The 144,179-nt window shown below is 38.0% G+C and overlaps 1 protein-coding gene across 5 annotated transcripts; it reads left to right on the forward strand.

The window, feature by feature from the left end:
• The first annotated feature begins 37,117 nt into the window (after window positions 1-37,117).
• Window positions 37,118-109,875, forward strand: KCNN2 (potassium calcium-activated channel subfamily N member 2). Of its 5 annotated transcripts, XM_039567206.1 has the most exons (11): window positions 37,118-37,181; window positions 37,424-38,631; window positions 38,812-38,907; window positions 58,592-59,010; window positions 73,076-73,114; window positions 83,112-83,253; window positions 96,606-96,716; window positions 99,182-99,309; window positions 101,771-101,779; window positions 103,806-103,875; window positions 105,716-109,875. In XM_039567206.1, exons 1-11 carry the CDS (start codon window positions 37,160-37,162, stop codon window positions 106,001-106,003), a joined length of 2,532 nt encoding a protein of 843 aa, XP_039423140.1. In that variant the 5' UTR covers window positions 37,118-37,159; the 3' UTR covers window positions 106,004-109,875. The 5 variants fall into 5 exon arrangements, with proteins under 5 accessions (XP_039423140.1, XP_039423141.1, XP_039423142.1 ...); XM_039567207.1 differs by lacking the exon at window positions 101,771-101,779; XM_039567208.1 differs by lacking the exon at window positions 73,076-73,114.
• The last annotated feature ends 34,304 nt before the right edge of the window (window positions 109,876-144,179 follow it).

The following is a 144,179-nucleotide window of genomic DNA, read 5'->3' on the forward strand; positions in this document are numbered from 1 at the left end:
TTTCAGCCTTCCCTGCATGAAGCTTCATTAGCAACTTATTCTATATAATCTTTGCTAGTTTTCATTTAGCACAGTTACTTAGCAATAAGATTCTTTGTCACTCTTCTGGTTGCTGTTAGACATGTCTTTGAGAAACTGAAGGTGAGGCTTTTTTATGCTAGCTCTGAACAATAAACAGTCAAAATAAAATGCCCCAAAAAGTGGGGAAAGAGAGACAGCTCACAAGCAGAGTTTGTGTGTTGGCTGCTGGCAGTTTGGGTAGCTTTTGCTGTGGTTTCTCTTGGTTGGATTTGCCATCTGGCATGTCCTTCCATCTTTCATCCTCTGAAGCACTGTGGGTGCTTGTGCACTTGTGTCAGGCGGCACCATCTAATCCTGGCTCTGACTGGGTGGGAGACCTGTGCTGACATGCTCTGGCTTACAACAGTGACTCTTTACTTTGCTCCTCACAGGGCAGCTGTTGCTGCTTGGGCTGCTTCTATCATTTCTCACCCACCAGACTGTTGTGCTGCCACTCCAAAACACAATGGACATTTCTCCTTGAGCTCATTCCTCATAAAGGAGCAAAAAACACACTGCCAGGTCAGATATGTGGATGTGACAATTTCCAGTTTGCAGTGCCAGGGAACTGAAGTATTTTATAGTCCATTCATGGAGTATTAATGCCACAGCAAATACCTCAGCAGACACAGGACAAGTCCACCTACAGATTCAGGTCATTTCACCCACCAATTTCCAAAAAGTTTACATTGTAAATAACAACTCTGAACTGTTCCTTTTCCTTATGTAGAATGTACAGATGGAACAGCTGATCCCTCTGACAGCAATTCATCATGATGGTGTCATGTAGTTGATACACAGACCATACAGCAGAAAACGAGGACCTACAGATTAAGGTGTCCAGTGGGAGACTATAGTGCAAATGCTGATCAAAGCTGGCGTGTTGGGAGGCTTTGTTTGTTTGTTTATAAGCAAATGAGTTTCATTAAGACTAATAAAAAGGAAGCAGCTGCTCTGTGTCTGTGTACCAATTCTTAAATGGTACTGGAAAGTAACAGGAAAAGAGAGCTGAATGATAAAACAGAGACATTTTAAAAAGTCATGATCTGGTTTCTCAAGAAAAATTTGCTTAGGAAAAACTGTTTAAACCAGAAATTATGTACTTGTTCCTACAATTTGGAAGATGAACTGTGGTTTTATTACTTAGTACTCTCCCCTTATTTTCTGTGAGTGGGCCAATTCAAATCACAAGTCTTTGCAGTCAAAGGCTTGAATTGCCCCTGGATAGGTAAGTGGGATGAGTTTCTCTGTTCATTTGAATCTGTTTTCACAGCAAGTCACAGCATTTTCACTAGAACAATAGAGATGCAGCTTAGAGGACTTCTATTATTTACTGGCTTAGAGAGAATCAAATACTGAAGCACGTGCATGTGGCCCCTCAGTACCACCTCTTACTGCCTGTACCACTGGAGGATGGTCAACAGTTTCCCTTGCTTTGCCCATGTCCTTTCACTTTTTTCTTTCCCTGGGGAAGGCTATGTGGACCATCTTTCAGTCTATTCCTGCTGCTCCTTAGGCATCTTCTCCTGAAATCCACCAAGTGAAATGCTCTCTTCTGTCTACTGGGTCTCTTAACTGGGAAAAAAAACCACAGTGGTTAAAAAACTTGAAGCTACACCTCACGTGACTGAAAACAGCACATGGCACCAAAAGACTGTGTCTAAGTGTCTAAGTTCTGCCTGCACTAGGGGTGCAGCCACCCAGTGTTCGGCACCATTCACACGTAACACAGAAATTTTCCCTGCCCTGGAAAATTGCTACAGAATAACCTCAGGAAACGAGCAGATGCAACAAGCAGGAGAAAGGATACAAATCAATAGTGAAATAAAATTGTCTGGTAAAATAAGCAATGGTAAAATCACACCATCTGCTCTTTTTGCAGAGCCTACAAATCACTAAACAATGGCTGGAATGAGTTTAAAAGCATTTGAGGAAAAAAAATTACTGTTGCTGTGGTTTCTGAGCATATGTGAAAGAATGGATTCCAATTGTATCTGCATCTTTTCCAATAACTCACAGCGTATTACAATCAAGACTGTCTTATTCAAAAGTATTTCTATTTTTGAACTAAATTTCTGGTGGCCAAAGCAGCTTACAATTGTTTACAATTCAGAGGCACAGCTCTGCTGTCAAAGCTTCAGGAAAAGCATCTGTATTGGAAAACTTTCTATGAGCCAAAGGAAATTTCTTGCTTTTCTGAAGGAGCATAACTCAAAACTGGTGTGACTTGTGATTTTGCTGTGCTTTCTCAAAACACATGGAAAAATTGCTGCCTTCAAAAAGGTGGTCATATGTTAAATCGAAATGTTTGCTGAGAGCCGTATCTTTGCAAATTTATCCCCACAGGAGTAATGTGCCTCTGCTTCTTCTGGCAGCTTCACTGAAAATAGACTTTGGTCTGCATAAAGAATCAGTACTGCCCTTCAATAAAGAAATATTATCTTTTTTTTCTATGGCAAGAGATTTGATAATGTAAGAGGTACTATTAAGCACTGTCTTCCATTGCAAATATACTAATGGCCCAGGACTTGAACGCAAAATACCACTCCTCTAGTTCCACATCACATACTTCAATGAAATTGTCACTCCCTTTATTGATACCTGCCACATTTATCAAGAGGATACTAAAATCTACTACATACCATCTCCATTTTGTGTAATCAGTTCTTTCTGAATTGTGAGCCTAGTGGCAGATAAAATTCCTCCCCCCAAACCCCACCTTCCCTTGGAGTTTTATACCCCGAACATTAGAAAATTATGGTCCTGCCAATTTGTTATTGTTACTAAGGGCAAAACAATAGTATTGGTCTTACATTTTTAAAATAGCACTGGTTTCGATTACTAGTAAGCTTCTTTTTTTCATCTCTTACACTAAGTTACAAGCAGTAGAAACTAGAACTCAAAGTAAAAGTATGATTTCCTGCTGTTTCCCTCCTGACACTTCAGGTATCTCTGAGATTAAGTGATTCTGTTCTTCATCTCCACCACTTGTCTCATACCTTCTTTTAGGTGCATTTCATCAGTTAAGTGGGAAAAAACCCACCTCATTTGCTTATTTTCTAGATTGTAAAATTGTAATTGTAAAAAAGATTGTAATAGTTAAAATTCTTGAAAGCTGTTGTATATCCTGTGGACAGAATTGTAACACAGGGAAACAGAAGTATGCAGAAATGCTAATGATTTAGGGCTTTCAGTCCTGAAGGCCAAGGTCTGTTACCTAAACTTTGTCAAGCCCTAAATCTTCAGGCCAGATTATACTGTGTATTGCAGCTGATAACCATCAAGGCACCAGTTCTGTCCCACCTGCTTTAGCAGTGTATGAACAAATATTTGGGCATTCAGTTATCTCTTGTGGGTTTTTTTGTTGTTGTTTGGTAGGTTTTACTGTTGGATTAGGTCTCAAGGGATCATCTGCTTATCAGTTTCCAAGTAGCTAGCAGGTGTGGTCTGTGGATGACCTGCTACTATGCCATGAAGAACCCTGTATTTTGTTGTTTCTGATGTGGTCTAATGAGACACAAGAGTCTTATTTTCTGTTACAACAGTTCATCGTTCATCAGAGAGCGTGCAGTTAAAACAAACACGTTTTCTTACACTTGCACCCCTCACAAGGGCCACATTCCCATGCTCTATTATCATGTTTTATTGCAGCTTACCTCAGATGATGATTTGATATTTGCAGGGGGAGTAAAATAAGGTCATTTATATGGAGGATCTTGCAGATATTATAACAATTTTGAGGCAATAAAAGGTGAATAAAATTTTCAATTATTGTTTTCTTCTACAGTTCCTAAAATCTAGTACATAAGTGAAGGGTAAACATAGTAGTGCTTCTTGGTTTTCTTCCAAGGAGTCTGAAACACTGATTTTATATATTTTTTTTATTATATTTATTTTATATATATTATATATATTTATTAGATATATCTCTATTTAGATTATATTATATATCTATTTAGATTATATTATATACATATTTTTAACATATATTTATTTTTGCTAATTTTATGAGAGAGGAGAAAATGTTTGTAAAGCGGAATGGCTTCTTTGCCACGTCTTTCTAAGTGAATTGGATAAACCAAGAAAACAAAAAGATGCCTGAGTCCTAGATTGTTTTTTTTTCCTTCTGGAAATATGTGGGATGATTTACCCTCTGAGCTCTTTGGACAAAAACTTTATTAATACATAGAAGTGCATTTGGACTGGGAAGAAATCAAAGCCTTTTCATCAGACTCCCCTGCTTCCACCACAGTGGTTTGGCATAGCTCAACAGAGTAGATAACGTGAGAGAAAGAAACTCATAACAACTAAATATAACCCTGATTCAAGTGCAGTCTTTAACAACTACCATTGAGTTCTGGAGAGTTCCCAACATTACAGACAAATGCAAGAACTTCAGATGAATGTATACGTGATATAAAATTAGTCCTGGATCTACAGAGTTTTCATTGTTGCCTGATGCAATCTGTGAAGGGATTTTAATTTAACTTTCTTTGGAAAGGAAACTGAGAGTTCTTGGTCAGTAAGATGAGAGAAACTTTGTTCTTTCTACAAGAAATAATTGCCATTTTAAATTTTCCACGTGTTGGCTCGTTAGGCACCAGTCTAAGCACTGTAACCTTGCAGGGGCCGTCACAATTTGCCAGTTTAATTGCTCTGTTACTGTTTAAGGCTGCTGGAAATAAAAGAGCATCCAACTTTCTTCTGAAAGTACTGAAGCCTGATTTAATGTGTCAATATCGAAAAAAGGAAAGGAAAGGAAAGGAAAGGAAAGGAAAGGAAAGGAAAGGAAAGGAAAGGAAAGGAAAGGAAAGGAAAGGAAAGGAAAGGAAAGGAAAGGAAAGGAAAGGAAAGGAAAGGAAAGGAAAGGAAAGGAAAGGAAAGGAAAGGAAAGGAAAGGAAAGGAAAGGAAAGGAAAGGAAAGGAAAGGAAAGGAAAGGAAAGGAAAGGAAAGGAAAGGAAAGGAAAGGAAAGGAAAGGAAAGGAAAGGAAAGGAAAGGATGAGCAATAGGAGGACTTCTTAGCTAGCAATGTGCACAGTGTGGGAGCATTTATCTTAACTGGGGTTTTTTTCCCTCTCTGTCAAGTCATAACTCCCTGTGATCTCTTAGAATGTCTTTCAGCTCCCACTGTTTGGCTGCAAGGGATTTACTTGTAAATTTTGTCTCTTTTCCTCTCATCTGTTTGGCTACTTAAACTTAGTGACTTCTAAAAGATAAACAAAAATCCAGACATTTGTCTTGCAATTTTCTTGGAAAAAGGCTTATTTCTACAGGGTGTCTTCAGATACCTTTGTGTTCATCTTTGGTTGCTGATGTGCTGTCTGGCAAACTGTGGCAGTCTTTGGGCTGCACCACAGCTTTACCATCCTGGAGATAAAATTCTAGGTAACAAAAACAACCCGTGCAAAATGAACAAACAGGAAACCTACCAGTTCTTTTGGCATAGACTAGACTTATATGTTATTTGTTGCCAGATGTCATATCAACTTGGATTCTTACTTGTTTACAGGAAAAAATCAAAGAAAATTCAGCAGACTTTTGCTAGCTACTGAATACATATATTACTGCTGGTTTTAGTTGTCTAGTGATTATTAGAAGTGTGTTTTTAAATTACTTGTCTTTCCCAGGTAAAGAAATTTATGTTTTAGGATCCTCTGGGAATGAAAACCATAAAAAAAGTTGAAATGCCAAAAATAAAGCATGTTCACCTACTACAAGAGAATGCATATATATTTAAAATTTCTCAAGAACCATGCAGTTTCCCTCTAACATTTGACAGTTTTCTCCTTCTTGGTGCTTTCAAAAGAAGGGGAAAGGTTCTTTCCTAAGGACAGCATAACCTGGAATTTTTAGTTTTGATTAGCTAGTTGATTTTGTTGTCAGTACTGCTGCAATAACTTCACACAGACATTCTTGAGATATTTTTTTGTATGTGCATTTATTTCTAGTGATCTGACTGTTAATAAAACACAAACTAAACTTGAGGATTTCCTTTTGCTTTTTCACTTGTGTGGCTAGTCCAGTTTTTACCTCTAGCTTTTAAAAGCATGACTTATTTCTCTCACCATTAAGAATCATCTGCATTTTTCCATGACCTTTATACAACAAAACACTAGCATTTCCCCATTTCCAAGGATGCAGTTATTAAATAAACTTGGTGTTCAGTGGCCACCATTTAACTTACATTAGCCATAGTTTAGAGCTGTGATGTGACAATGTGACAGCAGTCAAGTTCCTCCAGTTCCAGCAGGAGATTTAGCTGTAAGACATGCCCAAAAGTGTTTCAGTAGGTGGTCACAGCTCTAGAAGGACTTTGGGAAACACCTTATTTTCAGGGTCCATATACAGTCAGACACTAATGTGGTATGTGTACCTAGTAATGACTCCCTTTCCTCCATTTTTTGTCCTGTCCTGTTAGGATTTTTATTCATGACCAGTTCAATTAAGTCGCATACTTAGCAGTAATTATAAATAAATGTATCTTAGCATTGGTGTCAAATTAGGTTTTAAGATTTGGTTTCCTTGTATACTGTGTATTCTCCATAAACCTTTGGCACTCTACAGGGTGCTCCTTGGGGCACTATAGGAATTGGATGTTTGTACACTGTTCTGCTATATCACCTAAACACCATAAGTAAAGGGAATAAAATCTCCTTGTTCCTATTCTCTGTAACACTGCTGGAGAACAGCATCTGGGAGATGGGTTTGGCTCTCCGGTTCTTCTTTTTTGTAATGTAAAGTTCCATGGGGCTACTTGCACTAGGATAGAATGAAATAAGTAATGGGATATAAGCTGTGCATCTCATAGCCATGTGTCCCTAGAAAATTTGAAACATCCTCTTTCTCTTCAGGACCAGGAGTGCAACAACCACAGAAGGTGGCTGTGTGGTTTATTAGTTTCAGGCTGGCATGGACTGCTGCTACTTGTTCAATTAATCTTCAAGTCCAGACCACTGGCTATCTCAAACCCACTGCTTCATGTTCACCAAAGAAAGGAGTCTGTATGCTGCAAAGTTTGGTCCAGTAAATCTCATTTATTGTTAGTGCAACATCTTTCAGCATTTGTGCTAAGTTAGGCTCTGGATGGGTTACCAAAGATAAAAGGAACCCACAGCCCTGTGTGGGTCTGCATGGCTTTGCAGCAATCTGTGAAAAAAGAGGAAAAGCAAAAGGATTAGTCTGTAATACTTTACCAGTATGGTGTTAAAAGTTCCTATGGGTTGTTGTGTTTTCATGATTAAGGTGGTAGGATTAAAAGAGTTAAAAATTTTCCAAGCCTCACTTGGATGTTCACTTCAGAAATGTGGTCGATTAAAAAGCTATTTTCCTTGCATTGTTTGCTACAGTCTCTTTGCCAGAAATTAAAACAAAGGGATGGAAAGGATCTTTCCAGTGTTCATCATTACCCTCAGGACAATGAGAACCATATCAACATTACCAAGTTGTCGAGGTCACTCTGACAAGGAGTCAGATTCCCTGACTGATTCCCAGTGGCTCTGGATTAGGAACTGAACTCTCACTTTGGGCAATGAGATTTTAACCATTGCAGCAATTGACTGAGTAAGCATCTCTCTCTGCTTATCATCTCGTTTTGACAGAAACATGAGAAAAGGCTGAAAGATTTTTTCAACTTGTTATTCAGATATTCTTTTCCATAAATTGGTGAGTGGTTTTAAGGTCCACAAGTTTCATTTTCTCTCTGAATGCAATAAGAGCAACATACAAACAAAAAATTAGATTTATTTTGCTTGAATGTAGACTGTGCTAGCAATCTTTAAAAATTTGCATATTTCCAGTATTTCCCCACTGAAATTTTAGAGGGAACTTTCCTCTTTGAGGGAAATATCAAAATTTTGTGACCTGATTTGGAACAGATATTAATTTGAAAATGTCAGTAAGAAGGGGTGATTTCCTACTTCTGCTGATCACAGACTCATCATGAAATCAAAGAAAGGTTTGCATTGGAAAGGACCTTAAAGATCATCTAGTTCCAACCCACCTGCCAAGGGCAGGGACACCTTTCACTAGACCAGGTTGCTAAAAGCCCCATCCAGCCCAGTGTTGAACATGTTCAGGGACGGGGCATCCACAGCTTCTCTGAGCAACCTGTTCCAGTGCCTCACCACCTTCACAGTAAAGAAATTCTTTCTAATACTAAACTTTCCCCGATGTTTTGTTCTCCATTCTTTAAACTTGTTTGAATTAAATGCAGTTGCAGATGCAGGCCAGATTTGGAACAAAAATATGCATGATACATAGATAGATTCTTGCTCATAAGATTCAGATATTGCTATCTGGATTTGATGCAACAAGAAAATTTTCCTCTTTTAAAGACTGTCAAAGGGAAAAAACAAAATAGTGAGTCCCTAAATAAATCTTTTTTCTATAGCTCCTAGAAATAAACACCTGTCCCTTGACTTTATTTCTCCTTTCATTTCATTTTCTACATGCATCTTTTTTTATTGCTGTTACTGTCTTCAGTTTGCACTGGCCCTCTTTTGAGCACCTGCAGTACACCATGCTCAGATTACATGTGACCATGACATTATTTGAGGTTCATGTTTGATATTAAATTGCAAAGTGATGGGGAAGTATCATATGTCTGTTGCCAATACTGAAGAGATATTGCTTTATAGATAATTGGATGGAGGGTTAACCTGGTACAAACTCTGACTAGGATCTGCTCAGATAATCACCTTACTGTGAATTCTCATTGGAAGACCAAAAGATTTTTATAACCCAAAAATCCTGTTTCTCATTGAAAACTCCAGAAGTTTCATTCATTTGAAATAAAGAAAGCACCAACCAACAGATTAGGGCAGAACAGAAGTAATAAGGGTATGTGTAGGACTTGCAGTCCACCTCTGTCTTATCAGCCAAATGCTGTTGTTGCTGGCTCAGCTTCCCCCTGAGATGACACATGAAGTTGAGAAGATCCAGGTCGAAGAACAAAGCCCTCTCTTTTCCCACCTCCAGGGAGCTCTGTCTGCCTTAGTCTTCTTAAACGAATATATCTAAGATAATACATCTAACAAATAGATTTAAGGCAAGAGCACAACAGATATTCTCTGTGATGTGAAAAATGACCACACAGGTTTCTTGGTCATTGACTCTAATTTTTGGTGTCGAGAGGGCCTGTGGATGCAGGTGTTTTCTCCATAACAGTAGAAAAAGATCAAGCACTTAGCTCTCATACAGAAAAGCTACAAAAGCTATTTGTTTTTATATGGAATTGCTTTCATAAGATTGAAGATATATTGGCATTTTAAGTTCTAGTTTCACTGCAGACTAATGCAGGCAAATAACTAATCAAAATATTCTATTTATTGAAATGACAGAATCATAGAATGGTTTGGGTTGGAAGAGACCTCAAAGAACATCTAGTTCCAACCCTTGTGTTGTGGACAGGGAGACCTTTCACTAGACACTTCCTCAAAGCTCCAACCAACCTGGCCTTAAGCACTTCCAGACATGGGCCATCTGCAGCTTCTCTGGGCTACCTGTTCCAGTGCCTCACCACCCTCATACCTAGTATCTAACCTAAACTACTCTCAGTTTGAAACCATTCCGCTTCTCCTGTCACTACATGCTCTTGTAAAGAGTCTCTTCTCCATCTTACTTGTAGACTCCCTTCAGGTACTGGAAGGCGGCTTTGGTGCAAAATAAAAAAAAAAAAAAGAAGAGAGGAATTATGATCTAAAAGAAGCAGTGCCTCCTGCTCATTACAAAGAGGAATTATTTCCAAGGCAGCTAAAAAAGTCACTCAAAGGTGTAGAAGATTAATGAAGAAAAGTTTTGGCAGAAAGATTTCAATTCTTACTTTAAACTGCTCAAATGAGACATCAGTGTACAGAAGCCCCAACTGTGAACAAAATTCATGCTTTGCAGCTATGCAAATTTTTAACATGCATAGGAGGACAGTAATAAGATAGAATAGTTACTCTGCATTGTAATTCTGCCAGTGACTGTTGGATCAAAGACAATGAAAAAATTTGATGATGCGTATCACGTTGTGATAAGCATCTATTAATTAGCACACACTTTTGCATGCCAACGTATTCATAGATTATGCAGCCTGCAAGAGAGTAACAATGGGTCTGGAACAATGGTATATGTTCAGTATTTGGTTTTGAATTACTGAATAAATGGTGGCCCAGTGTGCTAATCTGCATTATAAACTTTCAAAACAATTCTCACCTTGGCAATACCCTAACAAATGGGATTTACAGGTCAAGTGTATCTGGTGGACTATAAGAAACTTCAATGTTTTCTTCCGTGCTTGTACAGAGCAACCTACCTGAGAGAGAGTGCATAGCACATGTCTGTTTCTTTTTCCCTTATGTAGTTAAGGTCAGGAGACCTTCTCTAGGGAAGATTCTGTAATGTAGCAAGAGTGACCAGACATCTTCTAGAAATGCAACCCATGAGGGCCTCAAAGAGAAGTACTTTTCTCTCTGCTTCTCACTTGCTTCACCTGTGGGCTTGGCCTCAGAAGAATGCAGTGGTCTTGTTACCAAAAATTGGTAAACTCTGTAACATCACTGTAACATTAAGAAGCAGGCTGAATTCTTTATTCAGCCAAATGCACAAGGGGATATTTGCTCTGAAGTTCTGTACATCCTGAGTACAGAAAAGGCTTCCATTTTATATAGTGTATTTCACATACATTTTCATTTGTTTTCCTGGAATGAACATACATATGATAATAATTTCCTCAAAATGATTAACATATAGTCACTCCCCTCTGCGCACATGCTCTTCTGTCCTGGGGGTCTCTTTGGTGGCTCCTGGTGGTTGGTGATGCCAAAACCATACCTGACAGCCTGATGAGCTGCTACTTTCAAAGTTAGGAGAAAAGTTGGCATAACGGGACTGGTTGCTCTCCCATTCTTCTTCTTGGTTAATGTTTAACCTGATCCTACAGAATAAGCATTGTGTGGTTGCATGGGCTGGTGATTTTTGAAGAATAAGCATTGTGTTAACCCACCAGGTGTGCAAACAATTCTTCATCTGCTAACAGTCTTAGAGGACTCCTGGAGATGGATGTTCCTTTGGAGCATGAAAACCTGCAGTTAAAACAAACTAAAGCCTCACAAGGACAAAATGAAACTGGTTTTGACATGCCACATGGTAACTAAACTATTTCTACATATTTATTCATTCATAGATTTGTATGCTTTTCACATACAAGCTTTACCACAGTTGTGGATGAAGATGATATGTATATGTAACAAGATTGCTGAAATCAGGTTATCCTCCTTGAGCAGTTGCAGTGTCTATTGATGTGGAGATATAAAGGGACAGTTGTCTTGATTTAGTGGTCTGTTAAGTTTCATTCACTTAATTAAGACAATTTGAGGTGCGTATAAGATCATGGTCCACTAAGTTTTTTTATGTAATCTATCCTCTGATAACTATTATTTCAGATTTGCCTGGCCTCTCCATGCTGAAGGCTGATTTCAGATATCTCAGGTTAGTTTCCTTTAGTTTTTTAATGCTTTTCTGAAGATGTAAGGTTTTAGATTCAGCAGTAATTGGAGAAACTTCCATTAGTGAGTATTGCTATGAAAGTCAGAGAGAATGACAAGCCTGAAATTTCAACGTTTACCACTAGTGAACAGTGTCATTTCCTCAGCCAAACTATGGATCTTTCCTGTAAACGTTATTGTTTCCAACAATGTTATGCTATTTCCAAGAGAGGAAGGGGAAAAAAATGTTAATGAAGATAATTTTGTGATAATAGCAGGGAGAGAGGAAAATTTTAGTAGGTTTTAATCAGAAATATTACCTATGCTTTATTTAAAGTATTTTTAACTTAAAGCTTTGCTGCAAGAATAAAGAAGAAAGGGTGAAAACACAGCTTTGTTTTCTGTGGGTATCAGTCCAAGCCTATTACCAGAACTAACTACAGTTGAAATAAATAAAAGCCATTTGTTACACTAAATTAGAAACATCAAAGAGAAAGAAATCTATTGTTCTGAGACATTGATGAATTTGGCTCAAGGGGTCATTGCCATCAGCAGACAAAAGCTGACACATGCTGCATTGTCCTGCACTGCACGTTGTGCTCCGATAGGCATGCAAACACAATGTTGTTCACTTTGCATCATATGCCATTGGTAAAACACCATAGTCCTGAAACATTGACTATGGAGAACTATCTGTCCTTGTGTGCCTATAAATGCAATTTAAAATTGTGTCACATGTGCCATTAAATGGAACTTTCAATTATGTCACCCCCACAGAGCAGGTGATAAAAAAGACCAGGGCAGGAGTGGTACAGGATTTTTTTTTCTTTAATAAATATTTATTAAAATTGAAACAACTGTGAGTCTGGAAAAGGAGTCTTCCCTCCAGTAATATGTTAGGGGAAAAACACAAAGTAGGTCAGGAAACATACGTTTTTCTACAAAGTCTAAGCTGTGCTGGAGAGGCAAGTGAGAGACAGCATTACTGACTGCTTACGGTAAGAATGATATGCATTGTGTAGATTAGGTCCATAGCAGAAAATTAGTGACCTAAACTGGTAAGCCACTATATACATTGGGCCAAGAATATATCATGAGATTTTCTAAAACTAGTTCAGCACAGGAGATGAATGCTCAGTTGTCCGAGACCCAACAGTAAAGAATAGCACTAGAAGGGACCTCTTAATATTAGCTAGTTCATTCCCAACCTCAGGAACTCCTCCAGAAATTTTCCTGGCAAAGGTTTTTTTCTAGAAGGTTCTATATTCTTTCTTGCTTAATACATTCTCTGTTAAATAGCCACACCATCATAAACATCTTATTCAGGATTATTGCTCTTGCCTTACATCCAGGAGACACAGGGAAATATTTATTAATTTTCTCATTGAAATGTAGTGCCTCAGCTAAATAAATACCCCCAACATTCCTGATTCCCCCAACACCCTGAAGTTTTTGTTACCAGTTATTGTTGCTCTCCTCTGAAAGCTTTCCCCTAATATAATAGTTTCTAAACTGTGGTGCTTAGAGCAGAGTATTCCCATTAGTAAAGCCTTTTCTCATGTGGGTCCTTAGTCAGTTTGACTGCTGATAGTCTTGCTAATAACTCAGACGATGCCATATTGGAAAAGTATGAGTTGTTAAAGCCTCTTTGATCTATGAGTCATTCTATCCCCAGCTCCTTTCCTGCAAAGCTCCTTCACAGATGTTCTTCTAGTTGAACTTGTGCATTTCATTATTCCCACAGAAACACAGCAGTGTGCAAAGATTATTTCCTTGACTTGTCAAGATAATTTTATGTGATTTCGTTCTGCCAAAGTGGGTGCAATCTTTTCCACTCCACACACACACAAACATTAAGTGCACAGTCTACTCAAGGGTTCGGAATCATTAATATAAAAACCCATTTGATAAATTCTTGCAGTTCAATGATGAAGCATTAAGGACTACTCTGACAATGATTTTTTAATCAATTCTATATTTGGTTGATGGTAACTCCCACCTGAACCATATTTCTGCAGCACATTTATGGAAAGGTCATGAGAGACAGACAAAACCCTCCCTAAAGTAAGAGATATTGTATCTACTCTCTTTTGCCTATCTACAAAGCTTTCAAAGACATTTTTTGCGCTTGAGGAGATTGTCTTAGAGGGCAATGTATTCTCCCTCTACTTGTAGCTTTTGCTTAGAGAAACTGGTGTCAGGAATGCCAGAAGGGAATTGCCTAAGAGAATTGAGTATATGATATCTTGAGGTCTATTTCATCCCAATTTTCTGTGATAGAAAGACATTGCTGGCTAGATTGTTCTTTGGCACACTGCTAGCTTTATATAAGCCTGATGAATACAGCCTCCAGAGACTTATCACATAAAACTCAATTATATGTGCTCCAAGAAAGAGCTGGAACAAAGAGATATACTGGGTTGTTAGGGAAAAATATATTTTGGGAAATGGAGAGACGTTATTCAGGTATACATCTCATCCTTAATTAAGGATTGAGCCCACAGTAAAATCTTAGTGGAGTCTCTGCTTACATATCTTCTTGGTATTTCTATATTTTATGCTTCACCAATGTAAATAACTTGTCAGTTTGCACTGGACTCCTCTCTGCTCTGCTGTCATTTCCTACTTGCAAGTTTCAAGCACTTTGACTCTGAAGTTTTGAAACCAATACTGTTTAGGGCAGAATCCATGGAGCTGCAGGAGCCTTTGGCACATCCTTGCCTCAGACCCAAGCTTGTGTCCACCTGTCTCTTTTCAGAGCAGTGTTGTGACATAACTCTGCACCACCATTTCAGAAGGGAAAGTTGTGAACTATACTTTAAAGAGAAATGCTTTGACATGCATTGAAAAGAGACATAGTAACTGATTTTCTTTGTGACCGTCAGGGTAAGGAGTATAGAGGGGATAAAAAGGGGTTTTTTTCCATTTTAACTGCATGTGATTACCTTTTGTTTACATCAGAATTGTTTCTAGCTCCAAAAATGGTTTTAAGCCACCTAGCCTTGTTGTCGTTACTATCCTGGCAGTGTAAGACCTTAAAACTATTTAATGCACACAGTTTAGAACCTGGACTTTTGCCTTTACTAAAATTCATTTTTTCATCAAGTAGTAGTTATATAACAATGCATTTTTTTTTTTGTTTTAATCCAGCTCTTGCATAGTATAGGTAGTGAAGTTTGACACCTTATTTCCATGTCTTCCACTGCACAAACACATTAAACAAGGGCATCTAGAAACTACATGATTATTATCTTAATACTGCCAGGAGGCTTAGACAGAAAGACTGGATTGCACAGAAGATTGGCAGAGGAAGAAACTGTAGTTCAGGGTATGCTACTTCCAAAAGCTGAGTATCTTCTAAACCTTGTACTTGTCAATTCTGGTTTCTTCCTTTGGTAAGAAACATAATTTGTCTCTTTCTTATGGGGGCAAAATGCCAATTCTTATGTTTTAGTAAATGTGAATTGTAGAATATGTTATTTCCTGCTGTAACTAACAAATGACGTAGTAAGCCATTTTGTTTTGACTTAGTGGGTATTCTGGCACTATCTGAAGAAGCTGGGTTTTTTCTGCTGTCTCCAACATTTCTTTATTGTCCAAATGGTCTCTTAAGTTTGTCTAACTACCTCAATGACTGGTCTTAAGATAAAGGCTCTCTGTAATACTAAAATAGGTGGAGATTTGATTTGTAAAACAATTTGTAAGCTCTAATCCCTTCTTCCATACATGCCAACACATGTACTGAAAATATTTGGGCTACAGATGTGAGCATTTGAATACTCATAATTATCAACACAAGTACTGGCAAATAGTGAACTTATTGTGGATAATCTTATACTGATTTTTTACAAAAAGTTGCAATTTTTGCACTTTTCTCCTTTTTTTTTCTTCTTTTTCTCACTCTTCCCAAATATAGAAATGTGTTAAATTCTTTTTGTAATTAAATGGAAACATTTCTTTTACGTTGTAAGGCATAACATGATCTTATTATTCATTTTTCAATAAATGTATTAGGCTTTTCACCACTCATGCAGACAGTAATTTACCCAGGAGCCACACAGGCTTGCTTGACTGCTGGGAAAATATAAGGCAATTTACCCCAAAAGTGAGTGATGCCTTTCTTGCTACTATTGGCAGACATAGGCTGCTGTGCTTCTAGTTTGACCTGTGACCACAAGGAACGTAACTTGCAAGAGCAGCATAACACCTTGTACCAATAAAAATATTCAGGGTTATACCCAAGACTGAATCTATTCCCACATATGGTCTTAATCAAATCATAATATAATATGAAATGCTTACATCCAGCCAACTGAAACTCTTGTTCGCTGAAATATTTCCACTGTGTTCCAGACTTGAGCTAGAGACACAGACTTTTTTCCAGACTTTTGCTCAGTTTAATTAATATACTGCATCCTTAAGAAGGGTGTTAGAGAATGCCACACACCTGTTGTTCATTGAGCACAAGTCATTGTGCAAGAATGACTGCAAGAATTTATCATAGGATCCACTGTGAGTTATCACCTCTGGAAAGACTGTACTATCTGCATAAAACTACACCTGTAATTATAGACAAAATGTTCCAGGGCTTCACTTGGTTTCTAAAATATTTGTCAGCTACTGCAAAATTCTTAAAACTGAATAACCATCTTCAGGAATCTTGTGTGAAATGAGAACGTCTTTCTGTCATTTAGCTTGTATTAAATTAGGTAACTTCATAGCAGATGCATAAATATTTGAGACTAAATACATCATAGTAGACTCTTTAGCTTACTGTTTTGTGAATTCAAAATCAATCCAGGACTACATCAGATCCATTCTAGAAAATAATGCAAGTCTAAGGATATCAGAAAGACCTTCAGGTGTTAATCCCTCTCAAGCCTAGTGCTAACTGGAATTATCTTGTTAAAAAGGAGTGGGAGAGTAAGAGGCGGGGGGGGAGTAGGTATGGGTGTGGGTGTGTGTTTGTAGACATAAATATTCAGTCTGGATCAATATTAAATGCAAACTCCAATCCACTTCTGTAGTCATATGGTGGGAGATGTGACCATTCCTCCAGAATCTTACAGTGACAAGCATGTAGTAGGTTGTCCTGTCTGGATGAGGGTTTCCAGTATGGTGCACTACAACAAGCTTGACTTTGATGTATAATAGCTGTGTTTTGGGGGCCTTCTTTGGTTTTGGGGTTTTTATTATTTCTTTTTTATAAGAAAAAGAAACAGATGCATTACCTACTACACTTTTTAAAGTGCACCTACTTGAAAAATTTGTCAAAATATAATTAAAGGGCAGTGCATGTATAATGATTTGAATCCTCCTTCTAGAATGGCTACCATGCAGTCAGATTATAAGGCTGTTATGTTTATAGTTCCATTCCAGAGTAAATACTTATCTCATTTATTTATCCACAGATAATAAGAAGACTTTCTTAGCTTTCTTCAGGTGTAATTGCATGAAATGTTTTATATGCCTGAATAGAAGGCTAATGACTGTACTGTAATAAATAATGAAATCTGAGACCCATATAATATAAATGCAGAAGCAACAGATATCTGAGAAAACAGAATGCTGTGGCTAAAAATATTAAATCTTCAGTTGTAAAAAATGCACCCAGCAACTCAGGGATGTTATGAAAGCTGAGTTTATCTGCTTGCAGAATGGAGCTTGCTATGTAAGGAAGTTCTGACTTTTTGCTTCTGATCAGAAGTCAGTCTGATTTTATTGGAATGGAGGTGGTTGGAATAAGCCCTGTGTTTATCTGTTTATAGAAATATTTATTCTTTTCACTATGTTATCAAATTAAATTTTAAACTGTTTTAGTTTACTTTTAACTTCTGAAGAATTAATTGAGGGGCAAAAATGTTTCATTTTTATCACATCCCAAAAGTTTAGGGGAATGGTAGAACACAATTACAATTCACACCTTTAAATATTTATCTATCTTGGGCTCTACAGCTTGGCTGATACTTAGTTTAATCTCTTTACATTTGATTTTATTTTCAGGAGCAAATATCTAGGGTCAAATCCAGCTTTATTCATGAAAGGTACTGAACTCTATCATTTAAATCAATGAATAATACAAACACTGATTTTAACAAGATGTAATGAATCATACTTTCAAGTGTTCAGCCCATGTCAAGGTTTAGCTCATAATGAGATTAATCACATAGGCATGACAGGCAGGATTTGTACCATAACATCCATGCTAACACAAAAAAATACACACTAATGGTGATTAAAAAAAACCCAGGATCTTTTCAGCTTGAAAAGAGTCTTCCTGACCTCCAACAAGTCTGTTGTTCTAGTGATCTTAGTAGATGAAGAGGAGGGAGTGGGCTGTTCACATACTGGTCTGCTTTCTCCTGTGCGAAGGCTGTATGTTGCACTAGGGACAAGCCACCCCGGTCTTGAGACATGAAAAATGTAACTGCACTGCTTTTGCAGCTCACCGACTGTAAACAATGTTACAGGAAGGTAGGATAGGACTGGCTCACAGACAGAAAAATGTCTGGCTGTGCTAATGCAGCTAAAGGAAAAATGGAAATTACAACATCCTTGCAGATGATGTAAAAACACTTCCATTTTTGTGAATGCAGAGGCAACATGGCTGAGAAGAAAGTGGTACTTCTGTGTGAAATACGGGGAGAGGGTCCATGGTCAAGGCACACCCAGCACACATCTTGTGTTCTGGCTGTGTGCTGGGGCAAGAGTTTCTCTGAGAGACTTTCACAGAGAGGAGTGCTGAGATACCACGGGATAAAGAAGCATAATTCCACCTCATCCGTTTCTGTCCCAAAGTCTACCAAATTCCTCTAGCTGAATCACTTCAATGATGTGCAAGTCTCTGCTGCAACAACCATTTCCATGCATTGTAAGTATCCACATTTCTAGCCTTTGTTATGCAGCTCTATTACCTGTACTGCAACTCGTTTCTTCCAAAGCACCACACAAATAAAATATTCAGATGATGCTCCAACTTTTTACATACTTCTCTCTGTTCATAAAGTTTCATTAAGCAAAGGTTTTCTTTGGCTTTCACATATAGTTATTCATATCTGCCTGTAGTTGGGGCACACCTGTGACTAAACAACAGAAGACACCAAACCTCTACAGAAAAGAAAACAGGAAACATACTTTACCAATTTGGGGTTGATAATAAGGTTCAATTATTTTACCGAAATGAAAAAAGTAATTTCTGGAGCTGATAATATAGTGTATATGTAGTCAATTTCAGTAATTGCTAATATATGTATTCAAGCTGGCATTATTTATTTACTGAAATTTTTAAATGCATTTGCTGTAATTGTCTATTAAGAGAAAAAAAAAAACAATACCAACCCTCCCCTCCACAAATTCTCAACTTATTGTGAGTCCAGTGAATTTTGTTTTCTTTAAAAATCGTGGCCTAATTATCATGACTGGAAGACAGTGCTTGACTGAGACAGAAGCCTTGGAGAGCGATGAGACTCCGGGCATTTTAGCACTAATGGGGTCAGACATCCTTGGGCTTGTTTTTTTCTGCCACTCATCTTGAGACCATAAGTACAAGAAACAAGACTATGGGACATTCCCGAACTGACTGGACAAAAAATTGTTCTTCCTAAGTCAAAGTAATGTGCTCTCAACAATTTCACTAATTCAATTTGTATCTATCATATTAACAGATACACAACCCTAGTGATTAAAAAAAAAAAAAAAAAAAAGGCTGAATATAGTCAAATACATATCAATAATTAAAATTCACACCCGGGAAATATTGCATGAAAAAAGACAATCATTTTTGCTGTTGGCCATCTCACCTGAGTCCAATAAACACATTTTACAAAACCATAAAGCTTTTGTTAATGAATTCCAGATAAGAGACCTCAAATGAACCATGGATATTTTGTATTTTCTTTCTTATTAGAGACCTATCACAAGGGAAATGTAGGCAGACTCTGAATCACTAGAACAACGTGGGCACACCAAAGGATGGTAACACAAGAGAGCTCAAGATTGCAGCTGTGCTCTGCTGCTGTGTTGATACACAGGATACACAGGCACACAAAACATTCACTTTCACCTGGGAGGCCTTCTGGAGACTGTTCAATTCTAATCTATGGGACCTAATCCACAATTATTTCAGCTTCCTCTAAAGGTTTCCTGCACCAGAAAACCTTTCTTGTCATTTCTTCACTGTACAGTTAACACATAGTCTCACTTCGACACAGAAACCAGATGTTACCACATCAGCCTCTCTGAGGCAGTGGTCTGGTAGGCTTTCCTACAGCACACATTGTGCAAAATCTAGAGGACTGCAGTTTTCATGAAATGTGATACCCACAGGCACTGCTGTCTTCCAAGCACAGCTGGAAGAGGAAACGGAAGTGATGCTCTGGACTGCTATAGGACAAATACCAGTCTTGGCCAGCAGGAACTCCTGTCCCACTGAACACTGAATAGGCTGTATGTCATGCTCCTTACCTTTTTTTTTCTCAAAGACTTCATTCAATGCTTTGGCAGGAGAGAGACACAGACAGTAAAATATTATTCTGGGAGAGTTTCCAAAAGATAGGAGACTAATTTCTAATTCCAAGACTATGATGCAGGAGGGAAGACGCTGTTTCTGTTGCTGGCTGGCTTCTATACTGATGTGTTCAGGAGAGGTCTCAGGTTCTGAACTGGAGAGAGATGTTTGCCTCTGCTTAGTAACCTGGGAAACAGGACACATATATTGTATATTTTTTACACTTGTGTTTACCTATTAGCTAACTCTAGTGGTTCTGCTAATAGTATTTGCACAGCAATCCTAAGTGCTTAAGGCTAATTCCTCAACCTCAAAGCAATGCTTTTGCAATGCTCAGAACTGTGGCACCAGAGTAGTTTCATGATGTCGCATGCTAAATGTGACACAGAGAGTAGAGCAGCTGATACCACTCTACACAGAGGTTTGATTCAGCATCTGTTGAAATTAATATACTTTTACTCAGTCTTATAGTAATTTGATCCTACTGAATATTTGATTTTCAGGCGAGGAATTCATCTTACATACTTCAGAAAACAGAGAACTAAAAGGTAGGCTCAAACACAATTCTGATAGGGATTTTATACAGGGATTGGTATTTCTCCTTGCACCAGCAGCAGTTACATAGAACAGGTAAAATTCCAAGGCTTTCAAAGGCCTGCAATGACTTTAGAACCACTGTTTTGGTGATTTCATGTATTTTCAAGGTGTGATGCTTGAGACTGGATTTTCAGCAACTTCTAAAGACCTAGACTCTGTTTAAAGTGGCATGTGTATCTGTCAAGAATTAATAGGGCCAACTTTTAAACTCATTTCTGGAAAAAAAAAAAAAACCTGATTCATCCCTTCAGGAGATATAGAAAAATAAGGTTCTTTAGCAAAGCTTTTATGAGAAAGCATGCTGATGAATTAAGCAAATGAACATAAGGTATGCACACACATATGATGGGATAACCCTCCCCCACCACACTGTGTTATCCAGATCCCAATTTCATTTATGAAGAAGACAGCTAGAAGAATTATTCAGTTCTTTGGTGCCTCAGTATTTTTCAACCACTTTCCCCTAAGTTAAAATCAAATCCTTTGTAACTCACCTGCAAGGTACAAATATTGTGGGAAGAAATTTTGAAGTAGAAAGACACCTTTTTCACAATACTGCATGCTGCTAAAGCTGTAAATAAATCTAAAATAGATTTTTTTTTTCTCTTTGGCTTAGCCATGTGAGGAAGTTCAATAAAACAAAGTGAGTTCAAAACAATGTCCTATATATTTATAGACTGGCTATATATAGTCTAGCTGCAAATGTTGAAGTTCAGTTTCTGCAGTTCCCCTTTACTTTTCCTACATTTTTAAGGCTATGAGATAAGTACAATTTTTATTATTTAGATTGTTAATGCTACTCCTGTTAAACAAAAGACAGAGAATTCAAAGGAGAAATTAATATACAAAGAGGATTTAACTTCTTTCATTAACTGAATATCTTCTCTACAGAGGTGCTTCTCTTTTTGCATGTTCAGCATTTCTCAACACTGTTCTTCCTTTTTTAATAATCCTTCTTACATCTTTCCCCTTCATATAACTGAAATCAATATTGTCAGCTAAAACTGCTTCCTAAATTCAGTTCAATGAAGAAGAGTGATAGAGTGCAACGGAATAGTAATTAAATCCTAAAATTTGAAATGTTATTCCTCTCCATGATGAACAAATGTTAGGCATAAGATTCCTTTTGGAAAGGTGAAGAAAAATTATGCATGAAAATTATTGACCAGCTGTCAGTTAAAAAGTGATTCAAGGACTCTCTTCCCTCCTATTCTCCATCACCTTGTTTTTTCTAAATTGTATCAGGCTGCAATTGCATATAGTTAGGTATAAAACTCAAGCTACTATTATTGGCACACAAGATTGCAAGAAAAGGAAGTAAAAATACACTGTACTAAAGAGAGGGAGAAACCTTTATGTGTATCATCCTTCATGAAACTATCACTTTTGAGAAAAAGCCATATATGTTTCACTTTAAAATCAAATTGCTCCATTATCCAGCTAATTCAGTCATGTGAAAAATCTTCCTCTAAAATCCAAGAAGAAAAAAGATTTTTCAGTATTCAGTTACCTGGATGGTTTGCTGGAGGAGTCTCTCTCTTTGCCCACTGTCTAGTGAACTAGCCACCTTACAAGGGATATTCCTGACATGACTCACACCCTCAAAAATGGCAAAATTAAAATATGCTGTATTTACTGCAAATATTTTCCATATTCAGCTGCTATTTTCCTTTGGTTTTTTAATTTACAGTAGGGCCTTGATGGAACAGCAGTAAGATTGTCAGCAGTGCTATGCATCCTCTTAGTACTTACAGATAAAATCTGAAAGTGTATATACAGAGAAAAAAACCCCAACTGTTGAAATCAATGGGTTTGAAATGCTTTGATGAAATGACTTGCTATTTTGCTTCACTAAATGATTTAGTAAATTTTAGTGTTGTGCTCTTGCCACATGAAAATCTATTTTAATACTTAAGAAAAATTTTATGATTGGGGGAAAATGGTAATGATTATTTACTGAAAAGAAAACTTTATTGCAGGGTCTTCTACAGACTTTGAAAATCCAGGTGTATTAAATGGTTCTCCCTTATTAACACCATTGTGTTGACTTCATCAAGGAAATCCATTGAATTTTTAGATAGGACATCTGGTGAAGGGGAAGAAAAAAAGTTTTGATTTTTTCCCAAACTCATATCAATCCAAGTATGTATTACTACTATCTTTTAACATAGTTCTTAGTCATTTTTGAAGTCCTAACATCAGGTTTTCTGGTCTGTGGTGTCACTTACCGTCCCAGGAACCTTCACACTGTATTGGCCATTTGCCAGCTGTCTGGTGCTGACATAGTCTTTAGCAAAAGGTTATATATCCTGTACTTAGCAATTCAGCTACTTCATCTTGAAATGCATTTATAAATACTGGCTGATATTTCCTCCTTTATTTGTTTTTACCATATCGTCTTTTACTGCAAAAACAATATAGGATAGGTATTCAAACTGTCCATCCTTTCCTTCTTTATGGGTACTTGGTGAAAGATGTAAGATCAGGACTCAAGGCTTTGTAGTCTTCATCACATCTGCTACTTGATTACATAGATGCTTTTCCTTCTATGAGCCAAATTCTCAAGTCATTTGTCTTTGGGAATGCCCAGGACTAAATCTTACATGCAATGATCAGCTAAGCACCCAGCACATATCTGTATCTGCCTAGAAGGATTTTTTCTACTTCTGTCTCACCATCATGGCCCACTCCACTGGACATGTTTGCAACTTGCTATATGATTTCTCCTCTTCCCTTACTGCACTTTACAAAACAGAGGTGTTGCTACCTGTTTCCACAAATTCATTTATTTAATAATCTTCAGAGCTTTAAGTGTCCCCTAGCATGTGAGAGACCATGCTATAGATCTCTTCTGTGTGATAAAATTTTAAATTGCCAGAATATAGGGTAACGTTTTTTCAATTACTCTTACTGTTGAAAAGAATAATTAAATAGCCACTGCAAAGCTCTTCAGACTAAAGGCTGAGGAAGTCATTTGGGACTTGGAAACCTGGATTCCAATCCGTGTACTAATGAGTGTTTAAAGTTCATTCTATTAAGAGTTTTATTTCAGAAAAGCCTTTAGGTTAGTGGGTAAAGCATAGAGCTAGGAGATGCACTTTAAAATTCATCAAGCAGAAGAGGATACTGACCCTATTAGTTCTGCAACTTGGGCATGTGCTGAGCAGGTGAAACATTGCACAGGCACTCCTGCCTCCTGTTTGTCCTTTTTTCATCTCCTCTCTGTTTTTGCAGGGAGCAGTGATGAATTCTGTGCCCCAGGAAACAGTTTGAATGTGGGATCTATCTTGGGCACTGTATGGTAGTTTCTTACTTCCCCGAAGTGTCATCATCCCTCACATGGTTGTTGTCTGCTGCTAGATCAGGTTCAGGTGTTGCTTCTCTATTTTACAGTTAGAAGATTAACTCTTCCAGGATATTAGGTAAAGTTTCAAGTTGTAATCAGCTGGTAAAGGGTCTCTATTATATTACTAGCTAGATACCCAAGAACAGTTACAGTGCTGAGAAATACTGCATTTACAACCACTGCTGACGTGGTGCACAGCTTTTGAACCTCTAATTCAGATCACAGAGGTCAAGTGTGGACCTCTGTGGAGGAAGGTGGTTATTCAGTAGTGAAGAGTTTCACTGGTTAACAATTTTAAATACATGCCATTTATGTCCTAGTATAATAGACTTGATAATTTTATGAAATTATTGTAAAGATATACTCAGGTGAGAGACAATGTAAACCATGATTAAGAAATCCATCTACTGGGAAATATTCTGGAAGCAGAAATTTACAGTGTGCAAGCTACTGAGCAGCTATTCAAAAGAGGCAAAGGTTGAAATGAGAAAGGTGTTCTAGGATACATAATACTTGCCTACCTTAAGTGAGCACCTTTTCAAATTAAATACAGTCACAAAGATAAGATTGCAAACTAATCCTAATTTGTATTCTCTTCTTTTGCCAGTGGTTATGTGTGCTTCACTGATCCTTCATTATTTCTCAAGTGTGTAGATTATTATTATATCTTAATCCCAGTTTGGTCATACATTAGTGCTTCATTGGCTCATTGGAAAAAACTAACTGGAGACGGGCAATTTAGTGGCCAAAAATCACCCCTTAAAAACTTCACTCTTGAGACATTCCAGGTATGAAGGGATTCAGAGAAAAGTAAGTCAAAGCAAGAGGATTTTTTACCAAGTTAAAAAATTGCTGATATTCTCCTTGCCAAACAAGAATAATTTTACTTATATTATTGTAAAATGTGGATCTTTACATCCATGATTGACTGGAAATGGTATTGCAATAAATATTATTCCTACGTGCAGGAGTTGTGGGGAAAAAATGCAAGCAGTTAATTCATGTTTATGCATTATTAGTAACTGCTTATTTAGAGTTAAATGCCTATTGATTTTAATCTTAAAATTCATCAGTGATCTCATTCCTTCATATTCTTTCAGTTAGTCAAAATGAGCAGGATTCTCTTTAGTGAAATAGATTCAACGGGATGACTTTAGCATAAGAAATTTGTAGGATGACACAAAATTGTTATCAGGTAATTCTAATCCTGGAGATTCCTAGAAAGCTATATTGTGTCAGGCAACTATACAAACCTAAACTAAGGATTTTCTTTCTGTAAGAATTAGACAGTCTTATGCTTTGAATCTCCTTGCCTGTTTCATTCATGAACATGTTCACACAATAAATATGTTTATGCAATCTCTTTACACAGAAATAAAACAGTAGTATAGCAGCTGGATAAACTCAGTAATTTTGTGCACAGTTCTCCAAATTTCTCCTTCAAAGTTCTTCTCATCTAGCATGTCTTACTTGTGCCCACTGTAATATTGTTACTCTCCAGTTTTCTAGGGCATCTGATTTCATTATTTATTAATGCTAGTTTTCATATATTTTCTTTCTTCCCAAATTAGCATAATTCCAGTAATCTACTTTTAATGTAAGTTATTGACATTATTTTAGAAAAAGTCTTTAAAGCCAGGGGAACCACGTGAACTTGCATTGGCACTGTGACACTATTTTCTTGAGGCCTGGAATACTTTTCTTCTGCCTTGTATTGAAAAGTCTTTTACTATCAATAAGAAAGAGTACCAAATCTGTTAGCACAATAGTAATTGGCTTAGTTTTCAGAATTTCTAAGCACCTGATATAATTGTCAGTTTGGCAAAATATATCAGTCAAGAAGTTCCAAAAGATCTGTCACACCACCTCCAAGAGTTTGACACAACTTGCAGAGTACCTGAGTCATATTCTTCACAGGTATAAGAGAATCAAATCTCTCTCCTTGAATGTAGTGGTCTGTGACAAGTTCTTTTAGAAAAACTTGAACATTCATAAGCCTCCTGAAAAGTAAACTGGGTTAATCTTTGCTCATGCCTTAACAGGATATAGGATGTTAAGAGTGTGCTCATCATTACTAATTCTGTGTTCTTTGCTTGGACTTTGGAGATAAGCTTGGTTTCATTAAGTTACATAAAACAAGGAACCTTAGGAAACTATTGCTTTAATGTAGCAATAAATGAAGAATTTTCAATGCTCTTTTACAAAGTCTTAGGTAGGAATATTATATATCACTGTGGGTAACTCAGTGAACAGCTTCAGTATGCTGTCACAGATAAAGATGCATATAAAAGTAATAGGATGAAGAATAACAAGAATAGCTTAATACCTTTGAAGACACTGCAGTAGTCTTCTGCTCTGAAATGCTGTAATGGACATTCCTTTTCAAGAAGGGTGTTTCAGTTCTAAAGGTTGCTATGAAATAGATAATTTCCATTGGCCAGGCATAGAAAACACCTGTGAAAGAAAAAACTACATGGACTTCTCACTTAACTTTTTTGAGAGGCCTTCTCTTGTAAAACACAATGTCATAAAAATAGATTTTCTAAAATAAAAGGGCCTAAAAATAAAACATAATAAGAGCAAAAGGAATAAGACCTGTGCCTTCTTTCTCTTACCAGAAAAGTTAGCAGCAAGTAAATGAAATATTAGAGGATTATCCAAAATTCATAATGGGATTCTTTTTTTTTAAAAAAAAAAACGTGAACCTTTACTATCTTGGTAAGTCTGATCTCTAAACTCAGGGAGATTAGAAGGTAGATGAGGTATTGATTTAGATTTATAACTAGTGCTTCAAATAAGAGACCTTGGAAGAGGGATCCAACCTATTATCTCATAGCAATCACTGCCAAAACTACTACAGGGCACAGCTGAGACGAGACAGGTCTGTGCCTGTGCCCTGTCAGCCTGCTGCATACTGGAGATGCACAGAAAGGGGCTCCTACCAGCAGCAGAGCTGCCTCCTTGCTCCACATGGACTGATCCAGCCACACCAGTCACCAGGCTTCTGTCACCCACAGCATTTAAAGTCAGGGTAAACACATACCTTAGCAAGGGGAATGGATTGTCCCCTTATCTACTGCCAAGTCCTGAGCACTATCAGTATACCAAATCTTTGATAAGTTCCCATCAGGGATAGGATACTCTCCTAAACTTGGGGTCTGGGCACTGCCTTCTCCTCATGAATTACAAAGGGGGGCAGTTCTGGTGCTCACACACCTTATCTGCTTTCTGTAGCTGAGAGGAAGGACATGTCAGCCATCTCCAGCATCTGCCGAGGGCCTAGATCAAGCTTGCAAAAATGACAAGATCTTTTCACTAGTAGGACTATTCTTAAAAGAGCAAATACTTTACACCAGCAAGCCAGTTTTCACTGCTCAGGAGTAGGCTAAAATGGTATTTGTGTTCTACATAGATAAAATCTTTTTCCTGAATTTATCACTGACATTTAATTACTGACATTCTTGTGTTTTAACAAATTCAGTGATGGTGAGACTCATATCGAGAAAATTTTCTTTGTCTACATACTGTATTTCTGGCCAAAACATCACCTCTCCTTCTTTTAACTACACTTTTCAATCCCTCTGTCTCAGATATTTTTTTTTAACATCTTCTGTCACATCTATTTTGGAAGAGCAGATTTTTTATCCCTCATTACCATTCTTTCCACCTCACATAGTTCATCTCTGTAGTTCCAGTATTCCTTCACAGTGACTGCTGTCTTGTTTTCATTTCTAGCTCTGCTGCCATGAGTCACTTTCATACTACAGATCAGAGACCACTAAGCAATACTGGTCCACTGGAATGGCTTTTACCTGATTACAAAGAAATTGTTTATGAGCATACTAGCATACATTCTCATGCAAATTCACACTTTGCATCATAATAAACAGAAATTACACTCTTCCCTCCAGGTGTGGGACTGCAATAACTTCCAGTGCTGCAGCACCCAACTTCCCAGCCTGCTTGCAGTCCTGTTATTACATAAGTACACATGTAGATACAAACATATTGGGAGAGTTTGTGCCTACCATAAAGCAGCTATCCTTCTGCAAATGTAAATCACTACATTTCATTAGAAAATGACACCTATAATTGTATGTCTTTTTATTAAAGTCTCCTGTATTTCACTTGCTGTAGATTCATCATCCTCACTTAGAATCTGCAAATACTTCTGCCACTGTCTTCTAGGACAGTTTTCAAAAGTAAACCTTTGGACTATGTCTAGAAAATACATGTTTACATGTGCAAAGAGATGCTTTTGTAGAAAGACATGAGCAAACATTATCTGGCATATACATTTGATCTGTGCAAATACTTGCTTGTAGAAATGAAAGCATTACACTCAAAACAGTTGAACAAGACTAGAAGGAGTAAAACTGAATAGCTTATTTTCCACAGAGTAATTAGGTAATTTAGGTTCACATCAAAATAGGTTTAGGAATTCTTTTTTATCCCTGATGAAACCAGAAAGTGAAAGAGGTTTTGTGGCAGCAAACAAAAGGAAAATAGATAAACATATAAATTCATAGTAGGTGTCATTATTTTCTTCCTTATTCAGTAATCCTGCTAGACTAAGCCACCCAGTACCTTGCCAATTTTCAATCTTCTTCTCCATTTGTTTGGGACATCCAGCCCAACAGGATAGCACAAAGTGGTTTGGGCAGAGACATTCTTGTGCCACCCTTTTGGTATTTTTCTGCATTGCATAGCTAGCTATTCATCAGTGCAGAAGCAGAAAGGACAGTGTTCACCTGCAAATCTTAGCTGCCAGACTAATGAATGCTTTCTCTGTTTTTTCTTGTTTAACATTAAATTTAACAGCCTCATAAGGAGATATGCAAAACCTTCTGTTCTAATCCCCTCATGCACAGAAGGGAACATGAAAAGGGCATGAAATGGAAGCACTGATTAACAGCTGATTGAGAAAGCAGAGATGGGGTTTATTGATTTTTGTGAATAAACATAGCCAAACTTTTTATAATGTGGGTTTTTTTTCATTAATGCCACATTTCACATTGTAAATAAAACAGTGGATATTTGAGTCAAATACAAAGTATTTTTTCCTTTTTCTGTTATGCAAAACATGTTCATAAAGCACAATTCATAAAACGCCCGGTGAAGTTGAACGAGAAATTGCCAAAGCTGAACTGGCTCTTCAGACTAAGTAAAGGTTACATACAGAGATTAAAATAATTTTAAACTACCAGTCATATAGCAGCTTCACCTCTTGGAATGACTGTCTTATCAGTTATGTAGCATGTGCATGGGAAGGGTAGCAGGGCAAAAGCATCCAAACTGACATATGCGTATCAGCTGAATGGCAAATGAATATGGTGGCATTAGCTTGTAGTGAAATCCTCCTTTTCCTACATACCTAACAAGAGAGATGAAATGCTGAATTTAACATGCAAGTCTAACCATGACTACAGGTTGGCATGTTTTAAAGTACCAGCAATCCTTGAATCCCAGATAAAACTCTCAGAGATTGTCAGAAATTTCTAGCAAATACTATACAAGCCTCAAAATTTCAGGCAATTCTGAAAGTAACTTTAGGATCCGGGGTTGAAAGTGTTGTGTGCTTCCCTGGGTATTCACACGCTGTTACTGCACTGAAGCAGACATAGAAGCCTGATCATGAGAAAGTCTGAAAATGGCCAACTGGCTCCTGTGGCTCCTCCAAAGGGGACAGCACTAGAAGTTGCTGGGGTTTGGTGAGTATATGCACACTGCTCTTGGATAGGTGCCTATTAAAGGGCCTCTGTGCACCTCCAAGGGGAGGTATTCCTGTTCCTATTCTGATGAGAGTGATTGATTTTTGTCTAGATGCATGTGTCTTGTGTACTTTCCTGCTGAGTGACCCAATGAATCATCTCAAATTTCATGAGTAGACAATTGTAAGGGGAGGAGATTTGTTGTTTCTTCCCTGAGCTACAATACAGCTTGATTTTTAGCACCTGCTCTCTGAGATGGAGTTCATCCAGCCTGGCAGAAAATAAAATCACTTTTTCTTCCCTACTGAGTTTAAGCAAAGAACACCCAGATACATACAGCTTACATTTAAGAGGTGAACACAATGGCACCTACCCCATCTGGAGAGAGTTATGAACAGAGAACCATTGGGTTTGTGATCGTGTCTCTGTCCTCTGCTCATAGCCAAAGCTCTGCACACTGAGTCTCTAAACCCCGTAATCCACATCCCCTAACAAGCAGGGATCAAGTGCCTAGGAACAAGGTACATGGAGGTGCAGGTAGATGTTGCCTCTTCACCCTTCAGAGAACACGGCTTGCTGAATACTGAATACTGGAATTCCCTCCTTGAAAAGAATTTTCATTGCCAAGAAGTGCGTAACACTTTGATGACTTGTTGCTCTCAACACTGTCACTTGCACTGCTATTTCCTGAGACGGTACAGGAAGATCTCTATGTGCCTTGATCATTCTGCAGCATTGATCACAAAGGGGAAAATAGATTCCTACTATGAGGGGCTTTCCTCTCCAGAGGACAGGCTTCTGTGAGACAGAAAAAACTAGTTTTATTCAGACCAGCTTGAACACTGTTAAATTTTTAATATTAGTAAAAATTTTCTGAGAAAGAACTTTCAGGTCATACTTTGTAACAGTAACAGCAGAGATTTTATAATTAAAACAAGACGATCTTTTCCATTTTTAACTTTGTTTTGATCTTCTGAAAAGATAAAGAATCTAAAATACTGGTCAGGGTGAAGAAACTACACTGTCAATATACTTCGCATGTTTGCATCATCAGACTAGTCTAATGTAGAATATATTCTGAATGTGTGAAGATGTATAGAATAATAGTTTCTAAAAAGTAGTTTTTCTGTTGAGAAATGGTCTGGTTATCCAAACTTTTTAAAGCAGTCTACAGTGTTATACATATTTTTAAATGTCACTTTGCTAATACAAGAGATACTAATCTCATATATTGGGCTGCAGAAATATCTTTTACCTCTCTGGAAAAAATTAAGTTTAATTCTATAGAAAGGTCTTCTGAATAGGGTAGGGTTTCATGTGAAACGTTGTGGTTTAACCTGAGCCAGCCAACAAGCCCCAGGCAGCTGTTCACTCATTCCCCCAGCAGAGAGATTGGGGAGAGAATGGGAAGGGTAAATGCCAGAAAACTCATGGGTTGAGATATAGACAGTTTAATAGGGAAAACAAAAGCAGTGCACTCAAGCAAACCAAAACAAGGAATTATTTCACTGCTTCCCATGGCAGGCAGGTGTTCAGCCATTTCCAGGAGAGCAGGGCCCCATCATGCGTAACGCTTGCTTGGGAAGACAAACGGCATCACTCCAAATGTTCCCCCTCCCTCTTTCTTCCCTGCAGTTTTGTATGTATTGAGCACAATGCCATATGGTCTGGATGGTCTGGAATATCCTTTTGGTCAGTTGGTGTCACCTGTCCCAGCTGTGTCTCCTCCCAGCCTCCCATGCAGCCCCAACTTCCTCACCAGTGTGGAACTACAAACAGCAGAAAAGGCCTTGACTCTGTGTAAGCCCTGCTCAGCAAAACAAAAACATCTCTGTGTTATCAACCCTGTATTCAGCACAAATCCAAAATACAGCTGCTGTGAAGAATATTAACTCCATCCCAGTTGAAACCAGTCTGAAAGTCTTAAGCCCTTTCACTCTAAAATTAGTTTGGTAATTAAAACTGTCTAGTCTTTTCCTCAAGAACACAGCAAAGTTTTGGTTGAGGAAATAAGGTGTAGAGAAGTGAGAAGAATTATACTTCAGGGAATGAAAATCTTATAAAACTTCCCATCAAGTTCTGAAATACAATTTCAAATATTTGTTTAGTTGTACAGCTTATCCAGCTAGAGTCAGCTTGAAGCAGAGGTAACTGCTTACTGAGAGTTGAGTAACTCCCTACTTTGATAAATGCTTCCCTGTCTTCTACACCTGACCCAGAGATGATCTCAAGTAACCTAAGTGTCTGTTTCCTGTGCAGCAGGGAAGGGTGAGAAGGAGGGGTAATGTGAAAGGTAGAGGAGGGGAGAAAAGAAGGTGCTGCAGACACAGCTAGCTAGGAAGGAAGGAGATGCTCTTCTCTCAGCAACTGCCCGGCTCCTCTTCCCAAACTCATTTCTCAAACCACCCATCTCATAAATTAGGAACATAAGTACACAAATACAATTAAGTGTATATTGAGTAGGAAGTGCAACATAAAATTGAACGTTTACTTTCATCTTTTCCCTGCTTCCATTTGTTCTGCTAGTGCGTAAACTTTCCAGACTTGTTAAAGAGATGATTTCTGTGAGCAGGACCCCAACATTCATTGACCTTTGTGTTTAACATGAGCTCATCCAAAAAACTTTAGGTGTGATGATGACAGCAGTAAATGAAAAAACTTCTGTGACAAGAGATTTGAATGTGCTGTGGAAATTGCAGTCCTTCGGGGTATCATGACTGCAGAAATAAATAAAAAATCTCCCAGTAAACACAACCAAAGAAGCAACCTTACATTTTATATGTGTTTTGAATTGGGAGGGTTACCGACTGGAAGAACCTACCGTTAGAGATTTGAAAGCACTCTCACACACCTGATAAAAGCATTTTTCACATTTGACAGCCTAATAAGGAAACCTGTTATTAAGTAACCTTGAAGGAATTTTCCAAATACAACAAAGACAGTGCAAATCTATAGCAACTCTGTTCTCACAGTAAAATGGAAGCACTGATGATAAAGTACCTATGAAGAATAAACCCTTATTTTCAAAACATGGGCAAACTTAATTATTTAGAATCAATTGCTACATGAATCACAAATGACACATTTTATTGAGAGAAAAAGCACTGCTAGCATCCACCTTTGCAAGGTATAATCTTAGATTAAGTGCTGTCTCACTGCATTTGACTGGTCAAAATGCTTCAAAAACTACATTCTGCACAGTTAAAAATAAATTCTCACACTTGATAATCCCATACACACTAAAAGTCACTCTGTGCTCTTGCATAGGCTGAAATAGAAAAAAACTGCATGAAGTTATCATTTCAGTAATTGCACTGAGTTATCTGTTACAAAACTGCACCAATTTGTGAGAATAAAAGGCAGTCTGATTAAACATACTGTAACAGTCACCTGCTGAGCACCTATATCAGCTGGCTGAAACAGTATTAATGTTGATGTAATTAGCTAGCTAAGAAATTCTTTGAAGGTGGCAATATCCCTTGACAATGACAAAAAAGTAGAGGCAAGAAAGGAAGTCATTAGATTTATGTGACCTTCAAGTACCATAAAAATATCCAGGAAAGATGGGAAAGTTAATTAAGTAAAGAAATACTTCACCAGGTATTTTTTTGGGCCACATTCAATATTTCCACTATGTATAATAAAAATAAAAAATGTTTTTAGTAAAAAAAAAAAAAAAAAACCAACCATCCCTTAATACCCCTTGACTGGACAAAGGGCATGCAGCAACTCTAGATATTTCTTAAGCTACATTCCTATGAATGAAGACATCCCCAGTTTTGAAAACTTTCGTTACTATTTTAGAGCTGTTGTCAATCCAGTGTCCTTATGCGTCACATCCTACATATTCCAGATTACAAATGAACGTGCATTTTCATTGGTGATGTTGCTGGAGAAGCCAAAGAAAGTGCAGATTAGTAAAATTGTACAAAATCAAAAGTAGAAACAGCAAAGCATGCATCCTCCTAATACATAATTGCATTATCTGTATGGAGTCACAGTATTTTCCTTGCCCAATTACTGTGGAACATTATCAAAAGGTCTTTGAAATAAGCATAGGTCCAGCAGAGGTGGGATTCCAGTTAGAGTATATAATTACATGACACCAGAAGCTGCTGGGGTGAATATTAGAAGAGTCTGGTGGGTAAAAGCCCTGACAGATGGTATGGAAAAGGCAATTTACACACGTGGTTCATATGGTTAGTTTCCACGCCCATCATCTCAGCAGCTATACTGCAGTCATTTGGTGCGGTCTCACAAAGCATTTTTATAACTGTATAGATACCCTTACATGATCTTACATTACCCTATTGCTGCTGGTGTCACCTCTATTTTTATTAATGTGGTTCTGCCATTTTTCAGTGTAATACTGAGCTCGGCAACACTTGCTTTTTTTTACAAATTGGACAAGGCTTTTTCCTTTACTGCTTTCTAAAATACCCTAGGTGTTGGGCAGAATATGCTTTAAGAACGGAACTTCCAAGGCTTTTTTTTTTTTCTGTATTTAGTTTCCTTTTTATTACTTTCTATATTTTTGACCTTTTTATGAGCACAGAATTCTCAGTTATTTTAACAGGAGTTTGGCATTAGCAGGGGCAATAGGGTAACAGCCAAAGTAGCTTTCTAACATCTTTTATTGTAGTCTGTAAGTGTAGTATCTCCGTTGCATGTTGCTATGTGAGCTTTTCAAATGACCAGCCAATACATGTCACTTCAAATATTTCATCATGGTTTTTCTCCTCTCAAAAATCTAATTTTTCTTGTGTCTGTTGTGTTTCCTGTCCTGATGTTAATACAGTTTTGCTCAATACTGCTCAGCAGTATTTATCTTGTTCTTGCAATTAGAGAGGTTAGAAAAAAACCCGTTTTTCAAATATCTTCATTAATCATAATTATCAAGTGAGATCTGCAGTAACTCAGTAACTGTTTCTCTCTTACTTTATATTAAAGTGTGCATGCACATGTGTGTAGACACACTCCTGTACAATCAACCTTTTTGGCACAGCAGAAACAGGACCTGTAACAATCAGTAAGAGCAGTTCTGTCCAGTAAAAAATGAAAAGGTAGGAAAAAACCAAAGCTTTATCCCAAACAGATGATGTTTCTTTCATAGGGGTTCACTGTTACCATGTTAGCACGATTTAGCAGTTCTGAGCTGCCACACGAATTAATGTGTGGTACAAAAGAATGTAACAATTCAGTTCGCATAAAGAATAGATTTTATTTCTGAAAACAAATACACTCATTTTTGAAAATGAACTTCAAAATTATTTAGGAATGGAAGACAGAATAAATAGCATCTTTCTGTTCTTTGTCATTAATCATGCCACAGAGAAAGTTTACCTGTTTAGCTCTGAAAATGCAAACTCTCCACAATTCTTGGAATTGTGGTGAGACATCCCAGACTGCACAATGAAACTAAAGTGAAACCCTAGCTGACCAGTTTTCTAACAAGCTGTGTGATGAGTATGACCTCTTGTGTTAGACATGGGAATATTCATTTTTTTATTCACACAATGAAACAACCAAGCAACTAGACAAAATATCTAAAAGCTAGTAACAGCACTGTCCTTGCATTTCAACAAATAAACAAGATAGCAGGAGTAGAGGTATAAAATTTGGGACTTGTGACTTCTATACATGAATTAGAAAAATAAATGCAATGATTTCCCCACAGAGAAAAAAGATACCAAATATTTTGGTGTAACAAGACTTTAAAAATATTTTTTTCTTCTTCACAATTCTAATATAAGCTTCCATGATGAAAGCAGATGAAGTTACAGGACAGAGTCTTGGTGACTTCTAAATAAAACATGGAGATTTACGAATTTCTTAAAAGGCTTTTCAAGGTAAACTAGGTCATGAGGAATTTATCTTCTGTTAAAATGAAAGCTTAGGAGGAAGTACCTTTAAGCAAAATTAAGGACACAGCATGAATAGAAAAGGAATGATGAAACCTCACCTATCTAATCTTTATAGTTCACAAAACATGTATTTTGAAAGCATGCTTCAGCATGACTTTTATTTACAGAACAGTAGAAGCCCAGGTACCCAGGGATTTTAATTTTCAAAGATTCCCAAGATTCATGTGTGTTTCAAAACACAGGCGAGATGGGACCAGTGAGACAGAATTACAGCACCATGTTTTTTCAAAGAAAATGGAATATCTGAAGCTGTGTTAAACAGCCTGCTTGTTCTTAAAAATAAAAGCACCTTCTCTCTTGGTCATTGGTGTTCAGGGAAACTAGTGTGATATTGAGCATCCAGATACACTTTAGTGTAACTTAAAAACTGAAGTATTTTATCATTCATGCAATGAAGCGTGTATTTTTATTCAAAACTTGGTGTAAGATGAATTTTTATTTATCACAAAGGATTATGATGCTGTGTATCATATATATGCCTACTTATGAGTGCATTTACAAAATAACATGCTATGTAAACATACTCAAATTTTAGTCTGTCTCTAAATAATTTATCTAAGTTGCAAACCATGATATTTACTACATTAGTGAGGGTTGTTTCATTGTGTGGGTGACGTGTGCTTGCTTTAAAAGGTACATCTTGATTAGGAATTAACTATTTTAAATTTTATAACAGAGCATATTTTAAAATTTTTTTAATGACAGTGCCTCACTCATCTTTCTAAACTACAACTCATCTAAGGGTTTCAAAGGAAATTGAATGTCACGGGAGACACAGAAATTACAAGAACGCAGGCTTTTATCTTAGAAAGGCTTGGTGGGTTTTGTCCTTAACATTGTTGAGACATTAAAGATGTAAGGAAACCTTCCAGGCTATCAAATATTGACTGGGGGAAAAAAAAATAATAAAGGAAGGAACCCCTCTTATAGTCTTGCCTAGTTGACAGGAATGACACAGCTGTAACAAGGTAAATCACTTTTCATCTTCATCATTCTTTCCTTAAGGAATCTTCCCTTAAATAAATGCAGAAAGGAGAATTTACCTGGTGCAGACATTGCTCTGCCTAATGGAGCTGCCAGAGTTGATTACTCAGTGGGGGCTTGGGAGGCAAAGAAAAGGGAAAAGGCAAAATGGTAGCAGACAACCGGCTTCAGGACTGTGCCGGCAGTGCATGACAGGGAACCGGAGCCGGAGTGGAACTACTCAGTGACACCGGTCCCGTCTCACGGCACAGCTCCTGCCGACCCGGCGGAGCGGCTCTCCAACCCCGAACCACCCCCGGCTGCCCGCCGGCCTCACACCCCGGCTGCGCCTCTCCCTCCTCCGTCTGAGGGAAGAAGAAGCAGCCGGCAGAAGCCGTGCGTGCCCCCACCCGTCCTCCGTGACAGGCCCGGCATGTGCCGGGGAGGGCTCCCCGCTCCCCGCCGCCGCCGCGGCCCCTTCCAGCTCCCTGCGGCCCGGGACGGCGGGACGGGAGCGAGCCCGACGCTGTGTTTTGCAGGGCGGAGGCGGCGGCGCTGCTGGACAGCTCCGGAGCGGCGCCCATGTTCCGGAGACGGCGCAGATGTGAGTGGGGAGCCGGGGAGAGCCGCCGGGGAGAGCCGCGGCGGAGCCCCTTCGCCGACAGGCGGGGGCGATCCCGGGAGCGAGCGCGCTCCCCGCCCCCGGGAAGCCCCGGGTTTCCGCGGCGCGGGCGGGGCGGGCGGGGGGCGAGGGCAGCCCTCACCTGCGGGGGGCGGGGGGCGGGATCCCCGCGGGCGGCGGCCCCGCGCCCCCCCGCTGACGGCGCGGCCGGTCCGCCCCGGCAGGTGACGTGATGCCCGTTGTTTTGGTGCGCCCGACCAATCGCACGCGGCGGCTGGATTCTACGGGAGCCGGGATGGGCCCGTCGTGGCGGCAGCAGGACGCTCCCCTGCCGACCGTCACGCATTGCGCAGGGTGCACCACCGCCCGGTCCTCCTGCGGCTTTAACGGCCCCGGCATGGACCCGCCGCGCCACTTCCCGGCGGGCTTCGGCCCCGAGCAGCAGCAGCAGCAGCAGCAGCAGCAGCAACAGCAACAACAGCAGCAGCAGCAGCAGCAGCAGCAGCAGCAGCAGCAGCAGCAGCAGCGCCCGCCGGCGCCGCCGCACTGCCAGCAGCACGGCCAGGACAAGCAGAGCCTCCTCCAGCAGCAGCAGCAGCAGAGCCCGTGCCTCCAGTGCAACAACTGCGCCTACTACGGGGCTGCTGCGGCAGCCGCGGGGGATAACCTGCCTCTGCTGCTCCGCGCCTCCTCGCCGCTTTCGGGCGCCTTTCGGACGCACTCCTCGCCGCTGTCTTCCGCCGCCTCCTCCCGGCACGGCAGCCAGCTGAACGTCAGCGAGTTCACCCCGTCCAGCCATGCTGGCGCGTCCAGGCAGCCTCACCAATATTCCCAGTACCACCAGTGCCATAGCCTGCAGCAGCAGCAGGCAGCCAGCCCCAGCAGCAGTGTCAGCAGCAGCAGCACTCACCATCATCATCACCATCATCATCACCACCACCATCACCAGCAGCAGCAGCGCCGGGAGAGCAACCCCTTCACCGAAATAGCCATGAGCAGCTGCAGGTACAACGGCGGCGTCATGCGGCCGCTCAGCAACCTGAGCTCGTCCCGCAGGAACCTGCACGACCTAGACTCCGAGTCGCAGCCGCTCCAGGCTCCGCTCGCCAGCCCCGCCGTCGCTGCCGGCTCTGCCCCCGCCGCCGGCAGCCCCACCGCCCCGGAGATCGTGGTCTCCAAGCCCGAACACAACAACTCCAACAACCTGGCGCTCTACAGCTCCTCCGGACCCGGCCCCGCCACGGGCAGCAGCAACAACGGCGGGGGCAAGTCCAGCAAGAAGAAGAACCAGAACATCGGCTACAAGTTGGGACACCGCCGGGCTCTCTTCGAGAAGCGCAAGCGCCTCAGCGACTACGCGCTCATCTTCGGCATGTTCGGCATCGTCGTCATGGTCATCGAGACGGAACTCTCCTGGGGCGCCTACACCAAGGTACCAGCTCGGGCGGCAGCCGGTCCCGCCGCCCGCAGCCCCCCGCCCCGTCCCCGTCCCGCGGTGTCCCCGCTCGCCGGTGGCGCGGTGCCGCCGGCCGCCTGCTCGAGCCGGGGTGGCGGTGGGGAGGAGCAGCCCCCGCGTGGGTCTCTGAGGAACGGTGCTGTCTTTTTCTTGCAGGAGTCTCTGTATTCCCTCGCTCTGAAATGCCTTATTAGCCTCTCCACGATTATCCTGCTCGGGCTCATCATCGTGTACCATGCAAGAGAAATCCAGGTAACGTTTCCTTCAGTGGGACAGGGAGAATTGCTGGCTTAGGTAGGGGTGCGAGGCGGTTTGTCCAGGGGAGCAATGGTGGTAAGTACTGGGCGCGTCCTGCTGCTTCAGAAAGCAAACGTGGTCTCTGCAAGCCTGCCGAAGTTGGTGAATGGACCTCAGCCCTGGAGACGGGCACCATACAACGGGCAGAGAGGAGCCAGGAACCTCTGCCTGCTGGGGAATTCTGCCTGCTAGGGACTGTCGCCTGCAGTTATGCTATAGGATTGCTTAGCCCCGAGGTTATAACGTGCTTTCTAGGTGATGTGCCTGTTATCTCCTGTAGCAGCTGTACAGCAATAGTCTTTTATTTCCCAATGACTAAATTTCATGCTATGCGTTTTCTCTTGACGGCAAGGTTAATGGTCTTCACTGTTCAAGGTATGTAATCTTCACCCTGCTGTCTCAGATAGGAGTATACTCTAGGAGAGTGCTTAGGAGGAGGGGGAAGATTCATGCTTGACTTTTTTATTTAATGCTGCACAGCATCTAGGAATGTGACCTGAGAAAAGTGTCAGGAAGGATAGGGCTAAAGGTACGAGGAACATAATGGTCAAAACTATAGAATAAATCTCACAGATACTGTCACAGGTTCTGTCCAAGTGACTTAGGTCCTAATTTCAGTTGTAATTTTTTTGAATAAGAAATTAAAATGTGGCATTTCAGCTCAGCTGAAGTTTTGAAGGGAAAAATACCTTACTCATAGATACAGTGCTTTTGCTTTTTCAGATTAGAGACTGCTTGAGCTGAAGACTGAAATGTCAGATTTCAAGTGCAATGAAGAATTTTCCACTGGTACCAGTCAGTTAAATAAATAATTAAAAAAAAAAGAAGAAGAATTGTATAGTATACTGCTTCTGTGCAAATGAAAGCTGTAGTTTCAACATGAAATGGTACATAGTCTCCTACTTAGGGTAGTGTTAGAGAAGTACTGTGCTGCTGAAGACTTTATGGCAAATTGAATCCTGTTGTACAGTCTTTGCACATGCAAAACTTCTTTTCCTGGCTCAGAACCCGGTTTCTCTGCATGAATGTCAAGGATATTGAAAGCCGTTTAATGGTATTGTATTGAGTAAACAAGTGTTCTGGAGAGAGAGCAAATTTATAAGCTGTGGGAGTACTGATGAACAGGTTTCTTTATCAGTATAAAAATAAATAAGTAGCACTCCTGCAGCGTGGGAGACTTCTCTGGTGTATCTTCCCACAAATGTTTTTTTCAGGCATGAAAAGCAAAGCTGAAAACAAGCCCTCTCTAAATGTTTAAAATATTCTATGCATTTTCCAGAAACTTTAAATGGAAAGTTTTATGAAAGTTAAATAATTGTAGGTCTGTGCAGGTCCCCAGCTTATACTAAATAGTTACTCCAAGATTCGATTGTTTGTTGGGTTTTTTCAGGTAAAGAGTTAGAAATTTTCATTGTCCTGGGAATCAGATGGACGAGGAAAAAAAAAATTTAAAAATTGTCATTCCATTTTGGTTGTTTTTTTAACCGATTGTTTTAAAGAACATCCTCATATTTGCAACTACTTTTAAGGAGTTATGCAATCTTATGACTTAGTCACGGTTAATGTAGTTTTCAGTGCTGCCTTACAGTGCAGAACACAAGTATACCTGCCTGTAAAACAGCAGTACCCCATGTTTTGGAATGAGAGACACCAGAAACTGCAGTAGTCATGACAGTGCCTGGAGGAGATGCAGCTTCAAGGGGTTCTGTCATTTACATCAAAAATGAAAAGTTCTGCGTTTCAAGGAGTTTGTTAGAAGGAAAGGGCGAAGTACCCTCCGTAGCTATTAGATATCAGCTTACTTTTGAATTTAAGCATAGTATGTTTTTCTCCACACACTTGACTTTTAAAAACTAGGATGATGACAATGCAGGGAAAAGGCTATGTCAGTTCTACGATCATAAAATTTATGTTGCACTAGACACCTGAAAAAAAAAAGTACCTTTAAAATCCTTTGGCTTAGTGGTGTACATAGTGTTCTCCAGGCAAAAGAAAATAATAATGTAATGTTTTTTAAATAACCTTTAAAGCTGCCTGTTTTCTGAAGGCAGACATGTCTTTAATTCAAGCAAATGTTCTGCTCTGTGCAGAAGACTGAATAAGGTCTGTAGAACAGAGGCCACAGATGCTTGGTTGTGTCCTGGAAGGCTTTTTGCACCAGCTGTATGTCAGTCCTCCTGATCCCATTGGAACATTCCTTTCTGATTATTATCTGAAACATACTTAAATATTTGTTATAGTGTAAATAAGCAGGAAGTCATTGAGAGAGGGGAATTTGTTCCATAGAGCAGAAGAAGGTGGCTGTATTCAGCTTGTGGCTGTCGTGTCTTTCATAGTCTGGTGGGAGAAAACCAGCCAAAGCATAAGTAGATTTTTCTACAAAGCATGAGGCAAAAAAATGCTGGGAAATAAGGAACTGACAGTCTAGTAGTTATTACTGATTGTAGGATGAATACAGAGAAACTCCCGGTGACCTAAAATGCTGGCAAGTGGCAGTTAGCTTTTTTGTTCTTTTCATTAGTCTTTGACCTTGATTTATTGGTAGGAAGATCAAACAACCATGCTGCAAGGATGTCCATGGGTCAGTGCCTAGCAGCATAGCAGGTGGCTTTAGTCTTCCTATTGAAATGACATTGCTTGTATGTTTTGTTTTGAAAACAGTCAGTTAAACCAGTCTCTAGAGTTTGCCTGCCCCAGACTTGCTGCTTTTTTTAAGGCAGTTGGAAGGGAAGTTTATAAAGGTTTGCCAAGATTCTTCCCAAGCCGAGAAGTGATACGTAAGAAGCAACGTAAGACGACTGAGTTCTCTTTTCGTCTTTCCCCTGGGTCTGACCGTGGTGGATGTGCGGTGGGGAGCTGGAGCACCTCGGGTGCGGCTGGGGCGGTGTAGCGGCCGCCTGTTCAGCACCGCAGACAGCTCCGCGCGGAGCGCCTGGCCCGGGCGGCGCATCCCGCAGGGCGCATCCCGCCGGGCGCATCCCGCCGGGCGCATCCCGCCGGGCGCATCCCACCAGGCACATCCCGCCGGGCGCATCCCGCGGGGCACATCCCGCCGGGCACATCCCGCCGGGCGCATCCCGCCGGGCGCATCCCGCCGGGCGCGGTGTCAGCCTCGCCGTGGAAACCTGCTACCTGCACGGCTTTGTCTGGGGCTTCCCAGGAACTTGCACAGAGCTCTGCATCTGGCAGACCAAAGTCTCCAGACGGGTGGGAACTGCAGTAACTAGACAAGGCTAACTGTAGGGATGCTGAGTAGTCTTGTGAGATACTGATAATGTTTAAATATTTTCAACAAATAAGTTTTCAGTGATGGCACTGTGTTATTCTGTATAACTCTAGGAATGAAAATGTGAGCTGTTATGAATTTTAATAAATGTGAGTTAGTGTTAAGAATACATTGAAAGTCAGTTGAAAACAGTTGGGTTCAAATGTTAATTCATAGATTACATTATCATTTCTAGAAAAGAGGATAAAAATTGGGAGCAAGTTTGCTTCACATCCTTTCCCTTTCTAGAAAAAAATCCTGCTGGACAACAGTAACAGAGTTGGAGTTGAGAATAGTGATAAACCCAAAATGTGTGTTCACTTTCTGTTCCACTTTTGTCATGCCTATAATTCTCTTAAAAACATTACGCTTGGGAGATAATGAAATATGCATCGCTCTCTCTCCAGGCCTGTGTTTTTGTTGATTCAGTTCTTCAGAACAAGTGCTTTGTGTTTGAAAGATCAATGGGAAAAACGTAATTCATCATTATCCCAGACTAGAACAGGTATTTTCTCTGACTGTTACTCCAGTTGAGAGTTTGAAGAGGTGAAGGAGGGAAGAGCTAAAAAGACAACATTATCCAATTACCATAATAATTTTTGATATATTAATTATCCACTTCATGCATAAACAGTTTGTTACTTAATACTATTTTACATAATTAAAGCAGAGGCAGCATGTAACATAATTAAAATTGTATTCCTTAGAACTTACTGTTCCATTCCACATTTCTCTAGTGGAATTTGATCCATAAATAAAACAGAATTTAAGAAAGTTTAGGGTGGCAATTTATATTGCAAACCCGCAGTTTTTCTACTTCTATTTAAAAATTGACCTCTCTGCCTATCTCTAGTACTGTTGGAGATAGAAATGCTTTCTAACTATGCACACCTGAACTTCTACTAGCACTTGCTTGTATTACTAAGAGCAAAAGGTTTGAAATCAAAATTCTGTGAGACTGCCGGTCGGAGATCTTTAATAGCTATAGCCCAGTATTTCCAGAGAGATGGTGGTCAGTGGAAGAATATATCCACTGGAACACTTCTTTAATGCTGGACTGCTTAGTGTATCCCTTCTGTAAATAAACATAATTCCTGTCCTGAATAATAGTAACCTGAGTATTGCTAACCTGTGCTGTCCTGGACAGCATCTGAGCCTCCCTGAGACAGATGCTGTCACTCATGCAGAAACATGAAAGGTATTGGTATTTGTTAAAGCAAATAGAAATCTTTCGTGTGTATATGTGTGTGCATCAGCTGAGGTTTCTAACCACTTTTAAAATGTATTGCTAGGTCATACTTTGATAGAACACCCATGGAAAGGCTTGCAAACTCCGAGGTTAAGGTTAAGCCATTGCTTTCACAGCAGAGCCTCCCAGGGCTACGGGGAAAATCCACTGTCAGTCCGTAGATGGTTCTGAAGTGATGGGAAAATAACATGCTACTGATAGATTTAGAGTGAAATATTTTCAGTCTTCATTAGCTTTCTATGAAGTTACCACAGCTGAGAGCCCAAATGTCTTGCTGAAGAATCAAGAATCTTCTTTTCCCTGTGCCTGAAAACTTGAAAAAATGGAACAAGCAGTATCAGGTAACAGAAAAGAATGGTAGTAAATACGTAATACCTGTTTATTGTGCAAATACATCCCATAATGCATGATGGTAATAAACACAGTTTATGGGAGTTTCATTATCTTACTGGCATCAGTGGAAAGTTTTGCGGTAAAAAATTTGCACTTGTGAACAGTTAAGCCCCCTTACGGTTTCTTGTCATAAGAAGTAATGCTTATTCTACAGTCTAACTTACTTATTTTTTATTTGTTATTTATTTGTTTCTATCCATGTTATCATTTTGCCTTCACTGGAGTGGTACATGTGCATTCCCTTGTCTTGCTGGCAACCTTTTGACTTTGTGTGGAGTCTGGCTTGTCTTTGCTTAGGTGTATTGATGCATCAGGGATTGCTCACACAGCCTGTAAGTCTTCTGCTGAAGAAATGAATGAGTTAGACGAAGAGCACAGAGAGCAAGTCTGATGAAAAACTGGTGCAAATCAAGAAGTAAACTTAGAGTGCTACTTAGCCTGATCTGAAGTCTCTTGAGAACCAGTCTTTTTTTTTCTACTTATTCTAATAGATTTTGAGTCAGGCAACAAAAAAAAATCATTGTGTGGCAGTTGACCAAAGATACAGTAATTTCATGTGCAGATTCAAAAATTCCCCTCCACCAATTAAGTTTAATACACATCTGTAATGAGCAGCAGAAAATCACATAGGAATCCAAGGACACTGTATTTGACAAATTAACACCATATCTGTCAAGTTAACACTTTAGAGTATTTTCATGAAAATACTTGGTTTCAGTTCTGTTCAGTACATTTTTGGTAGTTTACATGTGCAGATCCTGTTGATGTAGGAAACACTGTGGGTGCCCACTGTCTCTGAAATGCAGCACTGCAATGCATATGGCATGGAAGGCAGGCTCGAAAATCCTTTAATGGTGGTCAGCCCTGGAAGGGGCAATAAAGTTAATCATACATTATGCCTGTATTTCCAACAGGCTTCATTAGATCCTAGGAGGAGGTGGTACCTGGTGGTGAGTACACTGAGTGATTGGTCCGGCCATACCTAGAATTATCTATTTATATCTGGCGTTGTTCTGAGCGTTTTTTAATGAGGCTGTTAGAAGTTTATCAAAATACAGCAGTGCATTATGAGGTGTGAGAAGGTACGTCATTGCCCCTGTTGGAGGAGAGAGAGCATAGAGAACATTTGTAACAAGAGATCAGATTCTGGATTTGTATAAATTGTGTATCTTAGCTGAAATGAACAGATATTGTTGTCTGCAGTATTGGAGGCATTCTGCATGCCCATCCTAATGTGAAACTATTGGACATGTCAGATCATTCAGCTGTGGGACCTTCAGGTTAGGAAATTCTATCAGGTACTTGACTGTAGCTCTTTTTTGCCTGACTAAGTGAAAGTGTGCCAACAGTGACAAGTGTACATTAGTGCTTTTTTGGTTTTGGTTCTGGTTTGTATGTGATCTACTAAATGTAGTATCTTGGGCTTTGAGTTTGATTTGAATGTATTGGACATCTGTTTTGAGAGAAGATCAGAACAAGAATGGCTGCTGTTTAGGACTTTGGAGAATTAAAATGTTCTCTTTCAATCAGCTGTTTTCACCCTTGATGATGAAAGTTGTCACCTTGCCTTACTGAAGGATAAAGTACTGCTTTGAGCCTGTGAAGCTCCTTTTAAGATTACCACTAAGAGAAGAGGCTGTAATTGGTCTTGTAATTAGCCTTCAGGTAAGCTGGGAATATCGGTCACTGTAAAAGTTTTCTTTTATGAGCTGAGAATAAGCTATAAAGTATTCAGGAATTTTGTGAGAAAGTTTTCACAGCTCTGTTCTACTGAAATGAGAAAAGTTGCTTATCATGATGACACACAAACACAAATAGAATTTAATTTTTTTCATGCTTTTTTAAATTTAATAACATAAAATACATTACATTGAAAAATGTGAATGGAAAAACTTCTGTTCAATAAATGTGATATGAGAAATACACAGTGAAATATTTGAGGATCAGATTCTTAACACATAATGAGTGCTCTAAATTGAAGTGCTCTAAAGATTCCATTACTTTAGGTACTCACAAATATAGATCCCTTAGTGTGATTATTCTTCGTAGAGAAATACCATGATGTATTCTAGATTCAGGTGTGTAAATTGACCTTGTACCATTACTTTAATGAAAGACACATTAAGAAATTTCTTCATGTGTCTATCAAAAGATCAGAAGAGACTGTCATGAGAACATGCTTTACAGCTAAGAAATAATTCTTTTGTAAAGGCAGCAGTCAAACATGAACATTTATACTTTAAGCTGGCGTGTCTGAACCCAAGCTTTTGCAAACAAAAGCGTTCAGTTAATATCGTGCATAAATATTTTCATAATTGCAGAGTATCACACATTTGTTAGTTACTGATTCATTTACTTCTTCCTTCTTGAACAGTCCCTGCAATTGTTCCCTTCATCTGTGTGAAAACCGTCCTTAATAAGCATAGGTTTTACTGACATTTTTTAAATGGGTGTGAATATTATATATTTCATGAAGGAGTGAGCGGAATGAGTTCTGACAAGCAATGTTTGCATCTTCTAAGGTGATTCCTATTCACTTTCATTTTGTTGGAGACAGACCGATCTTTTGGAATTAAATTCCTTTTAAGGAAATTCTAAACCTTTTTGTGACAGATGGAAATGCTCCTGTGTGTTCCATATAAAGTAAAGCAAAAGGGTAAGCCTCAAATAACTTTATATTTTAAAGTCCTGCTCTTAGTCTTTTCAAGAGTAATGTGCTCTGGGTTTGTTTTTTTTCCTCTGCAGAAACAAATTAAAACAAAATCTTGTGATGAAGTAGCAGCTTCTAAACTTCCATGCATACTAATACTATACAGTTATCTTGATGTATAGGGGAGAGCTGGTTCTGTGTTATTTGACTGACCAGCAGAACTGTTTATGGAATTCTAATTGAATACAATCTCACAAAGTTACTGAAAGCTGCAGGAGCCATAAGGGTCAAAAAATAGAGAGTTAAGAGGCTGTATAGGTGTAGCTCTTAAGTATAATTCATCTTGCAAAACCCCTGTTTGTAAAAGGGTATATTTGAAATTAAAAATAATGGAGAAGTAAATATATGTGGGCTGATATCCACAGATTTTATTTTCACCTGTGGATAAAGAGCTTCCTGAGCTTTCTTATCTGTATTCTGCAAAAAATAATGTTCCTTGTAGTATTTCAGAGTGTAACTGTGTGTCTTCCATAAGCAGTTATGCATCAGTTCTGTGGTTCAATGAGTAGGTGTAAGATAGCCTGAAAAGAAGGAAAAGCTTTTATAACAAGTATTTGTATTGTATAAAAGTATTGTATTATAAAAGGGAATTACCTGGACAAGTCCTCACATTTTTTCTGTCACTTAAAGGATGTTTTTACAAAAGGAAACATTGAGACTAAGAGTTCAAGTGCTGTGGACGTAATCTGGGGATGGCTTCCTAGCAAGATGTGAAGCTCAGGCTTGCCTATCTTGTGGTCTTATGCTCAGATCAGTCATTTGTCATGTAAATAAAGACACTGTAATTGCCATCCATCTATGCCTATAATTTTCAAGAATTATATGCCTACTTTAGCAGATGTCCCAAAAACTGCAATGTAAAATGAATGCAGTGGTCCACAGTATGTTCTAATGAGATACTATTCTTTATGAAGCATTTTATTGCTATTAAAATAGTTTATTCCATCTTTCATAGCTCTGCAAGTTCTGTAGCATTACTTACAGGTATACCCAGTCATTCGCACCTGCCCTATAACTGACCTCTTATGGTAGTGTCTTTCTCTAGAGTAATCCATTAGGAAGCAATGCTTCGTCTTCAGTCACTTAACAAAATAAAGATTCATTCTAGTCGGTGATAGGTATTTCTTGTTTTGTGACGGTTTGTTACACTTTTAAGAATATGATCTGTTGCAGCCAGAGAGCAAGGCATGTCTTTAATTAAAAATAAAAATGACACAGTAACTTTGATTCAGTCTGCACCATAGCATCCATAAAATCCACATACATAAGAAATCTGAATTACGTCTGGTACCTGCAGGAAGGCTGAATGTCCAGGTGTGGCTTGACATACAAAATAAATTACCTCCTACCTAAACAAATAGCAAAAATTACTAGAAATAATGATCCTGAGCATTCACTGATAACATTTAAGTTTAAAGATGTTTTCATCAAAATTTTTCTCACTGCATTTCTGATACAGTATTAGTTAGCATTTTTACACCAGTCATGTGCAATTGAGCAGTGTTTTGACTTCAGAAGAGGATCTGTATTTGTGAGTATCTAAATTAGTGGGATCTTTAGAGCAATTCAGTTTAGAGCATCCTTATTATGTGTTAGCGATTTGATCCTCAACACCTTTGTTATCATTAAAATATTTTCTCAGGAAGACTTGGAAGCTCTTGAACAGAAACTGATTTATGAATAAGCTAAGGTTCTCTTAACCCACTTCCCTTTGGCTATTTCTCTGCAGTAGCAATAAAATTCAGTTTTGACCATGCAGCTACTATAGCCAGATTATAGCGGGTTCCTTTTTTGTAAATTCCTCTGTAGTATACTACCCATGAGTTTTTCTTGGGCTCTACATAAGGAGTTGGCTGATATAGCAGAAATTCTCATCCGTCCAAATTCGAATATAACTGAAAAGGTACCCTATGGCAGCTGCTACAGAACATGATCCTTATCTGAATTGTGTCATGGGTAAAGTGGCTTCACACTAAGACCACGTCATTCTTTTGCCCTTATTCAGGATTAGACTTCATGGTAAAAGCGAATAATTTGCATTCTGTTGCAATTTTTGCAGTATGATAGTTTAGAATAATTAAAACTCAATGTGTTAAGATAGACAAGTGCTACACCTGATGTATTGCCAGTTCAGTTTCAGTATAGTTTTAAGACAGTTTAATAGCACAGTGTTTAAAGTAGGTATTGAGATAAGACTACCCATGGCCAGTCTGATTTTCAGATTTGGTTGTCAGATAGGAAGGTGTTTGGTCCTCTTTATGTGCAGCCGTATATGAACAGATGTTTGTCTACCTCCCAGCAACAGAATGGGCTGCAGTGGAGTCAGATGAGAAACTTAACAGTGTGGCTGTCAGCGGACAGGCCATTCTTCTCTCCCACCATTTGGCACTTGGAAGGAAAAGAGGGGACAGAGGGTTTTTTTATATGCAGCCTGCAATCAGAGACGTCAGCTCATCCAAAATTATTAATTCTTGCATTTCACCTGTGCCTTTTGTATGTATGTTGTGGCTGATAACATCCTATATTAACTGCTGGACATCAGAATTTTTGCTGCTGTGGTATGTCCCATTGAGCATAATGGTTGTGGAAAGAAAGCTTTCTGAAACACTTCTAATGGCAATTTTATGTTTAAATTGTGGACAATAAGGGGGTTGACTGCAGTCAATGCGAACGTGTTTCATGTATTTGGTTTCCAGAGATGTTAAAAAAACACCAGTTGCTTTGAGGACAGAGCATCTTCTACCTGAGATCTGCTGTAGAGCAGACAGATTTGATGAAGCTGTAACATTCAAAAAATTATTGGGCAGCACAAAGAACTTCATGTACTAAGACATATGCTGAGATGATTTTTTTTCCTGAGGAAGCAGGTGCACTCATGATTAGTATTGATCAAGTAAAACGGTATTTTACCTATTAAGAAATACAGGTACCTGTAAAAAAACTCATGCCTATGTTTGTTTAACCGGATGTTAATAACTGCGCTACTTAAAGATATTTTAAGTTGATCTTTGAAGCAGTTTGAAGACTTTATCAGCTATATGGTTTAGCAGCCCACTTTAGACCTTCTTGAGTAAAAGGTACTAAGGACATACCTTCTTTATTGCTGCCCCCTCAAAATTTTACTTGCCAGGATGAGTTACAGAGACATTTGAATAGAACCAAATGCCTCTAAACACTTGGAATTAGTGCATGACTATGTTTATTAGGATTTTTAAATATACAAGTACTTCTAACTCCATTCTGCTTTTCCTTCTGCACAATATATTTCCACTTATTTTAGTAGTCATGCTTTAGGACAATACTTGGATTTTATATTTCTATATTTGGAGTTGATTTTAACATACACTTGAATGAAATTCTGGGTTAAACAGAAATTCTGGGTTAAGACAGTAAAAAAACTTACAGGGACTTCATGATTCCTTTGGTGCTGATGTGTACTCACCCATTTTCATTTAAATAAAAATTTAATCCATTTAAAAAAAACACAAACATTCAAACTTTCTCACATACTTGAAGTATTTATGTAATAAGTAAATGCTAGAGGAGGAACTGAGAAGACAGATTCTTGTGTATATGACGTGTTGTTACCCATCATTTCCTAAAAACAAGTTCCTAAGTTTAGAGTCACTGTTGTACTCCTTTGGCAGAATGAATAAGATAGCTCATCTTATTTAGCCTCAGATTCAGTGTTTCTTCCTTTAACTTCTGTCTCCACTGAAAATATATTGCCAATTTCTTCAGAAAATATATCCTTTTTTTTAATTGGTTCCAGTTTTCCTAGTAGTAATGAAGCTGATCATCCCTGAAGAGAGTGAGGCTTCTCTCACAGTGGCAGATGGCAGTCGTTTTGGGAGATGGTGTTTTCTTCATGCAGTGATCCATAGAGAAAATTATTTTTAGTACTGAATGAATAAAAACAATTCCTAAATTAATAATTGTAAAATAATTATTTAAAATTAATAACATAAATATATTGAAATGTAGATTTCTTCCCAGCGACTTTTGCATCTGCAGGAAAAACGTAGAATGTAGAATAGAATTACTTTATTTCTGAGGTACTTGAAATGAGAAAAACATAGCACAGACTGCTATGTTTCTTGATAAATACATTTTAAAAGTTAGTTCTGCAATATTGCACAGTTACTTTGTAGGAAGATGTGCTGTGTTCTTCATATATGAAGTTTTGCAACTGCCGCTCCAGTGCAAAGCTAAAATCATCCCTTATTTTGATACCAATGTTTCAATCCTTGTACTACCAAGTTCAGTGTAGTAGTTGAAGCAGACCTAAAAGACCAGAAGAAATGTTTTAAGAGATTTTGTTTGATTTTTGAAGAGATTTTTGTTGCTAGAGATTGTTTTATTAGCATGGTTGTTTATTCAGTGTGGTCATTTTTTTATATTTGTGAAAGTAGACCTAAGCAATCCATTTACTTTGCAACCTTCCCTTTTAGATGTAATAAAGCTGGCACAGTTGATGTTCTGGTGCACTCTTTTAGCAGGGAGAGTGCGCCAGGGCAGGCCAGCTAAAGCACAGGGCATGCAAGTTGGCAGCAGGTGGAAGCTGAACTCAGAACAAGATGTGTTGTGGCTAGGTTACGTGCTGGTAGGTTTCTTAAGGGCTGGCTACATCCAAATAACCTTCCTCAGTCCTTAGAGATGCTCCTGACTCCTCATCATTTTGTGGCCTCCTCTGGACCTTCTCCAGTAGCTGCTTGTCTCTCTTGTACTGAGGAACTGAACTGAACAGAGCACTCCAGATGTGGCCTCCCTAGGGCCGAGTAGAGGGGCAGGATCACATCCCTGACGACCTGCTGGCCACACTCTTCCCAATGCAGCCCAGGATCCCACTGGCCCTCTTGGCCACAAGGGCACTGCCAGCTCACGGTCCACTTGTCATCCACCAAGACTCCCAGGCCCACCTCCACACAGCTGCTCTCCAGTAGGTCATCCCCCAACCTGTGCTGGTACTTGGGGTTATTTTTCTTGCACTTGAGTGATGTTCAGAGCTTTGTTAAATTAGGCTGCTTCTGTATCTGTCTGGAGGACATTATTGATTCTCAAAGCCAGGCACAAGAGCTTTTGGAAACTTCTGACACGGGGTGGAAGCCTTCTACATGAGCTTAACGAGCTTTTTCTTACTGCTTTAAGCAGCCAAGGGGGTAGGATCTGAAGCTTTGGTATAGTGAAATAGCTGTTAAATTAAGAATATTGTTAAAATGAAGAAATACCCTTCATAGACATTAACTAGTAGAAATTCCTGTTTTGGTCAATTCAGTTGAGTCACATAGTAGTTATTCTGCTGAATATCTCAAATGAATATAGTCACCCTGAGTGGTGGACTTTTATTTATGGAGCTCTGATTTGTTCAAAGGTTCGTAAAAATTTGTGTAACTCCATATCTCTGTTGATTACAGATCTCAGGAAGCTCAGCTGTGATTTTTCAAGCAAGACTCCAAATTCAATTATACTAGGAAGTTTTCTTGTGAAATACTTTTTTTAATAATAAAAGTGAAAAAAAATTGGCTTTATATTAATTTTGCTTACAATCTATTAGTAATAGCAAGCTCATTATCTAATTACTTCGATTTTTTTATATATTTATGAGCTTTTGATGACTTCTTAGTTCAATCCATAATTGTGCTTTTCTCAGGGGTTTCTTCTTCTCTGTAGCATTAGGAAAGAAATCCTGATATCTTGGAATGTCTTTTCTATTTTTTTTTTTTCTTCGTAGTGCTTGGATTTTGATTCTTAATACTATTACCTGCACAGAAATTCAGGAGGGCCTCACCTTCTTTGGGTGCCTGGAGCTCATACATGGATATGGAGAGACCTATATGAAAAGAAATTATGTACATCCCAGCAATTGCTAGTGCTATAATGATCTTTTGGCATTGTAGGTTGTTGGGGGGGGAGGAGGGGGTGTTAAGCTGTTTCATAGTTTGGGATGAAGAGTACAACTGAAAATCTGTCCAGTACCATTTAAGAATATTGAGGAATGTTTCTGAATATCTTTAGAGAGAGAAAGCTAAAAAGAATAGCGTCAGCTTGTGGATTAAACCAGAAGGGAAATATGGGTAGGTGGAATTTAACTTTGTGGGCTCATGCAGGATTTAACCCTATGTCATTAATTTGATTTTAAATTCCTTTCTTTCTAAAAAATCTCTGTATTTTTTTATAATGATCTGAGGGATAGATACTAAAAAAAGACACAGACGAACCTGGCAAGAGCATTGTTTAACACGCATCTGTATTTTGAAATGGCTGTGGTTACATGTGACCTGTCAGAGTAACCAAGATGTACTGTTCAGATTATTTTAATGTGAAGGTTTTGGTACTGCACTTCTGAAGATATAGTTCACAAAGACTATAAATGCTCTGAGCCTCTTTTATGCATCCCTTCCTGAGATGGTAACATTTAAATGCAGTATTTGAGAGAAGTATTTTGGGCCTGTTTAGCTACCAGGACACATTAACATGAAGTTTGCTTTACATACATGATTTATTTATAGCAAAATATTAATCATTATAAAAAACTAATTTTGCACAGAGATGTCAAATTGAAATGTACTATGCAAGTAATAATTTTTATGCTGAAACTAAGTACCAGACTTTTAAAATCTTCTGTTTAAATTGGGATGTTTATAGTTGGGAGGGGAATATGTATGCATGTGTACGTGTCTAAGTAATAGAGCAGTCTGGCTTCCTCATTTGAATGAACTAAGCATGTCTCAGTTGGTAGATAGCTATGCCCGCAAGACCTTGTGGATCAATTTCTAGTGACCTACTAGAAAGTTTGCTTTTAATTCTGGATGTGGGAAATATTCTGGCAAAGATAGGATAGCCAATCCCGCATGTCATTTTGTGAAAAAAACATAATCTTTACCTTCTGTGCTTCGTATGTGCAGAAGGAGTTTGATGCCTCATGACTTCATGTGTATTAAACCCACTAATGTCTCTGATCTGGGGCATTGTGCGTAGGGTGAGGAGTACAGCAGCTTCCAGGAACTCCTGTAGGCTCTCCAAGGTCAACATGCCTTTGGGTAACTTACAGACTATTTGATTACATGCCTTCCAATGATGTAAGAAAGTAATTACCATCTCCTAGTTAGAGGCACCTGTGCTAAAGGCATAAGATAGCAATCTCCCATCATGACTTGAAAATGGCTTTAAATCATTTTTACTTAATGAGGTGCTGTGGGATAGTAACTTGGCTTTTTGGAGTAGTGAGGCAAAACCAGTATCTTCTTCATTTACCATAATGTTTTTCTTTTTTTTGGTTGTGTAATTGATATTTTGCATACTACACACCATAGAAAAACATAAGGTCAAACATTCTGGTAAGTCATCAATCCCAGAGGCTGAATTTTGCTACTTTAAATCATAGTCCTATCAGTTCTTTTATAAGATTTAAGTGACTCCAGTATTCAACCGTTTTTAATTTGGATTCTTAAATTAAACAATTGCAACAATTTGCTTGTAAGTAAAGTTGATTTATTTTTTCCAAGGAATGCTTCTAGCACTACAGCTGATGCCACTTTATCACTGTTTATTGCTTCATTTTTACTCCTGTATTAATGTATCCCCACAGTGTTACATCAGGGTAGTGATACAGTTCACAGATTTGTTCTTTTGCCTGTAAAGGCCTTTTTTAAACATGACTAATTTCCTTGTTCTTTGCACTCACCAACATTTAGCAAATTAACTTCTCTCCTTTTGTTTCTCTCCTTCAGGGAGTCTCTGATCCAATTTGTTGCTGCAATCTATTTAGAATGCCTTTCTGTTTTTTCCTCTGGTGTTACATGAATGTAACACTGTGTAACACATAAGTGTTATGTAGGCGTACACATACCTATCTATATAAATATCTGTCATATTTATTTTTACGTTTTTAATGTTTGGCATTACAGATATCAAGTTTATTTGAAGTTGAAGATTGATTCTGTGTCTTACATTCACACACAACAAGCTAGAAGTATATTACATAATTCCAGGTGAAAATAACTTCACACAAAGTGGAGATGTAGTGAAGTTATATGAGAGTTCTCTATTTGAAGAACCTTGCAGTACACTGATGAAGTACTTGCATTAGATTCTAACATGGAATAATTACAAAAAATTAGAAAAAAACGATGAATAGGCATAACATCTGTGACCTTGACTGAAGTTTGTCCTTCTCTGTGAAGTGCAGGACTCAAATCTACAGGAAGGTTCGATCACTCTCTTATTACATTCTCTTTTATTGCTAGCATCGTTCCCATTCAGTTGAGGAGTAGTATCTTGAAATTAATGCATGCTTATTGTAGCCAGATTGACTGAAATCAGCTAAGAGTGTGCATACATGCCCTTTGAATTGTGCTGTTCAGTTGTCCTTTCTCTTCTCCATTCGTGTTTCTCACTTGCTGAAGTGGAAATGTGCACAGCCAAGCACACAGGCATGCACAAACACCTCTGTATCTTCCAAATTAGAAATGAAGCTTGCATTCAGTAGATTGCATAATTGCAAGTATATAAAACGTATGTGAAATCCTGTACTAATTTCTGTGTCATTTTTTATGTCCAAACTTAATTGTTATTCACAGCGTGTGGTTAGGCCTGTTCATGTTCTGGAGTGTTTGATGTCCATCATGGTTTGAACGTAGATGAAGAATTGTAATGAAGTCATCCTCATAAATGTGATTTTGAAATGTTAATATTGTTATGAAATAGAAATGTTTGTACTGGATCTGTGGTCCTTTGTGACTTCTGATGTTTTCTGCCTTTCATGTTTTTACCTCCTAAATCTCATTATATGACAGCTTAAGATACTATCACTTTAAAATACTAGTTTTCTTAGAAGAAATTGTCACAGTTGAGGTCAGGGGAGGTTGATAAGGATCGTCCGTGTCTGTAAGCATAACCCATTCCACTGAGAGAAATTTCTCTCTATGCAGCATTTTAGGATTTCTTCAGCTGACAGGTGACTGTGTTATCAAGTATGTGTTCCGTAATGACGTCTCAATGTTTTTAAAAAAGTCAGTCATAAAATAACATTATCTGCTATGAAAATGGTAAGATCAAATTTTAGTGCCTGTATTTAACTCAACATTCTTATATTCTCATCTTTTAAATTGAATCAGTTCTGAAGGTATAATTTTCCTTGAATTTCCTTTCTGCATATAGAATTCTTTTTGAAATCTATGAAGAGTCTATGTAAAAAGGGAGGAGAAAAGACCTTTGCTTTTTTCAGCCGATTTTGAAACTTTGTAGCACTGCCACTTTGACACGTATTTGATATGTATCTTACAATTGAAGTATTTAAATCTGTTGTAAATTTAGTTCATTTCTTTGTAAACCCACACAGCATTTGAGAGATCTGATATTATCTGTATTTTTTTCAGTCATTCTGGTTACTATTAATCTGCATTCTGGGTGTTCTATATACCTAGATTTCTTAATAACTGATGTAACACTTCTGTGGTCTGACTGACAGCATTTGCAGGCTAATCACAAGAATCAAATGCATCAGAGCTTTCCAGTACTTTAAAAGTTTGGCCCTTCAAACCAAATAGTGCATTTGCTAAGTGCAAACCTGCACTGTTTTGGTAAGACAGACAGACATAAATTGGCCTTCTCGTATCAATTCACATATCTAGTATCTGTAGTTTGCAGATTGACCACAGGTAAAAGAAACTGTATGTGCTCATGGTGCATACATTGAACCACTGAGCGTTTCATTAGATTAATTCAACAGTGTGTGACTTTGTCTTCAATAATATTGCAGTGGAGATAAGAACTACGTAAATGTGGTGGTTTGACCTTGGCCAGCTCTCAGACCCCCACCCAGCCATGCTTTTGCTCTCCCTCTTCAGCAGCAGGAGAGAAAATAACATGAAAAGGCTTGTGAGTTGAAATAAAGATGGGGAGATCTCTTACCAGTTACTGGGAAAACAGGCACAATTTGGGGAAAATTAATTTAATTTATTGACATTTAAAAGTAGAATAGGATGGCAAGAAATATTCTGCCCCACCCCCCTGTCCTGAGGATCAACAACTTCATTCCCCTAACTTCATTCCTCTATCTTCTCCTCTCTGTGCAGGGAGCATGGGAATGGCAGTCTGTCCACAATAGTTCCGCCCTGCCACTCCTTTCTCCTCACACTGTTTCTGTGCTGCTGTGTGGGTCCTCTCCGTGGTCTGCAGCCCTTCAGGAGAAATCTGCTCCAGCATGGAACTTCCATGGGCATTAGCTATTCTAAGGAGAATCTGCTGTGGTGTGAGCTTTCTGCAGCTGAGAGTTTTTTTAGGAAATACCCAGCTTGCTCTGGAGTGGTCGCCTCCTGGGCTTCAGGGAATTGCTTCCTTTATCATAGTCCGTCCTCTCCATGGGTTTGTCTCTGTTCCAGTGGCTGGAGCACCTCCTTCCTCTTCCTCTTCTCTGACCTTAGAATTTCCATTGTTATTTCTCACATTTTTTTCTTCCACTCCTCACTGCCTGGGCCATGCTTTGCCCTTTCTTAACTATGCTTTCACAGAAGCACCACCTGCTTCACTGGTGCACTCAGCTGTGTCCTGCAGTGGGTACTTTGCAGGGCAACCCTGACTGCTTCTTGCTGACACCATCCCTGCAGCCACCCCAGAGCCAAAACCTTGTCCCCTACACCCAGTGTAATAAGATGGAGAAAAAGAACAAAAGGGATAAAAATCAGATCCGCAAAGACAGAAATTTATTTTGGTTTGTTGTGCTCCTTACTATGGTTAACTTCTTTATTTCTTTTAGTATCAGTTCAACTACAATGAAGTTAATTTGAGGTTATCACTTTTCTAATTTGATAGGGCCATTTTCTGAAAGACAAACTGAAGGTATTTTGAGGAGGATGTAGAGTGGTTTTTTGCTCACTAAAAAACACATACAGGGAAATCAAGCTTGTATATTTAAACTCTTGAAAGAAGGAAGGGGGAGAAAAGCAGTGCAGATGAGTGGGTTTTTGGTGTGTATAGAGTGTTTAGTATGCTGAAAATACCTTTCTTACATTAAGGAACACATTGTGTACTTTGCCTTCTCACCCATTATTTTTGAATAATCTAATTTTAAAAATTCTGCAAAAGTTTTTTTTTTCCTCTTACCTGTTTACTGAACAGCCTTTTTTAGATTCAAACTGTAGTTGAAGTGATGGGAAGGCCTTCTGTCACTGAAATTGTATCTTCTTTGTACATATGGATTATGTTCCTCTCTAAAAAAAGTCTATTTGCAAGGTCTTGCGTATCTCCACTCTCAACTAGTGACAAGTACTGCTTGATTAGCTATTTATTTATTAAATCATCAGGCACGTAATTTGCTAAACAGTGTGAAATGTTTCAGTACCTTTCCTCCTGGGTGGCAAGTTGAAGGCCTTGATTGTGCAGCAGCCAACATCTGCATTTAATTTTCAACTACTAGTGGAGATCACCTGGCTGCCTGGGCTATTCTGATACTTGCTGGCTATCACTTCTATGTTTTTACCATGAGATATCTTCTTGAGTCTTTGTGCAGTTTCTCCTGTAGTTTTGCATCTTACATTGATTGGTATTGGTGCCTTGAAGAAAGCTTGATAGTTCTACAGAGTATCACCTTGGCTGAAGCTTAACAGGAATCTTAGGAAATATTTTTAATTTGTAATTTAGGTATCTATTCCAAAAACACTTAAATACTTCTCAGCTTTATGAACTTAGGGTAAACAATTGATTTTGAACAGACAAGACTTAATGGGTCCAGAATTTTTTTTAATCAAAGATTACAATTAAAAAAAAAAAATGAGAGGCATTCTTAGTAAATAATGGATGAAAATTCTGTTTCATGCGCAGTTTTAAAAATAGTGTATTAAAAAATTCTTTTTGTCTTAACGAGTTATGTTTCCTTTCATAGTGATGTAAGGTCATTTTCATGGCATATTTTTTCTTTTTTTAGTGGTCTTTGGCAGCATAGAAAACTATGGTAATTTGAAATGGAATTATAACAATTTTGTTAACGATGTACTAAAGTTAACCTTATATTTTATTATTTCAGTTGTTCATGGTGGACAATGGAGCAGATGACTGGAGAATAGCCATGACTTATGAGCGTATTTTCTTTATCTGCTTGGAAATACTGGTGTGTGCTATACATCCCATACCTGGGAATTACACATTCACATGGACAGCCCGGCTCGCCTTTTCTTACGCTCCATCCACAACAACAGCTGATGTGGATATTATTTTATCTATACCAATGTTCTTAAGACTGTATCTTATTGCCAGAGTTATGCTTTTGCATAGCAAACTTTTCACTGATGCCTCATCTAGAAGCATTGGAGCATTAAATAAGATAAACTTCAATACCCGTTTTGTTATGAAGACTCTAATGACAATATGTCCAGGAACTGTACTGTTGGTTTTTAGTATCTCATTATGGATAATTGCTGCATGGACTGTCCGAGCTTGTGAAAGGTAAGGTTGGTTTTTTTGTTCAGTTCTTTCTTTTTGTCTTTCTATTTTTCACTCCTGCTTTGTCTCTTAAATTTTGAGTTCAGGGGATCCAAAAATTTATTAGAATGGAGTCCCTAGTCCTTGATAATTTGAGGGTTGGTTGGGTTGTATTCTGTGACAGAGATTGTCGGAATGATCTTCCTTTAAATGTGAAGGACTTCTGCAAAGAGATCTGTGCCCCACTGTTTACTGTAGCACTACAATTTGATTTCAGTGTGTTGATATAATTAACACAGTGGACAGATACCACAAAATGCCTTTAAGAATAGTAGTTAATTTTCTACGTTGATACCATTTTTCATTTGTTTTCTTTGTCATACAAATGTAGTGAGGATAAGGTAGAAAAAAGAGCCAGTGAAAATGTTTGGGGGGGATGTGTAATTTGAGTTTTATTGTGCTGGAAAAAAATATAGTGCAAAATGCTGTTGAAGAGTTGGTAAGATCAGTGAAGGGGAACAGACAGAACACTTAAAGTAATATAACCAACCTTCCTTCCTTCCTTCCTTCCTTCCTTCCTTCCTTCCTTCCGAATTCCTTCCTTCCTTCCTTCCTTCCTTCTGAATTCCTTCCTTCCTTCCGAATTCCTTCCTTCCTTCCGAATTCCTTCCTTCCGAATTCCTTCCGAATTCCTTCCTTCCTTCCTTCCTTCTGAATTCCTTCCTTCCTTCCGAATTCCTTCCTTCCTTCCGAATTCCTTCCTTCCGAATTCCTTCCATATTCCTTCCGAATTCCTTCTGTATTCCTTCTGAATTCCTTCCTTCCTTATTCCTTCCTTCCTTCCTAACGAATTCCTTCCTTCCTTCCGAATTCCTTCCTTCCGAATTCCTTCCTTCCCTGAAAAGCAGAAGGGCATTTGAGAGTACGACTTTCAATTTCAGCTAGTTTTCCAGCCTCCCTTTACCACACACTTCAGTGTAGGTGCACAATAAATGGCTATCAGCGCTGACACCTTGAAACTGAATTTCTCAAACATAGCTTTAACAAAAAAAGAAATGAGCTTCTGATTGGATAGGATTGCTTAGGAATATGAGATAGATTAACTCTAAGAAGACAGAATGATTCACTAGAAAAGATTTAATGCCTTGGACAGCTCTTAAATCCTGGAATTTATTTCTCCTTTCTTAAGCTGGAAAATTATCAACATATTTAAGGCATTTCTGCTGCTGTGTGTTGACCATTTTGTTTTTCCTATTCCTTTCCATGTCCATCCATTTTAGAATCAGTTTAGGGGAGTTATTTGTGGCAGATAGATGATTCAAGTCAGCAGTTAAATCAAACACTGTTACACTTTTTTTAAGTTACTCCTTGCCTTACTTTTCAACTTGTTACAAGGAAAAATATCTGATCTTATAAAATGACTGTAGAAATCATGTTCTTGTAGTTTTATTGTTAAAATTGCTCTGTATCAATATTGTTTCCTCATATTGCAGGTAGACTAATAGTTTAAGAATATTCTGAAAATGCCATGTTAAGAATGACGTATTACATTTTCAGAGTATTCCCCATAGTGTCAGCGGAGGAGTACCCTAGATTTTGACTCAGTCTGTAGTAGCTGTATTTTCATAAGCGTGTTCTTATTTCAGATGTAACTGATTTCTGCAAAGTCTCTCCTCTTTATCTCATATTCTTCACTTCTGTTCCCACCGGTTTTCTTTCAGTAGAATTGCCGTTCAGGAATTTTGAGTGTCGACTCAGGCATTTCCCAGACTGTCACTTGTGAATAACTTCAGCATCCATTGCTATCATGTAACTACATATAACTGGTTGATGATGATCATGATGAAATAATAATTTTGTTTTTAACTTTTTTATACAAATGCATTTAAAATAATCTTATACAACTCAGTGAAAATTAGTGAAAAATACTTGCTACTGTCTGATACACATGTTTGTAAAACATATTTATTTGTTAGTAAAAAGATTGCAGGACAAAAATGTATAGTAACATAAAAGAAACAAAGACCACCTCACCCATTTGCCAGTCAGGGAGAGTGAAGACAACACTCTCATAAAGTTTTGATTTTCTGAGTTTGCTTATTTATATTTAAAAATGACACATTTCTCTATCACTGTTATCCTGCAAAGAAAATTTTTTTTTCAGTCAGGAACACTGAAATCAGGGTTGGAAAAAACTGAATTTTCTTCAACTGTCTCTTAAATTAGAAATGGATTTCCCATGTTTTAATTGCTGTCCTTAAATTGAAGTTGCTGTCCTTGAATTGACAGTAATAGTTTGGACAGTAGGCTGTACAGCCACAGACTCATAAAACTGAAACAAACCACAACACAACTAAAAGCAAATTAAATATAGAAGTGAGTACTAGGTTAATATATCTCCAGCATAATAACCTTCTGTCACTGGAGCCCAGTCCAAGATTCATATTAAAAAAAAAAAGTAAATTTTATGGTTCAGAAACACTAAAAGGGATATATTTTGGGGTTTTTTATGTGTTTTACCTCCAGTTTTCCCTTGAGGGAATGTGTAAGTGTTTTACCAAACAAATTATACTGACTCTGGATTCCGGTTACTAGCTAGCCTATCAAAACCATTTACATCCATAGCCTGTATAGAAGTACATGGTAAGGAAGAGTTCTCAGAAGAAAACCTCAAAACCCCCCACACAGGAATGCTCTCAACATTCTGCCATCTGAAGTTAAACATCCCCTTTTTTGCATAGCTGCAGACAGATACAATAGCCATTTATCATGAGAAAGGACAAATATGGCCACTGAATCATTTCTGTTCTGTGTAGAAGTCATAGTCCTCAGAAGATGTCTCCCAAGGTCTTTATGGCTTTGGAATTGCTTAGTAGTTAAAAGTTTAGTTTACACAAATAAAGTACATTTTTTCCCAACTGCTCTTGGTTTTTTTCTTAGTTTTAACTCAAAGAAATCTTTTTTTTTTTTTAAGTAGACTGTTATATGTACACAAAATGATCCTGAAAATAAATCCTATGGTTAGGAGTTCTTGCTATCCCACTTGACACTGTATATGAAAACATAATGAATGTTGATACATTGGATAGAAACTGGGAATTAGGCAGCAGCCTGGTAGCTTTTTTTTGATAAGGGATGATTTATATTAGTAAAATTTAATGGTGTTAACTATTTCTTTGCATCACTCTGGCACTGCGCTCTAATTTCTGTTACATAGTAGCACTACATAAGGGTTTGCATTAGCAGAATTTCTATGGTGTATTATATCATTTAACTGATCATCCAAATTGGAACAAGATGATGGTGATAAGATATAGTAGATTAAAATACTGAGATTTTTAAACTGGGGGGAAAGATTCTCATTCTGTTCTATGTTCTCAGTGAAGAGGGAGGTGACAGTAGGCAGTGTCCTTCATTGTGGAGTTGTGTGTGCTCAGCAAAAGCTGTTGCTGCTGAATGACAGCCTGATACTCAGATTGTTCTTCTATTCAAAGTTAGGTTTTTACTATTGCAGGCAGCCCTGGGAATAGGAAGAGATATTTGGAAGCCCCACATTTCATAGTGAGGAAGGTTACATGAAAGAGCCTTATTATCCATTTCCCTAAAGATAACCTGTAGAGACAGGTCATAGGTTGAGCCAGCCAAGTTGACTGTCTGAATAAAGACTTCACTGCTTTAATGGTCATCTGACTGATCGCTTGATATACACTGAACTAAGACAGGACGTGTCTTTCTCAGTGCCTTAATGGCTGTATAGTTAGCTCCCAGAATGCTAATTATAGCAAGTGACACTTTGGGTTGGTGAGCAAGGTATTTTCCAGGATTGCAGTTTAAGGTCATGTATGAGGGCAGAACGTGGTACAGATAATGGTGGTGGACAGCCAGCTGGGTATAAATGGGTAGCTAGGGCTGCAGAGTAATCTAGAGGAGGGAATTTGGAAGGTAAAGGTGGGAAAAGCATGAAGTGTTGCTGTGTGCATAATGGCTGTTTAGAGGGGAAGATTGCATTGCGTAGGTTTCAACATCTGCCTTCTCATTGCCAGTGGCAGTATATTGCAGTTTGTCATATGTAGGCTTCATAATGAAAATCTAAATTTTTTATTGGGTCTAACTCAAAAGATGTTTGTGTTTATAACTCTGAGGCACGTGATCTAGAACACTTATGAATATGTTACTTTCATATTTGAATTATGAGCCCTACAAGCAGATTAATTTTTGCAGTTTCCCATTCATATATTGTTACTGAAAATAGATTTGTGCATGGTTGTCAGTTGTTTATATCAGTTAAAATAAAAAAAGTTTGGCTTCTCACAAAAAAGGAAGTTAGTATGTTTTGCATTAAGTCATTGAAGAATCTGACAAGTTTGCTTCACTCTTCTGTAGAATGAATGTCTCTTCTGTGAGAAGTGGGCTGCTTTCCTAGGTTGTGTGGAAGGTAGCCACTGTTATTATCTGGTTTTGTTTTTTTTTTATACAAAGGGAGAAATAATATTTTCTTCTGAATACAAACATGGGTATAAAGTGCCCATGTACCAAGCAATATGAACCACAAATGCCCACATTGCACTGTTGTATGTCCAGAACGGATCGTATCATGTGCCTGGCATTTCTTGCAGAGGAGAACTGAGAACAGAACTGAATTTTCTTCTTCTGCAGAGAGCACATTTTTGGCACAATTTCTGGTTCTATTTGTTCCTCTCTTTAACTTCTGGCAATGAAGTAAGTTCTGTTTGAGCAGTTTGTTTTAGTAAGCATTTCTTCCTCTTGTCAGTTTCTACTCTGTATTCTCTCCTTGTTCTAACAAAAACAAACTCAAACAAAAAAGCACACACACACACACACAAAATCCCATCTGTGTGTGATGGTGAAATCCTTTTCTGCTTTCTGCTCATTTTTGTTTTCTACAAATAAATGTCTGTCTTATTTCTTGGAAGTATGATACCATTACAAAGTTTCCAGTAAGCAGCTCACACATGACAACTGGGAGGAAAATGTTAAGGGTTCATTTGATACAAGCAAGTGGATACACTGACACTTTCAGTTGTCATTCATGAAGGAAAAAATGTTTCTTAGCTATCTAATTTCCTCTTGGTATCTATTCCAGTTCTTGCTTGTCTTGAGGACCTTATCTGACACAACGTTGCATGCATATTCGCAAGGCCACCTTCCAATGGAAATTGCTTTTAGCATTCTCTGCAGTGCCAGTGGGAAGATTCTTGTTCTTAGTTTAAAAAAAAGCAACCAGAAAACCCCACATAAACCCCAACAAACAAGCAAACAAAACCCAACAACAACAAACCATGCCTGCATATTTAATTTTAAGCCTATTTTTACGCTCAGAAGGTCAGAAACAATGACATATCATTTTTACTTTTTTCAGTCTCGTGACTGTCAATTGATCAAATAGTGTTTGTGTATGGACAGTGCTGGCTGTTTATCGTGGTTCTTTACCTTCCCTTGGCTCACGGCTCACTGAAAGTAGAATGTGCTACTGGCAGTCAGGTTTCTCCAGTGGTGGCAAATGTTAAAAGTTAAATATTCAAAACAACAATAAGCAATGATGACCTGTCATCATCCTGACGTGCACCTGTGCTGTGAATGAATGGTTCTCTGCCTACCAGTCTTAATTCCTGTTTTTGCACACTGAGTGTAGATTAACTGTAAATGATGGGTTGCTGTTTTATAATACTTACATCTCAAAGCAATTCATAACTAAAACTACATGTAACTGCTTCCATTTTTGTTGAAAAAGTTACAAATAGACCATCACATCCATTATTTTATCATACACTGAAGGCAACAAGGGAATTTATTCACAGAAGTACATTGGGGAGTGTCTTATATGCATAACCCAGATCCAAAAAAGAGCAATTGATCTAAATAAAATATTCCTTTTCTAGGTGTATCCAGAAGGATTAATAGCTAAATCATATGTTCTTTTGCTGCTTGAAAACAAAACAGTTACGTACATTTAAGGGAGGAAGCAGATGCACCTATTCTAATGCATATAGAGTTTGCTGTTCTTTTAAATTCATATCTTCCTTCCCTTTGAAAGTGCTGTTTGTGTATTCTCAGCACAAGAACTTTGAGAATATAAGTAAGAATATACTCTTCAGTTTGTTTAGGTTATTAGAATTATCCTTATAAATATGGAAAGTAGCAATAACTGGTGAGGTGTCAGTGGATATAGTCATTCCTTCACAAAAATATATCAAGCCAAAGTAGATCAGGATTTCTCTAGTCCAAAAATAGCAAACCCATCTTTGAGAAAGGGAGTGCAAAAGACAAAAATTTTAAAAACAAGCAAAAAAAAATCTACTTGCTTAATGAAAGAGAAAAAAAAAATCTGTCCTTCAGATTAATCTAACTAGAGGAAGAAAACTTGTTTTTAGGTTAAATTCCCTTTTATTTACAAAGGACTTGTATGTATAACAGTTGTAGAAGAGAATGAAGTGGAAAAGTTCGTGTATAGTTCAAGAATGGTGAGCAAAGTGAAAACTATTTCTCTAAACAGAAAGGTCTAAAGAGAATTAAAATACTTACAGATGAGTACTTACCTGCTTTCAAGGACAAAAAGATTTTTCTTTTTCATTAATCTTGAATCTATAAAACATAATTAAGAGAACAGTCTTTGTTCTGGTCAGTAAGAATGGTTGTACGTACTCCAAATTCTTTCAGATAAGAAAGCAATTTATGGAATTTTTTTTATCATTATTTCATTACTGGATCGAAAGTTACATCATCTGGTCCTCATATTTTTAAATGTGATAATTTTTTTTTTCCTCCCCATTTTGACCAACATTTTGAACTACTCAGAATATTTTGCTTCAAAATGAGTAAAAACTATTTGCCACAGTACACCAAAAGCAATCCCTATAAAATAGGGTCATACTGAAGCAAAAATCAATGTCTTCTCACTCCAAAATAGAATTTGTTGCTCCAATAGTTTAATGTCTTTGAAAAATGCACTCTGAAGTGTGAATTTAAGCTTTTCTGCTGGTTTTCTTTTGCTTCTTGGGCAAAGTGAGGAGTATAGACCATGGCTGTTACTTCATTGCTAATAAACAGCCAGTATGCTGACTGAATTCTAGCCTTAGATATTGAAGGATGGCTTCTATTAGGAATTTACAATTCAGTCCTAAAAATTCAGATTTATAAGGTCAGTAAGAGGATATAGATAGTGTTGTGAAATTGCACAGTTAAGGGAATTAGTGGTTTTATGGAGGGAAACATGAGAAGGTTCTTTTCAGTATTTTATGTGTTCTTTATTTTCCTTTTCTGTGTTTTCCCCCTTTTAAGTTGTTGTCTCCATAAAAAGGCTTTTCTTGCTGGGGTAGGTTTTTTCTTGAAAAGTTCAAAATCAGGTATAGTTTTTAGTACAGCTGTTCTTGAGATAGTAAGTGATTTGCAACATCTCTTAGAAGTAGTAAATGTTGGTGTGTGTGTCATCATTTACACTTGTGTTTCCCAAAACAGTGATACTGTACTAGTTCAGAGTTTAAGCTGATCAGTCTAGAACATTTCTGATTGAGAAAATAGAACATGAGTCTACTTGCAGTTGTTTTTTCTCTAAACCAGATTGATATCTAATATTTCTTTTTGAGCCTTGTTCTGTGATAAATGAAATCCACTGGCAAAATTCCTGTGGCTTTCCACAAGAGTGGTTCACTGAATTGAAGTATGTTAATTGAGAATTGAAGGCATCAGTGCAATGTGAATTGGACAAGTATCTTGGATTATTTAGGTTTGCAAGCTTCTGGGTCAGGGGTTGTCTTTGAACTGTGTTTGCACACTGCTTAGCACAGTGCTGTCCAAGAATAACACTTACATATGTGATACTGCAGTACTAATAAATGTAGTAACTTCTAGTGAGGAGAAAAGGGAGCTAAACAGTTCTGAAGGCTAGTGGTGTTCAGATGAAGGTGATGCCTTCGTGTGTTGATACAGCAGTTTAAGCCTGTTCAGTTTTGATGGATGCTGGCTGTGCTGACAGCTTGTGCTAAGAACACTGCCCAGGCAGGAATTACACTCTGCTAGCTGACTTGTTTTCCCTGTGTACTCTCTGCCTCAAGTGGAGAAGCCTGAGGCAAGAGCCTCTGTGGTCTCACTTGCAAAGGGTAATATATATGTTCATATCAGTTTGGTGGTGGGACCTCCAAGTCCCCTATCTGGTAGGGTCAGTGAATTTGTGCTCCTGCCGGGTGTGTGCAGGCACCGTGCTCAGCACTGTGCTGCAGTCTCACCTCAGGCTGGGTTGGAACAGCCTGGCACTGAACATTGAGTCTCTGTACTGTACTTTGTGTACGGTGCTTGTGACACAGGGCTTAAGTGTATCTTCTGTTGCCAAGCTTGACAGAAAAAGAGACCAGTCCCTAATTACTGATAAGGTGCAGTGAAGGTAAAAAGTACTCCAAATGTTGCAGAGTAGCAGGTACCTGAATAGGATAAGAACTCACAGAAACAGAGGATGTCAGTGCCATGGGGCTACAACCTGGTTTGAAACCTGGTGCAGAATCTGTGGGAGCCGGTGGGCTTGCATTAGCTTAAAATGAGCCTTGGGTATGAACTGAAGTTTCAGTATCAGGAATTGCATACAGGCCTAAAAATAGGTTTTGCAATGCTTTTTTTTTTTTTTTTGGGGGGGGGGGTGACGGGGGTGCTTTTAAAAGTTTTATTTATGCCATGAATTAACTAAATATTTACTAATAACTACTGAACAGGTGAAAATAGCAGTAAAAAACAGTGTATGCTGTCTTTAAAACAATAAAAACATTGTAATACGTGAACAAGAATTATCAAATCTGTAACTGCTGAACAGAAGATTTTTATTAATATTAATGTTAATGTATTCTTCTATAACAAACATGATCAGCTGGATGTGTAAACAAAGTATTCAGTTAATCTAAAGTGAATGGGATTTATATTGTGGGTATGACAGACTTCAAGATTGTGTGTTCCAGGCATAGGAGTGCAATGATACATTGTTCACCGGTGCTTATTTTGTTTGATGACATTATAAAGTAGGCCATTGATCACGTTAAAAATATCTTGATACTTACAAACTTGAGCAGATACAAATGTAGTTTCATAGCATTTGTTTTGCCTGCTTTGACTGGCTGCATTAGAAATATCTTGAGCTGTAGGCAGCTTTGGAGTACGAGGCAGAAAGATTTTAAAAACCTGGGATTTGAAAGTTGTGTGTAAGACTGAATAAATGAACTTTTTTTTTTCAAAGATCAGGATGTTCTATAAGGCTGGAATACTAAAGCCTGGCTTTTCCACAAGCAGCTCTGCAATCCAAGGGCTTTCACTTATTACACCTGTGCTTCAATTTCCTTGCATGTAGTGCTGTGATCCCTCACAGCAGGTTATTCGTGCATCTTCAGCAGGGGCAAAGACACTCTACAAGCAAGGTATATGCAGCTTGAGAGTGCAAAGCAATTTTTACTTACTAGTAGGTAATACACCCAAAAGTTAAGCTGGAATTTAGTGGACTACTAGACTAAAGATTCGGACACTAGCCCAGTAAAAGACCAAAAGAGACTTCGCTGGCCATGCAAGAGTGAGCTAGGCAGTGAAGGTCTGTTATCCACAGCTCCGTATGTGCTGCTGCATTCCCACCTCTTGCCATGCTTCTGTGGTATTTTCTCTGGATATGTTTTCTGCAGATATGGATGGATGATCCTCCCAGCCTGTAGTGAGAACAACCAGCTTGACTGGCCCTCCGTTTTTTGTTTTTTTGTCCTTTAGGACTTTAGCTTTCCACACTGGGAATGACCTCAAATCCTTGAGTTATGGACCATACCTCTCAAGAAGAGGGGATATAGTTCCTTTTATTTAAAGCAAAAATTATTGATTATTACCCAAGGCATTGCTAACTCATGCATATCCATTTTGGAATAGGATGAAACACTTGCATCTTGCTGCTTGAGCACAGTAGCTGAACTTCGATTTTGTTTCATTCTGGTGTCTTTGGTTGGTGTGTATCTTTCATAGGAAACACCCAACAGCAGACTAGGAAAGATATGCAGGGCACAGTTTCAAAGTAATGAGCTTCTGATCATTGCACAGTAGAGCAAACAGTTAAACACAAATGTGACTAAAAGTCTTTAACAGTTTGGGACTCAGCTATCAAAAGCTAAATGGTTCAACCTGTAACCTGCTGATCTCATAAGTTGTTAGCTTCTGCCATAAAAATCTAAGTTTAGGAAGGGGTGCTGGTTGAATAACTCTTACTAAATTATTTAGGAGTTAACAGTTCTGTGATATGAAAGTGTCTTTTTTTTATAAGACTTTAACCAGTGCCTAATTATTATCTGTAAAATCTATTATCTTTTTAATAAACACAGGAGACACTTAGCAGGAGTACTTTGTCTTAGTTTACAGAAAGAACCATGAGCCAGTCTGTGTCTCAGCTGTCCCATATGGTCTGGATATTTTTTTAATGGAACAAAGCATCAAAGAGTCAAAATACATTGTTTCCTTAGCTGCTGTAAAAAAGCTAAAAGGAAGAATTTTATGTAGAAAGAAGAAACAATATTTTAGTCCCATTGCAACCTAATGCTGATTGAGGGGAGAAGAGGATTTTGGCTGAGCATGTTTTCCTTTTTTGGCTGTCACCTCTCTAGTACATATAGGGTGGATGTAAGACATGAGTTCTAAAAGGGAGAAGCTGCTCCCTTGGTCAGCTCTGGCAAAAAGTACGGCCAAGCTTGGAAAGTATTTTGTCTATAATTGGTTGTGTCAGCAGGGTCAGTTGCTTTGTTTTCAATTCAGTAGTTGTCTGCAGTACACCTGAGGGAGAAATTGGCTGTGGGTTTGTAGCACATGGCACACCAACTGCTGGGTGTGCAGTGGGGTGGGAGAATGTGGAGTTTACTTTGGTGCAGGTGCTGTTTGAAGTGCAACCATCAAGCTTCAGGCTTGCTTTCAGTAGCTAATTTCAGGATGACATTAATCTATATTTCATGTCTTTCAGTCACTGCATTCTCTGTTGTTATTGAATAACCTGAATTTACCAGTTTGTAGACATTCTAGTTTAATTGGCTTGACCTGAGAATTGTCCGGAAGATATATATATGACCTTAGTGTCAGTTCAGGAGCTGGACTACACATTTTTGGGCAGGCAGTAGTACATGTGGAAAACAACTCTGCAAAGTATTCACATTAAGTAATAGCCTTCTAATAAAAACAATGTATCTTCACTGAATTTGAGAAAGAAGAGACTTGGTGTTCTAATTCCTTGAGTTAAAGGTGACCTCTTATTATTTTATACTAAAAAGAGTGCAGTAGATGTAATTGGCAAAGCTGCTCACAGTCTGAAATCAGAGATACAACATTCCCTGAAACTGAACAGAGATTTCAGATCAAGTATTCATGCCCAAATGTCTTTTCTTTTTAACTCTGTTTTTAATCATTCATCGTTTCAGAAAATCATGATACACCTTCAGACTAATGAGCTTCTAAAATTGTAACCCTGACTGTTAAAACTTTGATGTTAAATTGCAGTCTTTTGCAGTAGATTCTTTCCAAGGTGTTCAAAGGCAAATTATATGTTACATTTAGTTAATTGAACACCAAAGATGCTTGTCAGCTCTCAGTAATACCTTCTGCATCAAAGTTCTTCCTTTCCCAAGCCTACAAGGATTTAACAAAAAATGTGCATGATAATTCTTGGTAATACTGCTTTTAGGGTGGTATTTGTTCCTTGCAAGCAGATCACATCAGTTGCCTTGCTCGTTCCTTGTGTGCTGGGAGGCAGAAGACCTGCTGACGCAGTCCGTGTACCTCAGCAGGACACTGGTGTCCTTCAGTGATTGTATTTCTGATGTTGTGGAGTATGATTTCTCTTGATTTTTAGAAAATGAGATCTAGCACAGATAATAGACCAAGAAGCAGATGCCGTGTCCTGTGATCTAGTGTCTGCAGGAGACACAACAATCTGTACCAGGAGCTACACATTCTATCAGTTTATTTTCACTTCTTTTCAAAGGAAATTTAGACTAGAATAATGTTAGCATGGTTTTAGTAGGATCAACCCTAGCACTCTTCTGTTATTGAGGTAGTGGCAGTAGCATTTTTAATAGTACAGAACACTGGAGTGAAGGTTTTATTATACCAACAAAAGTATGCTAAATATATACAAACAATTTGTGAAGTCACAAAAGCAATAAACAGTGCAATTTTGTTTTAGAGGCAGATTGCATTATTTAATTACATAGAAGTATTCTGCGTGTTGAAAATAGCATGAGCTAGAGAATCCAACTTGCAATTCTGTTGTGACCTTGACCAAAGTCATTTAAGCTATTTGTGTCTATGTCATGCAGAGAATTATGTTTACTGCTATTGTTTGGTGTGATGTCCTTATTCTGAATAACAAAATTTATTTGAACTTAATGAGCAAAGGATTCTACTATAGTGTGATGGCAGTAATGATGTTTTATATTGTTTCAAATTATTGCACAGGTAGAGACGCAATCTAGAAATACTCATTCTGAGAAATGAGGTGAGAGATATGAAAATAGAGGAAATGTTGTTAATTCTGCATGCTTGCATTTTTCTTTCTCATTCTTTTGGGAAAGGTATTCAGAATACATAAGCCTGCTGAAGTCTTTGTGGCTGTACCACAGCTCCACACATAAGTCTCCAGTCAGGACTTCAGAATCTGGAGGACAAGTTGACTGAAGCTGTACATTCTGGAAAAGAAAGACTATAGATCTCTTGCATTTTCCAAGGATCTTTAATCCATATAGTTGGAATTCTTTCTCCTCTACCCCTTTAGGGGAGGCATGACTGACTTTCTGGAACTCAGAGGATGCAATCTAGAGAAAATCAAGGGGTTTTTCTTTTAAATATGAAATATTGTTTTTCCTTTAGTTGCATCATTTTCTGAGTTCTCCAAAAGGTTACACTCAAATGTAGTTGAACTCTTAAAGGAATATTTTGCTGTGTATACATCTATCTGTCTGTCTATCTATCTATCTATGTATCTGTCTATCTATCTATCTATCTATCTTATCTATCTATCATCTATCTATCTACAACATTTGCTTGTTTATAAATTTTTATAATTAAAGTTTTGTAGCTCAGAGATAATGCTTCGGTATAAAGGGCCCATACTCTACATAAATGAGACAAACATTTACAGTTCAGTGTCTAGTTTTAGTCTTTCTTTTCGAAACCAAACATGCTGAAACCAAGCTGTTGTTCCCATTGTGTACATCCTTAGTTAAGCATGACCCCTGATTATGTGCTTGCCTGTCTAAATCTTGACCAAAGAACTGAGTTGAAGCATGAAAGTCACATAGATAACTCACATATCTGATCTATGATTCACATAGAATTTGCCAGTAGTCTAAACAATAGGCATTAGATAACTTCAGGTTTATTAAAGGACTTTTCCAGCTTGTTCTACATATAGACTGTAAGACACATGCTTCAACTGTAGATAGTGCAAAAGGTAAGTTCTGTTGGCACACCATCCAGAGTACTCCCCTCCATTAAAAACAGAGTGAAAATATGTAACAGGGTTTTTTTTTCTGAAAATGTTGTCTGCTCAAGTTCCTTCAGAGCACAGAATTTCATTATTTCTTCAGTGTTTCATTGAAATCAGTCAAAATGCAGTCAGAAAATCTTGAATGAGGGCCAAGATATCAGGCAACAAAATGGTTTTGGTAAAAAAAAAAACTTATCAGTAGAAAGGATTCTGTCATGTTCATGGTCTTTAGAGAAAATAGTACAAGATCCTTTGTTTTTGGTAAATGTTTGCCATTAATATGAGATGATCCCTACAAAAGTTAGCTGTCCTGAAAGCAAATGGCAAACAAACTGAAAACGCCAAATTATCACAAGCGAAAAACTGATTTTACTCTTTTTAATGAGAAAAGGGGGGAGAAAAGTACAAGGTTCAGACTTCATATAATCTCACATTCACAGTATTACAGAATTTGGTGACAATATATCAAGGCATTTTGGACAATGTCATTTTGACAATGTCTAAAATAGAGCAAAGAAAACCATAATTGCATCTAGCATATTTAATATATTTTGGTGAAGGTCTCCTAAGCCTTTTCTTTTTGGTTACATTTAGGTGGGCAACACATCTGTCTTCAAATGTGACACTGCAGAGGTCTGTATAAGCAAATGAGGATGATGTTCCTTTATTCCCATCGCCAGAGTAAAGTACTACATGTAGCTCTATTACATTTTTTCTAGCCTGTATGAATTTATGGTATTCTCTCCACTTGGATTTGCCTTGAGAACCTTGTGGCAGAAGTCCATCCTGTAGCTGGTCCATGTAAACTCACTCCTCTGGAAGACATACGGTAACAGAGTCACAAGAATGTCTTCTGTGTAGATAACCTTTCTCAATCCCTGTAAATTAACATCTCTACATCAATCACAAAAATTTACTCCAAAGTATTCTTCTAGCCTTCTGATTGGTTTGATGAAGAGAACAATAATTAAAAAGGGATAACCCTGGGTTTTTTTCTTAAATATTGACAGTCTCATGCTGAAGTTTCATACATAAAAAGTAAGTGGAAAATATTTATGTTACAAGTTCTTTCTTTGTTTCATTTCCTGTATAGCAATATATAGTTACATTTTTAGACTTCATGTTTCATAACATTAAATGTAGTCCCCAGTACTTCACTAAGTAACTGTTAGTGGGATCTGGTACAACTTTCAGCTGACTCTCAAAAGTACACAGACTTTGGGTTTGGAATTGGCTTTAGAAATACTCAGTAAAATCTGTTTCAAGCAGTGTAACTTACAGAAGCTAAACTGTAAATACAGTCTTTCCTTTTTATAAAAGAAATGAAAATATAATCAACAATAAGTTCAATTTATCTGATTTAAGTTAAGCATATAGCTCCAGCAGTGTTCCCAATACAGAATGTTAAACTGGTCCCCAATTCTGAGGAACTCAATAAAACTTGCACTGACCGCAGCTTTCTGCTCTGATCCAAACTTAGTAAATTCTGTCTAGATTTTAAAAAAATGTTTACTTGTAAGGTGCTGTCCTATCTAAACCAGTTTTATTCTCCAATTTATCCAGAACATACATTTTGATGAATCCGGTATTTTGTTTTTCAGTTCTAAAGGAAAGAGAATTGTCATAGGCATTTTACTTTTATTTTATTTTGTTTTGTTTTGTTTTATTTTATTTTATTTTAGTCATCTGTTCCCAATGTCCATTACATTAGAGAACTTGCATATGTTGGTAAAATTGCTGGTATCCTAATGAAATTTGGACAAAAAATGCCAAACCAGCAGGCTTTATGACCATGAGCATGTACTTCATTCCTTTTTATAGAAAGCAATACATCAGCTACAGAACTAGTAAGTTTTGTGATGATAAATGAAATTAGTTCCGTAAGAGAAAAATACCTGCAGAGTTCTCCGTTTGTCAGAAAGTCTTCTTGAAGAATTCAGCATAATCTTTGCTCTATAATTTCACCTCCTCCTGTCTTCTCCCTGCATAAAAGGCTAAGTTTTACCTAGTTCTGCCGTTTTATATCAGAAAAATAAAGGTAGGTTTCATTTAAAGTCTATCATGATAAATTCTATTTCTACTTTCTAAAACCTCTATTTCTAAAGTTTTTCTTCAGAAAACTGCTTCTGAATCTTTAGATACCAGTTGATTCAGATAATCTCAAAAATATTTCCTCCTTCTGAGAGGGGCTTAGGTATAAAATAGTAACGGGATATCTCCAGAGGAAATGCAAAGTGCAAGATAAGGGAAAATTTTAGAAGGGTTAGAGTTAGTTGCCAGTGAATATAATGAATGATTCACAGTAGAGCTCATTAAGAAACTCTTTGAATTTGAATGATTCATGTTTCTATCATAACACAGCTTTAGCCAGTGCTGTTGCAGACCTCAAAAACTTAAAGCAAGTTTTAAAAATAAAATTCCTTCTTATTGTATTGACAAATTTTAGAAATTAGACTGTGTAAAAAATAATGGCTGCAGAAAGGAAATATGCATGCGTTTCTTATTTTAAAAGATAAAAAACTACAGAGAAACAGGAGTTTTCCTTCAAGCTTACTGATGTCACTTCAGTTTCCTTCTTTTGTTTTCATATATTTAATATCACATTAACAGCATATTTATAGTAGCTTCTTTTACAGAACAATTTCTGATAAAGATAATACACAGAACTACAGAAGGAGCAGCTCTTGGATATTTCAGATTTTATTTCTAATAGTCAGTGTGTTTGCAGTCACTGTCCTTTCTGGATTATTAGTTGAATTTTGCTTTCAAAGCAGAGTTAATGTTTGTTCAAAGTGTGGTTTGTAAAGGATTTTAACAAACATACTCCTTTTTTCAGCTCCTGTCCTAAGCCTTTCAGACAACATGTCTCTCCACTGGATTAAAGAGTCATTTTTAATTTAATTTTTAATTCAAGTAGCTTCAAAAACATATTCTGAGGTACTTTGACAGCCCGTATCCTAACAGGTAGAACAGGGACATGAAGATACTGGTGTGAATCAGCTTTGTGCTTGAGAAGAGCCTGACAACAAATTCACTCCCCATGGTCAGTGCTCTCCTCACTAAGCTGCTAAACTAACAAAGGAGTATCAACTGCTCATTTGTCCTGTGCTTTTTGGAAAGCCTGATGTATTGCTTGTTCACTAAGAATTTTTTCTGTGTTGCTTCATTGTATGGATACTGATGCGTTTAAGAGGCTGTTTTGCTTCTTCGGGACATGCCTCTTCTGGTAAAATGAAAAATTTTGGTACTACGCAATTTTTGGATGTCTAATTTAAGAGAATTATTTTTAAACATGAGTCATTATAGAGGAGTTTGAGTTCATTGGGTTTTAGCCAGAGCTTTGGGCATACAGGCTAATCAAACTGTCAAGTTGGGAGCTGAGAGCTCAGAAGGTGAAGACCACCAAAATAATAATCAGCTGTATCAAAAAACTTAACTTCATTGAAAGAGTCTGTCAGAGAGCTGTGAAAAATTAAAACATGATATTTCATTTCCAAAAACATGAGGCTAAAAATGGTATGCCAATAAGGTGTTTTATGCTGTGAGCAGTTGTGGTTTGCATTGGAAAAGGTACTAGTATGTTTTTTGTGAAGACAAAATGTGACATAATGATCATGGAATTGTGGAGCACGTTGTAATACACGTGCCAAAGTCTGTGAATAAGCATCCTTATTCGTAACATACTGTTTTGGTGCTGATTGCTGCTCCTGATCCAACAACTAATACCAACCATTAGAGCCTGATTTTGCCTCTTAGCGCTTGAGCTATATGAAGCGTGCTTAGTTTTTCTGCAGAGTCTGGGTGTGTGTGTATAGGAACCAGGAAAGGCTAGGGAGTTGAGTTTTTAAAATATAAAGGCATTCCTTTGAAATGTGCAAACTTTTTTTATTGGTGACAGAATATTATCAAATGTAAAGAAACAGAGCTGAGAAAAGCTGAATTCCTGAGCATGCTCTAAAATGTGACGAAGATAGATCTTTCTGAAAAAGATGGTCTGAACACAGTAAAATGTGTTTGTCCAAATACTTAAGATAAAGCAAAATTTTGCACAAAGAATAATTAATGTAAGTTTTTTCAAATTAGAAGAATCAGTCATGGAACCTTTGTAACAGCTGCTACTGTTAGTCCCAGCTTTCACCTCTGAGAGACACAAAGGTGCTTCTACTTGCCATACTTTCTGTTCTGTTGGGTACATTTTATTAAAATGAGCCATGTTTAGGCATGGTGAACCTGATTGTATTTCAAAACTGTCAGATTATATGTTTAAAAAACATGTCTGTAGGCAAAGCTCATTCAGGTCTCTAGGAGTTAAGGGTTTGTTTTAGGACTTTTTGTGCAGCCTTCCAAGAGCTTTAGGAATATTCATTATTCTGCTGAGTCACAACAAGTCACAACTTCAGTTATGCCTCTGCAGGAACAAAATAGCTTGAAAGTGCTGAAAAGAACACAGTGGGAGTAAGAATACTTACTGTACTGCGGGATAAGTACCAAAACTGGGGCTTGAAGAGAGGTGGGTGTGTTTCTTAATAGAGGCGAGAAAAATTTCTCCTTAAACTCTCTGAAAACTTTGATAAGACACATTATTGTTTTCATATAGTCTAAGATCTTCTGAAGCAGTAGCTACCACTTTATTCTCAGGATTACTTTTTGGTACGTTGATACTGAACTCTCCTGTCTTTCCTTCTGATCTTTTTAGTGGATTGTTGTCTGTCACAAATTTAAAGCTTTCCCAATTTCCCAATGCTTACAGAATTTATTCAACAGATTCTCCTTAACACTCTTACACTATTATTGAAAGCACATTTAAAAAAAAAAAAAAGTCAGGTACTTCTAAGAAGCTTCAGCAACCTTTTTGCTTGTAGGTCAATGGCTTCTCTTGGAAAGATGGAAAATCCTCCCATCTACTCCAGCTGCAGAGAAGTATACTGATTTAGCACAGCATCAATCCTCTACAGCACCAGGCCTCCATCAGTGAGGGACAAATAAAAGCTTGACACCCTTATTATAAAAGACAACTAGTCCTTATTTCTGTACTGGTAGGGTATCTGTTGCTCAAGCATTGATGGGTGGGTATATGATAGCAGCTAGGGGTTTTAGTAATTTTCTGTCTTCACTCTTACTCTTAAACCGTAATTTGTATTCAAAAACAGTGATAAAATTTCTTAAAACATACTATCTCACCCTTCTCATTTTGTGTTGATTTCTCTCTCCTCTGTCCTGTTGTTTTCTTTTAGTTTATATTTTGCATCCATTTTAGCTAACATAATAACTTAGGCTAATTACATAGAATAATTCACTTTTCTTGGTTTTATTAGCTTTCTGTAAATAGCCTGAAAATGCACTTAGCAGAAAAATCATTAACATTTTTGGCCATGGTAGAAGCAATCCAGTCAGCTGACTCTAACCCATTATTTTTGATAGGGTTCACAACTGCTACTGTTGTGAGGCAGTCTGTTTGAAATGCAGGCATTTGGTGTGGTATTTGTACTTTCATTAAGCAGTTATTGTGACAAGAACATTTTTGCTGCTCTTCATAAATATTTGGGGGACATCAACAGATGTGTTAGAAAAAAGATAAGGATTGGCATACATTTTTCCAAGCTGCCTTCCTGATCCTAAGCCCATTAGGGCATGCAAAATTTCTTCCATTGACTTCATTATATTTGGAGTCAGCCCCACTGTTCCATGTGCCATTATGGATTTCTTTTTTCCTTTCTTTTAAACAGGAGGAAGGGAGAAGGAATACAAAGACATGTCTGTTATCATCAGAGATAAAAAGCTGGCAGTACTAACCATCTAACTAAGACTAAAACGGCATTTAGTAACAGAATGGTCTGATACTGTGGGGGAGCTCTAGTAGCTGGTTAGATCAATCAGAGTCTCAACAGTCTTGACAAGTTTCTGATTTAATAGGATGAGCCTCTTTCCAGCTGTTAATAGTCTAAAAGATTTTAAGGTTTGACAGGAAAAAACTCAGCCTGAATTGCCATTGCCAGGAGTTTCTTCATGATTATGGTAAAAGCAGGCCATTTTCTTCCCTACAGAACGGGTCATGTTTTCAATCATTTTTAGTTCTTTCCTTGACTTGTTCAAGAAGGCAAAACCAAAGATAGCAAAGTTATCAGAGGCTGTTCATGGAGGCAAGAGAAACTGAATTGAAGCTGCTAACTGTGAATTAATGCACCAGTGGTCAAGCTTAATGTTATACTTGATTACTTCTTATTAATCTCTTTTTAAGATGAATGTCTTAGATGTCCAGATGTGAATGTGTGATAATTATGTGCAGCTAAAAAGCAGATGTTCTACCAATGACATGAAACTTCATCACATACAAACAGGAAAGGGAAGCAGTACTGAAAATCTTCATACCAATAGTGAAAGCAGAAGAAAGGGACTGCTGTTTGATAAAGAATCTGAAATATTTCTTTGACAAACAAAGCCACTGAAGTATTGTCGCCTGAGGAATGTATTTATATTTTTCTGAGATGAGTTGTAAAACTCCCACTCAGTTTAGCTTGAGAAGGAATTGAGCCATGCTATTTTTTCACAAATATAATCATTCAGCTGTTTTTGGTTTAAATTAGAGTGGTTTCAAGAATTATATATGCTGAATGGTGAGAACTGGATGGTGGTGTTTCACAGGATGATGATTGCCTGGTGAATAGTGTGTTCCAGCTGCCTGCCTGCTGACATATTCCTTATTAGAAAAGGAGCGTGATAAATAATTCTTACGCCTGTGTGACTTCAGCCAATGATTTTTGTACACTGCAGGAATACATAGCTTTTCTAAATGACCCTTTATCCTGCTGCCTTGTGAGGCTGGGAGTAATCAAGAAAGTCAAACTGTATACAGATGCAGTTTTAATACAGTTAAATACTAGTTCTTATCTTCAAATGACTCATTATCTTTCTAATGCAAGTTTTTACTGACTAAGAATAGTGGGCTTTAAATATTTACATGACTGTATTTTTAGTGACTCTAATTTTAAAAATAAAAATATTTATAAAAATTAAAACCTTTATCAAAATAAAAATTAATGGCGACAAATCTTCTGTTTTGGAATTTGGTTGGTAATGACAAAATTCTGTTTTGTGTGAAACTTGTCACTGAAAGGAAATCTTTGTTTCCTTTTCTTTATTTTCTGAGCTTTCAGGTTTCCTAGTGGTTCATGGTAAAGTGTTTTCCTGTCAGATTTCAGAAGTCTCAGCTATAGAGTGAATGGATAGTTTAGGAAAACTACAGTTGAATATTGGAATGTGTTACATCCGAGCTGTCTTTCACAGTCCAGCTGGGATGAGGAGATGTTTGCAGTGGCTTATGATGACTGACAGTGAGTGAGACAGCTCTGCTCCAGTGCTGGTGTGGTTGGCTTTTCTCCTCCTTATAATGTCCATTGCAATTGGCTCTACTGGGGATAATCCCAATTGTGAAGTGAAAGATACAGTGCTAGGAATGGCTTTTATCAGGGCTTCTAGTGCCACACATTAGAGCTGCACTTACAGAAAAACATGGGAAAGTTTAACTTCTGCTGTGTCCATTTTGCCATCCCTGCATAAATGGAAAGTTCAGTCTTTAATGCTGGGATAAGTCTGAATGCAGGCCAAAAGGCAGTAGATTGATTCCTTCCACCCCCCCCCCCCCCCCCAAAAAAAACCCCAAAGCAATTTAAGTGCCTCTAGTGTTAATTTTAAGCCATTAACATGACTGTATAAATAAGATGCTGCAATACTACTCTCTTAAGATACTGCTTTTCCTCCTTTGATGCAGATGTAATAATTTTCTACCTGATTGTGAACACAGGGTAGCAGAAGACTCCCCTGGCTTTGCTGGCTCAGGCTTGAATCCCAGTTGATAGTGGTGCCTATCTTAGTATAGTACTTGGAAATCTATGCTGACACAACTGTAATCTTATGAAAATCCACAGAGTATAGACATGTACTAAAACTGCTAACCACAGAGATTCAAAAATCTTAAGTGAGGTTGTAAAAATATGAGACAAGATTACACCACCTTCCTAAAAATCTGGCAAAGAAATGGTAGGATTATCATGAGTGTGATACCCTTTTATATTGTCTCAATTTTACTTATAGATTTTTAACTTGAGAAGTCAGCCCTTCAACTTTCCATGTACAGTTGCAAGAGAAAAAGTTTTTAGGTTTTTTGAAAGATTAAATTAGGTAAATTAAGCATGCTTTACTGTGCTTGAGCAGTTGCAGCAATAGGGAGGACATGAAATAGCCTTTGTTTTTTAGCCACGGTAAGTTCATTCATAAGTACTGGTGATGATTTTTAAATTAAGCATGCGACATTTGATTGCTGAACTATAATTTTAAAATCATAACTGGGTGAAATATTCAGAGTAGGAAATCCAGCAAGCCTGAGCTAACAAGATGGAAACATTTAAACAGGTCCTTGATTTGTGCTGACACATATTGATGCAGATGGCTTTAATGAAAAGTTCATCTAAGGAACCTTAATTGTCTCCATGTCTCCAATGAAGCTTGAAAAACTTCTGATGAGCTTTTTAAAATTTAACTTTATGTCACCTTCTTTAAAGAATCTTTTTGTAGGTTGGCTTGTATGTTTTCTGACATAGGTGAAGGAGGATAAGTGGATAAAGACTCCCATTATCTCTTCCCCACATTGTTCAAGGCTTAAGAAAGAAGTTTTGGCATTCCCGATGGGTTAGTTATTTCTGCAACTTAGTGATTTGTATGAAGCATGGAAATGGCCAGGTTCAAAATCCAAAGAGAGGCATTAAAGAAATGTATTATAAATATTTATGTGAGCATTTATTAGTATTTAGCTGAGTTGCTAACATAAGAATGTATTGTGGCTTAGTGCCCCTCTGTGAAGCTCATCCAGACCCTATGGATCATATCTCTTACTTGATACTCTGTAGGGATTAGCATGATAGGTACGCAGGCTTTCTTCTTGCTTCCTGGATGGAACGACTGTGTTTGTCTCTCTGTGTCCCTATATTTCACAGCTGTTACTTGCTATGTTTGTTAAGTGGAGACTAAAATCCATAATACGTAGTGCAGTCTAGAAAAAAAACAATGTCAGACTGTGTTTTGCTATGCAAAGCTCTGTGGTCATGAGTTAAATCAAGTCTGCTGTTTGGTTTTTTTTACTCTTTTTGCTGTTGTGGTTATCATTTTTTGTGCCCTTAGGACCTCCAAATATGGGCTTTTACTAAATTGTTCCAGGCTTTGTTCTAGGCAGAACAAAAAAACTTCAAAGGCATACATAAAGTATGTGAGAGACAACACTGACACCAGGAGAGAGGAAAATACAGGTGAAGTGTGGAACAGACTTGATTAGAGTGATTGCTGTAGTTTCTGGCAGTCAAAGAGCTTTTATGTTGTTGTAATCATTGGAGCATAGGTGGTACTTTGAAGATAGCATTTTACAGACATTTATAGTGAATATCTTACAAGTGAGAGAATAGGGAATTTCCTGAGAGTGCCTGCGTGCTTGCTCTGCATTCTTGCTCCGTCACGGAGACTGAGGTCCGGAAAGGAGGGAAACAGAAGCAGTTATTTCAGTTGTGGGAAGCTGGTTGTTTACGGATTTGTGAACAAATTCATATATGGCCCTCTGTGACCCCCTGTGAGAAACGGATTTAAGGACTGGCTAAAATAATACCCTTGGGCAATCTTACAGCATATAGGTAGCTTGAGGCTTCACAGAAGCTGCAGGGGTGATGGCAACCTTGAGTCTGCAGTGGCTGCTGCAATTAGTCTCTGTGGCAGAGCTGCTCTGTCCAGGGAGCAAAATTCCACCTACTTTAGGCTGTTAGGCATTTCTTTTCCCACCACAGAGTAAATAGTGACAACAGGTTTTTAGACCTAAAATATATCTTCACATTCTATTAGGTATATATGTCATGTGAGGACAATATTATTAATCTGAACTTGGGGGGTTTTTGAAGGGAAAAAATGAACATATTCCTCTAAAATACTGAAACTAAGTCAACAAATGGCACATCATGAAATTTCACATAATAGCTGACTTAACACTAAAGGGTGTTTTTGCTAGATTTACGGTAAATATCTTTTGATGGTGAGAAATACAATGGCATTCTTTTTTATTCACCTTGAACTTGAAGAAGGAGAGGGAAGACCATAGGTTGTCTAAGTCAGCATTTACATGTTAGCTCAGGACTGGATTTCTGGTCATAGACTTGTGTTTAGGACAAGGAGATAAAGATGTACTCTGCTGTCTGGTTCTGCACACAACCTTTCTGACTCTCATATTTGCCTCAGACCGCAGCAGACACCAGTAGACTGGTGTTGTATGCTACTGCAGAGTATTACCAGGATCTGTAGCCCCGGTGAAGAGATTCTACTAAAAACAAAGAGATTTCTGCTATTTTACTGATAATAACAAAATACTGAATTATAAACCATCACGAGTGTCTCTACTGGTGGGGCTATTTTTATACCTACTGATTCTTTACTGCTGATGTAATTGTATTTGAGTTATGTTTAATTCCTTACAGCTGCTTTTAAAATGAGATTGTATGCAAAAATGGTTGTATGACCAGTTAATGCAATTTTTTTCTGAGAGCACAATAGTTTAATAAATGTTTTCATGATAAAGAAATTGTTTTCTTCTTATTTTCAGATACCATGACCAACAGGATGTTACTAGCAACTTCCTTGGAGCAATGTGGTTGATTTCAATAACTTTTCTATCCATTGGATATGGGGATATGGTACCAAATACATACTGTGGAAAAGGAGTCTGTTTACTTACTGGAATCATGGTGAGTGAATTTATTAATTGGATTATGAGATTACGTTTGCTGTTATTCGTTTGCAATTAATCTCAAAACTTTTGGTAGTCATAAAGAAATATTTATCTGCTGGCTTGCAGAGTGTATGCTTAATCAGACCATCCCCATAGTCCTTCACTCATGGTAATGAAATGGAGTTTTTGGGTTTTTTAGGCAAAAATTTAGTAGCAGTGTAAGCAAATACAGAGAAACAAATTCCACCCGACATAATTCATAGCTTCAGAAATCTCAGTAAAGTCTTTCATTAAATGTTAAGGTATCATACCATCTTAATCATCTTTGAGCATGTGTAATTGGACCAGTACTAATAATGGATCTTCAGTTCTTACTTTTGTTTCTTAAAATTAAGTTATTCACAAAGAGACATGATGGTGGCTAAACTCTTGAAAGTATTTTGTTTGAGCATAGTTTTCTACTCTATTTCTTACAAGTCTAATAACCTATTATTTATAGCATTCCATTACTTTAATTGGAGTTATGTTGTGCAATTTGCGCAGTAAGAGCTTTTGCTCTTTTTTTTGCAGGAATTGTTAGGTCATGCATACTCAGTATATATTTATTAAGTGTATTTCATGTCCGGTTTTAATTTTTTTGTACTGCACCATTTGATCAAAGTTGGGTAGGGAGTAAGGCAATGAATTGTAATGCTGGGGAAATTTACAAAGATCTACAGCAAATTAGATGTAGACAAGTTCTGGATTCTGCCACTCTTATTTCTATCAACTTCTGTGTAAATGCCCCTGTGAATGAGAAAGGCTGAATGATTGTCTTATATGTACTGTATGTAACAACAAGATACATACTTGCTTCTGAATTTTTGCCATTGATTATAAGTCATGCAGTTCCAATATGTACCTGTGTTAAAACAGCTATATTGGGATTATGGCTGAAAGCAAATGCTATCAAATCATTGCCCTTTTTGAGTAGATATGTTGGTAAAATCTTAATTTATAATCAGTGTATATTTTATGTCCAGAGAGTAAAATGGACTTTTTTTTGTAATGTTTAAGGATTTTTTTACAAATGCTTAAAAAAAAAAAAAATTAAAAACACCTGATAGATTTCAGGTCTTTGACCTTTATTGATAAAGGCTTCCAATAAATTTTGCAAAAGGTGGCAAATGCATATCTCCTTAAATACAAAGTTTGGAGTGGAGTTGGAAGGTACAGGCTAAAAGCAGAGGAATGACTCAGTAGGCTTTTTTAGGAGCTGTTGGGTGAGCGCAAATCTGCCGTCTTCCAGGGTATTTGCCTTTACTCCTCTTCTTGTGTTGGGTATTGACGCCAGAGAGAATGAAATGTGGTCATAAATTCACTAGGGAAAGAGATGGAGATCCGTGTTTATTGCCACCTTGCAGTGCAGGGATTGTAGAATGAGGACAGAATCCTGATATGGAGTCGCTTCCATTGCTTCCTTGAAAAACTCAAGCATGGATTTATACACATCATTTTCACACACTGGCATCTCTTTTTCACAACTGGTAGACTTGTAAAATGTGTGGATGATACCTTCATGTCTCTAATTGGGTTTTTTTAGTGATTATAAATTCTGCAGCTGCTTTGGAAGAACAAAGGCTCCAATCAGGATGTCGTGGTAATGAATTTGGGATAAACATCTCCAGAGACAGAAAGCATTTTTAACAAAAAAATGAGCCAGTTAGCTGCTGTGTTACGATAGATAAAACAATAGTGAAAGCCTCACCACTGCTCACATTTATGTCATCTTTGAGAAGAAAAATGGAACAATGGGGAAAAGTCAGATGCTGAAATTACTCTGGGTTTTGGGGGGGTTGCTTTTTGTTTTGTTTTGTTTTGTTTTTGTAAAGGATCTGCGCATTATGGAGTATGACACAGTGAATATAATAATGAACTCTCTTCTAGCCTAACCTGCAATACCAAAAAACTTACAGGTCTTGAATATCATTCTTTAAAACCAATTACTCTTCTGAAACTTGTACAGTAACTAATTAATGTTCGTTGTGGAAAATATAGATCCTAAAAGAGCAGACCTAGTGATTATTATTTCAGTAGGACCAATTGGTGGTCTAATTGAAAGATACACAAGGGTAATGGTTGAATGGATGTAGTAAAATAAAAGTGTATATTTGATTTTGAGAGGTAAAGTGTAATTCCCTAGCATCTGAAGCAGCAAATACGTTGCTGGATTGTGTGATCAATACCAAATACCACTGAGTATTTGCTCAGGATGGAAGGGGGAATAAATAGAAGTACTTGTGAATACCAGAGTAGTTATACAGACCACTGAAGAGTTAAGATTGGCTTTGTGGAACTGGTGCCCATGGAAGCCTCCTTTGGTGTCTTGATCCCTATGAAGGAAGGGCCCGGGTGCCCTGTCTGTCCTGCCACTTCTGCCTTAGGAATTGCTTTCTGTGCAATGGAAATGGGAGTGCCCAGGCTGAACTCTGCCTTGTAGTCCAGCCTGGGAAGTGGACTTTGTGCAGTGTGCTGGTGGCACCAAGCTGTGTTGGCTATTGAAGTTGTAACTACTGCTGTCTGGAGTCACTGGTATCAAGTGACATCTTTTAAATTCTACAAATGCACACTGCTGGAAAATAGGAAAATGTTTACACATATTCAAATTATAACAAAAAGAAAAATGCCTTGAGAATTCTTGAGAGTAAGATAGCAAAGAAGTCTCTTTAATGTATTAGAGAAATTGGGGGAAAAAACCCTCAAAAAACCCTGTGAACAAAGAAGGCAAGCGGTGAAAAAATATGAACAATTTACAGTTTGATCTTGCAAAGCACTTAAATATATGAAACTTTTCTGAAAATACTGACACAGAGTGATACAAAGATGGGTCAATGCAGAGATGTTTTAGAGACAAGCAAGTGAAACTGAACTGGATGCCTAAACTCAATTACCAGTGTTCTTCCAATGAGACTTCACTAGGCAGCAGTAGTAGACTGTGGGCCAGGTGGACTATAAATCGATGGCAAATGTATCCTCTGCCCTCTGTATACATTAGGCAGGTCTACAAGAGTGTGATGGATGGATAAAAATACGGCTGGTGTCACTGTTCTCAGAACAGGATAGAGAGGAATAGATGAAATGCAATTGTCCTGTCACAGGATGCAGTTGGTTGGGTATAGCTTGATGAAGTTTGCTTTAAATGAAATATATGTTGTTTCAAAGTATTTGTTTGTTAATGTGGAAATTACAGTTTAGTTGCTTCTGTTGTTGAAATGAACTTCAAAGAGATTGTTAGGCCTATGAAAGAAAAAAATAAGTTTCTTAAATTTGTACAATAGATGTGGGAAAGATTAGCATTTTTTCTTGCAAAAATTTTAAGTGTCATCTTTTAGCTACAGTATTTGAAGACCACTCAATGTAGATGAATTCTTATTAGAGTAGTTACAATGCAGTCATTGCTTACAATCTGGCTTTAGGGACGATAGTTTTTATTAGTTCCAAATTGTGAATCAAAAATTAATAAGATCTCATTTTAAATCTTCTCATGCTGAAGGTTTTAATGTCCTTTGAAAGTATGCATTTAGTTCTAAACAATCACAGTTTCTTTCCTATGAATCATTAAAAAAGTGATGAGGATGAGGTGTTTCTGCTGTGAGAATAGAGGACTCTTCATCTAAGGCTAAATTTTGATGTTTGATGTTGTGCAAATGGTAATTATAGACAGCCGGGTCTTACCAATAAATACAGAAAACTATCTAAAAGAGGAACATGGCACTTGGAGTAGCAATTTCTACTGCTACTGTCTTATAACTGTCTTATTTTTTCTTGGTAGCAAAATCTTTGAAATTTAATTGTTGCTAGACCGTAAGAAAAAGAGGGAGAAAACAAATAGATCCTAACTGCGGAGTTAATATTGTCTGCATGTCTTCTGGGATGAGTCCTGAAAAAGAGAAAAATAACATAAACATCAGATTTGAGCAATCAAATATGAAAATTATTTTATATAACTTTATGGATAATGTACAAAAAAGGTTGTAAATTACTGTGCAGAATAATGTCTAAAACACTGTGTGATTTTCTGAAAACTTTTGTTCACATTGTTTAATTGTGTAGTGTGTTGGAGAAACATAATGGTTTATGAAACACAGAAGTGTATTTTGAATTACACTCTAAAAGCTGAAAAGGTATGATCAGTTCTAGTTAGAGCACTAACTGCTGTGCTATCTGTGGATAAGAGGATATTTCAAAAATCTAGAACACTGCTCAGTTTTTACTTCCGTGAGAGTGCAGAAAATATGAAAAGCTTTTCATATGAATTGATAGCATCTTGGGTCCATGTCTCAGATATATGCTAGAGTTTAATTCAGTTGGTTCTTATAATTCAGTAATTAATACAAGTGACATCAGGACTTAGAAGAGATCGTTTGTTCCTTCTAGCATAGTACAACCTAAGCAGACAATGTATTGAGCAGAAATTTTATATGGAGAAGACAGTTAATGATGCCTGAATTCTTAGGGATACAGCTATTAAAAGCTGGGCTGCTGAGAAACTTGTCATCTCCTCTATTGTTGTTGCAGCACAAAAAATTGCAAAAATAGAAACTTTTGTAGGAAAAAAACATAGTTTGGGATTATTTTATGACTATGGCTTGTTGGAAACTTTTAACTGAAGCAAAGAAAAATAAATTATCAAAATCAAGTTGAGAAGCTTCAAAACATGATCCCTGAAGTAGTGGTTGAGAGGGCAGTAATCTGAAAAGCGAGACAATGGCAGAGGCTCTACTCCATTTGAGTAAACAACATCTCTTGAAGGGTTTCACCATCTTTCAAAATTAGAAAAATTAAGGGAAAAAAAGATTCTGCAGAAGGTCTTTAGTTTGTACCAGTAGACCAGGGACGTTCTTGAAGTTTCAGAGGGCACAGGAACTGTTTCTCACTTAGATCTAGTTATGGATGCCTTTCAGCAAATTCAAAGGCAGTTAGTTCCTGGCTGGAATGAGCAGCAGTTGTCTCATGCTGTCTTTGTTTATGTAGGTATCACTGGAGATGATGACTGTTGCGACAAAATTTCTTTGTTCTGAGAAAATGTAATTTCATCTGCAATAACTTCAAATTTAGTGCAGCAGTTTTCGTATACTTTTACACATATTGTCATGAAACTTTTGTATTTACAACACAGGTGATGAACAAGAGCAACACTGGTAGCTTTCACCCTGAATTATTAAAGTGATATTTCCCATCAGTCTTATAGCCTGTTAAGCCTGCTTATTTAATGAAATTAGACTTCAACCCTTGGTCAGCATAAAGCTTTTTATACTTATTGGGATAAACAGTCCAGGGGTGTTTTAGCTGTTATGACCACTGAAGGTTTACCAGAGCCCTAGTCACCAGGGCATGTTCAATTGTTGGGCTTCTCTGAGTTAACATTACAATCATTTATACATTCCCCTGTAGAAGAGATATTGTCTTCATGGTGTAAATCATTATGTCCCGTGCTGTCCCAGATGTCTCTCCTAGTACCCAGCTTTCATTACTCAAAAAGTTTACTTCACCCTCACCTATGACTACCCATTATTATATGTGGCAGTATTTAATCAATTTCACATTTATACATAACATTTAATGGTCTTCATAATTTTTATTTTTGCAACATTGCTAAAAACCTTATGGTCTAATTAGAATTAAACAAATCTGCTTGTCTACTCTTGTATGGATCAGAAGTTTAAATGTTGCAGTAAAGTTCTAGATGTGGTGCAGACAAACTCCAATGAAGACAGTAGTAGCCAGGCAAATACTGAATACATGAAAGTATAAATAATGCAAAGATATTTTGGATCACCCTTTTGGCTGAGATGGCATAGTTGTTGTCCTATTACTCATCTTATTTTGTTTCAGTCTTGCAAGGTTACACATCTCTCCCAGTAAACAGTGACAAATGCAAACTCACATTTATACAGCACCATTTCCCTAGCCTCTGTCTGTCTTGTTTTGGAGAGGTGTTTTGTTTTTTTTTTTTACTTCAAGCAACTTTTTTTTTTAAATTTTTTTTCCCTTCCCTGGTGGTCCTGGTATGTCCACCTCTGAGAGAGCCAAATGAACAAAATACCTGTTTAAATTCTTACAGGATTTTCATTTTATGCAGAGCAGCAGGAGGAATATTGTGCCTTTTCTGGTGCAGAGCTAAATTTCCCACCAGAACCATATGTCTGCAAAGCGCACCTTCTCTCTCCCTCAGTGGATCCCAAGGGAAGTGAGCAAGAAATGTGGCAACTTCCTTCTTTCAGCTACAGGCAAGTATAGCAGGACATTTTTGTGACACCTACACCACTAAAGATTGCACTTCACTTCCAGTCCAGTAAACCAGAGATGCCAGGAGACTTTCAGCTGAGGCATTGATGCAGTGTTGCTTCCCTTCTCACTGATAGCACTGTCCAGGCATGTATATAACCTTCAGGTGGTTGCAGGAGTGACTCAATTCACTGTTGTCTTGTAAAGGTGTCTTGAAACCTTACCAAAAAAAGAACCAAGTGACAATGCCAGAGGCACGTACTTAGAAGACAACAGGGTTTCTCTACTGACTAAATTCTGCTTTCAATGCTAACTGAAAATGCAGCCATTGCTAAGGCTTTATTTGCCTTAGATAAACTCTGATTGAAGAATTGAATACACCTCTCTGGCTATCAGTAAAACTGAACCTTGATGAGAATGTTAGATGCGCGTACCTGCTAGACTTTACTTGAAGTCTGAACCCTGCAGTTTTGCAATCACTCTATTGCAGCAGTGTGAACCCTCAGTCTCAGCACTTGTGAGTGGTAGTAAAGGCATGGTCTTGATCTGGATTCCATAAGCACATTTTCATTCTGTGCTTTGGGATATGCCAGCTTTTTCACTCCAGCTGCTTGCTATGGCTGTGTCAGCTGTGGTTTACCATAATGTGAAATTCTCTGTAGTAACTTTCAGTTAGTCAGCTTTGATATGGTGGTTGTGCTGACATCAGCAGAAAGCTCAGGGTGGGTTGCATGAGTGAGGAGGACAGAGGATTGTGATTGGACTGCAAAAGGCATCTCAGCTGGTATGTAGTAAGTATATTGATGAATAACTTTGACAAGGAGGAAAAGGCAAAGTCAGGTCTAGTATGATGTGCACACTGTACCTGGATAATACAGACCTACAACCTTTATTCGTATTTGTATTCCTGTAGCACTTCAGGACTCTTAACACCTGATCCTGTTGATACCAGTACTGTATAAAGAGAATAGAAATAAATAGTCCAAATTACTGAACAGTTTACCATTCCTGTAGAGCAAACAGAATGGAAGAATTATGTAGGATCAGAACAAATGGTCTTGGCGTACCAGAATCTGATGTACCTTCACTAGTTTTGCTAGGCTTTGTAGTAAGTAAAATCCTAAACAAAAAAGGAGAAGCTTTTAAAAGAAAACTGTATTTCAGATTTATATGTGTTTCTAGAGAGCTTTTACTAAGTAAATAGGTGATGCAAAGAATCTTGTCTGAAAGAGCTTATTAGAGCTAAAATCCATGAGGAGTCATAAAATAATTGCAACTGAGGGCAGATGTTCTGTATATGATGCCATGGAGAAGGGACTACATCAACACAGAGCAAAATAACATCATAAGAATGACAGGCAAAGAAAATAACCATTGCAGCAATCTCTGATGTGTCTAAGACATAGTTGGCTTTGTTGAACCAGTTGAAAGGAGGCTTGCAATAATTCAGGACTAAGTGCCAAGAGGAGACACTGTGCAGAAGATAGGAAAAGTTGCAATTTATGATGCCTGAGGGTAAAGTGAAAGATAACACCAAGTAATAATCATGCTTTTATCTGAAAGTCATGTTTAAGCGTTTTGTTCAGTTGCTAAGCTTAAAGTATAACTTAAAATACAATTAATTTCACGTTTCTTCTCTTTCCCTTTTCAAATAGCATGGGCTTGACATCAGTGCCTGATGACATTATTTGTTCCCCCCTCAATTTAGTCCAGCCTTCCATTCATTTTTTTAAGGAGTATCAGTCATCATTTAGGCTTATGTAACTGAGAAAATTATTATCCTGCTAGTGTTTAACAAGTGCCTAAGTATATATGAGTAAAATGCTGTCGCGGGTTCGGTTTGTAACCGGGCGGAAACACCAATTTAGTGTAGTGGTTTGGTCCAAAATACTCATTACTGTTTATCTGCTGTGAGATAAGAATTAGGAGAAATGCAAAGCAGGCACCAAACTTAAAAGAATATAAAGCAGTTTATTAACAGACCTAAAAGAGGGAAAAAAAGAAAAATAAAATTATACCACCTTCAGAACTCTCCTCCTCCCCCCACCTTCCTCCCTTCTCCCACTGACAATGTGAAAAGACAACCCTTAAGATGTTCAGTCTGTTTACCACTTCCATAATAACCTTGTTTAGTCCATTTAGAAAGAGAAGTCTCTTCTTGCTCATGCTATGAAAACATTATCACAACGAGACAGCTACCCACTTCCAAATATTGTTCAGTCCATTTAGGAAGAGGAGTCTCACTGCCTGCGTGTGAGTCCCTTCCCCCGACTTGCAGCTTTTCCCACAACTGCTTTCGAGGGTCCACTCTTGAAGTTTTTTGGGGTACAATTTTAAGGTTGAGCCGTTCAGAAACAAGAACAGAGGCCCTTCTCCTTCCCTGGGGGCAAAGGGTCTTCATCATCTTCATTGTTAGGACTATCTCTGGGAGCATCTCTAGGAACTGAGGTTTCTCCTTTCCCATTTGGAGCAAAAGTCCTCATCTGGTCCATCTCTCCCTGTCCAAACTTCTCATGAAATTACAGCTGCGTCAGCATCTGCCTATCTCAGTGCAGGTGCTTTTGCTTACGAGTTGAACACTCCACCCCCCATATCTTCATGGAATTACAACAGGATACTCTGATATATCATAGCTTCACAACAGAATTTCAGCTTTAAGCATCTCCTCTCTCTCTTCCCTCAGGTTTTCAGCTCTTCACAGCAATAAAAGGGTTAATCTCACCTCGGTCTTGCAGCTTTGCATCTGGAATGTTGAATTTTTCTTATCGCAGTGGGGAGGGGGGAGAGCCGAGCCGCTCCGGCTGCCCACGGCAAGGCAGTGGGGGGGGTTCCATGGCTGGAACAGGTCCATCGGCTCCAGGATGGCCGTGGCCCGGCCCGGCCTGGCCCAAGCAGTGCCCGCAGCCACCTGTCCCAGCACCAGAAACGAGAGAGAGCTTGGGGGGGAGTTTGTCTATTCTTAAGTGTGGATCACAGAGGTGGTCACAACTTTAAGTGGCTTAGAGAATTGTCCATATTCAAACTGGCCAGCTGATAGGTTCTATCAGTTCCCAGAGGAAACTGTAAGCACCCCTTAGCAAGGACATCCCTTCTGGGACTATGCTTGCTAACCTATGACAAATGCCAATATAGACTTCTACTTACATTTCTATCAGGGAAACTCATTTTGGATTCTAGGCATCAAAGAAGGTACTGGAGAATGGCTTTCACAGACTGTTGCTTGCCTGCATGAGCATTTGAACTTAAGGCATCATTCTTTGTCCTTAACAGGAACACCACATTTAGAATTAAAGATACAAAGAATGTCCTCAAGTTGTTTGCAGTCAAATCAAAGTGTTTTCATAAGAGACAACAGCTAGACAGATTGACAATCAAGACGAGTTCTATCCAATGTAAAGGGTTGTGAACCTTATGCTAAAGGTTGTACTGCTCACAAATGCAAATTCTACATCACCGTCAGAGATCTCATGCCACTGTGGAGGCCAGAGTTTGTTGATTTGCTCAGTTGAAGACTGAGGATATGTTTATTTCCAGACTTCTTGCTTTTACTGTAGACTAATATGCTACACTTCATATCAAGCAAGAAATACTGTGCATTCAGGATGAAATTCATGTGCTTCAACTTCCAATCCTTTCAAACAGGAAATAGGCATTGCTCAGCTCATCAGCAGAGTCCTGATCTTGTTGTTTTAGATCACAGTTCTTAAATCTTCTCATGCTTTAGTAGATAATTTCATTCAGCTAGTACATGCTCTCTGAAAAATAGAAACATTCAGGTACATCAGCTTTTAAAACTGGTGGTTGCCGGCAAATGCTTGATCATAGAATACTTGAACACCATCAAATTAATGGATGGTTAATTCTGTTATTGCCTGTTTCCATTAAGTGGAGCAAATGAACGATGTAGTCAAACCTTAACTTTGGCTTGATCAATTTGCTTACACTGTCTGCATGTGTTATAGTAATTTCTGTCCTAAGTGCCCTTAAAGTCAGGCTGCTTACCAAGCCAAAATACACTGCAATAACTCTGTAATGCAGGAGATGGTCAGGCAGCTGACTAAGGAGTGTGAATTCCAAATAGAATTGATTAGTGCTTTGATACTTGAAAATATATACATTCCTGCCTTTTTCATTTTCTTCATCTTATATATAATTCTCCTGAACAAGAGCTTGAAGCAAAGATTTACTTAATTATTTACTTTAAAACAGGATAAAAACAATGATGTTGAAAGTTATAAAATGCGGTAATCAAATATAAGACGTTGTAGAATTTTATTCTCTAGAAAACCCCTCCTGCAGTTGAAATAATTATTACTCAATCTTTTACTTAGATTGAGTAATTTTAATATATAAATAGCTGCTGCATTGCATAGTATTGATATAACAAATAAACAGCATATAAGCTGACCTACTGATTTTCCTATCAATCAGCATATTCAAAAACTGTGGCAAGTATCATACATACAATGCTACCATTTTTTAAAGTAACTGTATTGCCTCTATTTAATTTCTACAATTTTGAGTCATTCTCACTTTATTAGTATTTTTAAGGATGTTGAGCTTTTTAGGGGAGTCATGTAATACTGCAGATCACCGTAACATGAAGTATTAATTAGCATCATGTAGTTTAAGTGGCATTTTAGTCATTGTTGTAAGCTGATATGAGTGATTGTTTTTCTTCAAAGTACTGTGAAGTGTAAACAGGCAGGTAGTATAATACTTCCTACTTCTGGAGAAATACTAAAAGAGCCTATGTTCATCATAGAGGTGGTTGTCACAGCTTGCCAGTGACAGCATTGTGATGCTGCAGGCAGTATATTTTATGTGAGACTTAAAACTGCTGGTTTTAACAGCACTTGGCCCTTACAGCTGCTGTGCCACTTTGAAAAAGCATGAGACTTAATCACAAAGGCTGGAATGATTTTGCCTCAAACCAAACTCTTTTGCCTGCCACCATTCCTCTAGTATTTTTGAGGGGAACTGGGAAAGAATGGTCTAGTATTTCTCTCCCCCAGTAAATTGGCTTAAACAGGTGTTCTGTGCCAGTGGGGTCTGTATTAAAAAGCTCATTTCCATTCTAGCTTTCTTGCTGTTAGCAAGCAGAACTCCAGTTATGTCATTATATCAAGATCTGGCCCCTGGTTTTCCTGACATACTGAACCAAAAGATGTCTGCTTTTATCTTCATTTCCTTGGTATTATATGGGGTAATTTATTAATTTATTTGCCTACAGAGAAATCTTCTGCATATTAGCATCTCCCTTGACAGCAAGAAGACTTAAAGAGTGCTGTGGGGAGGTAGGACATGTTAGAGCATCTCCTGTCTAGTCCTCTTCTCAGAAGGCTCAGTGGACTCCTGGAGTATTTAGTCTTAAGCTGCATGGCTTAAGACAGTATGGCCTGTCTTCTTCCTTTTTAACTGTTAATGGGGTCTGGAGAAGCAAGGGAATTTTTAGCACCATTTTGACTCATGGTGAGAGCAAAACTTCAAGTAATTTCCCATGAACTTCCATCATCACAGGACTGGAGAAAAGAGAGATAGAGAACAGCAAAAGCTTAGTACTGAGGACAGGAGAGAAGCAGGAAATGCAGCAAAGTTATGAGCAACTCATTTGAAGGAATTCTGAGAGCTGTTGAGGATGGAAGATGAGAACTAATTGTAGAAAATTAGGTGCTTGAAAGGAATTGGATGGATTTCTTGGAGCAATCTACCAGGGAAATGAAGAAACAAAGGCTTTCACAAAATTCATTGTGTGCCTCAGTAAGTACACAGAGAGAAAAAATTCAGGTTTTTAAGGACATTGTGTGAAAAGGGGTTTCCAATGAGTTAATTTATTTTGCAGTCTCTATGTTTGTTAATGGATTTTGTATTTCGAAAGCTAAATTCTGAGATTTCTTCTGGATTTTCTGGAGTTGGTAAGGCAGTTATAGATGTGGGGGATAGAGAGAGAATAAATTTATGAGAGAAATACAGAATGAATAGGAGAAAGCTCTGTGAATGAAAATGTGTTAAGCTTCAATGGACAATGAGAGATTGCTTTATATTGGAGAGTAACTGACACAAGTGCAATAAGAACTAGATTGAAATGATGTTAAACAGATTAGAATTAGATTGGAATTGCAAGTTAAACACACCCTCATATATTTAATGATATAGCTATACTTTTTTTAAAAAGAACCTGTAAAAATTTGTTTATAAAAACAAAATACTAAGGCAGCAGAATTTATAAATAATGTAAAGTAAATGATACCTCTAGATGTGTATAATTGACAGTGCTTCTTATTACTTGGCTCATTTTAGCCTCCTTTCCGTTTCACCCGGCCCATACAATAGTGTTTAAATTTGTGATGCTGATAAAGGCACTGTCATTTGAAAGAGACAGGAACCTTCTGGCATTAGCCTGTTGTGGACATGTGTGTCCATGTATATACATGCATGTGCAGACATATACACAGCACAAATTAGAAAATCGGTATTTTCTCCAAGGTTTGAAGACATGGTCCTGTGTGTGTGTTCTATTTTATATGGTAATAAGATAAGCAGAAATAATACAGGAAAACATCACTGAAGGACTCAAAACAACAGGAAAATATACTAAAGTGAGTAAATACTAATTTTGCTATTATTTTTAGGCCCTACAGAAAATCCTAAGAAACTTTTCTTTTGTGTGTGTGTGTTGCCAAATACTAATCTAATCTTATTTTCTCTTTAGCAGTTGCTATAACCTTGAGAAAATTTTTAAGAACAGGGTGCTCTGTTACTAACATTCTGGCTTTAAAAAGTTATTTTTATCACCCCCTTTATTTATGCATTAGAAATGGGACATGTTCAAATTTTTAACGCCTGCAGGAAAGAAAAGGAAAAGCAGAACTTTGAAATAATGCTGCTCACTAATTATTTTGGTGCCTTGACAGTTTACCAACCTGTAAATATTGACTTTTCATATTACTCTGAAATTAAATAGCTGTAGCATGTTGACTGTATTTACCTGAGATGAATCACCTGATGCCTGCCATACTTCTACAGGAAAGGAGAAACTTCCTCTAAAAACTCTGCAAAATGCAGTAGTAACATCTTGGGGGTTTGTTTTATTGTTTTCAGGGTGCTGGGTGCACTGCACTGGTGGTAGCTGTGGTGGCAAGGAAGTTAGAACTTACCAAAGCTGAAAAACATGTGCATAATTTCATGATGGACACCCAGCTAACTAAAAGAGTAAGTCACACTTTATATTCACAACTGAAAAGGAATACTGTGTATTTATTTCTGCATTTCTTTTTAAGTAGTGTCCTGCCCGGTACCCCTGCTGAACATTATCGTGGGTGTGATTTTGAAAGATTAGAGATTGAATGCCTTAAGTTCATCTCTAAATTGAGGGCAACTGCAAGGTGTCAAAAAATTTTGAGGATTTCAATATTGTATAGAGGGTTCTTGTAACTGGAAGGTAGTTGGTGTTAATTAGTTAATAGTCTAGTTTCACAGCACTTACCTGCTGTGAAACTAGAGTACTGTATTAAACCAAAAGCTATGTGGCATATGAAAATACAATTTTTTTAGCTAAAATAGGTGAAATAACAGTTAAAAACAAGAATTTCAAGCTATGAGAGATGTTCTTAAGAAAACAAAGTTTCAGGGTTTGTGAGTGAGGCAGTCTTTCCAATTGCTTTTTGTACACAACGCATGGTTTATTTTTAGCAGCACACAGTGCTGAAGCGTTCTGAAAGATGTTTGTTTATATTATTTTTAGAAGAGATTGTTATTGAAAAAATAGAAATCATTGGTATTCAAAGAAATATTTTAAATGAAAGAAAATGCAGCAAACAAAGAAGTAGAAATGAATGCTGAAAGGAATCAGGTCAGTGTTGAGGGAACAAGTGAGTAGTAGCTGTACAGTCCACTCAGCTTGTTTAGTCTTCATTATTGAGAAGAGCCAATGTGGGGACAAAGGTCCTTTTAATCACAACAGGAGTTCAGCAGAGTTTCTCCTTACCAATGTGTTCAGAGGGATGTCAATGCCTAAGATGGAGACAGTAGTTCTGCTCCCGGCAAGGAGGAGGGTGACTGCCCTGGTACAGCTCCATGCAGCGTTGCAGCGCTGCACTTCCAGGGAGCTCTGCAGCAGAGAGCCCTGTCCTATCCCGACATGCTGTGTTTCTCAAAACACTGCTCTGTCTGTGCTGGCTCTCTCATTTCTGTGCTGCTCACCACTAACAGCCTGTATCTCCTCTAAGCAGTCACAGTGGGGAAAGACTAAGGATGCGTGGGAAGACAGTTCTTATATAGGTAAAAAGGGTCTCTGACACAAAGTGGCTTTCTGAGCTTGTTAGTTAACACTCCTATTGCAGTCAGTTATGGTCTTGTTGATACTAGACCACAGAAAACAATTTGTCCCTTCCTAACACAGTTACTTTTCTAGGGTTATCTGAGAGCTGAGCCCAAAATGTCTTGCAGAGATTGGCCAGATTTTGAGTCTGGTGTTTATTTATTTATGCCTTCTGAAGTTTATTTTGTTCACCTTCATATAAATCTCAGTGTTAGTCTAATACTTTATCCAAGTGGTACTTTCACACCTTCAAGCTCATGAAACTCACAGCACATGAAAAGCAAACCAAGCAAAGAAATCCAAGATGCACAGCAGGTCACAAATCATGCAGGTGATGGGGAGCTTTCCTCACGGCCTGGAGACAGCGATACCTTGTGGAAGTGCAAGGGCTGCTTAGGGATTGTGAGGAGGTCTCTAAACCTCCTCACTATGTGGTTGTGCTTTCACTGAAGACAGGACAAGGTTCTCCAACACTTACAGGTGCCAGGTTGGGGGTGACCTGTTGCTGGGCAGAGCTATTGCATGACATTCCTGCAATGTCTTAGCCCTTGACTTAGCTCTAACACTGCAGTTACTGGCATGACATAAAGCTGGAGGGACGGAAAATAAAGGTGAATAGTTAGGCCAGTTTTTATTTGTAAGTAACCTAGTCATTCCATCATTAATCAACATTGCATTCAAATTATTTGTATGTTTTTAAGCACTCTTGAAACTTCTGTATGACCTAAAAAGAGAACTCTAGGTACTCTTACCTTCAATATTTTATGGAAAGCCTCATTGAAAAAAAAGGCAAAGCACTTTTTAAATAGAACTCTGCCCATGTTAATTGACAACATATTTTTTCATCTTCTTGGAGAATGTTAAAAAAGAAACAAATATAAAAACTAACCACCCCCCAAAAAAAAAGGAAAGGGGAAAAGTGTTCAAATGGCTCTGGAAGCTTAAAAGACTGTTAAATTGCTAAGAGAATTAAGAGGTTCTAACCATAGAAGAAGCGAGAAATGTCATCATACTATTAAATACACTTAATTAACGTACAGATAATGCATGAGTATTTCCTCGCTGTAATTTGTATTGCCATAAACAACAAACAGTTCCAACTCTTTGAAGAGGGAAAATTATTCCTGGATGCAAAAATATTTGATCCCAATTTCACATCTATATAAAAAGGAAATTGCTCAGCAGTCCCCTTAGTCCAGTTGTTGCTTTCTCCCCTCAGTGCTGCAGTTTCTTGAGGTACCCACTTCCCATAGTTAAGACAGCATTTTAAAAGCTTTAGAATGAGTTAGGACCAGAAAAGTGAAAACATAACATAATACTACTTTTGTCAGCCTGGTGTTTTTCTTTTATTAAACAGGTGAAAAATGCAGCGGCCAATGTACTCAGGGAAACATGGTTAATTTATAAAAACACAAAGCTGGTTAAAAAAATAGACCATGCAAAAGTAAGGAAACATCAACGCAAATTCTTGCAAGCTATTCATCAGTAAGTACTATTTTGCTTTGTTTTTCCTCTCAAGGTGTTCTCTCTATGAGTTTCCTTCTCCCTCAGTCACTCTTAGTCCCATCCTGTCCTCTCCCTTCTCTTCGTCCACCATTCCCTTCCCTTCATAGAAGATTGTTCTTGAGGTTGATTTTCTTTCAGAGTAAAGTAAATATAAGGTTTTACTGTATTATCTATTTACAATAAAATAAAAAGGTATGCAGGCAGTTTATGTCCATATAAACTCGTTAATGTTTTTTAGAAGTTTCCAGTGCTTCTTGAATTATCTAAGACTTTTTTGTTCTTTGCCACTGAGACTATCCTTTGTTTTTATGCATTTGCTTCCAAGCAGTAAGATGCAAAGTACAATAGACAGAAGAAAATTTTTTCAAAAAATTTTGCTTTGTAGTAGATGTTTTAATATTTTAAAATCAGAATGATGTGATAAAAGAGAGTAGTTAATGAAAAGAATATTCATTAAGTATCATGGCATGGTCTACCAGCATTTAGTTGCCTCTTTCCACTGTATATTCTCAGTGCATAATATCAAATGTTGGTATGTCAGCTATGACCCCTGACATCTAATTGGAGTGTATGCCAATAGTTGAGACCTTTGAGCACCTCTGGAATTACTCAAATGAGTTCTTCCCCTCTAACTTGAGGGTCTGAAAACAAGCCTGTGACTTAAAACCAGTAGTAGGATTAAGCTGTACCATGGTATTGCCACACTATAAGTATTTTTCTAAAATTTGCGGTATGTGTTTATCATAAAGCACATCAAAACAAGCAGAATTGCACAATGGTTGCTATTTCTTGAACTAAATGGGAGGAAAAAACCCCAGAGTTTTGTCCTCGGGAACCAGAATTCTTTTGAGGAATGGTCAGGACCTGTTTGTCTGTTCTATTTGTTATCCCCATCCAGCCTGAGGCAGCCATTTGTACAGCCTATGAAAATAGTTCCCATTAGTTATAGGGAAAAGGTAAATAGATAAGTTTAGTTTCAAACTGATGGTTTGAGTGTAGGTCTGTGTCTGAGCCAAGCAGTGAAGAGATGTGAAGGAAGTATCCATGACGAAAAGAACATCTATGTAGCATCTTGCAGGAAAGACAGGAAGGGAAGGCCAGGTTAATTCATGTCCTGTTAGTAAATTTAGACTGACAATCATTCTTTCTCTCTTTCGTAGCAGTATTTTAAAGCAGTAGGTAGCTAAGCTTAAGATGCGAAGTATTCTGTAAACCTTGATTACTGTATTATATTTAGCAAATTTGCAGGATTAAATGTTACTGTGTCATTGTGGAAATACTTTGAGGAATAAAAAGACAACAGAAGTTGTGGCATTTTTATGTGAATATAAAAAGTATATTTTTATATACCAGTTTGGTCATCTGTCTTAGCTTAAAGGATTGGGAGGTGGACGGGAGTGGCAGGGGTTCTGGGGAGAGGATGGCATGTCATGTGCATCCTTGCTGGACTTGAATCCTTGATTGCAAAGGTTGTTCCTTAACATTTTAACTTTGCTATTTATTTTGTGTGTATGTGTGTATGTGTCTGTGTGTGTATGAGCACATATGTTCAGAAAATAATCTAAAAAGCACAGCAGGCTCGATCTCCAGCTTTATATATCACTCAAACTCAGAAGACCTTTGCAGGATATAAAGTGTGTTCTGCACCTCCCTTAAAAATGAATTAATCGGGTGGGGTGAAGAAGGTGGCAGTAGTAATTTTTTCCTAGCTGTGACAGCTACACTGCACAGCTGTGTTAGTCATTTCTCTCTATCCTTTACCACTTTGCACTACCGCCCCAGAACTTTTGTATTTAAGAAACAGACAAAAGATAATTTTTTCAATATGCTGAAGAATGTGCCATAGATGAAAACATTGCACTAGCAGTTTGCTTTCTTCCTGTAGCTGGGTAGATGGATGCAAATGAATTTTTCATCCTTTTACATCTTTGAGCTTTTCTCAAGTGACTTAGAGTTTTCCATCTTTCTGGATTCTTAAATTTTGTTTGGTACCCCTCCTTCACCTTCCAACCATTTCACTGGAGACAAAAATAAAAGGAGTGGCATTTCAGGGCCAATTTCATAAAAGAAACCAGACTAGATCATGATAACAGTCATGGTCACAGCTCTAAAATGCCTTCACCTGATCTGTGTGTTCTGCTGCTCATGCAGATGATACGTAAGATGAAGGCGAAATCATTAAAAGGCATGTTATGTATTGTATGAATAAGAAAATCTACAGATGATAGTTAATGGGAAGGCTTGAAGATATTGCAGATTCCGTCATCATGAATGCAAGTGAGTTAGACTCCTCCTCAGGCAGCTACTAATCGAAAGAAGTAGCAACTCCCTAGGACTTTCCACCTGCTGAATCAAGCCCACTGTGCTCATTTGGTTGTTTTAGTATATTTTACATTTTGTTTTCTTTTGTTTTGTCTTTTTTTCAACAAAATGAAAATAGAGCTCGGAAGTAAGTTGTACAAGCTGTTCCTTTCTAAACTTGAAGAATTTACCACTGTCTGCATGCAAAAAAAACAGAGTTTTTATTTGTGAACTTCAGTGGTCTGATTGCTGCCATGGAAACGTGATCCAGAATCATGATCTTTTTCTGTGATAAGTGAAGTTCATAAAATCAAAATTTTATTTTAATGAATTAAACAATTAAAGTCTTTTGGTTTACTTTAAATCCGGCTGCTGCAGCTAAAGACTTGCCATACCTATACATTCTTACAGCCTGTGGTAGGTGTTGGGTTGGTTATCATGAAGAATTATTGTGTTGGTGTCAACTGGTACTGGTACTACTACAATAACAATGGACTTCCTGGAATTTTAAAATTAAAATACTGACGTTCAAACAGATGAGTCATTGAATCTTAAGAAAAGCAGAAAACACATATTCTACAGATTATTTGAGAGAATGGTCACCAAAACACTGGGGTTGTCCTTCTCCAGTGAAATCATTACTTTTGAATAATTATTCTGTTCTGAGACTGTAATTATATAATTCTGTACCTTGGCGACTCCTTCATATTTTTCGCTTTAGAAAAACTCCAGCTCACAGCCTCTGGAAACACCATTCCAAAAGTCTGCATTTATGTCATGCTCTGAAAGAAGCTTGCAGTGGAAGAAGAGCACATGACATTCCAGTAACAAGCTGCTGGAATGCCAGTTTTATGTGGTCAATTAATTTCTACCTTAACAGAGTTATTGCCATTTATATTTTAAAGATATTTTTAAATGATATTTCACTCTCCACAACTTACTTCCTCATGGCAGTTAACCTAGATATGAAAGGAAATGCTTGTAAACTAAAGATATGAAAGAAACTTTCTGATTTTGAAATACCTTCTAGAAGGCTTTCTTTAAACTAACTTTCTAAGTAATACCATCACTGAGAAATGGGCAGAGAATGCATTAGCAAGCCACCTTCCACAAAATGCTGCCAAACTTAGTTCCATTTAACAGCTAACCAAATTGTTATTTTGGTTGGCCCTTGACATACTGATAGACTGAAGTGGTATCTTGTCACACATTGTTTATAAATTGATACCTTGGTTTTGTAAAACCCTATTTCCTGCTCTAGAACAGCCAGAAAAGTCATTGAAAGCTCGAGTATGGGTCTACTATGAGATGTTGAAAAAATTATTCATGGTAGAAGTCGCCTGTTTGTGAAAATCAGATCTACAAACCACTCCTCTAGCAGTTAATCTGGAAAACATGGGCTTTGTATCAGGGAATATATAAGGAAGGTCATGTTTATATCTTGTAAGGAATGTGCATATCTAATAATAATGTAGATAGGTATGCAAATACACCCTTGCTGCTTCTTTCATAGTTTTTCAATGCTGTAGTTTAAATAGTGCTTTGAAAAAGAATGTCTGATGTAAATTTAAAATGTAATCATATTAAGATTCACAAGTTATCTAAGAAAACCAAATGTATTGGCAAGCATGTTGGTCATTTAGCTGCTGGTCAGATGGAAGTTCTGTTTAAAGTAAGGAGAAACTCACTTATCACTGTATGTTCATCAGGTTCCAACACTGCTAACCCAATCCATTTCCGACAGAACAGGGCTAATACCTGTATCTAGTCATGTAGGCATGGGAAGATTCTTGATTACTACAATAATAATGACAAAAAGCTTCTGGTTTATGTTTCTTCCTATATCTACTTGTCACGATACTGAGGCTTTGAGGAATGTTTTGGCTTTCTTTCATGTAGTCTGGATAAATTGTTATCTTCCTTTTTGAATTCAACTTTGACCATGGCAAATGGTATTCTTGAGGACATCACATTTCCTTGCTCTTTCCTTTTTTGCGGTGTTGAAGAAGCATGCTTCTCATTGTAGCAGGCACATGACCGATTATGACTCTACACAAAGTAGTCAAGGCATTGTCCATGCAGTTATTTGCTCTTGTAAGTTTTGTGCATGCTCTTTAGAAATCCTAGTATGACCTCATACAAAAAAAAATCTGACTTAAAATTCCACTTTTTAGATTAAGAAGTGTAAAAATGGAACAAAGGAAACTGAATGATCAAGCCAACACTTTGGTGGACCTGGCAAAGGTTAGTAGGCAGTTACTGTTGTTTCAACATTCATTCTTTCAAAATGAAGCGCTTTTAAGTGAAAATGGTGTGCATTATATGTGCAAATCTTGTTAACAAGGTTGTTATTTGTAGCAAGTGAAAATATGTGTGTGTTTTGTGGTAGTACCTACTGAAAGAAACATCCTGATGAAAGTTTGAATGTGCCATATTTATTTATTTTTTTGTACATTTGAAAAAGACGTCACAATAAGAGACTGATCCTGAGAGCTCCTGAAGTGACTGCAGTGGTCATGGTAAATGCTGAACTGTGAGTGGGCCGTAGTGGTGTAGTGCTGTGTAGTAAGGAGATACGCCATGTGGTGACAGTGACTGTGCCATCACAGACCATAGTACATAGCCTCTTGACTGGAATTAGAGGATCTGGTTTTCTGTTCCTGTTGTCTTACGCAGCAGTAACTTTAGATAAGTAAATTTAGATCTGGATTTATTTAAGTTTTTATAATGAATAATAGCTGCCTACTTTGCCAGTATATCATAAGGCTTTTAAAATCTTCTTTAAACCATTTGAGTTGAGGTAAAAGAGGCTATTCAGTTGCAAACTGCTTGTTTATTGTTGTTAGAATTTTTCATGAATATATAATAACTAGGAAGCTAGAGGTCTGAGCTGATAGCATTTTGGATTTCTCATTAGATCTTAATATTTAAGAGTTACTGTGAGCTTAGTTTGAGGCAACATTAGAAGCATTAATGGGCTCTTCCTAAGGGTTTCTTGTAAACTTCTTCATTTACCTCAAAATCCTCCTCGATTTCAAGTGCATCAAAGCAATGATTAAACTCTTCAGTGTTCATTCCCCTCTTGCTTTACAGAACCACCTGACAACTTCAGGTGAAAATACAGTTCAGTCTAATGCTTCTGGCAGCTAATAAGGACTTTTAAGATACTATTTTGTGTAGGATACAAGACTATTCAAGGATGATGCTAGCACCCTGAAACAGGAGGCAGAGAAATGGGTTATAACACTCACCTGATACTGAAGTGGTTTACACTTCAGGTAGTCATTCAATTAATTTTCCTTTCCTTTGGATGGTTCATAAATTTCAACCATTTTTTCTACTGAATTACATCCAGTTTTTACTCTAGTTTAAATAATCTGAAGTCTCAGTCTGTAGGAGGCAGACATTTAGCCATTTTTTTTAACCAGTTCCAAGTCCCTATGAAATAACACATTTCAGATTACATTTTTACTGACCATTGTGTCATTTTAAAGTACACTGTATATATTTGCTGTATCCAAACAGTGTTTTGTAGAGGCCAGATAGATTGGAAATGCAGAAGTAGAAAAGCATACAATTGAGTTTTTACTCCTTGCACTACTTTTCAAAAACAATGCACTGGATTCCTCTTACTGCCAATCCAAGAAAACCTGCTCAGTTTAGGGAGAAAGCCAGTGAACAACATTTGTGCTCTGCTTTCAAGAACGAAGGTGTTTAAGACTCAAGAACAGTTAAGGATGGAGCACATCACTGGAGCCTTCAGTCCCCTGGTGGCTTCCACTGACTGTTCAAAAAGCTTCACCTGGTGCACTCCCAAGCACCTGAATTTCCACAAAAGGTCTGGTTTTTAATTGATTTCAACTTTGAAATCTGAAGTGCTACTAAAAGGCATTACATTTCTGCTCAAGAAATCTAGTAGAAAGCTTAGTCTACTGTAATTTAATCTACAGGGAAAATTATTTCACAAGACTATCTATTGTAATAATACTCATATCCTCTTTTACAAACCCTTGTAGAGTTGTGCTACTTGTTGCAATACTTGTAAGGTCTCTCTAAACCTTTACTTACATCCTTCTGCTTTCAGACTCAAAACATCATGTATGACATGATTTCTGACTTAAATGAAAGAAGTGAAGATTTTGAGAAGAGAATTGTTACTCTGGAAACTAAACTGGAAACTTTAATTGGTAGCATTCAAGCTCTTCCTGGAGTGATTAGCCAGACAATCAGCCAGCAACAGAGGGAATTCCTCGAGGCTCAGATACAAAATTACGATAAGCATGTTGCCTACAGTGCTGAACGGTCACGATCTTTGTCAAGAAGAAGGAGATCATCCTCCACAGCACCACCAACTTCATCAGAGAGTAGCTAGAAGAGAATAAGTTAACCGCAAAATAAAGACTTTTTGCCATCATATGGTCAATATTTTAGCTTTTATTGTAAAGCCCTATGGTTCTAGCCAGTGTTATCTGGGTTCTGATGTCAGAATCCTGGAAACCTGAACAGATTTTAGGCCAAAATGAGTGAAAACTCTTCTTTTTTTCCCCCCTCCTCCTCTCAAATGCACAGTGAATGCACCTATTATTGCTATATTAGATTGTTCTTCCTGTAATTTCACTTTTTATTCATGCACTTCAAACAAGCTTTACTACTACAATACATAATCTAGTATAATAAAAAGGTTAATTTCTGCACATAGTTACTTGATTACTTGGACCTAATGACCAAAAAAAAATAACAATCAAAAGACCTAATTGTGAACTTTTAAGAAGCTAAATTGAAGCTTAATAATAATTTCTCAGTATGAAAGCTAACTGTCTAAACTTTGCTTGCAGTGGAGGGGGAAAAAAAATTGATATTAATCTAACAGTGTGCTGTATATGTATAGTCATTTTAAAAGGTCACTGACAGCTTCAATTTCTGAAGTGATTAATTAAAAATATAGTTTATCCTAGAATATAAGTCTTGGAGTAGGCTATGGGTTTTTAAAATATTCTTAGGGCTTTTATTTAACATGCATTGGTACACACATGCACATAGATAATATCTATATACATATGTATTTATGTATATAAAATTATTTATGCAATGCCCATGGCAATGATCTTTTAAACTGACTATTTGTAAAGCTACTGGCATTCAAAAACTACAGGCAAAGTCCTGTTTACTTATTCGGAGTCACATAACTATGCCAGGTAAGTTTGTCCAGATCGAAAGCATCACTTTCAGCCAGAAGTCTCCTAATAATGCTATTTGGGTTTTGAAAGTGTTAGGTTGCTACTTTTTCCACTCCTTTCATTGTGTTTCTGGAGTGAATGACTGACACACATAGTATACACGGTTGTGTGATGGCAGCACAGTGTTCTGTATACATTATGTTTGGGTAATCCCCATGTTTCCTGCTATGCAGTCAAGCTTAGCAAAACACTTCTAGCAATATTTCCAAAATCTGTAAAAAGCCAGCTGTAGACTGGAGTTACAACAGTAGGGTATCTATAGTACTTTATTTTCGTGCATAAAAATAAGGTCTCCTACTTTATTAAAAAAAAAAAAAAACAAAAACAAACAAAAAAAAACCACAAAAAACAAAAAAAAACCACAAACAAACAAAAAAAAAAGTAAAAAAACCCTGAAAACAAATCAGAAAGCATAGTCACCAGTAGGCACTGGTGAAAAGGTTTTGACTGACATTTCTCCTGGTTTATGCTCCAGAGTAGCAAAACTAGGTAAGTTTAAATGCTCAGAAGATGCAACTTATATTCACAATTCCTAGTTATAAACAGGAAATTATTTGACTTTATGAGGTATTTTTTAGTACTTGCTATTTACAAAATATGCCAGTCCAGTCTGCCTCTCCCCCAGTTTACAGACAAGGGTGACATCTGTAGCTAAACAAGTAGACATGGCTGACTGTTTCTAAGTAATATTATGTCTGCCTAGAAGTAACCAACTTGCACGTTGAAGGAAATGCACATTGCTCCATGAAACACTGTGACTTCTGGTCAACAAGGACAGGCAGGAAAGAGTAATGCAAGAAGTCAGGGCAAAGCCCTGCTGGGCAAGACAGAAAAGCTGTTCTTTCCAGTAACCAGAATTCCCCAAACCAAATACATAATCTGAAAAACAGCAGATACTTTAGGCCTATTTAAATTAAAGGATCTTCTTTTCTGGTGTTACGAATGTATAAATGATGAATGTATAAGTGACATCCAGAGGTATTGCATGCTTATTAAAAGGTCAAGAATTTCTCCAACTTTTTATGTCCTTGAGAAAAATGATGAGTTTGCGTATTTTTCCCCCTGGAGCAGGACAGTTGCATGCCTTTGGCGTGCCTTATTTGCAGACTGGTATTTTGTGACTGGAAATAACAAGCAGTATGCATAGTATTTGCAGTTCTGCTTTTGTTTTTATGGAGTTCATTTCCAAAGGAAAAGGGGGATATTATATAGTGCTAATACTTTTCTAGTGCAGTCCTTAACTACATGAGATTGTGAGTGGTCATAAGGCCAGTAGTGATTAATAATATTGGAATTAAATAGTCAAGTTTTAGAATTCTTTTTTTCTCCTTTTTTGCATTTAGTTTAGAATACTTTTCTTGACATTGAATGTGAAATACACTTTCTGTAGCTTGAATACATTCCTTTTTCTCCTGTCAGCTTGAACTAGCTCTTTCATTGTTTACATCTTTTTAATATATGTATAACACCCATTTTTTGCACAACTGGGTTTTTTAAGAACTGTAGCTACACTTTGAAAATTCTTGTCAATCTGTCAATTTGAATTAAGATCTAGCTGTAAGTATTGAGCTAGCTATTTCTGTTGTGAAAGAGCAGCTGTCATCTTTGACCTCTCCAATTCTTTTACTCACTAGGACTCAGGAGCCTAAACTTAATATTATTGCCACAGCTTTTTGCAATGGTGAGATGCATCAGGATTATTTCCATCAGTAGCATTCTGTAACAACCTGCCAAATTATTTTGGATTCCTTTCTTTCTTTTTAAAGCAAAAAACAAATGATGTCACCATGTAATACTCCAGTTCTACATCTTAATTTACCTTCAAGCTCACTACAGATATTTTATCTGCATTTTCAGCACAAATGATTTTTTTCTCGTAATACCTGATTTCAGCACTAAGGTGCTGCATGGGGATACACTATATGAAAGGACAGATATAAACTTCTATTCAGGAGAGCACAAAGCACTCTTGGTTTGATTTTCTTACTCCTGACACTAAACTCCTTTTAGTCTTCCCTCGTCTGACTTTTGTAGTACCACAACCTTACTGACTTTTTATTTCCAAAATTTTAGCTCTATCATTGTCAACAGATATGATCATCAAAAGGAAAACATATCATTATGATATCTTGGAAACTGTATATTTAAATGTAGACTTTTCTTTGAAAGATTGTTTACAAAGAGTCTTTCTCGAAGCATATGGCATATTTACCATGTTACAACTGTAAAGCTTCATGCACCTCTTGCCTTAGTTTCACCAGTAGGAAAATTCTGCTTTCCGTTGCTATTAAACTCCTCCTTTTCACTACATTCCAGACACTGATTCCATTTGTCAGTTTCTTGGGAGTCTTGTTGCTAGTCTGCTTTTTTAAAGACACCGAGCAGAGATACCTTGCTCAGAAGGACTGAAATTAACATCACAAATAGACCTGTTCATGACGCTTAAGATTAAATGCATTGATTTAAATAGTACTTTTTACTTACATTTAGGTTTTTTGCAGAATCAGAATAATACATTCATATGATTTATGCTTGCAAATGCTCTGCAATTCTTGATTCTGTAAATCATTATGGATTTTAAGCCTGCATATCTTTCCAGATGGACTTGTGCAACTCAGCTTTTCTTTACCTCCTGCTGCTCCATAAGGATCTATCTAATATGGAAAGAGATTTACTATCTAAAAGTTTGGCATCCATCTTAGGAGCTCTAAAAGCCTTCTGGAGGTCCATACCTTATGAGCTATTTCAAAACTCTGGCTCCCCAGACTGGGTTGGAATCACTGTCATCATTAGAGCAAAGATAAGTGGTAAGCATACTGTTTTACAAACTGTAAGACTCTTTCCATGTCAGATCATATGTAAACATTCAAATTGATATGCCGCACACTAAAAGCATATCTAAGCATAAAAGAATAAAAGGTGTTCAATGTGTCTAAAGTTCAGAATAAAATCTGTAACCCTTATCAGTACTAAAAATTAAAATTGTTTGAAAACTCTTTTCCCCTAACTAAAAGTTATGAAAAATTCTTTGTAAGTTTTATCCATGGGAGGTTTTCTGGTTAGTAAGTGTGTGCTCTCCATCTGCCATGCTTTTTGGTCATATCCATTCTTTTTTTAAATCAAAGTCCTTAAAGTCTTTTTGCCCTTTTAGTCCACACTCAAAGTAATTATTAAGGGGTGACAAGCAACGAAATAGAGGGGAAGGTAGGAAGGAGCTAACACTCATGTGTGTTACTTTCAGAATTCCACCTCTGCATCAGCATATCTAAATGCTCAGGTAGAAACGGACACAAATTTTAACCAGCACTCCTGGCTACCCAGATACGAGCCAGCCCTAGCCTGGGAAGAGCACTGCCATGTCTGAACAGTCCTGAGGTGGAGCTGACACACACTCAAAGCCAACATTTATGTGTGTGGAAATTTATGTACACAGAACTTTATACGTGCATAATAAAATTAACCTACATCTGTCAATTAGGGCTTATGAATGTGGTCCTGTATCTGTTAGCACAAATTCAAAGAAAACTAAGCTATAATGTATGTTAGCCTTTTTATTATATACCTTTTAAGGGGTATCCTTAAGATCTCGACTCCCTCCATGTCTGAGAGAATAAAGAAAAAGAGACACTTAAAAGATTCTTTCCTGTCAGGCGTGCATAGGTTTGGCTCTGACTTGCCTGAGTGCCTCACTGCACATCAGCTTTGGTCCAGAAATCACGGGGTTTTATTCACTCCAGAAAGAACAGGTTTCTCTCACTATAGGGGGACTTAGCACAGCACTGAGCAAAAAGTCCCATCTCTCAAGAGCAGCCTGGTGTGCAAGATGATCTCCTATTCATAATAATGAATAGGAGAGGAAGATTGTGTTAATTTATCCAACTCTGCTCAAGACTTACGGCTTAGCACAGCATCAAGCCCAGTGCAGACACTTGATTCCCTGCCAAGAATTGCTTACAGCTGGACAGTACAGCACATGGACGGAGCAGGTGCGGAGTGGTCTGGACTAGTGTATGTTGACATGCTGAAATGGAGGCAGTTACCAGAATTAGCATCAACATACTGCCATATATTAGACTTCGTTACAGTGATATAGCTGAAGCTCTATTAGATCAATAATTTTCAGGCCTTTATATGAAGAAGATTCTCTTGCAGAGGACTTCAAAGCTTTTCTGCACATTGAAGGATATGCAACGTGGTGTCAGTGAAAGAAAAAACATAAGCCAAGATCTTGAACCTGTTGCAAACTAGCATGGCAAGTAACAAAATCAGATGGAGAATGAAGCTTTATGCTGACTTCCCTTTCAGTCAGATTCGCTTAAGCCCATTAGTATCTTCAAGTATTTAGGAGAATCTATACTGTTTTCAATTATACATGAAGCGAGCTACAAGCTTTTAGTTAGATTAAGAGGTTCTACTTTAAGAGTATGCCTATTCTGACCTACTGTTCCCTTTCTAACCTGAATTTCAAAGTACCTTGAGTCTAAAGAGGAGATGCATATTCTCCTATGTGGATTACAGCAAAGCAGGTCTCTTAACAAAAAAGCAGCTCCAGTCCAGATAAATGACCAAACATCATATAGCACTAGGAATAATAATGGAGTTAAAATGTTTGAGTAGACAAATTGCAAGCCAGAGGCTTCAGAGCTTAGGAAAGGTTTAAGTGAAGCCTCGCTCCAGATGTAAAATTCATGGGGAGCAATGAAGTGTAAGAGACTGTGCAATTACACTTTCTGACAATGAATTATAGGGGCAAACTGTATGTGTTTAATACTAGCTTATCACCTTATATGAGAAGTTCTCAAAATGTGAGAGTAATATGAAGGCTGATCATCACACAGAAATAAAGCAAGTTTCTTTTAACAAAGGACTCCAAACTCTAATAGAAATGTGGAGAAGGCCTGGAAGAGATTATGCTAGATTATTCTCTCAAAAGACAGGTCCTTAGCCTCCACAGGCTAATATAAATTGCAAGAGATGAGGTTTCAAGTGGTCTCACACAAAAATCAAAAATATATCTCAGGAGCAGTTTGGAACTTAAAACACATCACTGTGTGCTCAGTACCACAAATCTGCACAAAATGAGGTGTGGCAGATCAGTTTTCCTGATGGAGGAAGAACGGTCGTGATAAGCACATGAACTTGACATGCATGTAGGAGAAAAAGAAATCTATCTTGGGGCCACCCTTTAACTTAACCTGCAGTTTCAAATAATATGGCACCCTAGGTAATAAAATAGTAACAATCAGAGCTCAATTTTTTTTTTTTTTCCGCAAACACCACTTAGCACAAATGAGTGCACGTAGGATAAGAGGCATGGGTGCATGCCACTCCCTCTGTTGTGCTAACCCAGCCTCAACCCTTTGCTCTATGCATTTTCCTCCAGCAGCTGCTGAGCACTGGGAACTGTGGTTGCCTCTGTCAGCATCTCTGGTATGCAGCTGCTGGGACTGATCTGGTAGGAGGTGACCCTGGGGCCACTGAGAGGCCACTGGCCCAGTGCCTGTTACTGGAGAGAGCAAGACCCAACCTGAAGGTGGCCAAGGCCCCTCAATGGGGCAGCAGCATATAACCTCTGTTCTTCCTCCCACACCACTGTATCGCTACATTCTTCTGTTTCTTAAATGGTGTTATAGACTGAAATATGCTTTTCTTATCACATCTGAAACGTGATGTCACCCATTATGACAGGCTGTGCTACTGCTGCGAAGAAAGCACGGGGTCTGCTTCTCCACTGGGGGCAAGGACGGTGCTGTACCACTCAGTAGGACTCTTTCAGAGAACAACTTGCTTTCGAGATAGAAACCAGCAACACTCCACCAGCACCAATTACCAGGATTCAAGGGGGATAAACCTTAGGAAAGTGTTCTGGCTTGGCAATGAGATTTAGGAACTTGGCTTCTAGGTGGTTAAACATTACATCTACTTTAATAAATAAATAAATAAATAAATAAATAAATGGCAGAAGAAGAGCTGTCAATTAGCCCAGTCTGTGTTGGCTGGAGTTCAGAGTCTCACTTGTACTGCATGATGATGAGACAAAAGACTTGTAGATTGACTCCTAACCACACAAGTTCAGAAAACAGTCCCCAGGTTGAAATGTGCTTGCAAACCGCCTTGTTTCACTGGATTTCTTTGAAACAGAGCTTTCAGTCAGTATGGCTAGTAATGGTGGATCAAACACATCACAATTCTGGTGTTTTCAACATGTTTGAAAGCACTTCTTGCTACAAGATTCAGTACCCTTGCACTGATTTGAGGCTGCTCAGCTGGCACTGCTGCCCAGCCAGTTCCACAGACATGACAGAAAATACCTATGCCCATTGAATTCACCTGGTCAGCCATACCAGGTATGTATAACACCTTCCACTGAGCTCAGGACATCATCCCCAGTCAGGTCTGGAGAGAAGAGGCTTTCCCATGATTTCCCAAGATACTTTGGAAAATAATGGAAGAACATGTGGAAGAGCTTCTGTCCTTTCAGACTTTTTAGTTGCAATCTATATGCAGTGGAGGCTGTTCAGTTATCGAAAGATCAGTGGCAGGAATTTAGGTCATGTTTTTTTCAGTTATCAGGTGCATAAAAATGAACACAAAAATTGAACATAAGAAATAGATTGCTTTTACAGATCTTATATATTTAGGATTATATTTCCTACCTTTTTACCCTGTTTTCTTCCGCCTATAAAATGCATTTAGTAATTCAGCTACACTTATTTTCAATTTGAAGCAATTACTGTGATACAGCAGCATGAATATGTGCATTTCCAGATTTGCAGATACTTTTTTCAGTTGAAGGGAAACAGAAGAGAGATGGGCAAAAAGCAGGTAGGCTTTTCAAATAATTTGTGCAATTAATTTCAGAGAGGTAAAAATAGGACAGAGAGGGTTTGATCCTCAGCCTCTCTATTAGTGGACTGTGGATACATTTGAGTTTTTCCTTGCAGGCTACGTCCACATCTGCCATGGAGAGGAATATAGGCCATATCTGCAGACAGTGCAACAAAGTCTGGTGTCTGGTAGCAGCATGAGGGCATCTCTTTGTTGCCCACTTTTCACTCATGCGAACCTCTACTTCCCCATCAGCTTTCTGCTCAAGGATCTGCAGCTGTAGTATATGGTATTCAAAAAGGACTAGACAAAAAAAAATCATTGGTGGAGAAAATATTTCTTACACATGTATGAAACAGCCAGATACTCACTGGTGGCATTTGGATGCATGATTCATGATAGGAAGTTCTACCTCCTGTGACTCATGCTATTTGCCCTGCAAGGAGCTACAGAGTAGCACACCTCTCATTTCTCATGTTCCACAGTTATTTGAACAGTTCTGGCTCAGTTCAGCTGAGTGACGGACAAGTGCAAAAGGCTGAGCAACAAGGCTAGGTACAAAGCAGCTGCACAAAGGAGCCCAGCAAAGAATGTGGTGATTTGATTTTGTGAATGAAGAAACATTTTCCCACTACTCTGTTTAATTCACTTAGAGCCAGAAGCTTCCCTGAAGCTCCATGTGTATTATTGTTCCAAATAACTTCCAAGATGACTGTCAGAAAAACTTGATAGCAATAAATTTTTTATGTTGTAAGCCCTGGAATTTCTGCTAGATAACTCTCATATGGAAGGGAAGTTTCTGAGAAAAATGAAGTATTTATCCGAAGTAATTTATAGGGAATACCACTCTTTTTCACTGAGATTTGATTTCTACCCTATCAGGTATGGATGAACATCACCCACACCTGTAAACAGACATGTCCTTTTGTTTTTTCAGGCAGGTGATGGGGGGAGGAACATTTGAATTAACCCCAAAGCAGGGTAGCAATGACATTTGTAGGAAAAAAGTATTTTTCATTTCTGAAATGTTTAGCTGCCTAATTTTCTCTGTGCCCTCAGAGGATTGAAATAAAAAGATACTTAGAGCAAGCCCCAGCAAACAGATTTCTTCTCTTGCTCCTTTCTGAGTACATGCTATAATAGCTACCCATTCATCAACTTCATTTTTTCAGTAGCAGGATGCTCTCTCTCAGAAAACAGGAAAACTGGGCTCAGGTCCCTGTAGAAAGTAGCAAGTACATATTTTCCTACACCCTCTTTCTTGCCTTATTTTCTGGGAAGAGCTCTGGGCGGCTTGGTGCTAAGTTCCTTCCTCTGTGAGTCAGAGACAGTCTGAACTTCTGCAATAAGGCAACATTGTGCAAGTGTAACATTACAAAAAAAAATACAAAGCTGTTTCTGGTGAGGTTTGAAAGCAAACCAGACAGAGAGCAAGCAGGTCAATGATGCAAGTGCCAGAAACAGTTTGAGAACTAATGCCATTGTTAAATACCTCGTTTGAAGTTAGTCCTGAGCTCTTCCTGTCCCCAGTCTGGTTTTGTGGGAAAGAAAGAGATGTTAAAAAAAAAGCCTATAGCATTTTTAAAAGAGGAAGCAAAAGGATAATTACTTTAAAAGTTCTTCTATAACAGAAAGAATGAACACAAATTTTTTTTTTCCAGAAATAGTAGAATGATTCTGCACTTTCAAGACTAGTCCCATGAGGAGCCAGAATTGAAGATAGGCAGTTTCACCAGTTGCCCTTTCAGGTTCTGCACTTTTGCTTTCTGATAGTTATGTACAACTTCTTTTTTTCCCTTAAGGTTTTTTTTAACTTAATGTAAGGTATTTATTATTTTATTAGTTCTTTTCCTTCAGTAACAGAAGACTACTTCTCTGGATTTTGTTTGAGGTATACAAAATCACATTTATTTACACAAATCTATTCATCTTTGCAGTTACCTTGCTCACTCTGCTTCAAACTATGTGACATCTGCCAGAGAACTAAACAGAAAGCAGCATAATAAAGCAACAGGCTCTTGAAATCAATAGATGTGAACATCAGATGCAGTACACTCTTCTCTGTTTTCTTTATTACTAGTATTGTGGATGATCTGTAATGACAATAAGGCAAAGTAAGTTTACTCTGGTTAGACAATTCCTACTCTCTCTCAAATGCATTTCAGTCTATAGAACTTTAAAAGCGTGGGGGAAACTCATCCACAAAGTTTGCCCTGTGAAACTATCATGGAATTTCAAGGTTTCAATCTAGACTGGACCCCTAAGCTCATAGGCCATCTGCTGCTCTACCAGTATTTCTACCAGCAATCTCTTGGCAGCTCTCTGCTAAGTGCATGGAATCTGCATATCAAAAAGACAACCTTTCAGATACATTGCCTGCAAATCCTTGACACCTAACCTTGGCAGTCAGGGTCACACAGGATAAACAAGGAAGTGCACAACTCTCACATAGCCAAAGCTTTTGTCATGACAGTTCCTGCCTTTTTTTCTTGTTTGGGTTTTGGAGGTTTTTCTGGGGAGGGGGGGTTGGGTTGGGTTTTTTAAATTAAAAAGGCTGATATGTCAGTGTATTAATTTTATTAGTACAATTTTTACACTGTACTGAGATAGTGCCTTTGGCCCAAGCTATCTTTTGTCCAAAGTAACCTCTTTGACTCCATCAAGTTATAGTGCAAAAAATCTGAAAACCTTTATTAAGGCTTTGGATTTCTGTGCTCTTCTGTGCCCTGGAGTTTTCCTCACTTTCCATATTATGTAGGTTTCAAGGTTTGAGGTCTCTATATACATCCGCTGTAACTTCCTTGGCCACAGCAACTGACCTGTGTGGGTACCAAATACCATAAGAATTTGAAGACCATTCTTTATCTAGCATTGAGAAAGATAAATAAAAAGCTAAGACGGTAGACAACTTGTCTGCAAGATTTAAGATGAAAAAAATGTATTTCTAAAATGAATTTACCTGACTAGTTAACCTTTGCTATTTTTCTTCTGTTCTTAAATTCCTGAGAGTTTCTGCAATTTCTCTATTTGCTTTGGAACTCTCACCCAAGAGCTCCAGTTCTTACAGCCCTGCACAGTTATTTCCCCCTGAGAGAAGGCAGCCAGAGACCAAATAAGTGGCAAACTTCCCTGGAGAGTTCCACAGAACCCAATACAAAAATGCTTGTAGCAACAGATGAAGCTGGAAAAGGAAAAAGAGGAGTCTATGTTGATTAAAAGTACGTTGCCAGTAAGATGAGAATAATATTGGGAAATCCTTTTGTGATATCTGGACTTTCTTTACAAGTACTTGCAAGTTTTAGTATAGATGTGAGAGAAAAAAGAGGGGGGGTTTCTGGCCATAGGTCAGTCTTGAAGATGAATAGGTGCTGAATGTCAACTTAATCAAATGGGAGCTCTCATGGATGCTTCTAAACCTCAGCAACCTTTCGGCTCATGTGTAGCTGGATCTGCACAGCTGGTAACTTTACCAAGCTTCAGAGAGTTGGTTTTAGGTTGGTTGTTACAAACTGGTCTAAAAGACTAGAATGTGTCTTCTGTTGCAAGAAAGTTGGTGTAATATTCCAAAACAGTCAGGACGATAAAGTCAAACAAACAAACAAACAAACAAACAAAAAAATCCCAAACTCTCTACCAAGCCAATTAAAAAATGGTCAACAAAACCCCAAACTCAAACCCCTCCACATTTCTCCAAGCACATCACTCAACACCTTCCACATAATTCACAAGGACTGACAGATAAGCATTTCCTTGAGTGGAGGAACCACAAAATTGGTTGCCCAACAGAAAATGCCTGAGGATCTAGCTCTTGCAAGGAATAAGCAGACCCTGACTACCTTATAACACAGCTTTTCAGGCCAGTTACCTATCCACATAAACACTAAAGCAAACCAACATTTGCTCATGTACACATAAAGAAGCCTACTTTCTGCTCTCAGCCCACTTTTATCACTGATGCTTTGATTTCTTCTCCACATAATATGATATTAGCTATCCATTCTGTTTTTCAGTATATGTATGTTCACTGTAATGGTAGGACACCTCAACCTATCCTGTCTAGAGATCACAGAACCACAGAAGATTTGAAGGCTAGGTAATGAAAGGGATATAAACTGTGCAGCTGTCTCTAGCCTGACAACAAGAAAGTCAAAGATTTTCATTTCTTCCTCCCTCATCTCCACGCTACCAAATACCCTAAATTTGTGGTTTCATAGTAGAAGATAACCCACACCATAGTAGTGCCCTCCCAGACACTTATATTCAATAAACACTTCTTCAATAACTATGTTGTCAGATATTTTACTGCACACACATAACTGAAGAAAAAAAAATGTACAGGTATTACTACCAATTCTCAACCTTTTGTGCACATCTTGGCAGTCAGGTCTGTGACTTACTATTTTGCAGCATAACTCCACAGTTCTGTAGTCACTACTCCTGTGTTACTCCAATCCATAGGATGTACATTACATTCATAGATGCAGGAACTAAAACAGACCAAAATTCTTCTCCCAAAAAACAGTTAGCATTAGTTCTTCACTGGAAATAAAAATCTTGTAAATATTACTTTGGCAGATCAGTTATAAAATTTCCTCTTTATGACTTTCTTTCCACAACAGCTTTTATTTAAGACACCAGTTCATTAAATCTGAACACCTGTCTAGTCTTTATTTGCCATGGATTGAAAAAAAATTGACTGGATGATGCTGTGTGAAAAATAATTGTAGAAAAAATGGATGCCAATAAATAAACCAAATTCTTGGTGAATATAAAGTACACCCTGATTTTCCTAAACACAGTAAATAAACTTCAAAGTTTCAATGCTGTTAGCAGGAGTTAGTATTAGTCTTCATACACAGTTAGGTGGTCGCACATTTCTGGGTGTAAGTTTGTGGATAAATCTTGACTTCTTTATGTTGGCCTTAAAAGACTCCAGATATAGCTCCTAAATCCATATGCCAGTACATAAATAGGCAGCTTAATTTTAGAGCTTAGAGAATGCATTAGCTTCTATCAAATTTCCTGATAGTTCACATATTGTAATATTTGTTAAGTACTTTGCTTCCCTAAGTAACAGCACACCCCCCTGAATTCTGAACATACTGTCTGTTTAATTATTATATGTAGTCTGTGAACAAGTGAAACTGCTGCCTGTGGTGTAGGCAAAAATACTATTGTCTAATTTGATCAGCTTCAACACAATTGACACTCCATAAATAACTAAAATTGAACTGTATTTGAATCATCTGCTACTCTTTTTGCAGATACTGATTCCCCATTCTCTTAAATATGTCACATTTTACTTGAGGCACTGTAAGCATCTCATTTCACAGAGATTTAGTGAAGAAAATAGGAAGGGACAGGGTGGATGGTGGTTTGTTGTTATTTTTTTCTCCAAAACAAATCCAAGACATCCAGCACTGCAAGAGGCATAGTTGCTTAGTAGTACAACTCATAAAGAAGACAGACATCCTCTTGCATGACGTCTTGAAATGGGAGCCTTCTTTTGTCTGCTATCAAAATATGTTGCAGAAAGAGGAAAGGTCATCTGTCCTTCCAGTCACTTGAATAAATCTTGGAGGTAAACACCTAGGTGAACAATAACAGAGAACAAAAGGAAAAAATCAGCCCTTAGTGATAAGGTGAAATTAGACATGAAAATAAATAGTTATGCCTTAATAACTGTATTCTCTGACAGTGAAATGGCGTTTCTCTCAAATGTGATTGAAAGCCAAGATGGTATAATCAAATCCACTTGTGTTGCAGAATTGGGTTTTTTTGAAATAAGTTAATGCTGAAAGGAAAATATGTAGTTCATATTAAGTACATACTCAGTAAGAATGTTAAGTATCCTGTTGCAAAGCAAATTCAAGTATCATACTGCCAAATAAATATTAGCTGCAGTCTTCCTTGTAGAGAGCAGTCCTCTACTTCTCATATGAAGCATTACTTTGGCAGCTGTAGAGCAAGATGCAAGTCTGACTACAACCAAGAATTAATGTGAAGATCCAGTGATGGCAAACAAAACATGGAACAACTGTGCTTGTTTCTCTTGTGGCCTCCTATTCCCTGGTACATCGGTGTCACAGGCAGCCTCAGCCAGTATCACACATATCTAAAGACACTCAGCTTGTGCTCTTTAGCGTCTGACACCAGTGTAGTATACAACATTCCAGACATATTTCTTTCAAAATTGTGTGAATTCAACAAAAAACTTCTTTTAAATTTAATGGAATACCATTTAGAATCAAAAGCAGTGCATTTTTAGCTCCTAAACCCTTTGCTTCAGATGAGATATGGACCAAAATCTTTAAGGATGTCTTCCTTTTTCTCTGTGCTTCCTGTATGAGATAAGGAAGAAAAAGGTAACGAAGTGCTTTCAGACATGAGACCTTGGTGAAGGAGGAGGCAGGGAGAAGGCGGAGAGCAAAACCAAAGGAGGTTCATCTTGACACTACAATTCCAAAATTGCACCTCAAAAAGTGTAGGTCAGAAATAGTGTATTTCTTAGGCAGGTGCAAAAATCACATATTTTAAAAGATATACTTATTACTGAATGCTATTCTATCTTCCTAAACAAATAACTGCCTTAGTCTAAACTTGTTCAAGCAGTGATAATTCTGGCTATGATTACACTGGAATAAAATTCATTTCTGGCTACACTGGCAGTGAGTTCCTTTGGGAACTATCTTCTGGCATAAACTAGACTTTTTTTTTTTTCCGCAGTACCACTAAATAGTGGAGAGATCCTTGAGAAGAATTAAGCCTTCCATAGCTTCACGACAGGCAGCTAGAGTAAGAAACACACACTGGGTCTGCTCTTTCTTAGCACAAAGCAGAAACAGTCTCAGCCCTGTGCAATTCTATCTTGCTGCTTTACAGTCCTGATCAGAGCCTGATGCAGCTAAGGGCTTTGGTTTAGACTTATTGCTGTCATAAAGAAAATGTTCAGCAGGCTGCAGGAATACTGTCTGCCACTTACAAACATGTGCCCAATAACATCTGGGTGTGTGGGAGGGACTAATGAAGTATGTAACTGGATTTTGTTGTCTTGGACAATAGCAGTGTTTCTGGCATGATCTGCATCTTCACAGGAAGACTCAGCAGTTCTCCACAGATGTGGGATTTCAGTGTATACCCCTGTTGAGCAATACAGATTCTGGTGCTGGGATTACCTAATGGGTGATGGCTAAAACATAGCTTCCATATGGGTGAACTGCCTTGTACTGATGTAAGCTGTACAACAACAAGGAAACCAACTGAATAGCACACCTCAGGAGTGAGTAATAAATATTGATCCTTTACCTCTGGCCATGTCATGAAGCTTAGACAAGACATGTAAGTTTTGTTGTGGCTACAGCTCTCAGCATCATTTTCCTCAAAAGCCACGGAAGTAGAATTAAGGACTATTTGGCCGGACAGTTAGTGGAAATTTTTTAGAGTATAAAGATTTTGCTGGCTACTATTACACCATTGATAGCAGCCATTTCACTCTCCTTTGTGAATGTGGAAGCATTCAAGAAAAGTGAATAAAACAGCATGACTGCTGCTTTCAGTCAGAAAACTGAGGAGTTATAAAGACATTTTTTAAATAAAATTCTGTGGTTTTGTACACAAAATACTGAACAATTTGGAATTATTTTGTTTTACCATCTAGAAGTTCTTCTATAGGTTTGTGAAGAGTCCATGAAAATCTCCTGTTTTATGATTAAGGTCATAAAATGTCAGCAGGACTTATTCTTCTGAAACTACAGTCACAGGTGGATGGTAAAACGTTGTTGAAAAGATGAGGGAGATGAAGAGGCTCATTAACAAAATGCAGATGATGATATTGTGACCATCTTCTGAACTGTTTCAATCTATGACAGGAAATCCTGTTGACCAAGTATTGTTTTATCTTTTTATTTTACCTACAAGCAAGTTTTGTGTTGGGTACCATGAAAGACTTGAGAATACAAACATGGAGTCTGAAAACACCTACACCAAGGAAGCCTAACTCATTTTTAATGAAGTTTGGGGAGCAGCAGGTGGATATGAGTAGTGGAGGGATGTTCATAATAATAAGGTGCAAAAACTTTCCCTGCTACTCACAGCACAGCCACGAGAAGCACCTAAAAATAACTTTTAACTTCACAAATCCATAGTCCTGCAGCACACATTAATTTCTACCAATAGACTGAAATTCCAGAGCAGTTGAAGATGAGCAAACTTATTATTGAGAGTACAAGGTTGTCTTCCAGCAGGTGCCTGAGAACCACTTCTAGACCAGATAACAGCTTGGTGGGAGATCCAACTACTTCTTTAAACTCTAGTACTAACAGCATATCCATTTGGGGGAGGGAAAACTTAAATTAGGTTGCTATAAATACTGTCAATCCCAGTGTCATAAGAGGAAGTTCAATTAGCTTAGACTGGTCCCAAAATCATATTCTGAAAATGAAATGATGAAACACCATGTTGTTTGGGTTTTTTTTTTAAATTAGCCATTCTGTCAATTGCTCTAAGGGAAAGCTCAGCAGCATAAGAAAGCAGGAGTCTTCTGTTAAAATGCAGCAGCTGTTTCCAAGGGCTTGTTGAAACCATCATGAAACTTGAACTGTGTTGGAGGGAAGACTGTGAAACAAAATAGCCAGTAATGAGCAGCTGTGTCTGAGGAGCTCAGCTTCAGTGTTTTTAAACTGCCAGCTCCTTGTAGAGAGCTTTTTCCAGGCTCAAGAATGAATTCTCTTGATATAAGGGTCAGGGGAATTTTTAAAACTTTCTGGGTCAGAGAGCTCATTTGTCTCTTGATTTCTTGCTAACCCACCAGACTTTCAAGCACTGATAGCCTCCCTCTCACTGGTAAGTGACTGGAGCAGCCAATTCGGTAACTATCAGGGAGACAACACTTGATCTATTTTTAAAAATCTAGGATTGCTTACAATGCAAGTTTAACCACCTTGTATTCCATTCCCTCTGCTACAGAGGATAGAGTCAAGAAGTTCCCTAAGCGTTGCTTTTCCCCAGTGAGTGGAAAACAGGCAACTATAAACATTGCAAAAGGATTGCCAAATTCCTGGCATTTTTTTACTGGTTGCTGCCACAAAAGATTCACACAGAATCACAGGACACATTACTTTTCAGAAGTTTTCAGATGTGTGATTAATACAAGTAGGGAATTTTTTTACTCATAGACCATAATACTGGCTTTGTAGTACTGGCGAGAAATTCACTTTTATAAAGAAGTGTTCAAAATCTAAACTGGAGGAAGGAGGAAAGGAGGTCAGAACTCTTAATAAGACATCTGCAGAGACGCAGTGCACCCAGATCTCAGGAAGAACCACCCAAGAGCAGCTGTTGCACTCTGAACAGCAGCTAGCTCATCTGACACAGCTTCTCTCTTCTGTAACTACTGGCACATATAGAGCAAGTCAAGATGCATAACCTATTTTAAAAAAATTCCCAGAGAATAAAAAGCCATCTAGGGCCCAAGCAACAAATTTGTGTGCAGCAAAAAAAATGTCATGTGAGCATAAAAGGACTGCTCAAATTTTGCAATATTTGTAAAAGTCGGTTTAGCTGTGTTTGGGTACAGCAAATTGGCAGTTTTGGGCCCAACCCCAGTTCGGTGTGTACAAGACGATAGCATTTAAAAGGAGTATGAACAAACTGCCATAGGTCTGCCCAGCCGCCATGACTCTAGTATTAATCCTTCCTCTACTCTTTTCCAGCTTGTAACTTAAAACTGCAGCTCACAATTGGAATGGGGAGCACAGAAACACTGTGAGGATGCTTAGCTCTCTCCCTGCATCTCACATAAACTCCCCAGCCTTTTTGTCCCTCCAGGCAGAAGGAGGGTACCCAATTGGACCTGTGGCACTCCTCAGAGAAGAGGCTGGCCTGCTGTCTGCAGCCGTACTGGCAGTCTCAGACCTGTCATTTGTCACAAGACACAACAGGACAAGGGCTGGCTCACCAACATGAGAGCTGCATCTGCTCCTGGGTGGATTTATGGGAAGATGTCACTTAGACAGGTCTGTCAGAACCCAGATTTGTTTCACCACAGAACCCAAAGCTAAAAAAATAACAATCAAATAATAATAGGTTCACATTTGCAAAGGAAAAGAGGGATATTTTTTCTTGACTGGTTCAAGTCAAATCTGAGTTCATCCCTACAAACCCAGAGCAGCCAGTGTAGTATGCTTCTAAACACTGACTTTTCTACTTTCTTGGTCATTTTGGAGGTCAAAAAGGGAGAGAAGGAGAGAGGAAACTGAAAGTTGGGAGTTAACCCTTGGAAACTGTCAAGATCATTTGAGTATAACTTGAGAGGTGTTTTCCCCATTTACAAAATGTCTCATCTGAACAGTTCACAGCACTTCACACTCAGTTCTCACAATATTGCACTTTTCTGCCAATGCAGGCATCTCAAACTCACACGGTACCAAACTGAATTAATATGATAGCACAGCTTTAGGGCCAAGGGAAAGCATTGCCTCTTTCACATACCCACATAAAACCTCCACCCCCATTACTGCAGCTGCTCTGTTCCATCCCTTTCTGTTGTTTGGTTTGCCAGAAGTACTGCTAGAAGGAGGTCTGAAAGGGAAGGTTTCAGAGGAAGACTGTGTGGCTGCCACATTCATTTTTGGAACTGGAGAACAGACTCAACAGGAACGGGGACAGGGAATCACAGATCTTCACTGGTGGCATGTTATACTGGGATCAAGGCAGTCAGCCAAGACAAGGTTAAGAGTTTTCAATTTCTAATACTTTCTTCAGTTGTAATGTTCTGTTGAGAATGTAGTTTCATAACATGTGTTTATTCTGCTTACTTCTAACTGAGCATTTGGAAGACATAAATTTTAATAGCCTGCCTGATACACTGCTATCTGCAGTATGTTTTCCTGTTCCATAACCTAAAGTCCAATTGGTGGAAAGATGATTGTAAAAGACAACCCATGAAATATCTTATTATGAGTTCCAAGAGCTTGGAGCTATTTAAATTTAAAAATTAAATGAGACAAAGGTTTTTTTAAATGCTGTAGGATGTCAGGGCCCTGTAAGGAGGGGACACTTCCATGCTGCTTCTCAGGATTTAGCTGCCTGTGTTCATGGTTGGCTCTGCCACAGTGCAGCCATGCAGCCTGGGGTGAGACTCCTGAGTTAACAACTTTGTTGTGAGAAAGAGCTGTGTGGTGATTCTTGTAGCACCCCTTACCCCTTGGCTCAGGAGATACATTAAAGCTCGGGATCATTAAATCTCCTTGGTCGCTGCTTGAGCCTTCGTGCAAATACACACTTCCCTCTGCCTGCCTCTCATCCTTGGCCCCTGCACTTGTCAGCAGGGAGCAGCTTGTGCCTGACAAAGACTGTTTTAAAAACAAAACAACTTTTGAACCAGAGATGTATCAAGTATTAGCATCACAAACTTATCTGGAGGATGTACTAAGCTACCACTTCTGCAGTTGATTTTCTGCTTCCTTTCAGGGATGCCCACCCCAGAACACCCTGAGCAGCTTCTCTCCTGCCCTCCCTGCCTATTTTCTTTCACAAGACTAAGCCAGTGTGCCAGGGGCAGGAAGCAGGAAAGCGTGGTGTATTCCTTCAGAATTTGTTCCTGTTTAAGTGGGGGTGGCAGGTGGAGAAATCCATGAAGAGCATATATTTCTCACTCACCCTGTAAAACTGCATGCCAGACATCCTGTGAAGCCTGCATGGGATCTCAGGGGTACTCAAAATCAGAAACTGGGACATATTGGAGGATGTATAATTCACAAATTATATCTGCTCCAGGGAAGGGGTACTCCTTCTCACATATTTATTCAGCTCTGCTGCACTGCAGCCCCTAGGCATCAAATTATTGTAATTTCAGTTCTCGTTTCAGAACTTGTCAGAAATCTCTGAACACACTCGCTGAGAAAAGCTTACAATTATTCCAGTGAATTAAGTGCCCATTTGGAGACTTTCATTTCTTCAAACCCGTTTCTGAGGTTTGTCTGGTAAGGAGGATTAGGCTAATCTGGAGCACTTTCCAAGTGGTGTTGATTTGGATCAGGCACTTGCTGCTTCACTGTTCACTTTCATAAAGCACAAGAGAAAAGTCAAATGCTACTTGGGACACAGGTTCTTTGCCCCTTTGTTGTGATATGAAGAAATAATTTTTTGCTGAATAGGAGGAATAGAAAACCCTCATTCCTCTTCTTTCATCCAACAGCTGTATTTAGATACTGGGAATTACTTCTGTAAAAAATCTCCACAAAATCTTTACAAATATATAATATCACATCTCCAGTTGGTGAGATTTTCTTCAGCAAGTTGCCATATGTCATTTTAACATGTGAACTATGGAACAAAAAGCTTTCCATAGCAAGCATTTAGTTTTTTCTTATGAAAAATGTGGCACTGTATTTTATAATACACAAATTTCTGCAAGTTGCTGGCATATAAATGCAGCTACTCTGACCTATCTCATCTTTCAAATTAAACCTTCTATTTTACTCTAATTTCCTTCAGGAATATGATCTTTTACCATGCAACACTAAACTTTCAAGCAATGCAGCCCTTTGTGTATAAACAGTGAGTTGTCCGCACACCACTCCCACTTGCATTCCAGGAGAAAACAGTTGGTAGGGTTATACTAGTTTAATAGTACACATGTTACAGTCCTGTTCCGTCATATATATCAAATTTTTCACATGCTTTGGGCAAGATTCTGTTTTCAAAATCTGATGTATATAGACAGGAATCCAGCTGGCAGCAGCACTGGAGCCTCAGGCCTGGCACTACTGTACCTTATCCAGAAGTCACTCAGTGTTACTAAAGACAGTCCTTAGTTTGACAGTTTCTGTGTTCTTTCCCACACTGTCATATCCATTTTCCTTTAACAGAGCCATCTCATCTACTCTCATACCATACTCTGCCCCAACTGACCTGCATTCTCAACAAATTGCTCTAGAAAACACCCACTACACTTCTGCAAAAATTAACCAAAACTGCCTTTCCTCACCACTGCCACTGGAATAAACTCTTCCACATGCTGTATTGAACATGACTGGCTACTAGTTATTAATTTTTCTTTGATAAGCAAGAGTTACTCTGCAGATGTTTTTAAATCATCACAGTGATTACAGAGCAAGCGACTTTGGCATTGCTCCTGGTCCAAACCTTTGTAGCTAAAAAATTATCTTCTTGGATGTGTTTCCAAGTTGTCATGAGGATTTTGCAAGGCTGCATATTCCAGCCTCATAGAAACTCAGAAACATGAGATCAGATCCATTAAATAAATCCCCCAAAAGGCCAAGACAGCAACCAGAAAATTCTCATGTTTTTAATATTGATGAGCATATTTGTTACATATTCTTCTCAAACTCATTCTGAAAATTTCTGTTGCAATCTAAGGTTAGTTGAATGGCTGCTGAACTAAATCAAATATTATCCCTCTATTACTTTAAAGCATTGCCTTTCCTCACTTTAATTAGCCCAAAACTTTCATAGTAAGGCAAGATAAATAACATCTAGAATTAAAACTACTGATAAAGTTTATTCAACATGCAAATAAAGCAAATTTGAATATAGCATGAAAAAGTCTGAAGGAAACAAGCATTTAAGAAAGATTTTTCTCTTCCCTCCCTCAACCTATGCTTTAAAAAACAAAGGAGACATATAAGAGCCAGGGATTTTTTTATTGTTGTTTTGATGCTGTTGTTGTTTGTGTATTTTTTTTCGTTTCAGTTTTGGTTTTTTCTTCAAGAACTGCATGTAGAGTGTGATTGCAGAGAGCAAACTACTGGGGCAACAGTGGGGCATTTTTCCAGAACTTTCTACAGATTTCCTGGATTATGCAGAGCCTCAGAACGACTGAGAGTCTACTTTTCTGGTCAGACATGGAATACATGTGGAAATATATGCTGAAAGGATTCAGGCACTTGTAAGCTTGTAGGAAAAGGATTTCTACATGCAAATAAGGCAGACATATATATTTTTCCTTGAAGATATACCCTTTAACTTTGAAATCTGCCACAATCAATCCTCTTCCCCAGCAGAAAAAAAATTTAAAAAAAAGCCCAGAAACAAACAAGAAAAAAAAACCCAAAGGAAAAAAAGAGAAAAAGAAGAAACAATTCAGACACACTTTTTTCCACACCTGTATATATAGTTACTGCTTGTTTTTTGGCATATCCACTACTCTTCTCCTTTGTAATTATAATGCACTATTGTGAATTCTATCAGAAGCTACTACTGCCTTTTAAGAACAAAATTCTCTAGGAGACAGGGAATGAGAAAATGGGAAGAGTAATTATATGATATGGTGGTAAATTTTACTACTAAGAACAGAAGGCTGCTTTTGTTTTTCAGATGAAAAAACCTGCAACAGCAACTTAATTAGGCACAATTTATCTCCACTTACCTAATTCAAAAAGTTACCAAATAAGTTTTTTCCTGTCCTTAGCATTTAATTTTGGAAAATTGAACATTTAATTACCAAAGTTGTTGGGTGAAATTTATAAAGATGCCAGAAGTCTGAGGTGCATCATTATGATTCCACATTAATTTTCTCATCTAGTTATGCTACTAGGGTGTTTCATCTCCTGCCAGCATCGTAAATGATAAGAGACACTTGCCAAAAGGGGGACTGGGAACGACTAGTCAAAAAGGGAAGCAAAATAATGGTTAGCTGATAATTTTCTCTTGACATTTTTATTTATATGTCTGCAGTCCTCCACCAAAGTTACAAGCAAGGTATACAGCTGAGTGTGAAGGTACATGGAAGCATGCAAAATTCTGATATTGTTTGAGGAACTTACTTTGCCTAAGAGATATTTTAGCCAAGGCAATTTCCTTCATAATTTTCATAACAAGGGCCTTCTCATTTTGTTCCTATTCAGTAGCACATAAGGATGGGCTAATTTCTATTTGTATTTACCTCCAAATACCTGGTTGTGCAACAGCAAATGTGCCTCTGTAGTTCAACACCTGACACCGGTAAAGGGTAGAAATAGCATACGGACACTGAATGTTAAACAATAGCAAACCAGTGGTAGAAAGCAGTGGAGGAACACAAAGACCTAAGTCTGTGCATGCACATAGAGTTCCTTTCGGTTTCCTACTTTCTGCAGAGATGCTCAGGCTCATGCCCCAAGGAGGCTATTCGTACTTAATGCTAGGTAAAAGCAATCCCCATGCTGAGTTTCAACCATTTAACAGGAAACAAGCCCGAGTCCTGGGTCCTTAACATACATCTGTATACAAACAGCTTCCTGCTGCTCATCTTCACAGTCTGGTACAGATTCACCCTTGCCAGAGATTAGATCTTTTCCCAGTTCAGTTTCTAGTCTGTGCTTAAAAATTGTTCAGAATTGCTTATAGACCTCCCAGATGTTAAGATGTTAAAACTGATGTGACTTGATATTCAAACATTTGTCTTTTCCCATACTAGACTGAATACAGCCAGAGTTAGGCTTAGAAATTGTTACGAATGATAGTGTTTGAGATCACTTAAAAAATCATCGGCAAGAGTATGAGCAAAAGTCAGATTTAATATTAAGTTACAGAGCATGACAAGTTCGCTGGCAAGATTCACTCTACTACTTAGAGGACAGCTAAGACACAACAAGGGAAAGCAAGCAACAGCAAAACTAAACAATATCCAGGCAATCAAAAAAGGAATGAACTGAGAACTATCTAGGGGTAGTGTATGTTTGTTTGGGGGGGGGGAGGGGATGTGCGTGTGTGTGGGTGTGTGTGTCAAAAGACAGTGCAGGCAAGGATAAAAAGGAACACAGCCTAAAAGCTTAACAACACTCAAACTTAACAGTACTTTAGTTTAACTTACATCCTGAGCCTAGCAATTTAACGTAGGAAAACCACTTAACTTATACCCAACTTACCATATTACTTAATTTGTAGCTTAACCTTAACAATCTAACAGAGGAATAACAGCTAACATCATTTAACCTGTTATAACTTCGATGTCGAACTTAACATAAGGGCACTTAACAACACTCAGCAACACTTAGTTTAGCTTATAACTTATGTTTAACAATTTAGCAAAAGAATGGTTAGCAGCATTTAAGATTATAACTTAACCTTACTTACAGGCCTAACTTACTTTGATATCCCAAGCATCTAAGAAAGCATCATTTCTCTCAGATTTGCTATAACATGCGCACCGGAGAACGCACAGACAGAAACAGGCTGTGCAAGCAAGGTGCCTGGGAAAAATTCCCCTCAGAGGTCAGTGAAAATACTCACTTTGGATGCTTTTGTATCTCCTGACGGGTGAAGGATCAGGCCTCGAAGAGAGAAGGTATTGGCCTAGGACACGTCGTGATTCAGCGATCCTCCAGGTATAGCAAACCTCAGGGTCTGCTGGCTCTGAGAGGGGTCCCACTCAGAGGGAGATGCTGGTTGCAGGCTTGCTGTGGTCCAGGAGAGCTCAAAGTGCCCCATTTTGGACCACTGTTTATAGGCCCACAAGAGAGTGGGCTTCAGTCACAACAATATTTCATCCTGGCCACAGTTTGGGTCAGCACTTTCTTTGAAAGGGTGAGAACGTTATGCCATTCAGGCCAGAGTAATATTTTCCAAGGCTGGTCATAAGGAAAACAGAAGCTTCTTAGCAATTCCCGGAAACAGACAGTGTTTCTGATAAGCTCAGAAAGAGCCGAGCCCAGGTGCTGTTTCAAGGCCAAGGCCTAACAAGCATTTCTCAGATCACACCGCAGCCTGGAAAGCAGAGGGGAGGCAGGGAGGAGGGGGAATGCGCCGCTACAGAGGTATAAATGCCAGCGTAGAAGAACCCAGCACTGCAGGATATTTCCTGCTCACTACCTTCAGGAGTATGAAAATCAACAGGTCTTTTCTGGGCCTGGGCTTCTGCTGTGCTTGAAGGCTACTTAGATTATGAGCACAGTTTTCAACTCCACTCTGAAATGTGTCTTTATTACTGCATGCTACATTGCTTGCAGCCTACATAAAATGTGTAAGAATAGCTCAAATACAAGGTATGTTTCACACTGAGATTAAGTCATCATTGTAAAGACCAAACGTGTTACGTTAGGTTCATGGATCACATCAGGAAATCATCCTGCATCATTCTTTTAGATTAAGAGTTTCAAAGAGTTTTGCAATCTTACACAATTCGGAGAACATTTTAAAATAAAATTAAAGAATTAAAGAAATGCATTCTTTAAAAACAAATTCACATTAGTGAATAAGATACAGTTAAATTTATAACTCCGTGAAACCAAAATTCCACCTCTTTTCTAAATACACTTCCCATTTGCACACACAAGAGACAATACATCTTCTCTTTCAAGGTGGGATAAAATTCATGTGTAAACGTTAGGTTTGAGAGAGATGATCTAGATGAGATTCTGGTGGCATTGAAGCCATGGATAACAAAGGCCTTTACACCACAATGCTAGGAACACAGTGCCTTTATCTCTTGAACTCCCAGTGCTGGACCAGTAGAAGTTGCAGCCATGAAGTACGCAGTCCTGCCACGGTATAAACCATTTTGGGTAGATCACTTTCTCACAAAAAGTTTTGCATAAACAGGCTTTGGACTAGTTTTATCCTATCTAATAAATGAAATTATTTTGCCTGTTCTATTTTCTTTACCACATCATTTGACAAGTTCTACAGAATTCTGGTCACATGCCATGCACAATTCAGATTTTCATCCATGAGTGACTTGAGTTAGTACTTTGTCCCTTCTGTTTTATGATTGTGGAAGCAGCAGTTGAAAATGGAAGGGGAGTTTATAAGACCATGAGCCTTACACTTCTGAGTAAATTCTGCTCCATGTGCAGCACATGCAAAGTTATTGGGACATAAACAACTCTACCATCGTCATTAAATATCTCTCAAGTGCCTGTGTTCAAGGTCATCTCTGCCGTGGTGCAACCTTGAATGGAGCTGCTGGGAAAACACTGTGTTTTCCCAGAAAGAAATAAGAGTGAACTGGGCAATGACTTGCTGACCACCTCTCCCTCCCTGGCTTGGGAACTGCATGACAGCTCAGGCAGCCCCTGGCCATCTCTGACCTGCTGACTTGGCTTCCTGGCTGTGCCTGGGCCTTCCTCCTCAGTGGTGCTGCTGTGGTGGCCACATATTCCTTGGCCACCGCTGATCCCTCTTCCCAGCCCTATACTATTCTGTTCATTGGGATGTATTGAGTCTGTATGAGGGCTAATGCAGGCATAGTCCTGCCAACCTTCTCAACATCCTCAGCTCTTGGTCCTGGCTCTTAAAAGAGTGTTAGCTCCCTGATGATATCCTAGACTTTTCAATCTCCTCTTCTACCCTGGAGTTAAGCAGTGGTTCTTGTTTTATTTCATCTATTTTTAGCTTTTAGATTGTGTCCTTCTGGTGCCTTTTTAATCTATGTTTCGGGAGTCTCAGGGGAGATTATCTCTTTTTATTAGAAATTCTCAGTAAATTAGCATTTCACACTACTTATAACAGTAGTAGTAGAATATGTAAAGTTAATTTTTTCTAGTTAGGGAGATAACAAAATATTTTTGTGTGAAATCTTTTTGCTCTCTAATTGGAAACTGACAGTCACCTAGAGACAAGAATAATTACATGGTTCCCAGTTAACTTTTTTCATAGTGAACACCAAATCTCTGGATTTTTCCTACAGCATACTGAATGGTGATGACAGTTTTCAACCTCTCTGACAACAATTTGCTATTGGATGTTATGACACTCAGCATACTGTAAATTCAGGTACTACGAAGGCAAATACTAATTCAGGTATCTTGAATGTCTCTAATTTTTCAAGTGCCGTAGCCTGACAATGAGCACCATTCAAATACGACAGCAAATTCATATTTAAGTAAGTCTCTTCAGTTGTAAGTGTTCATTTAGTGCTTCTAGAAATTTTCTCACAATGCTTAAACAATTTTTGCTGATTTCCAATGTTTCATTATTATCTCTTGGGGGGTTACGCTTCTTTCCATGGCGACCAAGTCACCAGTACCGCTGATCTTGTCTCATAGAATACTCAGTAGTCTCAAGACTAGTCAGTGCTTGAAAAGCAAGCTAGGGGCTGCAGAAAGTGATACTAACCAGCTTTTCCAAAGCATTCAGTACAGAATTGATTACACCTCTATGACTTCTATCCTGTTTTTTATCACAGTAAACAATTCAATTATGCAATAGTTCTGTGAGCAAATTTTTTTTTTTTATTCAGTAAGTTATTAAAATAATTGTGCATTATTTTGGAGAAATGGCTGTGATAAAGTTGCATTTTGATACTTCAATGAACATGAAATTAAGAGAATTACCTTTCCTATCTCTCCCTTCAGGAAGGCAAGAGGCTAGGTGGGTGATTCAGAACTCCCCAGACCAAAAGACATCCTTCCTTTTTCTTTTTCTTCTATCTTGTACCACGGTATTATTTTTATCCACATAAAAGTTGAATTTCCTTTAAAGCTCACCATAAGGTACAGGTTAGGAAACAACAGCACTGAAATTTAGGACCCAGCACTTAAGAGCTGAAATTGTAGGATTCATCCTCATGGCTCAACCGTCATACAGGGATTGTAGGAAGATCTGAGAAATGTCTTCTTGACATTTGTGCATAACGATAAAATGAACATGTCAGAAATACACCAGCACCCAACATGAGAAGATATTCTTTTTTCCATTCACATCTTCAAGATGCAAGGGAGGTACAGAAGGAGCTAGATGGTCCCACAGACCATGCTGCTTATTTAAAAGGTATACTGAGGCCTTCTCAACACCTACTGTTGTAACCTTCCGGCTCTTCAGCTCATTCAGATCTTCACTTATGCAAGCTGGCTCTGCATCCATGAGTTAAGGTCTTGAAAACTGTTCCTGTGTGTTCCTGAAGGGCTTTGGCCATCCATTTGCATTGAACACTTGCCTGAGAGGACTTGTATTGGCCATTAGCTGCAGCCAGCTGGAGGTGACAGTTCCTCAAGCTACAATCAAGCTACTTAATTCCAAGTCACTTTCCTCTTTGGTCAGCTTCTCTTCTGCCCCATGCATCAACAACATCCTATCCCTGACACTGTCTAGCTGAGTAACAGGCTAACTTAAATTTTTACTTCACTTTAAATTTGCTGTTTCATAGGGCATATGTGAGGAAAAATGTTTTTATATGCCCTGCTGGATCATCTGGTTTAAGTGATTACTTTAAGGCCATACTTTTATTCATATATGATTCTTTCTATGCCACCACTTTGCGTCATGAATTTCACAAATCTCAGAAAGGAGTTGTCCTGCTATTTATAGTGCTCACATAGAATCTAGAAGGATTTTTCCACAGCCCTTACAGCCCCTTTTTTCTCATATGTAAAGACTTAAACCCTTTCTTGGTGAGATGCTTAGAGGCATCACCTTGATGACCTAGTGACCCAATATGTCCTTTGCTTATGACACCAGCCCACAAACCATCACAAGGTCCTATTATAAAAGTGTAACACTTACCTTATCTACTAAGACAGCAGCTCATATACTGATCTTATTTGTAATCATATCTCATAGCTTTGCTATAAAAACCTTGTGTTGTTTTGTTCCTGGAACTCTGGATTCTGGATCCATAAAGACTCAATATCTTAAGCAATGCTTAACAGGACAACACTGTAGAGAAACAGATTCCTGATGTAACAAAAAAATTCAAACTGTTTGTATTACTGTAGAATATGATTCCTTTAAGACTTTGCTTAAATCCATAAGCAATAGGAAATGCTCATGGATATCCATGAAGATCTTCAGGATACTTACCTTTGGCCGCATAAAAAGAAGATTAAACTCTGAGAGCATATGAACAACTAAAAAAGGGAAATGCACAGGATTACTGAGTTAAGAAGTCTTCACCACATAGAAACAAGGAGTACAAAGTAGGATGGGACATAAAGGTATTTTATTTACTTTTTAAAAACAATCGGGCATTCATTCACATATAAAGATTACTGTAAAATCTAGAGACACATCCATGAAGAAAATGTTCAGAAGTTTGTCTCAATTTTTTAATGTATTTAGTCAAGTCACATATCCGTAAAAACTGGGAAGGCAGAAAATATGAATTATAAAATAGTGATGCTATCTGTGGATGGTTCTGGAAGACTTAACAGGCTGAAGCCTAAGATGTAATGGAAGAAGAAGAAAACACTCTATAAATTATAAAGTCTACAAGCATAAAATTGTTTTCCTTGCTACTCATAATAAGAATAATTTTATTGATAAGGTACAGGAAAAAGATGTTGAAAAGTCAGAAGAACCTGAGCAATTAAGCAGCTAAAAGATTTATTGTGTCAGCAATGGTAAATTGCAAATGCATGCACGTGCAAAGCCATGGGTTATTACAACAGGAGCAGCACAGTTTGCATTTCTATACAGAGGAAAAAGAAATCACAATTCTGCCTAAGCAGATTTACCTTGGATGTATGCAAAATAGAGCATTTATTTGATATTGCTTTATGGGCAATATACATTGATGGATATTGCCTTATAGGGAAATAGAGACAATCTGGAGCAAATAAGGAAGAAAAATAAAAGCACAGGTTTAACAAAAATTTGGACAAAGTTGATCTAACAGCAAAATGAGAAAGAGCTGCTGATCCAGAAATATTTATGTCCGATAATACAGATATTGATACAGGGTGCAGGCTTCAGAATCAGTCACACTGCTAAAAAAAAACACATTTCTCTACCACTTTCCTTCCACCCTTTTTTAAAGAGTACTATTGTAACAAAACTGAGAAGCACCCAGGTTTCTGTTCTGCATTGTCATTTCCTTGGCAGCTGCTACAGCAAAGAGTTCAGGACTCAGTGCTCAGACAGGGAGGCAGGATGGAGGAAACACACAATTCTTGGCTATCTTGTCCCACAGGTTACATCACATGCTCAGGCCTGAGTGACCTATTCGGCTGCTCTCTCCTCCTCCATATTCTCTCTCATTTGTGCAGACTCCTTCTTCTCATGAATTTAGCTACTGTTAGCATCTTCTTCAGCATATCAGCTTTCATCCTACTTCTCATGTTGCAGGCAGTCCTATGTATGAAACACTCATACATGGCTAACACCTTACACCTCCTTCTTTTGCCCCCTTGTTTTCTAGAAATGCTCAAGCTGTCCACAGAATAGTTTGCTTCTCTCTGTACCTTCATGCCAGTTGTGGGCAATGTGAGTGCAGCCACCAACCTGGGCCCCTCCATTGGCACAGCCAGGCAGAGCTCAGGTCTGGGGTGAGGAACAAGAAAAGCATCCAGCTGCTTGGAGTAGGGAATATGTGGAAAAGCACATACAGAAAACTCAAGGAAGGTCTGACAGCTGCAGAGATTTCAAGATTCAGGATGGAGAAGGGTCCTGTCCTGCTCCAAGGCTCCAGCATCTCTGAAAGGATTGCCCAAACCACAGCCCACATCATTCAGTATTGTGCCTCTTCCTGAGGACATACCATACTACTATTAGTAATTTTGAGAGACTGAGAAGACTATAGCTGACTTCTAGCACAAGGGGATCCATGTAAAAACATGTTTCTGTGTATCATTGATATGTAGAAGTTTCCCTTCAAATAAGGAGGGTTTTCCTTATTTATTATTTTTCTTTATATAATGAAACATTGGACCATAGGAGTGACAACTGATGATGTCCATATCCCAAGTCATACAGCAATAAAAGAGGAATGTGTTATTCTGTGGTTAGGATTTAAAATTGGGTTGCACACAACACTTCTAAAAAACTTTGGGAAAAAATTTGTACTGCCAGAGTAATAAACTAAATGACTTCTAAAATCTTTCTCCTGAAGTTGCTATTATCTTTTGATCTGTTTTTCAAGGACCTAGTCCTTAGTGTGCTCAACAGGCTATACAACAAACTGGGAAAAAATGGAATAGGCTTAGGATGCCTATTGCTACATAACCAGTGTCCTGTTGCTGGTTTCATGTCACCAGGGAATTCAAAGAAATCCTCAATACAGGAGGAAGTCATCAGAGAAAAAGGCAACAGTCATTATATTTTGCTTCTAAGTTACATGACAAAAATTTTTTTAATGTAATGTCCTGAAGGAAATAAGTAAATTTGAAGCTTTAGCTTTGTATGCTGGAAAGAGAATAATGTTTGATCAATTAAGCCCTAGTTAAAGCTGAGAATAATGCCCTCAACATTTTTAAAGAAAAGACTGAGAGAGAGATTGTTATGCTAGGAGTCAATGCGTGAGCTTGCACCAGACTCAGAAAGACCCTCCTGGATACCCAACAAGACTTGTCTTGCAAGGCTGGCAGTAAAACATATATTCCACATACATTTTCCACGGCAGACTAACTGCCATTAGGAATCTTTCAGCATTTTGTTTCTGAGGTCATTTCTACTGGGAAAATAACTATGCCACTTTCATGCTGAAAACCTCTGTGATGGGAGTGTTTTAGCAATCTGCCATTAAAGCTTATCTTTGCACTTAAGAGAAGTCCACAGCATAGTTTCTTCATTTCCTCTTCAAGACTGTATCACATCTACAACTATTTTTGTAAAGACCCCAAAATCTTGTGTTCACTGCATTTAAGGACAATTCCTAGTACACAGCCACAGCTACTTGTTACTTGAAGGCAAGTGTGAGCTCCACTGCCTGCCAGATGAGCTCTGTCTCCTACAGAGGTTTATCTCAGCAGACTGAGGGGCACAGGCTGGCACTACACAGCAATGCACGGCACATGGACCACAGGCTCCGCGCCTGCAATCACAATCCCTCAAGATATTCAGATGACTTTCTATGGAGACTGTTACTCCTGATCCAGTGTTGTCAGCAGTCAAATGAGAAACCTGCAAACCTCCAGCTAGTATATAGATTACACAGGAAAATTGTCTTCTTATAGCAGGTTCAAGGACAAGCATAGGAGTCTTGAAAAGCCTCAATTATCAAACATCCTCTTTAAAGAATTTTTTGTGCACTAGCCTCTCCTATCCTTACAGCACATAATATTTTGATTATCTTATCTACCCCTGTAGTGTAAATAGCTAGGAAAGAGCAAAAAGTCTTTGTTTTTTTCTCTGCTAGGTCAAAGGAATCTATTTTTCAAAAATCTTCATTCATACATTTATGAAGCAAACCATAACATCCTAGTCAGACAGGAGATTAATAAATTAGGTATTTTTGTTATTTTAGATCTTAAATTATGGGGGAATAAAAGGCATATTTTTCTTAACTACTTTGTTTTCAGAAGTTATGACTATAAGTTAAGTCTCCATCTGTCAGAATTTTGCTGCTTAAGATGCAAATGATAATTCAAGATATCAAGAGAGCAGTTTTATAAAGATATTGCAGACTCAGAATGAAATTCTTTTACCCACCTGAGAAAAAGGAACAAAAATTTCCTGAATGTTTGAGAATTATCTCTCTCAGACACTGAAAACCTGAGAGCTGTGGAGGTTAATCATATTTAACCACATGCTTCCAGAATTGAGTAGATCCATTAACCACAACTACTAGAAGAATTATTTTAAATAGACATAAACCAGGTAGGCTTCTGTCTCTCAAATTTGCATCATTCCATAAGAAAGAAAAAATATGTCTTTTTTTTCTTCTCCACTGTATTGTAGTAGAGACCTAAAAATAACATAACAGAAGTGTAAGAAGTCATTTCCTCTTCATAAAGAAGACTTTAGTGTGATACAGCTGTACTGAACAATTCTATATCTCTAGATGTAAAAATATGCTTTATACTTACAGTGGTAAAATAAAGCACATTAATTATAATTTTTAGCCATTCACTCAGAAGTGTTTTTGTACTTTGATAGGACTCTAGATATTCATGCATTACTGAAAATTGCTGTCAGAAACTAATCCTGGCATTTGCCCTTGATTTTTCCTCATAGATGTGGGATAAGGAGCAAAGTGAAGTCTAGTCTCTGTGATTAGTTAGAGCTTACTCAGCATTGTTTTCACTCATGAGCAGCTGTATCCTGGCCCTTTCTGCCTCTTCTGGTTGCAAGCAATTACTTGAATACACAGGTGCTTAACTGTCATCCCTTCTACGGAGAAATATACTTGCCATTAAGGCAGCAGTGAGATAGATACATAGATATGTATAGGGATAGATAAATAAACAGATAAGGTAAGGTAAAATAAGATAAGTTGGCATGACTTCTTGGCACCATATTTATCAGAGGAGAGTACAGCAGATGATACATTTCTGGTGATATTATAGGTATTTTAAGTGTATAAGTGTTCATTCATGTAGAAGCAGATGAGAATGGATATGAATTAACTGAAAAACAACCGGTGGCCAGATACTGCAAATGAATTCCAAGACTGTATTGTATAAGCAGAAACTGAAATAAATTTCACATTTTGTAATCAGAATTAATTTTTAAGCAAATTTTTAGAACATTTTAACCATTAATTTACTGTAAGAAAAAAGGAGATCTTGAGATTAATATTATTACTGTACACAGGAAATTTAAAAAGCAATATTGTGGACGATAACAAATTCATTTTTAAAGAAAGAATATTTTTGCCTAAAAATGCTATCTTCGTAATATAACTTTCTTTAAAAATCACCTGGAGATTAAAAATATTTAGTGCAGAAAAAGCCCTGCTGTCCTTCATTTGTCATTAAAGGGGAGAAGAAATAAAGGATGAGCCAGATATTGACAAACTCTTTATTTTCAAAGATTTTTCTCATACTATTAAAAACTGCTATTTCAACTTAGCTATGCACTTGATGAGGGGAAGTGCTTTAATGTATGTCTGTATCCCACCAGGTCATAGCTCGTAGCAGAGAGGCACGGTGCTCCGCTCTGCCATGCCAGTGAAACGCTGCAGCATGAGCAGGTAGCTCCTTGGCTGAATGAGAAGTGAGAAAGAGCCTGCAGTCTGTGCTACACCATCCTTGGTGGTGTTACTGAATGGTTTCTATTAGACAGCCATTGCCTGCTGGACATTTTGCACTGATTTTCCTCTGATTGTTCCCAAATGAGAAAGGCTTCAAGGTATTATGTGAATAAATCCTACTCAAAAGGTTATACTTGTGTCATGGGGACATACCCTACTGTACTTCATAGAACCACTGCTATTTTGCTATAAAAAATTCAGTTGAAGGAAGTTAAAAAGACAGAGCTTTCATATGGGGACAGTTTCTTTGAGGGAGATAAGGTTCACAGGGTTTCACTTTTTCACTGATGTTTCACTTGGATTTTGGATACTCTAAGTCTCACATCACTAGTTTTCACGTCAAAGACAGTGAATTATTCTGCTTGTAGTAACTATAAGACATTCCATTTCTTTCTCTCTTTCTCACCTGAGGGACCCTAACACATCCTTTCTGTTACAAAACAAATCCATGTTTCTCTCCTCAGCTAAGTGCTTCAGCTAAGCCTTCCTTTGTAGGGGATACTAAAACCCACTGCTGGCATCAGTGGGATTCCCAGCCTACTGATGGAGGCTGTGCTTCCAGGACAGGGAAGAACAGCAATAGTTGCAGCAAGCCAGACTTGAGCCGAAAAGGAGATGTCACATCTGTGCTTTGTGTTGAGCAGGGTACCAAAACCACACTAAACAAAGTGCCAAATTTGGAAAAGATACATGTTACTTCACTTCTCTTAAAAGAAAGGAGATCGCTTTAGCTGCTGAAAACACAGCAAACCAAGTAATATGTATAATAGGCAGGGTTGTCAGATGGCACAAGTGAACATTAGACATGTGTTGCAGTAGAACAATGTTTTTGGTCTAACAGGATCTTAGCTTTCTGATTCTTTCACCAGTTAGCCTTTTTCTTAGCCATGTATTTTGGAAGGGACATCTGGTTCCTTATTCATTTTGGTCTCAAGCACACAAATGGAAAGGACAGATTTGACAGGGAATGGAACCTCTTTATATGACTAGGAAATCATTCTTGAACTCACTCTGTGTCCTCCTGCTCCTGGATGCCTCTGGTGCATTTTAATTTGTGTTTCATAATTTTTTGTAAGAGCTCAGATATCATTTTAATTTTTACTCTATAACCTCCTAAGAGGATACGTGGAGGAGCAGATTATCCATGTGTTTTATCTCATAAGTCACCATTTGATTCTGTACAACTGGTGCCAAACTGATTTTTGCCTTTTTGCTTTTGTATATTCTTTATATGTGTTTGTAGCTCTGTAGCCGATTATTGTATAATACAATGGATTTGTAGCTAGCATTTCACCTACTCTGTTAGACAGAAAGGCAAAACACATTCCTAAAGGCTCCAATACTAATCTTGCTTCCTCTGGGAACCAAGGTTAAAACAGCTTCTCAAGGAACCTTTTCATAAACAAAGTTCAGTTAATATCTAAAGGGGCAGTTTCAGAGGAGAGCCGAACCAAAGGGGAATTACCTCATCAAATGTGTCTCTAACTGGGGATTCTTGTCAGTTATGCTAATTTGCTAAACATATAAAGTTGTGGCTGCTTTATGTTACAGTGTGCATCTTCGGCGCATTTTCAGCGTGTATTTCCGTGTGTCGTGCACCATAAAGGATCCTTTATAAAGATAACCACATTTTATCACCTAACTTTCCTAACTGTGTCTGGCTCGTGATTTTAGGACCAGGAAAAGCCATCACAACCATGTTTACACTGCAACTACTGGAGAAATTTTGCAGTAAATGTGGCATTGTAATATGAATAGTTAGATGCCCCTACATAACTACATACTTTTCTGGATGTGACTAGTGAAAAGAATTACAAAAGAAAAATTGTCTACAATTTTTCTCAGAGATCAAATAGTAATAATATTTAATTTTATCCAGAAATTCTAAAGTGCAACACATTTATCCCCAGCATATAGTCATGGTTTATGTTTTTTTAATATAAGTGTATAATAAAAAATATCACATTAAATATGCTTAATATATATGATCATTGTTATTCCAAAGGAATCATTCAGCTGAATCACTGCTGAGTCAAAGTATAACTGTTAACTCTAAAAATACAGGAATTCAAGTAAGTTATATAGAGGACAACCACTTACGAATTATAACTATCAAGGTTTTACAAAAGACAACACATGAAAATAGTGAATTTATATTTAGTAGCAAATTATAGGCATTACCAAGGAACTGGGCAAAAGGTTTGCTTTAAAATAAAATTCTTACGGTTTTGTGATTTAGAATTTAGAACTTTGTTAATTCTCCATGCCCACTTTTTCTTCACCAGTAACACATCACTGAGTAGGTTTCTGTGCACTGCAGCTGAACAGTCAGGATAATAACACCAAGACATACACAGCCTCTGCTATAGATCCGCTATGCATACTGTAGGTTGAGGACCACTCACTAATGTCAAACTGAAATGTAAAAATCATTTTAGTGGAAAATTCCTACCTTATGTAACACACCTCTCCACTTTGAAAGTTGTTCTTACACACTGCTACTTTTATTAGGTAATTTTTAATTTGTTCTGAAATATTACATAGGAACTCAGTTGTGGATTAGATCCCATGACCCTTACCACTGATAACCATAGATTCAAAAAGAATCTGTGCCCCAAGGAATTTTAAAGAGAAGGGGTTTTTCACAATTCTCATGGGCAAAGTTGCCCTTCTTCCTCTATCTGCTTATCTGAGAATTTTTCAGCTTGAAAAAATGGACATGAAATTAGAATGGTATAGAGAAATATAATTCCAAAATATTAGCTCAAATAACAAGGGTATAAGGGTATGAGACATACAAGGGATAGCTCTTGACAATTCATCACCTGGCATGAGGAACGTGGTCCCAAGAAAAATGGTAGACCTTCAAAACCAAAAAAATCCTAGAATACTGGATAACAAATTGTGCAGAGCCAGGTACAGATGCAAAAAGGTGTTCTTTGATTTGGTAGGTAGTTTTCATCTCTGGAGTCTTGATTTTTCTAATTTTATTTATGGTAATACATTGCAATTTGTCAGCAAAAATAGACAGTGCACATGAGCCAGTAAATTCAAAGCCCTACTTTTACACACAAAAAGATTATGAAACTTCCATGATCTCTTTCCAAAAGAAAGATGTCAATATTGTAGGAAAACCATAAATGCTTATACACTCTACAATTATACAATAATATACATATAGAAATATATGTACCAGGTCTAAATTGTGTATAGTGATAAGTCATAGAGATGATATATTGGTTAAAGAAAACTAAGGATTTCAGAGGTATAGCTTGAAGATCAGAGACTCTATTCAAATGTCAGGGCATGATTGTTTCTTGAGTCTGTCAGATAATATTTTTCACAGAAGTATAAAGAGAACAAGGATTCTCAGTCAAAACCTTTCTGTTGAGTTATGAAAGTTATTTAGAAATTAAAGACTGTCCATGTTTATTTTTGAAAAAAAATCAATATGACTATTAACTCATTAGTATTACATATATTGTCTTTGTCATGACTTTTAAAGGTATTTCCATCGGCATTTCATACAATAGATAGAAACACCTTTATAAATCCGTCTTTTTTAGCAACTGAAGACACCCAGAAATTCAGTAACAGCAAGGGACTGCTATTCCCAGACTTGTATGTGTAGATATAGGACTTCTGTAAATTGCAGATGGAGATATAGAAGCAAAGCATTATTAAAGGAAGTGACCCACAGAACACCTACCTTGCATGGACCACAGTTCCTGCCCGAGTGCAGTTCTTTGGTGACATTTATGGAGTTAATGTACCATATTTGGATGACAGAAGACTGCGAACTTTAAAAAAACCAAACAACCTATAAAAACTCAATGAGGTATAGCAAAATATGCTATTGCTAACTTAAATATAATTCTCTGAGAAACCTCATGCCTTAATGCCTACATATATACTTGTTATATGTTGTTTCTGTACAGATGACTATTCTGTTCATTTCAGAATTGATAAAATTTGTTTTTAGCAACTAGAGGTAGATTAATTTCGCACAATTTGTTATGCGAAAGCATGAGGAACTAAGAAAACCAGCAAGGCTGAGTTTTACGTGGTGACTGTGTAGCAGAGAAGTCAAGAGGTTCATACAACTTTTGAATTTTGCAGATGCCAAGGTTAATTTAGTTAGCTCTTTGAGCTGTATTCTTAAATTTACATTTTAAATTTACATTATGAAAATGTACACTACTTCAGGCTGTCATTTTTGTTAAGGCCTCCCCCGACACTGGATGTAGCAATTTCATTAATGTTAGTAAAAATCATCAATTTGGAAATACCCCAACAGAGAGTAAATTAGTCCACTAAGACACATTTATTGTTGTAAGTGAATGCAATATTTATTAGCATTAGCAGATGTAATACTTATACAAGAAAGGAGCAACAGTGAGCATGTAGTCATTAGATTGCATTAAAAATAGAAATGAGCTTAAAATGAAAAATCTGGCATTAAACAACCTAAATATTAGTAATGTCTAATTGGCAGACTTTGGTTTCACTTATTTTATAAGGGGTTGTTTTATCAAGACTTTGTTGTATTTTTTGATTCAAAGAATTAACCGTGTTTTATGCTGTGGAGATGACCTGAAAAACAGGGAGAAATAAGGACAGTAATGTTTAAACTGTAG

This window comes from Corvus cornix, chromosome Z (assembly GCF_000738735.6).
Source record: "Corvus cornix cornix isolate S_Up_H32 chromosome Z, ASM73873v5, whole genome shotgun sequence".
NCBI classification, from domain to species: Eukaryota; Metazoa; Chordata; class Aves; order Passeriformes; family Corvidae; genus Corvus; species Corvus cornix.

What these genes read in the sequence shown, in the direction of transcription:
- KCNN2 (XM_039567206.1), top strand. Translation starts at nt 37,160, where the DNA reads ATGTTCCGGAGACGGCGCAGAT. An exon ending in ACCATGCAAGAGAAATCCAG is followed by an intron (nt 38,908 to 58,591) that starts GTAACGTTTCCT and finishes TTATTATTTCAG; the next exon opens with TTGTTCATGGTGGACAATGG. An exon ending in ACTGTCCGAGCTTGTGAAAG is followed by an intron (nt 59,011 to 73,075) that starts GTAAGGTTGGTT and finishes GGTTACATTTAG; the next exon opens with GTGGGCAACACATCTGTCTT.